This window comes from Lampetra fluviatilis, chromosome 4, assembly GCF_964198595.1.
Source record: "Lampetra fluviatilis chromosome 4, kcLamFluv1.1, whole genome shotgun sequence".
Classification (NCBI taxonomy): Eukaryota; Metazoa; Chordata; class Hyperoartia; order Petromyzontiformes; family Petromyzontidae; genus Lampetra; species Lampetra fluviatilis.
This window is the reverse complement of record NC_136278.1, coordinates 14,681,765-14,816,655: the sequence shown is the minus strand read 5'-3', so window position 1 is coordinate 14,816,655 and position 134,891 is coordinate 14,681,765. Positions and strand designations below refer to the sequence as shown.

General features: G+C 48.4%; 4 protein-coding genes across 9 annotated transcripts; all 4 read right to left on the bottom strand.

The window, feature by feature from the left end:
• Nucleotides 1–29,238: 29,238 nt before the first annotated feature.
• On the bottom strand, nt 29,239–91,093 carry TACC2 (transforming acidic coiled-coil containing protein 2). Of its 6 annotated transcripts, XM_078855645.1 has the most exons (22): nt 90,902–91,092; nt 87,767–87,935; nt 82,880–82,918; nt 78,859–79,073; nt 73,985–76,201; nt 71,610–71,717; nt 63,777–63,904; nt 60,153–61,641; nt 53,227–53,265; nt 50,606–50,660; nt 49,889–50,090; nt 48,902–48,957; nt 47,162–47,262; nt 46,468–46,594; nt 45,254–45,343; nt 38,423–38,572; nt 37,975–38,051; nt 37,102–37,145; nt 35,509–35,669; nt 34,124–34,230; nt 31,383–31,503; nt 29,239–30,120 (listed from the first exon to the last, which is right to left on the bottom strand). In XM_078855645.1, exons 2-22 carry the CDS (start codon nt 87,932–87,934, stop codon nt 30,055–30,057), a joined length of 5,760 nt encoding a protein of 1,919 aa, XP_078711771.1. In that variant the 5' UTR covers nt 87,935; nt 90,902–91,092; the 3' UTR covers nt 29,239–30,054. The 6 variants fall into 6 exon arrangements, with proteins under 6 accessions (XP_078711771.1, XP_078711775.1, XP_078711773.1 ...); XM_078855649.1 differs by lacking the exon at nt 73,985–76,201 and having other exon boundaries at nt 90,902–91,093; XM_078855647.1 differs by lacking the exon at nt 53,227–53,265.
• Nucleotides 91,094–110,422: 19,329 nt separating this feature from the next.
• LOC144931389 (lysophosphatidic acid receptor 6-like) lies at nt 110,423–111,385 on the bottom strand. Its single transcript, XM_078855195.1, has one exon. It carries the CDS (start codon nt 111,383–111,385, stop codon nt 110,423–110,425), a length of 963 nt encoding a protein of 320 aa, XP_078711321.1.
• Nucleotides 111,386–115,402: 4,017 nt separating this feature from the next.
• Nucleotides 115,403–116,338, bottom strand: LOC144931388 (proteinase-activated receptor 1-like). The gene has a single exon (XM_078855194.1). It carries the CDS (start codon nt 116,336–116,338, stop codon nt 115,403–115,405), a length of 936 nt encoding a protein of 311 aa, XP_078711320.1.
• Nucleotides 116,339–129,687: 13,349 nt separating this feature from the next.
• LOC144931299 (proteinase-activated receptor 1-like) lies at nt 129,688–130,635 on the bottom strand. The gene has a single exon (XM_078855105.1). The coding sequence runs from the start codon at nt 130,633–130,635 to the stop codon at nt 129,688–129,690; it is 948 nt and encodes a 315-aa protein (XP_078711231.1).
• Between the last annotated feature and the right edge of the window lie 4,256 nt (nt 130,636–134,891).

Below are 134,891 nucleotides of genomic sequence, written 5' to 3'. Positions count from 1 at the left end.
GGCATGTTTTTTGTCTGTGTGTGCCACTGCTGCTCGTTGTGTGCCAGGGAGCAGCATCGTTGTGTTTCACCAGCCGATTGTTCCCTACTCAGCACGGGCGGAACCAGTTGGGCTGGATTCACGTCAGCTGCTTCGTGTCCTTTGGAGATAATTATAGGTGCATGCTCATTTCATTCATGAAGACTTTTTCACATTACATTTAATCGGCATCTCCCCATACTATGAAAACAAACACATGCTGTAGAGAGCGTCGTGGGTGCTGTTTCAAACGCTGTTCCATCACAGCTGGACACAGGGATGCTGGGTACATTTTTACGACTGAAACATCAAAATACCCAACGTTTAAGAAACCCACATTTTTCTGATATCAGAAGAAGGCTGCCACTGGGGGCAAATGCGTTTTAGGGTCAAATTGCATTTGATAAGATGCATTAATGTACACAGTACATTTGAACAATAAGAATACTCTACTCTTTGGTTCTTTAGGTAAAGTCACGTAGGTATAAAATAAAATAAATCACGTTTCGGGCGCAACACAAGCGTCCGTCATCAGGTGGGAAAGTTTCAACGCTGTGGGCTCACGAAATAGATTTTTCCAAAACGGAGGTACTTTGCAAACCTACCGGCTACCTTCAGAGATTTGTTCATGACGAGTATGGATTCCTGTAGTCACGAAAGCTTCAAATCAATAAGAATACTACAGCATTTATATAAAAGGGAAATTTGTGAATGTGTGTGTGTCTGTTCGAAATGTTGAGCATACTTCCCGACATGCAACAAACTTGAAATTGGGCATGTGGGTAGCTTCCAGACTGTACACAATGCAAAAAGTATAAAAATCGACTTTTGTATTTTTTTGGGAGGGGGGGGGGGGGCGCAATAATGCATATATTTTGCACGTCACCCGCATGCGGTAGCGTCACGCAGTGTGCCTGCTGACGTCACGCATCCCCCACCCTCCGCGTAGGCCGTCTATTAATCTGTAGTGGTGGTATTGACGTGCGCCGACTGTGACAGTGATGGATCACGGGGCGGCGCGGGGTGCGGGGTTGGGCACGCGTTGTGGGCGTGGTGTGGACGCGCGCGCCGGGAGTGACAGATGACGGGGCGGCGCGGCGTGAGTGGTGAGGCACGATGAGATGTGGGAAAAGAGGATCGTAGCCAGCGCCCGGCGATTGGTCGAATAAGTGGGTGCTCGCAGCGACGTCCGCAGGTGGGGTATAAAGGGGGACGCGCGAGAGCACTCGGGGAGAGTTACCCAGTTGAAGACCCGAAGACGGAGCTGAAGACCTAGTGCCACGAGACCCCTAGTCCCGCCGTCCTTGTGGGGACCGGGGCCCTGTGTGGCTCGGAGGCGAGGCTGTGGGACCCGGGGTCCGACGCCCCCGTGGGTCGGGCTGGGGACCCACAGTCGAGACGGATACCCCGGGCAGGGAGTGTCCCGAGTAGCTCAGGGGCGTTAGTCGCCGAGTAGCTAAGTGGATGTTGGTCATCCGAGTAGCTCAGTGGCGTTAGTCGCCGAGTAGCTAAGTGGGTGTTTGTCACCCGAGATACTAAGTGGATGTTGGTCATCCGAGTAGCTCAGTGGGCGTTAGTCGCCAAGTAGCTAAGTGGGTGTTTGTCACCCGAGATACTAAGTGGGTGTTTGTCACCCGAGATACTAAGTGGGTGTTTGTCACCCGAGATACAAAGTAGGTGTTAGTCACCTGTGAACGAGTTTGATAAAATAAAGAGTGTGTTACCCGTGAAGTCGTCTCCCGCCGAGTTACTACATTACAACTGGCGTCAGAAGTAAACCTGTCTTCAAGAAGTATGGACACAAGGAAGACTACCCGTACCCACGAGCGAGGTCGGGATGACGACGGCGTACCGGGGACACCGACCTCGGGAGTAGAGGACGAGGAGTTGCCGCCGATGCAGCACTTCGCGGTGATGGCCGACGCTCCGCTTGCCTCCGACACCAGCCTCCAGGACGCGCACTCCCGGTAGGGCGGAGTTGCTACTCGCCGCCGCCGCTGTCTTGGCCGACATCTCCGTTCCGGCGAGCGGAAAAACGGCTGCGGGGGTCGTGGAGGAAGCGACGTCTGGAAGTTGCCGCCGTTTTTGGGGGGCCGCCACCGATTGGCGGGAAAGACGGACGCCACGTGGCCGGACACCTCCGCGCAGCGCAGCCCACGTCATCAGCGCGCGCCGGAGCCCTCCATTTTGCGCCTGACAACCGAGCCGACATTTTACACAACTCCAGCGGAGCGCGGGAAAATCTCTCCGACGTCGACGACGATCGGGTCCTCCAGCAAAGATTGCCCGCGCTGTCGGCGTTCAAGGCGGATGGGGGCGACTGGGGAGCCTTCCAACGAAGGTTCCTCGCTCATCAGGAGATGTCGGGGTGGTCCGACACCACTGCCCTGCGTGCGTTGCCAGCGATGCTTGACGACGACGCGCTTGCAGCCTTCACATCTGCTGCAAGGTCGTCCCGCTCTACGCTCCAGGCCGCACTACACCTGATGGCGAAGGTGTTCGGGCCGCCCTCCACGTGTCGCCACCAGTTCTACGATCGGCGGAAGGTGGCTGGGGAAACGACGCTAGCCTACCGCACGGCACTACTCGCCTTGGCGGACGCAGCTTTTCCCCGCATGGATAAAGAGGGGAAGGACGCCATGGTGACGGAGCAGCTGCTGGTGTTGGCCCACGAGTTGGGGGTCCCCATCAATGTGGCGGACGAGATGGATATCTGCTCCCTGGCGATCGCCACGAGCATTCACGCGTACGAGGTCCTCAAACGCAGGCCGGGGGTCGTCTGCAATTTGGCGGGGAACGCGGTACTGGCAGCCACGATCGCCGAACCTCAGCCAGCTGCGGTGCAGGTGCAGGCCTTCGCTGCATCGCGTCCGGGGGAGTGGAGAACGGGAGGTCGTTCGCCCACACGTTCGCCCCGCAAGCTGGAGCAACCGAAACCTACGACGTCCGTCGTCTGCTACAACTGCGGCCTTCGGGGTCACGTCGCAGCCGGGTGCCGGGCCCCGCGTCAGCGCGCCACAGGACCACGTCGGGACGACGACCAGGGCCACAAGTCATCCCAACAAAACCCGGCAAGTCGCGGCACCTCACACGTTCGGTCCACAAACACGGCACATTCGGGTCGCCGCTTGGCGGTGGGGGGTTCGCGGCTGGGTGCCGGGGGTTCATTTCGGCGAGGGGGGTCCGTACGCGGCCCGCAAGCAGTCGAGTGGTCCGAATTGGCCCACAGGATCGTGGTTGCGTCGGCTGGGTCGTCCGTGGTAACGGGCTTCATTGACGGGGTTGAGGTCCGGGTGCTTGTTGACACGGGTGCGTCGGCCACCATCATCTCGGACCTTATTTATAACATTCTTCCCGTCCAAAGTAGACCCCTTCTGCCAGTAGACGTGCCATTTAATGCGGCGAATGGGGGATCCCTGGGGATCATCGGCCAGATTCGGGCGACTATTTGCATTGGTGACATCAAATTGGCGGGCCCTATTTTTGTATCATCATCGCTGGCCGTTCCCTGTTTGCTAGGTACGGACTTTTTGTCCAAAATGCCCATCAAAATTCTCATAGATCAGGCCTGCATTGAGCTTCCGTCAGGTCGGCGGCTTGCGTTCTTGACGAGCCCTGCCAAAATACGCACGGTTTGTGCGACGGTGCAGGCGCTGGCAACTCAGACTGTAAGGGTGCCCCCGGGATCGAAAATGTTGGTACCCCGTCGGTTGAGGAAGCCACTCGAGGTGGGCGCGGTGGCACAGGGGGGGCCGTTGGGGCCGTCTAACAGGGCCAGAAGGGGCCTCGACTTAGCGGTTGCTCAAACCATGGTGAGAGGGGACAGTGAGCCGTTCGTAAGGGTCCTGAATACGGGGTCGCGGCCGGCCGAAATTGTGCAGGGAACGGTGCTGGCTCACGCCGCGCCGCTACCCGTTGAGGAACGGCTCGTGTCTCAAGCGGATTTCACTGTCGAGTCGCATCCTCCAAGTGATGAGGGGACAGAGTGGTTGGACTCGTTGTGTGCCGGTTCTGCTAACTTGTCCAAAGTGCAATTGGGAGTCGACGCTCCCACGGGGAGGGATTCGCTGTTGTCATTGCCCCTCATTGAGTGGGGCCGTCTCCAAATGTCCGACAGCTCCCTACTTACGCTACGTCGAAAAGTTGGCGCTCCCGAGGTAGGGGATGCGCGGGTCGGTTCCTGGGTGTGCAGACAGGGCCTTTTGATGAAGTGGGACAACATGTCCCGGGGTCTCGTGCTCGTTGTGCCTGTTGCTATGCGGGGTAAGGTCGTTCTGGCAGCTCATGAACGGCTCATGCATCTGGGTTTTCAAAAAACGCTCGCCCTAATCCAGCGAGACTATTATTGGCCGGGGATGGGTAACGACGTGGCGAACATTCTTAAGGGATGCGTAGGGTGCGCCGAAAGAAAACCGCCACCATTGGCAGCTAATCCACTGCTGCAATCCATTCAAGTTTCGCGCACAAACGAATTGGTTGCGTTGGACATCTTGGGGCCCTTTCCTGCTACACCGAGGGGAAATAGGTTCCTGCTGGTTGGCGTAGAATACTTCACCCGATGGCCCATGGCATGGCCACTCGCCAACCAGTCGGCTGCAGCGGTGGCGGACGCCTTCGTCCAGGGTTATGTTTTGGACAAGGGCGCCCCCGAACGCTTGCTGACGGATCAAGGGAAGAATTTTTCGAGCGTTTTGTTGCGCGAGGTGTGCGACCTGTTGGGTACAAAGAAAGTGCGTACTTCCCCCTACCACCCGCAGACTGACGGGATGGTTGAGCATCTGAACAGGACGATTACGTCTATGTTGTGCCAACAGGTCTGCGACGATCAGGTTGATTGGGACTTACAGGTGCCGGGGGTACTCGCGGCCTATCGAATGGCCCCTCATGCGGCGACGGGGTTTTCCCCATTTTTTCTTATGTATGGGCGGGAGGCCGATCCGGCCATGGACGTCCAACTGGGGATGTCCCAGCCACGTGCAAAATCTAAATTGGCAGACCACATCAAATTTAATATCGCCAAATTGACTGAAGCGCGGGAGGCGGCAAGGTTGAATTCGCGGTCGCGGCAAATTGCAAACGAGAAATTGCATGAGCGGAGGGTGCATACGCATGATTGGAAACCAGGCGATAAGGCCTGGCTGCATTGTCCACATGCACCGTTGGCTACGTCCCCCAAGTTGTTGAGACCTTGGAGGGGACCGGTGGAAATTGTGCGGGTTGCACGACCCCAGAGTATACAGATTAAATGGGGGAAACGCCGTTGGTACGTGCACCCCTCCCGACTGAAGCCCTATGCGGCACCGTGTGACCCCGTTCTGTGCCGTGACGACCGGGCGTGTGATGTGACCGTCGACTCGGGGAGGGAGGTGTCGCAGGCTGATCCTCACGTGTCTCCACCTGACCCACCCCCAGGTGCCTCGGGCTTGACGGCTGCTGACCGTCGAGAGCCTGAACCCCGGGGCACGCACGGGTCCTCGATGCCTGGCCGATGTCTTCCTGAACCGCCGGCACCACCGGACGTTCAACCGCGTCTGGTGCCGTACGACGGACCGGCAAGGCGGACTCGGGCTAGGTCTCAACAATTTTCATGAAGACGTTTTTTTTCTCTACACCGAGCTCGCCCGGTGTTCCCCTCTGCCGGGGTAATGTCCCGTTGTAGGGACGCTCGGAAGAAGAAGGGGACACTGCACGAGTCGAAAGAAAAAAAAAAAATTTCCATTTATTTTCCTTTTTGCATACACATTGCTATTGTCACTCGCCGGTTTGTATATATTGTTCTATTGTCGCGGTGGCATTGGTTGAGGGTTGCGGATGGTAGTGTTCGCGTCGTGTTGTGTTGTTAGGTTAGTTGTTGTTCTTGTTGTTGTGTTGTGTTACGGGGCACACAGGGGGGTTTGTATATTTTTATAGCAGCCGGGGCGGCTGCGAGCTATGTGGTAGGGGGTGATGTAGTGGTGGTATTGACGTGCGCCGACTGTGACAGTGATGGATCACGGGGCGGCGCGGGGTGCGGGGTTGGGCACGCGTTGTGGGCGTGGTGTGGACGCGCGCGCCGGGAGTGACAGATGACGGGGCGGCGCGGCGTGAGTGGTGAGGCACGATGAGATGTGGGAAAAGAGGATCGTAGCCAGCGCCCGGCGATTGGTCGAATAAGTGGGTGCTCGCAGCGACGTCCGCAGGTGGGGTATAAAGGGGGACGCGCGAGAGCACTCGGGGAGAGTTACCCAGTTGAAGACCCGAAGACGGAGCTGAAGACCTAGTGCCACGAGACCCCTAGTCCCGCCGTCCTTGTGGGGACCGGGGCCCTGTGTGGCTCGGAGGCGAGGCTGTGGGACCCGGGGTCCGACGCCCCCGTGGGTCGGGCTGGGGACCCACAGTCGAGACGGATACCCCGGGCAGGGAGTGTCCCGAGTAGCTCAGGGGCGTTAGTCGCCGAGTAGCTAAGTGGATGTTGGTCATCCGAGTAGCTCAGTGGCGTTAGTCGCCGAGTAGCTAAGTGGGTGTTTGTCACCCGAGATACTAAGTGGGTGTTTGTCACCCGAGATACTAAGTGGGTGTTTGTCACCCGAGATACAAAGTAGGTGTTAGTCACCTGTGAACGAGTTTGATAAAATAAAGAGTGTGTTACCCGTGAAGTCGTCTCCCGCCGAGTTACTACATTACAAATCCAAGACAAGAATCTAAGTCTCGGGCGAAGCCGGGTAGTAAAGCTAGTAACTTTATAGACCATTCACCGCAGGAACACAACACCAACCAGTGAGAACACCACGCCAACACAACACCAACCAGTGAGAACACAGGAACACAACACCAACCAGTTAGAACACCATGCCAACACAACACCAATCAGTGAGAACACCATGCCAACACAACACCAATCAGTGAGAACACCACGCCAACACAACACCAACCAGTGAGAACACCACGCCAACGCAACACCAACCAGTGAGAACACAGGAACACAACACCAACCAGTTAGAACACCATGCCAACACAACACCAATCAGTGAGAACACCACAGGAACACAACACCAATCAGTGAGAACACCACAGGAACACAACACCAACCAGTGAGAACACCACAGGAACACAACACCAATCAGTGAGAACACCATGCCAACACAACACCAATCAGTGAGAACACCACAGGAACACAACACCAATCAGTGAGAACACCACAGGAACACAACACCAACCAGTGAGAACACCACAGGAACACAACACCAATCAGTGAGAACACCATGCCAACACAACACCAATCAGTGAGAACACCACAGGAACACAACACCAATCAGTGAGAACACCACAGGAACACAACACCAATCAGTGAGAACACCATGCCAACACAACACCAATCAGTGAGAACACCACAGGAACACAACACCAATCAGTGAGAACACCATGCCAACACAACACCAATCAGTGAGAACACCACAGGAACACAACACCAACCATTGAGAACACCACAGGAACACAACACCAACCAGTTAGAACACCATGCCAACACAACACCAATCAGTGAGAACACCACAGGAACACAACACCAATCAGTGAGAACACCACAGGAACACAACACCAATCAGTGAGAACATCACAGGAACACAACACCAACCAGTGAGAACACAGGAACACAACACCAACCAGTGAGAACACCATGCCAACACAACACCAACCAGTGAGAACACCATGCCAACACAACACCAATCAGTGAGAACACCATGCCAACACAACACCAACCAGTGAGAACACCATGCCAACACAACACCAACCAGTGAGAACACCATGCCAACACAACACCAATCAGTGAGAACACCATGCCAACACAACACCAATCAGTGAGAACACCACAGGAACACAACACCAATCAGTGAGAACACCACAGGAACACAACACCAATCAGTGAGAACACCACAGGAACACAACACCAACCAGTGAGAACACAGGAACACAACACCAACCAGTTAGAACACCATGCCAACACAACACCAATCAGTGAGAACACAGGAACACAACACCAACCAGCGAGAACACCATGCCAACACAACACCAACCAGTGAGAACACCATGCCAACACAACACCAATCAGTGAGAACACCATGCCAACACAACACCAACCAGTGAGAACACCATGCCAACACAACACCAACCAGTGAGAACACCACAGGAACACAACACCAACCTCTTCTTGGGAGACAGCGTCTGAATGACGCTGTCTCCCCGACAGACCTGGTCTTTGTTGTATATGTTGGTTATCAAAATTTGTTATGTTGTATGCGTGCGTAGGTGAAATTATTATGTTGTATATGTGGGTTATGAATATTCAGTGAAAATAATAATAATCAAATGAAATTTGGCCAAATGTGTAATTATCCGGAAATATGTTAATTTATGTAATTATGCACATTTAATTATGCCAATTCGAGAGGTAATCGTAGTAATTATGCGGGTGGGTGTAATTATGATAATGCAAGTCGTTATGATAACCAGACCCCGCCTCGGTGACGAGGGTGGGTTATCGATCGGAATAAGGCAATTAATCGTATGCAGTTATGCAGGTGTGGTGTAAGTATGCAAGATTAACTTAGATTAACTCGGCATCGTTGTCTAGGTTCGTCTCATTCTCGCTTTAACATTCCCAGAGTGGGTATTCGTGGTTATATTTTAGGTCCCCGGTTCACCCCGTTATCGCTTTAACATTTACTGAGTATGTATTAGTGTGTTTATTAAGGTCACCAAGTTCAGATCTCAACGCAGAAGCAGATCTTATGCATAGATTTCAGGAAAGAATCACACAACCACTTCTGTATTAATCAATTTATTACTAATTCAACCTCAACTATGATATAGTATGCGAACTCTCAATCCCGGAACGTCAACACGGCATCAATACAGTATCATCAACGATTGTCTGATTTCACTTTGACAACGGCACATGGATCCCGCATAACGCGATGGTTGTTAGGGAGAGAGAGAGTCGTTAAAATATGCAAATACTATTCTAAGAAAAACCTTAACGTTAATGAATGATTATACTCAATATTGTTCACGCAGTACCGTACTCCTTATTGATCATACGCAACCCTTATCACGTTGTTAGCACCTTGGGTCACGGGACAGTTGAATATTCGGTAGAGGATGCGAGTACGTGCGGCGATTATGACTGAAAGATACTTGAAAGATTATACGGCGAAAAAAAACACAATCAAAAACAGTTATTATTCTTAAAGGCACCAATCTCAACAGATACATCGGCAGGTTATCTGACAACAGAATGGCTCGGAGTGAGGGCCTGCGACGGTGCTCCTTTTCCGAAGATCGTTATCTTATACCAAGTTTACTAATTGGGGACCAGATCACCTGATAAGGATCTGGTGGGCCACCTCTCCCCACGTGAGCGTGGCTCGGCGGAAGGAGGTGCCAAGAATCAATTCGTATTGATGGATCTGTTGGGAATTTATGCGATTAAGAGTACAGCCCACTAAATATTAAAGATAAAAATTACGAATACTCTTATAAACGACGGATGGCCATCACTCGGTCTCGTTGTGATGCCTTCACAGCCACGGATGGCTTATGGGTTCGAGTGTGTTTGAGTGGTAAGAGTTGTCTTAAATAGTCAGTGTTCGGAGTCGGTTCTTTATGTCAAACAGACGCCTGGTGGTCGTGTGGTGAGGGGGCGGTGCGCGTCATACGTATCAGTCGCTCCCCTGTCACCGTGGTGAACTGGTTCGGATGCTCGTTGATACGCTGTCGCAGTTCGGAACCCGGTCGGTAGGTGGCGCCCACAGCTCGCTCGCAGCGTGCAGTGTTGGGTCGTCGACCAGGGTGAGCACGGTGCCTCGTCGCCAAACCGCGACCGTCACCACTCCGGTGGCAGCAGAGACCTCCGACTCGGCAGAGGTTGACCCACGCAGGCCGAGTTGAGCTGTCAAGCGGGTCTTGCCCGCCTGCAGAGGAGATGGGGAGCCGCTTGAGTCGAGCCCCGAGAGCCGGCTCCGGTGAGCCGATCGAACTCGGCTGAGTCCCAGACGAGCTGAAGATGAGTCGAGCCGACCCGCTGGTCGCAGCTCGCTCCTGAGTCGACCCTCCCGGTCGAGCTAAAGATGAGTCGAGCCGACCCGCTGGTCGCAGCTCGCTCCTGAGTCGACCCTCCCGGTCAAGCTGAAGATGAGTCGAGCCGACCCGCTGGTCGCAGCTCGCTCCTGAGTCGACCCTCCCGGTCGAGCTGAAGATGAGTTGAGCCGACCCGCTGGTCGCAGCTCGCTCCTGAGTCGACCCTCCCGGTCGAGCTGGTTTCCAATGCTCAGGGTCCTTTCTTTTATGCCGAAAAATCCCTTTTGGATCCTGCCCACAAGGCGGGGTTTCTTTCGATTTTTGCTGTGTCAGGATCTGTCCGTAGGTAGGTGTGTCCATGTGTGTGTCCGTACGTCCGTATGTCCTTGTGTGCATCACCCACGGTATATTCCGTTGTCATACTCCCTCCATAAAATCCACGAGCAAACAATCAGATGTTACAAATTGCCTCGAAGTCGTCTCTCTGTCTGGGTGCGATATTATCTCTTGTCTGGCCTTCTTCATGAACCAAAACACAGACGTTACAAATCGTCTCATAGGCGTCTTTGTCCGTGTTGCACGACCTGGAGGGAGGGGCAACACTCCCTCCGACCCTCACCGACGCACAAAGAAATGGTTAAAAAGTTTTAACATTTGTCCCTTACCATTTCACAGTTATGATTCTGTATGTAACCTAAGGTCTGTCGTTTCCCATCGTGGTGCTTGACTCAAGTGGAGGTGTTTCCCCGAGCGTATACACACTCCTATCCCGCGCTGCGGGGATACAAAGACGGCCGGGATCTCCCTTTCTCTCCGACCCTGGGTTTAACATCGCTCTTTTATTATGTATTTTATATTCGACCTGGTGGTGATTCATCCCGTTATCCTGGCTTTTCCATAAGTTTTACTTTTGTCTTTTCATGCATATGCTTATTATTATTAATTTATTTCCGATATCTTAGGTTAAGGGGTAAGTTTCTTGATCCTAGGAATTCGTATTCCTTGGTGTCTGCATGGTTATATAAGCGGAATATAGTTTACGGTGAATAGCGTTAACATTGATGTTATGTACGATATTATGTATTGTGATGTCTTTAACTTAACTTGTTTGTCAGGGCTTTACTGACATGAAGTTGCATTTCATAGCCCCGCAGTCTTTGCCCCACCCTATCTCTGCTCGCCATTGTTGTTGCTGTCCAGCTGACGCCTTTAACTCAAGGCCTCATTAATTTCCGTCACTCCTTGTAGGTGAGGGCGGTTGAACCTTGGAGTCAGTTCTGGTTTTTGTCTGCCTGCTTCTTCTTGTGTCCCCTGACCCCGGGAGTTATTATTTCTACTTTTATGGCCTGTCGAAGCCCGACTCGCTGTGGCTGGGCTGGTGGGTCGCTGGGTTGGTGTCATTCCCGGCTTTTTGCTTACGTTTGCAGTTCGCCGTGCTCTTAATTTCCTTCCCTCTTCAACCTTATATCGACTATTCGCTCCTGTCTGGGTGCGATTCAATTTTGACTTAGGAAGGTTCTGATTGTCATATGCTTCGGGTCGAGTTGTATAAAAAATATTAAAGTATGGAAATAACATTTCATATTGACTTAATGATGGTGATGGTTCAGTAGGCGTAACTTGTGGCCTGGTTTAATTGGAGTGGGTGTGAATATCAATAACTTTAGCCTATCCTGTTGTTAAATTCCGACTTTAACGTTACTTTAATAGCAATACAGAATAATTGAGCTTTTTGTCTTAACTAGGCGAACGCGAACTTCTGGTGACCCCCGCAGCCTTGTTGTTCAGCTGAGTCTGCATCCTTGAGATATACAACACTCTTATTCGTCTCACTGTGGCCATCCAACCTTCTGCTCTGGGAGTGTTATTCTTAATTTCAGGTCAAAGGCCCCCTCACGTTCAGACGTGCAGGGTTGTTTAAATCAGCTCCCTCCCCTGTGCACACAGCCTTGAGCTGACCCACTTCGTTTGACCACTCACCCTGGATTTATCTTTGCTCCCTCAGCTGCAGGAGGACAAGGCGTATTTCTACCTCCTCCCTGTGTGCACGTGTTCCAACTAGCTCGGAATCCCTAAACACACAATCAGTGATGATTCCTGGCTTTCTGTGGTTGTGATTTAGACAAAGGCGCCTCTGTTCCCTTCCATTGCCTTTGAGTTGACACTGCCCTATTATTCGCCCATGTGCTGAGGTCATAGAATTTGTTTTGACTTCAGTAATATTAACATTCAGTATTGGATTAGCAAATGGGCAATGGTTCATTGATGTAGCTCGCAGCCTGGTCTCCAATTTGAGCGAGCGCGAGGATCGATAATTTAGCCTACTCTGTTGTTGAATTTCGAATTTTGACGTTACTTTAAAACCATGCAGGATGGTTGGGCTTTTTGCCTTAACTATGTCTGGCTGACTCTCCCACTGTCTCTGCCGCCTGCACGGGTGACATGTGCCCGTTCATCAGGCCTTATCTTTCCTTGAAGCAAGGTTGCAAATTCTGCCATCCTAGCCCTCCTCCAGTTCATTACTTAACAACACCTGGTGTTTTGCAGTTTGCTGCGCTTTGGTGTGTTTTCATTCATTAAAAAAACAAGTAAAAAGATAATATATAAAAATATCATCAAACATTATTAATATCAATGTTGGAAGAAGGGTTAGTATACAACATTCCGCCCTTTTAAAAATGACCAGTGGTCAAATGGCCACGGGTTATTTTTAAAAAAAATATGTATACCCTTCTTCCATCATGAACCATCGATTGTCCTCAAGTTTTGCTGCTATTTCCTTGAAAACATGTTACATATTATTGTAGTGTGATATGCCCATTAGTTTAGTTCCCCCCCCCTTTTTTCCACCTTTATTCCTCATCTTGCTCCACCAGCACAGGGTACGGTTTGATTTGGTTGATGTGCACCCACTTGTATTGCTGCTCTCTTCCTGTCTTTGTGATTTTTAGCTGATATACGACTGGGGACATTTTGTCAACAACCTCGTGTGGTCCTGTCCAGGAAGGCAGGAATTTCCTGCACTTCTGTTTCCTTTTCTCGTAATTGAGGTACCACACCTGGTCTCTTAGCTGGTATTCTGCGTGGCTGGCTTTTTGGTCATAGTATGCTTTGCTCCCCTGAGCCTCTACTTGCAACTGGTCCCTGACCATAGCGAATGTGCTCTGTAGGTGACTATTGAGTCCCGTCAGGTATTCAGTTGGCGTCATTGCCGTCGGGGTCTCGTCCTCCGCTGGGACATATAACAGGTGTACTGGGAGGGTCATTAGCCTCCCTGTCATGATCTCGAAGGGTGTCCTGCCTGTAGCTCGGTTGGGTGTGGCTCGCATGGCCATCAAGACTAGGGGTAGTTTCGTATCCCAGTCGCGGCCCGTGGTAGACACATATTTCTTTAGGAGGCTCACGATGGTCCTGTTGGCTCTTTCCACCTGTCCTGAGGATTGTGGATGGTATGCGACATGTAATTGTCTTTTTACTCCCAACATCTTCCACACTTCTGTGATGACCTCGGCTGTGAAGTGGCTTCCTTTGTCTGAATCGATCGTTGACGGTAGGCCCCATCTACTGAATATTTGGTTGATCAGTAGGATAGCGGTCGTTTCCGCGGTGTTGTTGGGTGCTGGTAAACACTCTGTCCATTTAGAGAATGCACAGGTCACAGTTAGCATGTACTTGTTCCCTTTGGTTGATCGGTTGACAGGTCCTATCCAGTCGATTTGTAGGTTGGACCAAGGATAATCTGTTCCCCTCCTCTGTAGGGGTGCCCTATGCTGTGAGGTCGTTGGCTGGTACTTACAACACACGAGACAGTTGGACACATGTTTGTGTATGTCTTCCCCCATTTTTGGCCAGTAGGCCACCTGTCGCAGCATCTGTCCCGTATTCACCTCGCATCGGTGGCCGCTGCACGGTTCATTGTGGGCGTGTTGTAACATTATTTCCCGATATTGAGAGGGGACTACCCATCTAGGTCGACCGTCTTTTTCGTTTGTGTATACCAGTAGCCCTTTCCGCATTGAGAACCTTTTGATTTGGCTATGCATGATCTCGAGCTCTTTGTTGTCATTCAAGTTGTCAGTAGTGATTGGTTTTCCTGCTGGATCTTGGATATGATCGGCGAGTGTCTTTAGTGTTTCGTCCTCTTGTTGCATTCTGATCAGGTCTTCGGAAGGCTGGGCACTGTTCAATTGGGCTCTGGTTCCAGCTTCTGCCGGGTTCTTCCCACTTCTTGTGACCAGTCTTATCACGGCGATGTCTTGGTTCGTCGACTCTTGTTGTCTGTCTCTGTCGGTTTGGTCTTCTAGCTTCCACGGGGTGCCTTCCAGGCTTCCCACTTTTGCTATGGCATCTGCTTGGTCGTTCCCAGTTTTCTCTTGACCAGGTATCTTGGAGTGCCCTTTGACTTTCTTCCAAAATATCTTCATATCCTTGTTCTGAACCATCTTATCTATGGCCTCGAATAGTTCTCGATGGTGAATTGGTTTATTCCTATGGTTCTTCATCTCGTTTTTTTTCCATATGGGTAGGTGGTGCAGGAAGCTGTGCTGTACGTAGTTGGAATCAGTGCACACCACCATGGTCCGTATTTGGTTATCGGATGCCATTTGGACAGCGATGTGTACCCCGACCAACTCTGCATACTGGTTTGACTTTGGTCCCAGCTGAAATCCCTCTTGAATCCCTGTGAGTGGGCCAGTTTCCCAAATGACTCCTGACCCAGCGTGAAGCTTGTTCTCCCTCATCTGGGAGCATCCATCGATGTATACCACTGGTAGGTCGGCACACGTCTCCTTCCTGAAGGGCAGGTACCTGTTGTCCTCCGGAGGTATCTTTTCGTCCTCTGCTTCTACGCTGTCAAAGGTACAATCATGTAAATCGGCAAGACCTTGGGCCATTGGACTTTTCTTGTTTTTTGCGTATTTCACTGTGATTGGTAGGCCTTGGAGTGTCAGTGCCCAGCTGGCTATTCGGCTGCTGGTTACGCGGCCCTCTCGAATCTTCTTACTGTTGAGGTATGCCAATGATTCATGATTCGTTTCCAGGATGATCTTCTCTCCGTTCAACAAGTTCCAAAAATGTTGTATGGCCCAGATGTTTCCAAATATCGCCTTCTCACACTCGGAGAACTTCATCTCCACTCCCCGGAGGGCTTTGCTGGCATAGGCAATAACTCGTTTCTCTGCTTCCTGTCTCTGGTACAGTACCGAGCTGATACTATGATCTGAGTATGCGGTCTCCAGGTAGTATTCTTTCCCTTTCTCTGGGTATGCTAGGCAGGATGCCTCTGTGATCTGTCGTTTTAATTCTTTTTCTGCGGCTTCCTGTTCCTGTCCCCACTCCCATGGTTCGTCTTTTTGCAGTAGTTTGACTAAGGGTCGAACGATTCCTGCGTAGTCGTCCACGAACTGTCGAAGGTAGTTGCAAATCCCTAAGAAGCTCCGAAGGGTCGTGACTGTGGTGGGCGATTTGAGTGCGAGGAGGGCTCCAAGTCTTTTGGTTTGGGGTAACATTCCCTCAGTGCCGACCTGGAGCCCGAGGTAGTCCACCCTTTTGCGTGCCCACTGTCCTTTTTGTATTGAAATCTTTGCGCCTGCTTCCTTTAACTGCTCGAGGGTATGCTGGAGGCTCTCGAGGTGTTCTTCCCATGAGGAGTCCTTGACCAGTATATCGTCGACATAGACGATGGTACCTCGCTCTTTTGCGTCGTCCATTGCCTTGTGTAGGAATATGTTAAAGTCCGCAGGTGAATTTGAGTATCCAAATGGACATCGGTTCCAAGTATACTGTATTCCATTGAATGTGAATGCCAACTTGTATTGATCCGCTTCTTTCACGGGCATGGTCCAGAAGCCATTTGATAGATCCATGGTGGTGAGAATTTTTGCGCCTTTTATTTGGTTGAGATTCTGGTCGATCTCTGCCATTGGCCATCGAGATAGGGGAACCGTTTTGTTGAGTTGCCTATAGTCGATGGTGAGTCGCCACTTGCCTGTGGGTTTCAATACAGGCCAAATCGGTGAGTTGTAGGTTGAGTTGCATTCTCGAATTATATTCTTCTTGAGTAGGTTCTCCAAGGTTTCTTGGATTGATTCGTAGGCAGCCAGTGGAATCTTGTATTGTTTCACATATACCGCTGGCGCTCCTTCCAGTGTGGGAATAGATACCACGTGTAGGTCGGTTTTGCCGCAATCATAGGGGTCTTCTGAGAACAGGAAGTGGTATTTGTGGAGCAGTTGACGAGGCTCATTTCGTTGAGTGTCGTTCTCGAGGGCGTCTGCTGCTTCAATTTGTTGTTCGATTTGTTCTTCTATTGTGGAGACTCCTTGTCCTGGGTCTGGGTCCAAGGCCTTCGTGGTTTCGGGCGGCTCGGTTGAAAGTTCCTTTTGCGTTACTATCGGTTGAGTTGCCTTGGCTTCATCCGAGGGTTATACGCTCTTGCCCTTGTGTTCTCCTTCATCGGTTTGCAGTTCGTCGGTTTGGCCTCCAGGGGGCGGTATATACTCCATGAGGGGACGGTCATTTGGTGATACTGACTCTAAGTCGGCTTCCTTTCGGTCTTCTCTCAGTCTGTTAGTCATTAGCTGAGTGATTCGAATTCCTGCTGGGAGCTCGTCTTCGTTCCTGATTGTCGTTGATAGGTCGTTGAGCTCTTGTGTTATCACTTGGATTCCCGTGGAGTCTCTCATAACGTCTTCATCTTCTGAGTCCCTTTGTTGCTCCGGCATTGACTGTGCCCAAATTTGTCGGGATTCAAGGTTCATAATGGGTTTCAGGCGATTCAGTAGCTCTATCCCAATGATCAGCTCTTTTCCGGGGTTCCGTACGACATATAGGGGATGGTTCATGTTGATTTTGTTGAACGTCAACTTCGTCATAACTTTGCCCAATGGTCGCATGTGGGTCCCTTCACATCCTGAGTAGGTAAGTTTACTTGGCATCATCTGTAGTGTTTCATTCTTCCTCTGGAGGGCAGTCTGGAGTTCGTCAAATAATTCTCTGGATATCATGGATATTTCTGCTCCAGTATCACAAAGGCCCTGGCTGGTCAGGGTGTCTTGCAGTATTACTTCCACGTGGACTCGTCCGACTGGTCCTACGGGAATCAATTCCCCCAGATGGTACCCTTTTCCCTCTGGTACCACTTCGGTGATTGCTTCGGGGCTTCTTGTCTTCCCTACGTTCACTTGGGCTACCTTTGCGCTGGGTGTGTACTCCTCCTGTGTGGGTATAGTTGGTATTCTTCCCTTCGCTATTTGCATGGGAGTCTTCATACTCCCTAGGAGCTCTTTTTCCATCCTAATGTGGTGAGCATATCGATTCCTGTTAGCTAACGGTGGTCTATGCTCTATTGCTAGTGGAGGCGGCAGTGGGGGACGATATGGTGACTGGTTTAGTGGGCGTCGGCCTCCGCGGGGTAGGTATGGCCCGTCACTCGCTTTTCTTCCTCCATAATTCCAGCCTCCGCCCTCTTCTGCATTCCATGGTGGTGGCGGCTGTGGGTGCCAGGTTCCTCTGGCCTCGTTCCTCCCCCCACGTGGAACGTTATTCAGCGTGTTGTGGACGGGTGTTGATTCTATTGGGTTAGGCGCCCTCTCCTGGGGGAATTCATGTCCACCCCGTGTGGCGCTAATATTATTCCTTGGAGATTCGCTTCCCTCCAGATCGAGGCATTCTTTATCTCTGGTGACGATGTGGGTTTTGGCTATGCTAGTGGTTTTCCGTCCGTTCACCCAGGCCGTGTGGGCCTTGCTTTCAATCTGGCGTAGGGAGGCAGTCTCGGGGTCCAACATCATTCCTACTATTCTCACTATTTCAGGTCTCAATGATTGGAAGAACATCACTTTTAAGACTGTCTTATCTCCCTGGGCATTGTCCACGTCCCCTGCGTAATATGCTTTCTTAAGGCGTAGGAGATAATCTCGTGGGTCTTCGTCTACACGCTGGGTCATCAACTTTGCCGCGTTCAATCCTTCGGATAGTGTGGAGTATTCCCCAAATCTCTTAACTACTGCTCGGCTCAATTGTTTAAAGTCACTCTTCACCCTATTTGGCAGGGAGGCTACCCATGGTCTGGCGGGTTCATGTAGGCTCCTTGATAATAAACATGCCTTTTCTGCTGATTTACCCAGACCCCGGATCTTAGCCTCCTGTTCTACTGTAGCTATGTGAGTGTGTATATCCCTGTTCTTGTTATGTGGATCGAAATAGGGAATTCTCACGAGTGCTTTGTCCATTAGTTTTAGTGTCTTACTGTTAAAAGTGTGTTGTTCGTCATCAGTGGTGTCGGTTCCTGAGGAGTGCTCACTTGAGCTACCCTTGTCTCCACTATCACTGTTGTCATGTTTACCGTGTCTGTGTCGTGATCTCCCTCTGTCCGAGGATTCGTATCTGTCCCGTTGCTTGTGTCTCTTGTTTTCCTTACGTGGGTCTTGTGATTCGTGCTTGTGGGTTGGTGTGCGTGATCTCCTTGAGCGGTGTCTATGTGGTGAGTGTTTTTGTCCTTGACCTTCATGCTGCCTACTACGTGTGTGGTGCCTGCTAGGTGAGGTGTTGTATTTATGTTTGTCTCGTGCTTCATGGTTATCGGGATTCCTGTCTCTGTCATCTGTGGTGCGGGTGGTTTTGCGTGGGTGATTTTTACGGGTCATGCGTCCCTCTGGTGAGCTCTCTCTGTTACCCATGTCGTGTTGATAATGTTTACGTGAGGTGCGTCTCTCTGGTGAGCTCTCTCTGTTACCCGTGTCGTGTTGATAATCGTCAGAGGAGTCAGTGTCAGATGAGCCGTCACCATCACGGTGGCTCTGCTTAACATAACTTTTGTAGTGCCTTTTGCACCTGTAACGTGGGTCAACTTGGCTCGGTGATTTCTGCTTATCCCATGGCTCATGCTTGTGTGATGTGCGTCTCTCTGGTGAGCTCCTGTTACCCGTGTCGTGTTGGTCGTGTTTGTGCGAGGTGCGTTTCTCTGGTGAGCTGTCTCTGTCATCTGCATCATGTCGGTCATACTTGCGTAGCATGCGTCTGCCTGGTGTGCTGTTTATGTCATGTTTCCCGTCTTGCACCAGCTCCGCCCTTTTCCGCCCTCTCATTACAGTGTATCCTGATGACTTAGGGTTAATTATTTGTCTCTCTCTAACGTTGGGGTGGTCGGCCTCATGTTTTCCCGTTTGTATTATTATTTCCTCTTCTCTCTCCTCGACTTGCGAGGGTGTTACTTTATCAAAATTGCTTTGCACAGTAGCCATACTCATTGTGGGATCTGGCCCTGGGCTACGTCCACGTGGCTCGGAGTGTGGTAAATTGTTACTCCCGTATGTGTTCTGTGTATCAACGTCTGGGTGTTTCACTGGTGCATTTAGTGCGGATTCATTCTCTCTCACGAGGGCGTGCAGACGCTCTACCTGCTCCATTAAGGACAGTTTCTCTTGTCTTTCCCTTTCAAATTTTTCCTCATTCCATAATCTTTCTCTGTCTGTCTGTGCGAGGAGATACGAGTCTACCCTCGCTATTTCTGCAATTTTTACGTCATGTTTGGCTTTGCCACATTTCATCACGTCCTTAAGTAGTTTCCTTCTATGGGCCTTAACATCTTCTGTATGGCTCCCCTCCCATATATCTCTCTGCTCCGTCTGCTGGCTAGCAGTCCGTCCAGTACGTTTTAACACAAATTCCCGATATTGTTTTTCCATAGATTCCATCTCCTCCTCAGAGGTCCACTCTGTATCAGTGTTATGCGTTGGTGTGTCAAACTCAGAATGTTGTGGATCCTGTGCCATCTCTATTACGTAGTGTGGTTAATAGACTTAAGAGTGTATCTTAATTCTAACATCTCATGTGCGGCGTAAGTTACTCTAGAATTCCCCTTCAGAGCACATATAAACAATTGTATCACAGGATGCGTCAGTTCAACTCGAGCAAATAATCTCAGCCCAGCTGTCTTTGTTATACTCTGCTACTCTGGTATTTCCCTTCAGAGCGCGTTTTGTTTGTATACCCCCGTTTACAATCACAAGGCAACGTTAGTTCACAACACTTTGATTAACACAACAGTGATTCGTTCCTGAATTCATGCATAAACTGTCTGCGAGAGATCCCGGGCGACGCCCCCATTATGTTGTATATGTTGGTTATCAAAATTTGTTATGTTGTATGCGTGCGTAGGTGAAATTATTATGTTGTATATGTGGGTTATGAATATTCAGTGAAAATAATAATAATCAAATGAAATTTGGCCAAATGTGTAATTATCCGGAAATATGTTAATTTATGTAATTATGCACATTTAATTATGCCAATTCGAGAGGTAATCGTAGTAATTATGCGGGTGGGTGTAATTATGATAATGCAAGTCGTTATGATAACCAGACCCCGCCTCGGTGACGAGGGTGGGTTATCGATCGGAATAAGGCAATTAATCGTATGCAGTTATGCAGGTGTGGTGTAAGTATGCAAGATTAACTTAGATTAACTCGGCATCGTTGTCTAGGTTCGTCTCATTCTCGCTTTAACATTCCCAGAGTGGGTATTCGTGGTTATATTTTAGGTCCCCGGTTCACCCCGTTATCGCTTTAACATTTACTGAGTATGTATTAGTGTGTTTATTAAGGTCACCAAGTTCAGATCTCAACGCAGAAGCAGATCTTATGCATAGATTTCAGGAAAGAATCACACAACCACTTCTGTATTAATCAATTTATTACTAATTCAACCTCAACTATGATATAGTATGCGAACTCTCAATCCCGGAACGTCAACACGGCATCAATACAGTATCATCAACGATTGTCTGATTTCACTTTGACAACGGCACATGGATCCCGCATAACGCGATGGTTGTTAGGGAGAGAGAGAGTCGTTAAAATATGCAAATACTATTCTAAGAAAAACCTTAACGTTAATGAATGATTATACTCAATATTGTTCACGCAGTACCGCACTCCTTATTGATCATACGCAACCCTTATCACGTTGTTAGCACCTTGGGTCACGGGACAGTTGAATATTCGGTAGAGGATGCGAGTACGTGCGGCGATTATGACTGAAAGATACTTGAAAGATTATACGGCGAAAAAAAACACAATCAAAAACAGTTATTATTCTTAAAGGCACCAATCTCAACAGATACATCGGCAGGTTATCTGACAACAGAATGGCTCGGAGTGAGGGCCTGCGACGGTGCTCCTTTTCCGAAGATCGTTATCTTATACCAAGTTTACTAATTGGGGACCAGATCACCTGATAAGGATCTGGTGGGCCACCACTCCCCACGTGAGCGTGGCTCGGCGGAAGGAGGTGCCAAGAATCAATTCGTATTGATGGATCTGTTGGGAATTTATGCGATTAAGAGTACAGCCCACTAAATATTAAAGATAAAAATTACGAATACTCTTATAAACGACGGATGGCCATCACTCGGTCTCGTTGTGATGCCTTCACAGCCACGGATGGCTTATGGGTTCGAGTGTGTTTGAGTGGTAAGAGTTGTCTTGAATAGTCAGTGTTCGGAGTCGGTTCTTTATGTCAAACAGACGCCTGGTGGTCGTGTGGTGAGGGGGCGGTGCGCGTCATACGTATCAGTCGCTCCCCTGTCACCGTGGTGAACTGGTTCGGATGCTCGTTGATACGCTGTCGCAGTTCGGAACCCGGTCGGTAGGTGGCGCCCACAGCTCGCTCGCAGCGTGCAGTGTTGGGTCGTCGACCAGGGTGAGCACGGAGCCTCGTCGCCAAACCGCGACCGTCACCACTCCGGCGGCAGCAGAGACCTCCGACTCGGCAGAGGTTGACCCACGCAGGCCGAGTTGAGCTGTCAAGCGGGTCTTGCCCGCCTGCAGAGGAGATGGGGAGCCGCTTGAGTCGAGCCCCGAGAGCCGGCTCCGGTGAGCCGATCGAACTCGGCTGAGTCCCAGACGAGCTGAAGATGAGTCGAGCCGACCCGCTGGTCGCAGCTCGCTCCTGAGTCGACCCTCCCGGTCGAGCTAAAGATGAGTCGAGCCGACCCGCTGGTCGCAGCTCGCTCCTGAGTCGACCCTCCCGGTCGAGCTGAAGATGAGTCGAGCCGACCCGCTGGTCGCAGCTCGCTCCTGAGTCGACCCTCCCGGTCGAGCTGAAGATGAGTCGAGCCGACCCGCTGGTCGCAGCTCGCTCCTGAGTCGACCCTCCCGGTCGAGCTGGTTTCCAATGCTCAGGGTCCTTTCTTTTATGCCGAAAAATCCCTTTTGGATCCTGCCCACAAGGCGGGGTTTCTTTCGATTTTTGCTGTGTCAGGATCTGTCCGTAGGTAGGTGTGTCCATGTGTGTGTCCGTATGTCCGTATGTCCCTGTGTGCATCACCCACGGTATATTCCGTTGTCATACTCCCTCCATAAAATCCACGAGCAAACAATCAGATGTTACAAATTGCCTCGAAGTCGTCTCTCTGTCTGGGTGCGATATTATCTCTTGTCTGGCCTTCTTCATGAACCAAAACACAGACGTTACAAATCGTCTCATAGGCGTCTTTGTCCGTGTTGCACGACCTGGAGGGAGGGGCAACACTCCCTCCGACCCTCACCGACGCACAAAGAAATGGTTAAAAAGTTTTAACATTTGTCCCTTACCATTTCACAGTTATGATTCTGTATGTAACCTAAGGTCTGTCGTTTCCCATCGTGGTGCTTGACTCAAGTGGAGGTGTTTCCCCGAGCGTATACACACTCCTATCCCGCGCTGCGGGGATACAAAGACGGCCGGGATCTCCCTTTCTCTCCGACCCTGGGTTTAACATCGCTCTTTTATTATGTATTTTATATTCGACCTGGTGGTGATTCATCCCGTTATCCTGGCTTTTCCATAAGTTTTACTTTTGTCTTTTCATGCATATGCTTATTATTATCAATTTATTTCCGATATCTTAGGTTAAGGGGTAAGTTTCTTGATCCTAGGAATTCGTATTCCTTGGTGTCTGCATGGTTATATAAGCGGAATATAGTTTACGGTGAATAGCGTTAACATTGATGTTATGTACGATATTATGTATTGTGATGTCTTTAACTTAACTTGTTTGTCAGGGCTTTACTGACATGAAGTTGCATTTCATAGCCCCGCAGTCTTTGCCCCACCCTATCTCTGCTCGCCGTTGTTGTTGCTGTCCAGCTGATGCCTTTAACTCAAGGCCTCATTAATTTCCGTCACTCCTTGTAGGTGAGGGCGGTTGAACCTTGGAGTCAGTTCTGGTTTTTGTCTGCCTGCTTCTTCTTGTGTCCCCTGACCCCGGGAGTTATTATTTCTACTTTTATGGCCTGACGAAGCCCGACTCGCTGTTGCTGGGCTGGTGGGTCGCTGGGTTGGTGTCATTCCCGGCTTTTTGCTTACGTTTGCAGTTCGCCGTGCTCTTAATTTCCTTCCCTCTTCAACCTTATATCGACTATTCGCTCCTGTCTGGGTGCGATTCAATTTTGACTTAGGAAGGTTCTGATTGTCATATGCTTCGGGTCGAGTTGTATAAAAAGTATTAAAGTATGGAAATAACATTTCATATTGACTTAATGATGGTGATGGTTCAGTAGGCGTAACTTGTGGCCTGGTTTAATTGGAGTGGGTGTGAATATCAATAACTTTAGCCTATCCTGTTGTTAAATTCCGACTTTAACGTTACTTTAATAGCAATACAGAATAATTTAGCTTTTTGTCTTAACTAGGCGAACGCGAACTTCTGGTGACCCACGCAGCCTTGTTGTTCAGCTGAGTCTGCATCCTTGAGATATACAACACTCTTATTCGTCTCACTGTGGCCATCCAACCTTCTGCTCTGGGAGTGTTATTCTTAATTTCAGGTCAAAGGCCCCCTCACGTTCAGACGTGCAGGGTTGTTTAAATCAGCTCCCTCCCCTGTGCACACAGCCTTGAGCTGACCCACTTCGTTTGACCACTCACCCTGGATTTATCTTTGCTCCCTCAGCTGCAGGAGGACAAGGCGTATTTCTACCTCCTCCCTGTGTGCACGTGTTCCAACTAGCTCGGAATCCCTAAACACACAATCAGTGATGATTCCTGGCTTTCTGTGGTTGTGATTTAGACAAAGGCGCCTCTGTTCCCTTCCATTGCCTTTGAGTTGACACTGCCCTATTATTCGCCCATGTGCTGAGGTCATAGAATTTGTTTTGACTTCAGTAATATTAACATTCAGTATTGGATTAGCAAATGGGCAATGGTTCATTGATGTAGCTCGCAGCCTGGTCTCCAATTTGAGCGAGCGCGAGGATCGATAATTTAGCCTACTCTGTTGTTGAATTTCGAATTTTGACGTTACTTTAAAACCATGCAGGATGGTTGGGCTTTTTGCCTTAACTATGTCTGGCTGACTCTCCCACTGTCTCTGCCGCCTGCACGGGTGACATGTGCCCGTTCATCAGGCCTTATCTTTCCTTGAAGCAAGGTTGCAAATTCTGCCATCCTAGCCCTCCTCCAGTTCATTACTTAACAACACCTGGTGTTTTGCAGTTTGCTGCGCTTTGGTGTGTTTTCATTCATTAAAAAAACAAGTAAAAAGATAATATATAAAAATATCATCAAACATTATTAATATCAATTTTGGAAGAAGGGTTAGTATACAACATCTTCACCTGAGGACGGCTGCTTGCGTTGTGGCCGAAACGTCGTGAGAATTATTTTATTATGTTTTATTTTTTATTATTTTATTACTTCCCTTCTACGTGACTTTACCGAAAGAACCAAGAAGATGAATCCCTGCAGTCACGAAAGCTTTAAATCGAAATACAACACCAACCGGTTAGAACACCACGCCAACACAACACCAACCGGTGAGAACACAGGAACACAACACCAACCAGTTAGAACACCACGCCAACACAACACCAACCAGTGAGAACACTACAGGAACACAACACCAACCAGTTAGAACACCACAGGAACATGACACCAACCAGTTAGAACACCAGACAGAAATGAACGTGTAGAAGACCTTCACAACCAATGATTCATAATGTTTTGGTCTGACTGATCGTGCAAGCTCTTCAATATGCACTGGATGTACCACAGAGGACACATCATTGTGACCTCTTCTTAAAATTCAATCTCACATCACCTGATGCGAGAAGAAATCGACATTGGACTCTGTTCATCCATAAAATCCTTTTTGGCAAATGTGCGCTATACTTAGCTAATTAATTTACTCCATTGTCAAACCCAGGAAAACCTAAGACGTCTAATTGCCTAACTATCCCTAGGATAAGAATTGGAAGAGGCGACAAAGCCCTTGCTGTTGCAGCACCAACGTTTTGGAACAACCTCGTTTCCTATTCTCTGGATCTTTCGGTGAAGTCACGTAGATAGGTTCAAAGAAAATAAATACGTTTCTATCGCAACACAAGCGGTCGTCATCAGGAAAAAAAAACGACCGCTTGTGTTGCGATCGAAACGTAGTTTTTTTGGTTATTTTCATTGAACCTATCTACATGAAGTCCTGCAGTCACGAAAGCTTTAAATCAAGATTTAACCTTGTTTCCTCACTTAACATCATAAATATTCCTTAAAATATCTTGAAGCAGAAGATTGGTGCTGGAAACAACCGCATTTGCCAATGTGATTTGTAACGTTGATCCTTACCTATGTATCGATAGGTAAGGATTTAATGTGCATTTAAATTGAGGGTGTGTTGTCTTGGTGTGCCTTGGGGCTGTTGTTTTACTGCCCTGCCCAAATTTGGATGTAGTGTTGAAACATCGTCAGGAATGTACAGAATGTACTTGTACAATATGTACAAATACAGTATCTAATAAAATATTTTACTTTTTCTTAGTGACCGGCTCGTCTTTTCTTTACTTTTCTTTATCACGTTTGTGTTTTGTGTTCTTTGTAGTAACTTGCTTACCTGCCCCTACTGGACATCTGTGAAAAAGAGCTTCATAGCTCATCGGATTCTGATTATGAAGTGAAATGTGTCGTACAGCCTCCTCCACCAGACACAGCCGGTGAAAAATGTCGTCGTGCGCAAATGTGCCAATGATTGACTGCCTCCGCAGCACCACAAGTAAAACTGGATATCTGTGAAAAAGTGGTAAGTAAGATTCCGACAGCTAATCGGATTCCTTCAGCTTAAACAAGATTCTGAATGTTGGAGCACAATCCACAATTATGGCAACTACCCGATTATGCTGGTTGTAACTACCAGCAAAATGCCCGTGCTCTTAATTATTCAGCGTTGTGTGGATCGCTCTCCAACAACCACGCCGGTGGTGCTGCTGCAGTAAGAAATTGGCACGTTTGTGTAAGCGAGAGTTCACCGACGATCGCCGATCAGTGGGATAGGCTCCGCCGCCTGGGCCATCAACCAATCAGAGGGATGAGCCAAAGTTCAAGGGCGGTGCTCAAAGGCCCTGGGGAGTAACCATCTAGAAGGGTCGGGAAGGGGCGTGGCTGTAGGCGGGGCTTCGTGACGTAGGTCAGGGGATATAAGGGGAAGCCGGAAGGGGCTCGGGGTCAGTATGCGGAGTCAGGGAGCGTGACCACGTCTCGCGCCTCCGGAATGCCAGCGGCCACGTGGCGGGCCGGAGGCTTCCTCCTTGTGAGCCGCCTGTCAGCGGCGCGCAGGAGCGGGTGTGAGAGAGCTGGCGCGAGCGACAACATCTAACCGCGCGGGAACGGGAGTGCAGCCGTGTCAGAGTGAAGAGCGCGGAGCTGTCCAGCTGTCAAGGAATGAAAAGTTACAGATCGTCGTCGCAGTGGTTTATTACATTTGTTCACGTGACTTTATTAACTGCCTGTACTGGTTTCGATTTAAAGCTTTCGTGACTGCAGGGATTCATCTTCTTGGTTCTTTCGGTAAAGTCACGTAGAAGGGAAGTAATAAAATAATAAAAATAAAACATAAAACAATTCTCACGACGTTTCGGCCACAACGCAAGCAGCCGTCCTCGCCTGAGGACGGCTGCTTGCGTTGTGGCCGAAACGTCGTGAGAATTGTTTTATTTTTATTATTTTATTACTTCCCTTCTACGTGACTTTACCGAAAGAACCAAGAAGATGCCTGTACTGGGTGGAGGGTTTACGCCAAACATTTTACTCACCAGAGCCAACTCAAATATCATTTTAGAACCTGAGACAGAATGAACTAGACCAAGGCTCCATACTCTTTGGTTCTTTCGGTAGTCACGTAGGTAGAAAAAAATAATAGATCACGACGTTTCGATCGCAACACAAGCAATCGTCTTCAGGTGAAAAAGAGGGGGAAATCTGCTGAGGCAGGCTGTTTATAAAGGTTTAGCGATGGGCGGGGCAGCTAATGTAAAATGTAAGCTCGGCGAGGGCCAGAGGTCAGCCGGGGCCCGGAAGTTTCCTTGTAAATGTAAGCTCGGCGAGGGCCTAGCTTGGCTAGGAAATTTGAGAGTCGGCTAATATTGGTAGGTAGGAAGGGAACATCAAAGCAGTTAAAACTTTACCTGGTTGATCACGTCTATCCGATGATTGTTTAATTTGTATTCATCTTCTCGGTTGAAGTTTGTGTTTATAAATCTGGATGGCTTTATGGACAAATCTTTGATGGCAGCCCGAAGGTTTGCAGAGTACCTTGGTCTCGGAAAATACTATCGTGTGAGCCCACCGCGTTTAAACAATGATCAGCCACGGCAGAGGTATTGGTTCTGCCGTGTTTCAAGTCTGCCTTGTGTTTGCGAAAAACGGTCCGAGACATGTCGCTTCGTTTCCCCAATGTAACTGCTACCGCAGACACAACTTAGTTTGTAGACACCAGGGTATTGCATGTCAGGAATCACATCTTTCACAGATGGGATAAAATCACGGATTTTGTGTACTGTGTTGAATCGAACCTGGATCTTGTGTTTGTTAAAAATTTTGGAAATATTTTTGGTAACCCCTGCTATGTATGGCAAGGTGATGGTTTTTATATGTTATATTTCGGCTTGGGTCTAATTGTCTACGCTCAACTGATGGCTGTCAATGACCACGGTCGCTTACGTTATGGCAAGCTTCGGGGCCACTTCTGGAGTCGTGGAGTTCTGCTATTATTAGTACATTTCATAAAAAGCGTGTTTAAAAAAAAAGTTTTTAAAAATATTACTTATTCACCTGAAGATGATTGCTTGTGTTGAGATCGAAACGTCGTGATCCATTATTTTTTCTACCTACGTGACTTTACCTAAAGAACCAAAGAGTATGGATTCCTGCAGTCACGAAAGCTTCAAATCAAGATTAGACCAAGGGTATCCGAGGAACACAGCACGAGCTAGTAAACACTCGAGCTCCCAAAGTCAGAAAAAAGTCCAGGGAACAAGCACACAGGTATCCACAACACGAACCCCTAGAGGATTCTTCAGCTGCGCCACGGTGGTGAGATGTGAACTACCTCGTCTGTGATACAGGTCATGGGTTTGATCCCAACCCTGACTATGCCTGCTGTATAGTTGGAGTTTGTGTATTTCTCTCCCTGTGGTCGGGTAGATTTTTATCCGGGTCTTTCGTTTTTCCCTCCACATTTAGAACCAACACACGTTAAGATTGTTTGGCTGCTATAAATTTCCACGTGACGATAAGCCACTTCGTTGAGCTATCATGTGGTCAGGTCGCTTCTGAAAAAGAGCTACATAGCTCAGTGGGGGCCTTGCCTGGTCAAATAAGAAGTTTCTTTTTTTAGTTTAACACAAACACCTCGAGTCCCAGAGGATCCCTGGAGCTGCTCGTACCAGTCCAGTCCCCTCCTAGGAGGCAGCAAACAACAATAAAGCATGGCTCCTACCACCAGCACCAGGCCTGCCAGCCTGGCACAGCAGGCAGATCAACCCAGCTGCTGCTGAGGAAAAAAAACGGGTTATTGTTGTGAGCATTCAATAAATTATAACAATTAAATTGTCGACTGTTGGAAGACGACAGGAAGGAGTTTGGCAAACGCTGCCATGGTTACCATGGGGAATGCCGTGTGATGCGGCCCAGTGGGAAACTTTGTGCAGACAATGGCATGGAAGCCCACTGACCCATACACACTTTCCAAGTATATAATATATTAACTACCACACACCCATGACAGTGATTTAATTCGATGTTTTATTATAATACCATATTTACACTTTTCCCAAAGACTGAGGAGAGGTGTTCAGAAATGCAATACCTTAAGGTCAAGACATTTAAACGAATGTAAAAAGCAACCTACAAATAAAAGAAGTTCAAAACACTTTTTATTATGATGCGAGATGCATGCATTAGTAATACAGAGTAAAACAATATGTCAAAGGTGGCACGCCCTACTTCACCAACACATCCACCCACAGGGCTCGCTGCCCGGCTTAAGGCAAAGATGCCAGTGGGGATTCACAAAAAGCTAAATATTACCGCAGACATTTTCCACAAAAAAAATAAACGCTAAACTAAATGAAATACCAACTAACATGTATTCATTCAATCTACGACCATTAATCTTGTATAAAAGCTAGTTACAAAACGTAAACGGCAACCAGCTATTGTTACTTTACCTTGGCTAGTGCATGTGCCATTTAAAACGGCACTGTTAACGTCTGTGTAGACATCTTCATGCGAATCAGTCTTATTAGATACGAATAAATCAAAAAAATTTGTACAAATATTCAAACCCATAACACGGAAAATCATTTGAAAGATTCAAAGATGTTTAAACCATGCAGTGCTTGGAGCGAGAAGTGAAAGTGTGGATGCTGCTGTGCTTCCCAGGGGACAACAAGAGAGAGCGGGAGGGGAGGCAACGTGGGCTGGGAGCGGCACAACAAGAATAACACGCACGAACCGGCACTACGGACGGAGTGAGGCATTCAAAAGCGTATCCTTCTGTTCTTGAGGTGTGACAAATTCTGTACGTGTTGAAACTGTACAAGTTGTTCTTTGCGCGATCATGAGGCATGACCATATTATGTTTGTCTTTGGACCTATCGAGTCAATGTCTACAATACAAATTATATTTCACGTGAAAAAAAGAAAACTCCCAATCTCAAATCAAACGGTAACTCAGCTTTTCCCCATCTTGGAGATGAGTTCATCACAGATCTTGGTCAATTCTTCAATCTCCTTGGTCTGCAAAAAACCCACAAGTTAGACAAAATTATACTTACTGTATTTTCCCGCATATAACCCACGGGGTAGACCACTTTTTACAAACAAAACTAGACCCTGCGGTGTATATGCAGGTGCGGGCTATTCCAAAAATATTTTACACGTGTGACGTCATAACTCGTTTAATTTTTCCATGGTAGGACTATCCACTATACACTTACCTTTGACTAAAGCACTGCTGAATAAACCACTCACACTAAAATTGCACATGTTATCACGTTTTCAAATATTCTAATTGTTTGTACAATGTTTACATTTGCCCATAAACTACGGTAATACTTTCAGTGGCTGTAGGGGGGTGCAAAAGTTTCAGCTGAGGCTATGGATTGCACAATGGGAAGGGCCTTAACAAGCGTCTACCAGACGCGGAATCATAATTGCTGAGCCCGTTAGGCCGCTGCCATTGGCTGAGCACTATACAGTCGCGACCATGAGCTGTGTTTCAAACTTCCAATGGCTTTGTTGCCAGGAGGCAATGGTGTTACCGTAGTGCTGCTATTGTCTGCGCAGTGCGCAATCTACCAGTGCTAAAACTGTACAGGGGTAACTACCGGTCCAGTAGCTGTAATAAGATGAGGTCGAATGCTGGTAAGCCTAACAGTACGCTTACTTATCTACCAGTTATGTGTTACTTATTTATTGGATATTTACTTTTGTTTCTTATTTACTGTTTTAAGTTCACTCATTTCCGGTTAGTTTGTTTTCTTTGTGCACATTATGATTTTAATGTTAACAATTGATAGTGGAATGTATTACAAATGTAAACTTCGTATTAATATGATGGAATTAAGCTGCGGTAACGACGTTAAAGATATGAATGCATGCGGGGTATATGGAGGTGCAGGCTATCTGAAATTTATTTTACACAAAACGCTATTTTTGCGGGGTATATGCATCTGCGGGCTATATGCGGGAAAATACGGTAATCACCTTCCTTTCAGATGCATAAACAAAAGCAAACATTTCATTGTCGAGGGAGGCACGCACATGTGCAGGGCAAGATCAGCAACATCACAATATGTTTAAATGAAAGAAAATGAAAAATGCAGATGTGAGAGAGAAACCAAAACAACGCAATTTAAACAGACAGCAGAAGCACGCAGACAAATGCACGCAAATAGAAAACAGAGGCATGGAGACTTGATAAGCACAGATATGAAGAGACGTAGGCAAATGGAAAGTGATACGGCGACGTATGGTATTTCCAACGGCTGGCTTGATACCTTCTGCTCCAGAGAGCGCTCCAAGGAGTCCACCTTCATCTGCTCCTTACGCAGAGAGGCCTGCAGCGCCGCGGTCTCCGCCTTGGCTTTGTTCCGCACCTGACTGATCTCCTCATTAGCCCTGTTACCAGCACACGCACAGTACAATGTCTCGCCCTACTGTCGACCAAGGGGGCATACATTCAACCCGTGCAATCTATTTAAAACTAAACTATGTTTTATTTTACCAACCAGTTAAGGGTCACAGAGCTGTATAGATCTTTTTCAGAAGCGACCTGGCCACAACAACGTCGTGGTTTATCACGTGGAAATGAATAGCAGACAAATCATCAAAACGCATGTTTCTAAAAACTGGCGGACCCGGAGAAAAATCCACGCCACCACAGGGAGAGAAACACGCAAACTCCGAATATAAAGCAGGCATCAGGGTTGGGGTAGAACCCAGAAATTCCTGAACACCAAAGGCGCACTTTTGGCGTCATCTGGTCCAACACCATGTGAGACTAGGCTCTAAGGAAAGCTGTCTCGGGTGTGGACCAATCAACTTCAAGGACAGTGCATACATTATCAGAGTTATGTTTTTTGTTTGCATTACGACTGCAGGTATTGTGGTCTATGCAAACATGACTCCTTGTAAAAAAGGTGTCAGTTTTGTTGCCAGATAGAAGGGTAAAAAACCAATTATCACCAGGTGAGGTAGTTAACATCTCGCAACCATCGTGAGATCTCTTTAAGCTGTGAATTTCCTTCAGCAAACTTGTATTTTTTTTTTGTTTATCAATCATTAGAGATGATGATGGTTATGTCTCCACAAGCAATGTCTAGATTTGGGTTATAAGCAAAGAATGATCCAGAGTGGTTAGCGTTAGAGTTCAGGTAACAAAGAATCACTGGATTTGCAATCATTTGACTAAAATATGGGGAACAAAATATATAAAAAGGGCATTGCATATTTTTTTAATAAACGTGAATGAGAATAAGGTGTATTGTGTAAGTGAAGTAATTGCTCCGATGTCAATTGTAAATGCGGCGATGAGAGGCATGAGAGAATGAGAATGGATCAATGTGGACCGCAGAAGTTACAGGAGGCAGCTTTGTTGACGGAAAACACCGCACTTAGACGATACGGCAAGGAACACGTTCAGTGATTTTCCTTTTTACAAAACATTCATTTTTGCTGACCAATTTGATCTGTACAATTGTCGTGAGCAGTTAGGTAAAAGGCACGAGTTTTGGTTGTGTGATCATCATTCTGCCTAGCTTGGAATGATGAGCACTTCTGATAAAAAGCATTGCAGCAACTCCGATGGAGGCATGTGGCCGAGCTAGGTGTGTCATCAAAACAAACTATCACACATTTCCGTACATACTGCACAGACACATTTACATACAGATACATGCACAAGCAACAACTGCCATTCGCCACCCAGTGGCGGTAATGTAACCACAACGCTTGTGCCAGGCTAGAAGTGCCACGCCCTGTTGTATACACACATATATACATACTAGCGGGAAGTACCTGGCATTGCCCGGGTGAAAAAGACACATACACACACACAAAGACATTGACCCACACACACATATGGGCTCAAACACACACATCGACTTACACACACACACATATCGACGTACACACACAGCGACTCACACACACACACAAACAAATTGACTTACACACTCACATGGACCCACGCACACACAGACCCACACATCGACTCTTACACACACATCGACGCACACATGGACTTTATTATAATTGTAATATTTAGTAACTACATTTTTTAATATTCGTTTTCTACACACACACACATTTTTATTTTAATATTTATTAACGTAATTTTTTAATATTAGTTTTCTATCTACGTGAGTTTAGCGAAAGAAGCAAGAAAATAGTACTTACTTAACAGTGCTGTGGTGAGGCCTAGTCCCGTGCAGAGCCCCTGGCCTCGTCTAGATTACCCAGCTGGCCGAGGTGATACCTTGGTAGGCTGGGCCGCCACCCCTCCCCAACCATCCCCCTGCCCGCTCTACAGTAACAGTACGTAAGCTCTATAATATTAGTATCTACCGACCCTATAATAGTAATTGCGTACATTGGGGTGGGGGGGAGAAGAGGACATCACACTTTGAAGAATGTACCTCAATTGTGTGTTTTTGTTGCATTTTAAACGCGAATGAGAATCCCCCCCATCACTCAACGCGTGTGCGTCGCTAGGGGCGCGCATGCGCAGACGCGTGCTTTGGCGCGCTGGGACGTACAAAGTAATAATTCACTAAGAAAAAAAAAGAGCACTAAATTGCTAATTAGGCACCACGTATAGTGTGCGGTGCGGGCTCCCGGTGAGGGAGCGAGAGAGAGTGTCACCCAGCCAGGGTTACGTTGGGGCATGATAGTAAGTTTTTTTTAAACGTGGACCCCACCGTTCGCGAGCCAAATCCTTCGCAAGTTTCGTCCACACACAGACAGACAAAAAATTACGTTTATAAAAAAGATAACATACACACATGTCCATATACCAACATACACGCATATATACCTGTATATTAAAACACGTAGTATATACCTAAAAAAACCCGTATCTACTATATAATACACACTATCACTCAAATGACGATCAATAAACATCCACGGTATTAATTTTTTCCTCGTCTCCATCGAACATCCATTGCTTCCCGGCCCACCGTCATCTGGTGAGGAAATGTAAATTTACGAGAGACACGTTGTGCGAGAAATCACCCACTTGTCCAGTTTCTCCTCTGCATGGGCTTTGAGGGCTTGGTAGCGCTGGTCTTCCTTTTTCACGCGCGTCAGGGCATCCTGCGCACACTTCTTCAGTACCTCCTCATTCTAGCAAACGACACCAGGCACACACAGACACCATATGGGAAGTCACGGTATAGCAATGAAACATTATACGGTAAGTCCTCGCTTAACGCTTTTTTGCAGCAAGGCGGTTCTTTTATTAGGGAACACTTTTCGCACAACGCCGAACAAGCATCGTTGTCATGCGGTTTCTGAGCGGTGGACGACATACTACTTTCTCGAGCTGCGCGGCTGAGCGGAATGATACAGCATGCGGAATGATACAATACACAGCGTCGTACCCTTATCTCAGTCCTGTCCCGCCATGAGATGACTGCGGGCTGATTTACAGTGCACATGCGATCGGTACAGTAATTCCTCGCTTAACGTGGCACTTTCAGGAACGCATCTACCGTGCTAAACGATGGATTCATGTACATGATCTACGAAACCAGGCACTATTCTATTCTTGCATACGGCAATATGTCCAGGAGCTCAATATGCCAATGTCGAGGTCTGATGCTGGCCATGACGAGAGGGCTTCAGTAGAGTTTTTGTCGTTTTGCTGTTCCACCTCTGTTGAAGGAGGGCAGGCGACAATCATTTACTGTATGTTCCATAGTTTGGGTTGAATGGTCACTATGGTGGCTCGTGTCTTTAATTATACATTTAAGAAGAGATGTGTGTTTGATGGATACGCCAGCAATGTAGATGAGGAATGTCAAAGCCAGGAGGAACTAGGCACTGCGGTGTACTTTGTGGTTTCAAAAACGGTCGCTTATTTTGTTTCAAACAAGCCGCTGTCCGTGTTTACCTTTGGTGCGGTGAGGACCGGGATCGCATTCGCGCCGCAACAGGTTACTCGCTAAACAATAGACTGAGTCACAAAAGTGTCCTACAAAATCTCCGACATGAAACGACACAACTAACGACAAGCTGTTCACTTGTGGACAGGCACCACAGTCCCTTGATGACACGATATATCCGCCATCTAGCGACAAGGCAGGAGCTTTTACAACATGAGTGATGTCTCCAGCCCCAATCCCTTACTGGAGGAGACTCCGCAAAAACGGGTCTAAAGATTCAGCGAAATGCTCCTGAATAACATGTAAATGATCACTAGCAAATGGGTAGACAAATGCTTAATTGCAGTTGTGGATTTGTTGCGTTTCTGCTGCAAAACACAACGCACGACCACGTGTGCAGCATCCGTGAGTGACACCCTGAGTAACGTGGACACGTGTTCCATGCGCGAGCCAAGGGCAGGAATAAACCACACATGTTTAGTTGAGCGTTTTAACACGCGGATTATAAAGCCTTTACCTTCTGATAACCCTCCAACACCTCCTTCATCTTCTCGTATCGGCGGAAGAGTTCTGAAAAGGACTTCTCCATGGAGCTGGAGTCGGCCAAATACTGTTCCTTCTCAGCCATCTCCTGCTGAATTTTCCTCTCCATCATGGCCTTTTCCATCTGGCTTTCCTCTACGCAGCAGCCACAAACGGATATGGGATTGCTTTGATAGTTTTAAAATAGTTATGACATTGATCAAACGTAATTAGTCGTATATTCAAGCTGCAGAACAGCTTGGTAACTTGGCTATTATCGTTACAAATTTTCCCCATCTCTGATGTCCAGTGACTTGGGGCATAGTGGACACATCAGTGCAGTAAGTAAATGTACTGCACTAATATACCCATCCTCCTCATTGGCTGCACATGAAGGGGAACACTGTGATAGTAACCCCATTGTAATCCACACACAGCCACCACTGTACATTGTCACACACAAACAAGTCCTACAACAGTAGTTTCAAGGGGAATTCCTTCTCATCACTATGGCTTGGAATTCACCGCCCTCCTTGCAATACTCCTAACAGTTGCAACCCCCTCTTGTGGGGCTACATAGACCATTTAGCAACAGATTAAAGACTGCATTGGTTCAGCTGCAGAAACCAAGTTGCAAGAGTGGGAAGGAACCCTAGTGAATGTGCACAGGAGACGGTGGGGCTGACTAACGAGGGCAACAACACTGGATTGCAGTGGGTGCTGTCTTCTCACAGAGCTCGTAAAGTGACAAGAAAGACGTGTCAACCACACACAGAGAGCAGTGGCCAGCACCACTTAAACCACTCTCTCTATTAAAAATAGTGGCCCAATAAAAGTAGTTTCATGATTATTAAAATAGTTTAATAATTATGAAACAATTTTTATTTTACGAGGTCAGCCCCACTTAGCTACATAACTCCTTTTCAGAAGCGACCTGGCCACAAATGAGAGCTCAACGAAGTGGCTTCACACGTGTACATTTATAGCAGCTAAATACTCCAAATGCATGTTTCTAAATGTGGAGGTAAAAACCAGTTGACCAGAGAAAAATCCACGTGACCATGGGGAGAGACATGCAAACGCCAAATATCAGGGTCAGGATCAAACCCACGACCTCCTGTGTACCAGGCGAGGTAGTTCACATCTCGTCACCGCGAGATGCGTGTCAGAAAATAACAAGTTAATTACTCAAACTTATTATTACGTCACCATTGCATCTACGACCCGTCTCCTAGCGATCGAGAGCTTAGTTTACGGGAGACGGCTGTCACATTGTGGGCGCGTCGCCCCGTCTCGATACGCAAACTCCTGCAATAAAATTGCGCACCTCACAGTTGAAGGTCATTGTTCCAAGCGGACTGCGACCCTCGTGATCCGTAGATCAAACATCTCTCGAGACACTGGTATGGCAGCTCAAGCAGTTTACGCGAACGCTGTCGCAGGAGGTCACACGGTTGGCACAACGGTCCTTCGCTGACTATGCACGATGCATGAAATTACCCAAAAGAACCTATAGGACTGGGCAGTTATGTTTGGGGTCTGTGACCAGGTTTAGGAGATCACTAGGTGAGGTGCAGAAATAGCTTACCAATCATTTGGGCAATGGTCTTCTCGTATTCTGCCACAATTTTCCTGCACAAAAAACAAGTTGATTACAAATAATAAAAGAACACGACGTTTCGGTCGCAACACAAGCGTCCGTCATCAGGTGAGAAAGAATGATCTGCCGTTGTGGCTTTATATAGGCACGGGAGGGGGGGGGGGAAGGGGGGGGTTTGTAGAGTCGTGGCTGCAGGAGTTCACGGGGGGGGGAGGGTTTGTGGCGTGCAGGGACGGGTGGTCGCCCTTGCAAAAGAGGCAGTGCCGTTATTTTCCGCTGCACACGCATATGTGGTGTCACGCGTTGAACCAATGTCACACCACCATCTCATCATTGTTCGTACAGCAGAAGCTCTGTTGTCCGGCATTCATGGGGAATGGAGGGTGCCGGTTAATCAAATATTTCCAGTTATCTGAGAGTTATACTTATAGTTCACCAAATTTTCCAAGTACATTCAACTTTTTGAGAAGGAAGATAAGCCTACATTTTAACTATGATATAAAAAAACTATATTTTATTTTACAGAGGTGCTCACCAGTCAGTTGTAGCGCATTCTACCTTGATTGCAGAGAAGCAGTGGGGCCGTTTAAGAGTACAGGAGACAACACTGTATGTACAGACTGTAGCTAGCGCCACCACTCGGCAGCGTTATGAGACTTCCGTAAACGATAGATCTATGAGAAGAGCACGGCAAGATGCCGGATGGCTTTCGGAATGTTTCCGGATATGTGAAGAAAGATTAGTATTGCCGTCTATGACAGATGCCGGTTAATAGAGCATTCTGGGTGGTAAAATACCGGATGGCAGAGCTTTTGCTGGACTATTACACGGGCTTTGCTGACACATTAATTTACACCCCACCTCATTTCTGTGACCTCCCGTTTGTCGTCATCGCACGTCCTCTTCCATTCTGCGATCTCACAGTTTTTCGTCAAAATCTGCATTGAGGAAAGTCCAGCTGTAAGTAAGTGTGCTCGAGATGTATACAGGGGAGATGGAGTGTTAAGAGCTGTAGTGGGAAGGAATCTTACGGGGAGTCTAGCCATGGCAAGGATGAAAACAAATTATCTTGTGGTCTTCCATGAGAAGTAATGGACTGTGACATTCCTTTAAAAAAAGTATTATAAGGGATGAACTGTGGTATGAGTTTAGTAGAAATATATTTCATGTAAAGTGCATAATCTAATGAACGATAATAAAACGTGACCGGATGACAACCAATGAACAGACAATGCGTGCACGATCAATAAAGGCAGGGTTCTGGTCTAGTGTGCACCGTGTCACCCAGCGGCGTCCTGAGGGTGCTCACCTCTTCGCGGGCCCGCTGCAAAGCGCCGTCCAGGTCCGTCTGCGTGTACCGCAGCAGGCTCACGATGGCATTCTGATCGAGCATGCCCACCGGTGGGGTGTACACCGGGCCCTTGTGGGCAGGGACTTCAGGGACTGGCGGAATGTCCACCTGCAACCAGAACGGGGGCAGCGTATGACCTCAAGTTTCGCGTCTACAAATACGACGAAAACGGCCGTGGCTGACGCCGAGTTTGATGCCCTTTGGAAGCAAGTGACAAACACGCAAGCGAAGACAACACGCAGGAAAACGTTTTGCAAACTCTCACAGAGCGACACTTGTACCACTCATCATACCAATAAGCACACAGAGTGTTAGTGTCAGTTCAGTTGCACGTGAATTTTCAAACAGCGAAAACCAGTGCTGCACTGCATGGAGGGCGGCCGCCACACAAATCGGGTAGCAAAAAGACATCTTCATCTTTCACATGCATTGTGCAGATATGTTAAAGTGTCAATAAAGTAACGTCTCAATCTCGACTGAATATCATGAAGTGCACACAAAAACGTAAATGTCCATTCCGGAAACATCATATTGCAGCAAGACATGCGTGTTCTTCTGTAAATGCGTTAATTAGCTGCTAGGCCAGCCTTTAAAAAGGAAGCCTACAATCATCACCCAACACTCCGAGGGACCCCCCCCCCAGTACAGCGACGCGTGGCCAGATACTTGTCTACCAGACTAAAACCCGACACCTGAAATTGTACGAAATTCGTCCCGTTCCAGACGAGCAGTGACCTTCAAACTTTACCAGGTAACAGCTGCCATTTGCACAAATTAACAGAGCCGAATGGAAGCCGCATTTAAAGGACACGTGGAATGTTGAGATGGGTCCAACAATTTTCACGTAATCTTTTGCAAATAAATTGTCTGTTTAGAGTTTTTTTTCAGGATGGCACATGATTCTTTAGAAGCTGTGGGCACTACCCGAGTCAATGACTCGTCAAAGCCAAGTAAACATGGAACATTAATGTTGCTATGTTACAATGAGACAAAGATCTGATAACATCATCTTTTATTCCTCCTTTAATCATCTTTTCCGAACACCGTGTTTTGAAAGTTATAGTCTCCAATAATGTGCAAGATTAACCTCATGAGAAGTAAATACAACATTCACATCAGTGCCAGTGCTGAGAGCATGAATAAAACGTGTTCTTTCACAAGGAAATCCTGTAATTATACTTATTGTTGCATGTAAAAAAGTGCCAATATCGTGTATACCACACATTCATTGTGATAATGCCATGCCCTCCTACAAATTCCTCCCAATCAACTCCACCTTTTCCTTAACTGCCTGGCAGCTGAATATATTGGAGTCAATTAATTGATCGACCTTTGCCCATCGCATATATACTGCCGCACATTTTCACCAGGAGATAACGGATCCTGCACGTGTCTTGTATAAAGTGAGCGAGTGAATTACGAGTGCCACTTACAATGCCATCGGAGTTATTTCAAATCAAGCAGGGATTCACGTCCGAGTTAAAACACTCGTTATTTCGACTATTAAAGTCAGACTGCCTGCAGGCACAATCTGCGGCTGGCAAACTGTACCTGCCACTCTAGGGGGATGTTTGGGGAGAGGGTCCGTTGATGGCTGTCTAAATGAAAGGCCTCCAGCTGCACCGCAGCCAGCTGTAACTTCTCCTGCACTCCCCAGTCCACCCAATCAATAGCAGCAGCGGAGCGGACCAAGCCATCGACAGAGTGGGATGGGGCACGAGAGCAGGGCAACAGAGTATAAGCCAAAAGCGCAGAACGGAAGAGCAAAGAGGCAGGAAGGGAGAAAGGATCATGGACTGAAAATCGGAATCAAGCATCAGGGCCCAAAAGCACACGAAGAGCGAACGTAATAGTTGGGCAAGTGAGCTACTCAGCATCTCTTTGCCGAGTAGCTCACTTTTTGCTTTGAGAAGAACATTTATCATGTGACAAATGCAAAACCGAACATAAAAAACAGAACAGTGACCTCTACCAATAAATAAGGTTCCAATGCTGTTGTACATTCACATGATGCAGAAGAGAAACACTTCAACCCCATCCCTGGATGTTAAAAAACACATTCAAGATAATTGGTGAAAGATGGAAACAATACAAAGTGCCATGTTAGGTCGTTGTGACTCAATGGGAGTCCTTAAAGACATTCACAAAGGCAAACATCACTGCTATTTGCAGTTGGGAGAAGTTGAAAAAAAATTAACACGAGTGACTCAATAACACATCTGCCAGTGGTGGGCTTTATAGACCACAACACGTTTCCCAGTCAAAGAACCCTCAAATGATCACCGCTGTTGTATACTAACCCCTTCTTCCAAAATTGATATTTTTATATATTATCTTTTTACTTGTTTTTATAATGAATGAAAACACACCAAAGCGCAGCAAACTGCAAAACACCAGGTGTTGTTAAGTAATGAACTGGAGGAGGGCTAGGATGGCAGAATTTGCAACCTTGCTTCAAGGAAAGATAAGGCCTGATGAACGGGCACATGTCACCCGTGCAGGCGGCAGAGACAGTGGGAGAATCAGCCAGACATAGTTAAGGCAAAAAGCCCAACCATCCTGCATGGTTTTAAAGTAACGTCAAAATTCGAAATTCAACAACAGAGTAGGCTAAATTATCGATCCTCGCGCTCGCTCAAATTGGAGACCAGGCTGCGAGCTACATCAATGAACCATTGCCCATTTGCTAATCCAATACTGAATGTTAATATTACTGAAGTCAAAACAAATTCTATGACCTCAGCACATGGGCGAATAATAGGGCAGTGTCAACTCAAAGGCAATGGAAGGGAACAGAGGCGCCTTTGTCTAAATCACAACCACAGAAAGCCAGGAATCATCACTGATTGTGTGTTTAGGGATTCCGAGCTAGTTGGAACACGTGCACACAGGGAGGAGGTAGAAATACGCCTTGTCCTCCTGCAGCTGAGGGAGCAAAGATAAACCCAAAAAGGCCAAGGAAGTGGGTCAGCTCAAGGCTGTGTGCACAGGGGAGGGAGCTGATTAAGAATAACACTCCCAGAGCAGAAGGTTGGATGGCCACAGTGAGCTCTCAAGGATGCAGACTCAGCTGAACAACAAGGCTGCGGGGGTCACCAGAAGTTCGCGTTCGCCTAGTTAAGACAAAAAGCTCAATTATTCTGTATTGCTATTAAAGTAACGTTAAAGTCGGAATTTAACAACAGGGTAGGCTACAACTCGACCCGAAGCATATGCGGGATGAATCACCACCAGGTCGAATATAAAATACATAATAAAAGAGCGATGTTAAACCCAGGGTCGGAGAGAAAGGGAGATCCCGGCCGTCTTTGTATCCCCGCAGCGCGGGATAGGAGTGTGTATACGCTCGGGGAAACACCTCCACTTGAGTCAAGCACCACGATGGGAAACGACAGACCTTAGGTTACATACCGAATCATAACTGTGAAATGGTAAGGGACAAATGTTAAAACTTTTTAACCATTTCTTTGTGCGTCGGTGAGGGTCGGAGGGAGTGTTGCCCCTCCCTCCAGGTCGTGCAACACGGCCAAAGACGCCTATGAGACGATTTGTAACGTCTGTGTTTTGGTTCATGAAGAAGGCCAGACAAGAGATAATATCGCACCCAGACAGAGAGACGACTTCGAGGCAATTTGTAACATCTGATTGTTTGCTCGTGGATTTTATGGAGGGAGTATGACAACGGAATATACCGTGGGTGATGCACACAAGGACATACGGACGTACGGACACACACATGGACACACCTACCTACGGACAGATCCTGACACAGCAAAAATCGAAAGAAACCCCGCCTTGTGGGCAGGATCCAAAAGGGATTTTTCGGCATAAAAGAAAGGACCCTGAGCATTGGAAACCAGCTCGACCGGGAGGGTCGACTCAGGAGCGAGCTGCGACCAGCGGGTCGGCTCGACTCTTCAGCTCGTCTGGGACTCAGCCGAGTTCGATCGGCTCACCGGAGCCGGCTCTCGGGGCTCGACTCAAGCGGCTCCCCATCTCCTCTGCAGGCGGGCAAGACCCGCTTGACAGCTCAACTCGGCCTGCGTGGGTCAACCTCTGCCGAGTCGGAGGTCTCTGCTGCCGCCGGAGTGGTGAGGGTCGCGGTTTGGCGACGAGGCTCCGTGCTCACCCTGGTCGACGACCCAACACTGCACGCTGCGAGCGAGCTGTGGGCGCCACCTACCGACCGGGTTCCGAACTGCGACAGCGTATCAACGGGCATCCGAACCAGTTCACCACGGTGACAGGGGAGCGACTGATACGTATGACGCGCACCGCCCCCTCACCACACGACCACCAGGCGTCTGTTTGACATAAAGAACCGACTCCGAACACTGACTATTCAAGACAACTCTTACCACTCAAACACACTCGAACCCATAAGCCATCCGTGGCTGTGAAGGCATCACGACGAGACCGAGTGATGGCCATCCGTCGTTTATAAGTGTATTCGTAATTTTTATCTTTAATATTTAGTGGGCTGTACTCTTAATCGCATAAATTCCCAACAGATCCATCAATACGAATTGATTCTTGGCACCTCCTTCCGCCGAGCCACGCTCACGTGGGGAGTGGTGGCCCACCAGATCCTTATCAGGTGATCTGGTCCCCAATTAGTAAACTTGGTATAAGATAACGATCTTCGGGAAAGGAGCACCGTCGCAGGCCCTTACTCCGAGCCATTCTGTTGTCAGATAACCTGCCGATGTATCTGTTGAGATTGGTGCCTTTAAGAATAATAACTGTTTTTGATTGTGTTTTTTTTTATCGCCGTATAATCTTTCAAGTATCTTTCAGTCATAATCGCCGCACGTACTCGCATCCTCTACAGAATATTCAACTGTCCCGTGACCCAAGGTGCTAACAACGTGATAAGGGTTGCGTATGATCAATAAGGAGTGCGGTACTGCGTGAACAATATTGAGTATAATCATTCATTAACGTTAAGGTTTTTCTTAGCATAGTATTTGCATATTTTAACGACTCTCTCTCTCACTAACAACCATCGCGTTATGCGGGATCCATGTGCCGTTGTCAAAGTGAAATCAGACAATCGTTGATGATACTGTATTGATGCCGTGTTGACGTTCCGGGATTGAGAGTTCGCATACTATATCATAGTTGAGGTTGAATTAGTAATAAATTGATTAATACAGAAGTGGTTGTGTGATTCTTTCCTAAAATCTATGCATAAGATCTGCTTCTGCGTTGAGATCTGAACTTGGTGACCTTAATAAACACACTAATACATACTCAGTAAATGTTAAAGCGATAACGGGGTGAACCGGGGACCTAAAATATAACCACGAATACCCACTCTGGGAATGTTAAAGCGAGAATGAGAGGAACCTAGACAACGATGCCGAGTAAATCTAAGTTAATCTTGCATACTTACACCACACCTGCATAACTGCATACGATTAATTGCCTTATTCCGATCGATAACCCACCCTCGTCACCGAGGCGGGGTCTGGTTATCATAATGACTTGCATTATCATAATTACACCCACTCGCATAATTACTACGATTACCTCTCGAATTGGCATAATTAAATGTGCATAATTACATAAATTAACATATTTCCGGATAATTACACATTTGACCAAATTTCATTTGATTATTATTATTTTCACTGAATATTCATAACCCACATATACAACATAATAATTTCACCCACGCACGCATACAACATAACAAATTTTGATAACCAACATATACAACACCGCCTTGCTTGCTGAAGAAATGTACAGCTGAGACACACGGGAGGCGATCCCTAAACAGAGGGCCGTCCCCATCAAGGCTGGCCCTCTAGTTCCAGGATTTATGGAAACCATGCTCCCCGGGGCACGGCGAGGCATGTAGTCCTATACAGAGCAGAACATCTCGCCACAGTTGCAACATGTTAACTACCTCGTTTGGTATGTAGGAGGTCGTGGCTATGATCCCAACCCTGATGCCTGTATGTTTGAAGTTTGCACGTCTCTCTCTCTTTTTTATCTGGGTCCTCCGGTTTTTCCCTCCAAATTTAAAAACATGCACTTGAGTATTTGGTTGCTATACATTTATATGTGATAAGCCACTTCGTTGAGCTATCATTTGTAGGCAGGTCGCTTCTGAAAAAGAGCTGCATAGCTCAGTGTGGGCCTTACCTGTTAAAATCAAAATATAGCTTAGTTTTAGATAACAGGAGTGAGAGGGTATCATACCTGTCAACCCATATGGTTTACTCGTATTCGTGTACAGGGAAATGGAGTTTTCAGGTCCATATTGCATACAGTCGTTTCAATACGGGCAACATTTGTTATCTATTTATTTGTGTTTCTCCCTTGTGATGGGACTTTATAGGATGAGTGTTGAGATTTATAAGGGCACGGGGTGACCAATAAGGTCTGAATCGGCATGTAATAAAGTAGGGACTAATAAGGGGTTGACAGGTTTTGGGTATGCAAAATCTCTCCATCGAGTCGAGAAGAAGAAAGAACCGACCGATTCAAGAGTTATGCCTCGCTGAGAAACTGACATCTCCAACGAAACACTTGAACAGTTTCATGCACAAGCATTGCTGGTTCTGATCCATCTGTTTTCAGCTGAACAGGATATGGTCTTTTTCAGCGCAAGTGTTGAGAATATCACTGATGTGTGTTTGCTATGACAGTCATTTGCTCTGGTGAACATTTTAATTAAAATGTCACATGCTAAATCAGAAGATATTATTTAGTTGGCAGGAGGCGGTGATGGTCCTGTGTGTGTCACCGTGGTTTCACCGTTTGCTTGTACAGGAATCATACCTGAAGCCTCAGTGCAAAGGCGGCTGGGTTTTTCTCTGCGATTTCTGGAAGCAACTCCTCCGTAGTTGCACTTTCCCAGGTAGATATGTTCTGCACGCACACGTACACAAAAAACATGATCACTTTTTTGATAGACATAAAAATAGACCATTGCGTTAAAAACGTTAAAGTATTCAGACCGATGTTGCGAGAGAAGCGAGCGTGCGAGGGAAGCGAGCGTGCGAGGGAAGCGAGCGTGCGAGGGAAGCGAGCGTGCGAGAGAAGCGAGCGTGCGAGCGTGCGAGGGAAGCGAGCGTGCGAGGGAAGCGAGCGTGCGAGGGAAGCGTGCGTGCGAGGGAAGCGAGCGTGCGAGGGAAGCGAGCGAGCGAGGGAAGCGAGCGAGCGAGGGAAGCGAGCGAGCGAGGGAAGCGAGCGTGCGAGGGAAGCGAGCGTGCGAGGGAAGCGTGCGTGCGAGGGAAGCGAGCGTGCGAGGGAAGCGAGCGAGCGAGGGAAGCGAGCGAGCGAGGGAAGCGAGCGTGCGAGGGAAGCGAGCGTGCGAGGGAAGCGAGCGAGCGAGGGAAGCGAGCGAGAGACGCGAGCGTGCGAGGGAAGCGAGCGAGCGAGGGAAGCGAGCGAGCGAGGGAAGCGAGCGAGAGACGCGAGCGTGCGAGGGAAGCGAGCGTGCGAGGGAAGCGAGCGTGCGAGGGAAGCGAGCGTGCGAGGGAAGCGAGCGTGCGAGGGAAGCGAGCGTGCGAGGGAAGCGAGCGTGCGAGGGAAGCGAGCGAGCGAGGGAAGCGAGCGTGCGAGGGAAGCGAGCGAGCGAGGGAAGCGAGCGAGCGAGGGAAGCGAGCGTGCGAGAGAAGCGAGCGTGCGAGAGAAGCGAGCGTGCGAGGGAAACGAGCGTGCGAGGGAAGCGAGCGTGCGAGGGAAACGAGCGTGCGAGAGAAGCAAGCAAGCGAGGGAAGCGAGCGTGCGAGGGAAGCGAGCGTGCGAGGGAAACGAGCGTGCGAGGGAAGCGAGCGTGCGAGGGAAGCGAGCGTGCGAGGGAAGCGAGCGTGCGAGGGAAGCGAGCGTGCGAGGGAAGCGAGCGTGCGAGGGAAGCGAGCGTGCGAGGGAAGCGAGCGTGCGAGGGAAGCGAGCGTGCGAGGGAAGCGAGCGTGCGAGGGAAGCGAGCGAGCGAGGGAAGCGAGCGTGCGAGGGAAGCGAGCGTGCGAGAGAAGCGAGCGTGGCCCCACCACCAGCGTGTCCGTCTTGAGCGGGGAGACGGCGAGGAGCTCCGCCACGCCCTTGCGCTTGGCCAGCTCGGCCTCCAGGGCGGCCGCCACCCCCCCCGCGTGCTGGGCCAGCGCCGCCGACGGTTCCCTGCGAACGCGGCCAACGGGAACCCCAACACGCCGGTGAGGAGCGGGCGGCGGGGGGAAGCCACCACGACCGCACTGCGAGCTCAGAAAGCAACGTGACGAGGACATTGTGTGGGATGGTGGGGAACGGGGAGAACGACGCCGGCGGGACCTCCTCCCTCCCGTGCGGAACGTTATTCTGGGTGCGAGAACCTGTGGCGCTCCATCACACGCGGGACTTCAGGCACCAGAGAACACACGCGGGGACTTCACAGCGCTAAAATAAAATCTCTCCGTGGTTTTGCTAGACGATGACATTTTTTAATTTGCTAATCTCATTATCATCATTTTCTTGGGGATCTGCATGTAACACGGAAAACAGTAGATCTTGTGGGCCTTACATTGTTGTAATTAGAAGATACCAGGACAAATAGGTGTTCCAATGTATATTGGGAAGATACATAGGAAAAACACACATGGTTATATGAATAGAAAAATATGTTCTTCAAACACAATTATTCAAACTGCAATCACGTGCACTTGGCTGCACGCACAGCACAACACCACAGCGCGTTTGACAAAGACTCACAAAGCTTCCGGTCGCTGGCAGATGCTCTTCACTGGGCTGTCTCGGAGCAAGGGATCGAACTTCAGGTAGAGAGATTGCTTCCTTAGAGCAGATTCCTGAAACTGAAACAATGTAAACAAAACACTGCTCAGTTATGCGTGCAGTGACATGTGAGAGCAATGTATCGATATTAATTGATGATTCAGCAAATTCTAAAATGGAGATAAACCAAGCATGGTAGAATTCAAAGGTATCAAAAAAAAGTTTCAGTGTGCTGTGAGGAGTGCACATACAAGATCAGCAGCAGTGACAAACACGAGATGCTTACGTAATGGCATATACAGGGTGTTTAAAAAAGATAGACCCGATTTGAAATCGCTGTATCTCTGTAACCACGAACCATTTATGAATGAAACTCTTACCACTTGAAAGGGCGGGGCACAGTTTCAAATGATGACCGCTAGATGCCTCTCCCAGCGCACAAACAGCCTCTAGCCTCAGTCATTCGCAAGACACGTGCCTCAACGTTGGATAGGTCACACGGGACCCCAAGACTTGGCGCTACACTCTTGGCCCCCAAGATCCCCAGACATCATTACACCCTGCGACTTTTTCTTGTGGGGATACGTCAAAGACCGTGTTTTTGTGCCACCATTAGCGACTGATCTGGATGACCTCAAAAACAGAATCACGGCAGCGGTGACTTCAGTGGAAGAAGACACTTTGAGAGGCGTTTGGGACGAATTAAACTATCGTCTCAATGTTGTCCGTACAGCAGGTGGAGGGCACATAGAGCATTTATAAAATGGTTATTAAAATTTGATAACTCATTAAACCGTTTGTAACTTTTTGTGTAATTGTAACATGTTGCCATCGTGAAATATACTGCTTTGAAATTGGGTCCATCTTTTTGAAACACCCTGCATACATGCAAAACAAAGGTCAATGAGAGTTCAATTTCCTGCTTAGCATCTGAGAACATGCACTCCTTGTTTAAATGTTTCCCTTTCAAGTAAGAGATGTGTTGTCTCGGTGGGCTCTCACTGAGCTTGAAGGAAATCCATTACATCCAATGAGCCACGGAGAGGAATATTATGAAAAATAACAATAGGTTTTACTCTGTCTGGCAATACCTTTTGCAAGGAATCAAGTCTGCATTGACCGCATGTAGTTGTGGGAAAACATGCAAAAAATATGCTCTAATAATAAAAACATTGTGTTTTAAATTGATTGGCCTACACCAGACAGCCTTCTTTATGGCCCTGTCTCACCAATGTCAGACCAGAGAATGCCAAACGGCAGACAGCACAAAGACAATCCAAGTATCAGCATTCATGAAGAGGTAAAACCATTCTTATTTCTTATACTTTGATACTGGCAAAACATGTCCCAGAGGAAACTGGCGCTATCATTGGCCACAAGGCTGCTCGCGGGGTGCGACCAACACGCCGCGAAGCAAGGCGGGCGGAACAACGGCCCTCCCAGAGGCCACGGCAAAGCCGAGGGCATCGCTGGCTCGGGGAACCAAGCGCCGCTCTGGCTGCCTCACGACGTTTCGACAGACACACAAATTGAGTGGCCAGCGCAGGGTATCTGAAGGCACCGGTGTAAACTAAAAACAACGGGCTGTGCTTTTATCATCACAAGAACTATACCATTCACCGCTAATGAATGCCAAGTGGATTAAGAAAATACAAATATATAAATCGCCAGCAAACATTTTACAGCTACAATGTAGTGGTCAGTGACTTTCAAACTTACAGATGATGTGGATCCAAAATTTTCAAGATAGTCTATAGGCTGGTCAAACCCTGGAACTGAAAAAACACATTTACATAAAAAAAATCAATCGAATGCATTTATACATATTGCAGAAAGATAAGGCAAGAAAGTCAATGTTAGGAGGGCACGAAAGAGCTCATTGGCACAATCATAGCAATCATAAATCAAAGACAAATGTTGGTTTATGAGATGAAGCTTGAAACTTGTGGACTTTAGAGAAAAATGCACAATGCTTAGACTTGTATTATGAATTCCATTTGATTTCTTAAGATCAAGTGTGAGAGTGCTGGCATTCATCCTTGTCGTTGAAGCATTGAAGCATGACAATAATACCATTACCGTGGGAATCTATTTCAGAAAGCACCGCTCGCATATTGAGCTTTTGACGTATGTGTGCATCGACAGATGGGTGTCTCAATCCAGCATACAGCTTTCTTGCTCCGACATAATACGAGCAAGTTAATATTCTACCCCAGGAGACGAGGGATAATGTTACTTACAGCATGTTAATATTACCATCCACGGTTAAGACAAATACGTTGCTTCTAACACAAATAATTGTATTGCTTTGATGAGCTTGTTGGGGGTGCGTTCTCATCCCATGCTAAAGTGAAACAGGGCTATACAACATAAAAAAACACTACCAGGTAAAGCCCACTGAGCTATGGAGCTCTTTTAAAGAAGCGACTTGGCTATCACAAATGATCACTCAACGAAGTGGCTTATCACGTGGAATTTTATGGCAGCCAAAGTCTAAACGCCCGTTTCTAAATGTGGAGGAAAAAACCGGAAGATACGGAGAAAAATCCACTCGACCACGAGGAGAGAGAGAGAGACATGCAAATTCAAAATATACAGCAGGCATTAGGGTTGGGGTCAAACCCAGGAGCTGCTGTATACCGGGTGAGGTAGTTAATACCTCACCACCGCGGCAACCATAAAGCTGTTCACGTCCGAGAGGCTCACCTTCTGCAGCCGACCGGAACTCGTCATCACCGATCAACGCCTCGAGGTCTGCGGCCTCGGAGAATGCCGGCTCCGGGAGAGGCTGCGAGCCCTGCGCCATCTTGTGACTGGCCGCAGCCGCCGAGGAGGCCAGCTTCTCCTCGTCGGTGGCACGGCCCGACGCGTGGATGTCCACCGGAACGTCGTCCAGGGGAAGGTCATCCTGTGGAAACATGGCACAGTTATACCCGTAAGGGTATCAATGAATGACCATGCAAGCGGCACGAAGCATCACGCACAATTATTATAGTTGATTATTATTATTGCCACGCTATTTCACCCAGGAAAGCCTTACCGAGTCTCAAGACTCGTTTTCAGGAGGGTCCTGCCAAGATTTCGGAGTAGGGGGGCGATGTTGCTGCTCTGTGTGATCCCAATGGAGTAATTTTTCAGCATTGGGATGTTTGGCCAATGCCAGTTACACTGTATGTTTTCTTTTTGCTATGGGAGGAAACCAGAGAACCCGGAGGAAACCCACGCAGAGCAGGGGGAGAGAGAACACAGAATCTGGAAAAAAGGTCCACGAGTCATGAATCGAACCCAGGGGCTGCTCTTGCTGCGAGGCACAAGCGTTACCACTGTGCCACCCTGCCGCCAAATTAACTGGAGCCGAGAAAAGATGACCCCAAGTACAACATGGCGCAGGCAGTGATGTAATATAAGGGGGGTAGTGCTTACTTGAGGAATTTCTTCAGGAGAGTTTTTTGGAGATTTCTTCACCTTAAAGGTACCCCTGAAAGTGTAATAATATTCAGAATTAATGACGAATTCAACGTAGTTTTCAATGCACGTCTTAAAATTGTCTACAACCCACGCAAATAATGTTCCAGCCTGAAGCATGGCGTTGACTGTGCAGCCCCACGTTAAACACAGACTAGGCCTGTACAGACTGCTGCGATAAAGTGCATCGTGAACTATTACGAACGAGCTGTGTGGCACACATGGTGCAGTCAGTTCACTCGTGAAAAGCACCATTCGCCGCTTATCCCATGATCTACAACATTACTCATCAAGAGAGCTTCCGACTATAACACGAAAACATCAGTATGTTGCCAGCGATCGACGGCAACTGGGTGGCTGCAATGCTGCTTTTCTCGTATCTCCTATTCCTAAGATTATTTTACATTAAAACGTCTCTTGGCTGTCCTTTTCAGCAAATGAAGCCCATTACTGCAGCAAATCGGACCAATGTAAACAAGCACTTGTATCTGTTAATGTAAACAAGTTACATAACTTACATCCCAGGTTTAAATCGGCCCAATTTGTCCTGTTCAGATGAAATAGAATGCTGCCTGTTCTCAGAGAGTGAGGTGGCAGCTGATACCATGAACGCGGATCATGTACAAACCCCTTTTAACATAGAGACGCCTGCAACGAGCGTCAAGAATTTCCCAGAAGAGTGATCAATGTTTGGGCAATTTTGGAAATGACGAAGTTTTGGCTGTAGGGCATCACTGAATAAGATAGAAAAATATGGGCATAATGCTCAGGAATATATGGACTGCCATTTCATGAGTATCAACGAGCCAAGACAGAAATACTGACCTCTGCACAATCCATCAACCCCACCTGAATAGTTAATTACAGAAATGAGCCACCGTGGCCACCTTTAAATAGAAAGGGCAGCAGCAGCAGCCAGTACTGCCGCTGCTTGAAAGCACCAATGAAGGTGGTTACGTGCTCTGTGCACGGTGCTGCTAAGCGAGGGTGCACCAACTCAGGTGATGTGGCTGACACAGTGTGACCGTGTGTCAATGACACACAGGGCTTATAAACACAACACATATCGGAAGGGGGGAAATTATAATCCTCTTCCTACAGTTAAGTAAAAAAATCTGAATTCATCCCGATTGTGTTGTCGATATTATCTCATGAGGCATTATCGATTCGGGTCTCTTGCAGAGCAGTGCAACCCTTGATGTAAGCGACAGGCCCATGGAAGAAGATATCACAGAGCTACCTATTAGAGCCCTTCAAGTGACCTCCGGTCTACACGGTAGGAAGCAGCATCTTCCCAACCGCCATGTAATAAGAGGGTTAATGTTTGTTTTATGACAGTCTAACATGTTATTATTAATTCTTAAGAGCTCAAATTTGCCCGCAATGAAGTGCACAATGACATGTTTTTTTGGTGCAGCACCGATGACCAGGCTGAGGCAACCAACCGACGACACACTGAGATTCAAGGCACCCAGCCACCTCCCTCGTTACATTTAACCATAAGAAGGAAATGAAGAAATAACAGTAAAAAATATCAGATGTGTGTTTTGTAACGTATGAGTAAGCTACACAATGACTTTGGGATAGTCAGGTCAAAGTTTGCATCAGATTACACAGCACCAGGAAGATCAAGCCCAATGTAACCATCTGGGTATATTTGAGCCCACATTAGAATGACATTGGACTGTGGGTGGAGGGTTAGGGTAGGGAAGCAGCACCCACGTCCATCTAGAGCTGGGAACCCCGTGGGAGTATCGGCTTCATTTGGGAGGAGACGTGGTCACAGACCACGCACACCGCCACTGTCCCCACCACGTACGAGGGTCGCTCACAAAGTAATGCCCAATGAAAATGTGTTATCTCAGCCAAAATGTAGAGGCAAAGTGAAACTTATCCACACAATTGGCGATGGTATTGGCTACATGCGCATTACTTTTCCATATAATCCCCTTCCACCGTCAATGGCTTTACGCCATCGAGAAAAGGCGGCGTGTATTAATTGCCAGCGAAAGTCCTGTCCCGCCTCTCAAAGCCACTTCATCACCTCACTAACAACCTCGTCGTCTGTAAATGTGTACTCGTTTTACCCAGCAGCGCCCCAGTGCTTCTTGTTGTGAACGTTGCCCCACTGACTCGTTCTCTGCAGTCTAAAACTCAATTCCAGCCCTTTGTTTGCGATGCACATCGCTGCTCGATGGAATTTTGACGACTAATTGGCGAGGGGCTATTGGTAGGGACATTTTGAAACTGTGAAAAGTGTGAAAGTTAAATCTTACAGCTCACTGAAAGTTTGATCATTTTCCAGTGGGAATATATTTTTTATGTGTGGCATTACTTTCTGGGCGATCCTCATATTAACGTCAGCTCAATTTTTATTATTTTAAAAAGACAGCATGGCCATGAGCAGGGTGGGCTAGGAAGCACTGATTTATGGTGGCAAAACAATTGTAGCATCATGGATGTTACCAAATGCACGAATATATTTGATAGCGACACTTATGCAGCTTCACCAGAGAGAAAACCCACGTGTGCGAGGGGGCAACGAAGCGCACGTGTAGCGAAACAAACACAGTACTTACAACATAGAACACAAATACTTCAAGCCCTCTAATGTGCCGCTGCATTAATACAAAAAAGAAAGACAAGAGTTTAGACAAGACAGAGGACATTAAGTCAATCACAGGAATTGGAATGTCGAGGTTTGAACTTTCAGAGCAAATCACACAGGTGCATGCTATACTTTAACTTAATCAAAATGTAAGGTAGCATTCACTAATTTATCACTTATTTGCCGTACGTTTAAGAACAAGCAGGCATTGGAACCCTCGGTGCATTGCGTACCTGAGGCTGTTACGAGCACTAAATCGCGTGTTTTTGTATCACGTGCAGTCACAGCTGGTGCATCTGCCAGTCATCTCAGTCAACTCATGGCACCTGAGTCTGCCCCGTGACCTCCGGTCAGCGAGTTCAACACTTCACGTGGCCTCTAAGTGCACCTGGCCTGGCACAGGCGCCGTGGTGACATCACTGCCACTTAGTGGCGAATGGCGGCTGCAGTTGTTGTTGTTGTTGCAGTCAATGCCCACGAGCCAAGTGCGGTCCCTAACGCAAGAGGAAGCGCCACAGCGGCGATGACCTCAGTAGAGTGGGGTGGTGGCGGCTTTCTCCACGGAGCACGTCAACGTGCGCACATGCGCGCTTAACACGTGAACAACAACGTGGAGCGAGCACCCTCTGCAGCTTTCACCTTCTTACTAAAAACGACCACAATGAGTTACTGGGGCTGAGTTTCAGGTTTCGCGATGTTGATCGGGTTAAGGTTAATAAGGGCGCCATAGTGGCGAGATGTTAATGACCTCACCTGGTATACAGGAGATTGTGGGTTCGAGCCTAACCCTGACGCCTGCTGTATTTGAAGTTTGCATGTTCTCCCTGTGGTCGCGTGGATTATTATCCGGGTCCTCCGGGTTTTCCCTCCATATTTAGAATCAACGTGCTTTTAGAGTATCTGGCTGCTATAAATTTCCACGTGATAAGCCACTTTCCTGAGTTGTCATTTGTGGCCAGGTCATTTCTGAAAAAAAGCTAAAGAGCTCATTGGGCCTTACCGGGTAAATAAAAGTAATTAATAGTTTTTTTAAAGTAAAAAAAGTCGTATATTGCTATCCTCTTACTTTTTTTTCAAAAAGAGCTCTTTTCATAAAGGTTGCACAGCTCTCCGTTGATGGCCACAGGACAGGAGAGGGAAATTATACAGGGAAACACATTCCTGCTGAAAGGCGTTGTGATTGTGGGATGTCATGGTGAAGAGACATTTGTTTTTGCACTTTGGACGCATTGGCTGAGGCAATAATTTAGTAAACCGGTATTGTAGTCAATGACATCGGTCTATGAAAGTTTGATCTTGTGAGTCAATTCCAATGTACATCCGCAAAAGGATCAATATCGGTTGACCACAAATGAAAAAAAAAAACGTCAACGCATAACACACATTTACTAAATACAGCCTTCTACGACCTCAAAATAAACAAAATTCCTAACACTGTGATGATACGAATGACTGCACGTCATCGCATACTGCCAAGATAATCAAGTCCAAAATAATGTATTCTTAATAAACGCTCACAATACATGCACGTAGGGATGGAGAAAAAATAGATATAATTATTTAGTTTTTTGGAACCCTCCCCTCAAAATCCCTCACATTCCCCATCTCAGTACCAAACTTCCCAAATCTGCAATGCCCTAGCTGAGGTCTTCACGGTCAACAACCATCAACCGAACACACAAACCTCCCTCTGAGTGCAAGCGATCCATTGTAACTCCTGCATGTACATTTCTTTTTTTTTATTTTACCAGCTAAGGTACCACTGAGCTATCAGCTTTTTCAGAAGCGACCTGGCCACAAATTATAGCTCAAGGAAGTGGCTTATCGCGTGGAATTTGGTTGCACCCAATTACTATAAACGCATGTTTCTAAATATGGCGGGAAAAACTGGAGATCCCAGAGAAAAATCCACGTGACCAAATTTCAAATATACAGCAGGCGTCAGGGTCAGGATCAAACCCACTACCTCCTGCATACCAGGCGAAGTAGTTAACATCTCCTAGTCACCGTGGCACCCTGTTCTGCTGCCCCTCCCACATCTCCTGTTCCAGTGAATGGACTCCAACAACGTGGATGGCATTGAACAAAGAGGGGAACCAAAATGACAACTCTGCCCAAACAACGGTGCCTCTCCTAACCACACACAAGCTTGGGTTGCACCATAAAAGTTGAAAACTCCTTTGACACCGCACTAATGATATCACTGGAGGGGGGGGGACCAAAGTGAGATTGAGGCAGGGTGTGCAGTGTGGCAAGTTTATGCAATGGCCCACCTGGTAATCAGTTTGTAAAGCTGAAATGTAACTGTCTTATTTTACTCCCAGTTCATGGACGTTCCTGATTTATTGGTGTGTTTACATTTTTTGCCAGATTAGTGATTTAAGAATTGTTACAGTGTGACATAATTCCTATTCATATTCTTTGGGTCTTTCGGTAAAGTCATGTAGATAGGTTCAAAGAAAATAACAAAACAAATTTAAACTACGACATAATTCCTGTGTATGATGTAGTGAGAATAATTCCCAGAAAAAAACATGTCTTGAAATCATCTAGTCCACGAGTTCTTAAATTGTTTGGCCTATGAGCAACTTAAGAGCCACATCAAAATCTCAATAGCAGTAACATTCCAGTGATTAATCATTGACTGGAAAACATAATTGTGGGCAAGACATTGGACAGCCCGACACTCGGCAGGGGGATGTGGTATTTAAATTGCACCACAAGCAGCACTGGGGAACAGATAGAGTCCCTCAACAACCCCCAAGCTCCCCCCTCTCCCTCCCTCTGCATCCCCCCCCCCTCAGCTACCCCCTCCCTCTGCACCCCCCCACCCCAGCTACCCTCTCCCTCTTCCCCTAGCCAATCCACTTACCTGAACATTGTACATGTTTCACTATTAGTACTATTGTAATATATATTTAAATAGGAACATATGTCTTGACTTGTCATTCTGATATTTAAGTAGTATTAAACATTTAATTACACATCATTTGTAGCCAGATCGCTTCTGACAAGAGCTATATAGCTCAGTGGGCCTTCCCTGGTGAAATAAAAAGTTTGGTTTTAGTTTAAAAGATTTACATTATTTTATATTGATAATTGTACTGTTATATAACGTGGCATGCTTGGTGCTAGCTTTCGACAATATAAATCATCAGATAGAAAATGCATTCGCTTTTGAAAAAACCGTACCCATTACAGACATGTAGATTAAGGGATTGAATTAAAAATAACAAATGATATATAAGTGAGATCTCAAATTCCATTTCAGGCATGGTTAACGTAGCCTGGCCACCTGTGCAAGGTCAGTAACGCAAAGCCCCCTGGGGGAAGCTGTACCACTGGGGCAGGCTGCACTACTGGGAGGGCTGCACCACTGAGTGAGTGAAGTTGCACCACTGGGTGTGACTGCACCACTGAGTGAGGCTGTACCACTGAGTGAGTGAGGCTGCACGACTGGGTGAGGCTGCACCACTGAGTGAGTGAAGCTGCACCACTGAGCGAAGTTGCACCACTGGGTGAGGCTGCACCACTGGGTGAGTGAGGCTGCACCACTGGGTGAGGCTGCACCACTGAGTGAGTGAAGCTGCACCACTGAGCGAAGTTGCACCACTGGGTGAGGCTGCACCACTGAGTGAAGCTGCACCACTGAGTGAGGCTGCACCACTGAGTGAGTGAGGCTGCACCACTGGGCGAGTGAAGCTGCACCACTGAGTGAAGCTGCACCACTGGGTGAGGCTGCACCACTGGGGGAGCTGCACAACTGAGTGAGTGAAGGTGCACCACTGAGTGAGTGAAGCTGCACCACTGGGGAGGCTGCACCACTGGGGGAGCTGCACCACTGAGTGAAGCTGCACCACTGAGTGAAGCTGCACCACTGGGTGAAGCTGCACCACTGGGTGAAGCTGCACCACTGAGTGAGTGAGGCTGCACCACTGAGTGAAGCTGCACCACTGGGTGAGGCTGCACCACTGAGTGCGGCTGCACCACTGGGTGAGTGAGGCTGCACCACTCAGTGAGTGAGGCTGCACCACTGGGTGAGGCTGCACTACTGAGTGAGGCTGCACCACTGAGTGAGTGACGCTGCACCACTGAGTGAGCAAAGCTGCACCACTGGGTGAGGCTGCACCACTGAGTGAGTGAAGCTGCACCACTGAGTGAGCGAAGCTGCACCACTGAGTGAGCAAAGCTGCACCACTGAGTGAGCAAAGCTGCACCACTGAGTGAGTGAAGCTGCACCACTGAGTGAGCAAAGCTGCACCACTGAGTGAGCAAAGCTGCACCACTGGGTGAGGCTGCACTACTGAGTGAGTGAAGCTGCACCACTGAGTGAGCAAAGCTGCACCACTGGGTGAGGCTGCACCACTGAGTGAGTGAAGCTGCACCACTGAGTGAGTGAAGCTGCACCACTGAGTGAGTGAAGCTGCACCAGAGTGAGCGAAGCTGCACCAGAGTGAGCAAAGCTGCACCACTGAGTGAGCAAAGCTGCACAACTGAGTGAGCAAAGCTGCACCACTGAGTGAGTGAAGCTGCACCACTGAGTGAGCAAAGCTGCACCAATGGGTGAGGCTGCACTACTGAGTGAGGCTGCACCACTGAGTGAGTGAAGCTGCACCACTGAGTGAGCGAAGCTGCACCACTGAGTGAGCAAAGCTGCACCACTGAGTGAGCAAAGCTGCACCACTGGGTGAGGCTGCACCACTGAGTGAGTGAAGCTGCACCACTGAGTGAGTGAAGCTGCACCACTGAGTGAGCAAAGCTGCACCACTGGGTGAGGCTGCACTACCGAGTGAGGCTGCACCACAGAGTGAGTGAGGCTGCACAACTGAGTGAGTGAGGCTGCACCACTGAGTGAGCAAAGCTGCACCACTGAGTGAGCAAAGCTGCACCACTGGGTGAGGCTGCACCACTGAGTGAGGCTGCACCACTGAGTGAGGCTGCACAACTGAGTGAATGAGGCTGCACCACTGAGTGAGCGAAGCTGCACCACTGGGTGAGGCTGCACCACTGAGTGAATGAGGCTGCACCACTGAGTGAGTGAAGCTGCACCACCGAGTGAGCAAAGCTGCACCACTGGGCGAGGCTGCACCACTGAGTGAGTGAGGCTGCACCACTGAGTGAGCGAAGCTGCACCACTGGGTGAGGCTGCACCACTGAGTGAGTGAAGCTGCACCACTGAGTGAGTGAAGCTGCACCACTGAGTGAGTGAAGCTGCACCACTGGGTGAAGCTGCACCACTGGGGAGGCTGCACGACTGGGGCAGGCTGCACCATTCCAGTGAGATGTCAACACAGAGGTTGTTGTCCTCTATGTGGCTGATGATCCCTGCTGTAGGAATGTGAAATTTCCCACCACCGACTGCGGACAATCAACAGGGATGAGCACTGCCAAATGTTCATTTGAACATGGGGGACACTGACCTAACACATTAGGCACAAAGATAAGCACACGAGTCACGACTGTCCTGCCTGGTACACGGAGAAAAGCACATCTTTGGAGGTACAAGAGGAATTAATTAATGGTTGCAAAAATGGACAAAAATGAATGGAATTATTTCTTTCAATAGCTCTGTGAAACACTATAAACTGTAGGCAGACGTCGTCCCTGAGCCTAGACCAGATATCTCAATCTTAATTTTAGAACTTTATTAAGATTGAACCACTTCTACGGGGAAGTTTTAAGCTCATCTTTTTTCTCTCTCTCTGGCGACTTGTTTTCTCTGCCTGTGTCCTCTCTTTAGATTGTTCACACTTAAATTCTAACTTAGCAATCTTTGAAATACGTAATCAACCAGGCTATGCGTTAATTGTGTGTTGACCGACCCTCTGTGTTGTATTACATTACATTTCGATATTTTACTAGGTTATTTAATTTTAGTGTGTCCTCCTGATTTTCAGGCTTGCTTGCCGTGCCATCGCATTCGCAGCACCACTTCTGTTGACCACTCATTGATATGCAAATTTTTTCTCTAACCCTCCTCCCTCTCTGCCTCCGCCCCCCCCCTCTGTCTATTTAAGGCCACCACACAGAGACGATCACCCCTCTCTGTTACCTGTGTTGCTCTCGCTATGTATCTTGGTGATATCTGTCTGCTAATATGTCTGTCTATAGTTTTCTGGTTAGATTTTATGTCGCTATTTCATTATACCTGATGATGATTGCTTGTGTTGCAATCGAAACGTCGTATTCTATTATTTAATTTAATTTATTATTTTATCTTTAGACGTGACTTAACCGAAAGAAACAAATAATAACCAGATATCTCATTTATCAGTCAAATGTGATGTGGCATAACTTCAATGGTTACAATTGCTTGATGTGGCCATCAACATTGAATAACGTGATTACGTGGGTACTCACAATAATCAGCCACATAACTACATGGGTACTACTAAAGACGTGCCACTTCAGGTGGTGCCAAATTCTGCTCTGCAATGGCGTACAGCAACGATTATCTATGACGAGCAGTGGGATGGATGTGTTCATGGTTCTATGATCAAGACTATGGCATGTGTCTGCACTCCTTCTGCTGTACCACACTCCTATTATCACATCCAGCTTCATCCAACCCTTCCCTTGGCCTTCAAATGCAAAATCTGATTGGTTTATAATAATTTTCAATTGTCAAAATTGCTTGTATGCAATTAGCCGAGTCCTCTACAATTAGCGCACATCCAGTCGACTGCAATTACATTTATAGATGCTCATAATTCAAGATTTAAGAATGCATTACAATTACAGTCTTCGCATATTCATATATCCCTTTTCACATTTTCGCATTTCAGTCCAACATTTGTGAATGCACGATGTAAGCAAACTGCTACATCCCTTTGTTTCTGCCCAAGGTGTTTGTGTAACGTAAGACGATGCTGCACGACAACAGTTCTCTATACGTACGTTTTTACTGGCTGTTTCTTCTTTTTCAGCGGAGACTTCCCAGGTGCAACAGGCGCGGTGGAGTCTTCGGCTTCCACAGAGGTCCCCATATCAGGTGGGATCTCAATGCCAGCGGGTTTAGGTGGGGAACAACACATCTTCATGGAGGATTTGAACGGGTTCACACTTTCAATGTTGTCCGCATCGAAAGTATAGGATGTACGAGGCAGCTTGGGCGAATTCTGCATCTTTGGCCCTCCACCAAATGGATTAAAGTTGGGGTCATCGAGTTTGGAGAAGTCCAATTCGTAGGAACTTTTAGGCAATAGAATTCCCTCAGCATCTGCAGCTACTGCAGCCTCGGCAACAGGTGGAACATCGTGCACCACTGCTGGTTTCTTGAGCGTGGCCTTCTTCTTAGGCAACCCCTTTGCTCCTGGTTTTCTACCCAACCGTTTAGGTGGCGTGTGCTTCTTTTCAGGGTCATTTGCATTCTCTTTGTTGTCCGAGAAGTCAAACTCAAGCTTAACAGCCCCTTTCTCTGGCTGAGAGGTAACTACCTGTGCTTCTGGTTCAGCAAAGGCTGCAGCGGAAGCTTGCTTGCGGTCAAAAGGAGGAGAATTCTGTAATTTGGATCCTCCAATTTGAAATGGGTTGACAGAATCATCGTAGCTGTAGGGATCGAATGTGTAAGAAGCTTGTGGAAGCTGTGGAGACTGCGGTAGGTTGGTTTCTGCAGGGACAGCACCAACGATGTCTGCATCAAAATGTTGTCCTCCAGCACTTGAAGGACTATCAATGTTAACTGTGGCTGGCTGATGCGGTAAGTGGTCCAAGACAAACGCGGTGCTCTTTTCCTCCAAGGGAATTGCAGGAATAGTTACCTCTGATGTCATCATGTTGTTCTCATGTACAGAACCAACATATTCTGCACTAGAGGAACTACACAAAGGATTTGCAACTGAAGAATTTTCCACATTTGGGAAATTGCCATTCAATGACAACTTCCCTGGTTCATTTTCAGCAGTGTCTGTACGAGTTTCCAGTGCAACCTCCTGTTTTGCAGAAGCATCAATGATGGCTGTTTTATCAGCTTGCGTTTTTGTCTTCTTTGTCCGAGGACTTGCCTTCAGTACCAGTGCATGAGGTTGTTGCACAAAAGTATCAACATCTGGGGCGGGGTTTTTCTCTCCGGTCAAAGAAGTCTCCAGCAGGCGGTTCAGTGCCTGGCCACACTCCCTTTCCACCTGGGATACCCCCTCAAGAAGGACATTGCTGCAAAGGTTTTCGAAGTCAAGGGCGTAGGCTCCTTTACTGGCGATGGGCTCGTTCTCGTCAAAGAGTTTCGGGCTGGTGGGAGCTGCCAGGGGGTCTTCAAGGGGAATGGCAACGTCTGCTTCGACAGGCGCTCCGCTCGGGGTGTCCACATCAGTCTCCTGTGGAGCCTCCTGGGGGAGCTGCGCACTCGCAGATGCTTCTAACGAGGTCGCAAAACACTCGGGAAACAAATCTGCAAAAAGGGAATAAAGTTTATAATGAATGAACACCTTTTGTAAACGTTTTAAAGACAACAATTGATGTAAAGCTCATTTTGGACATTCATTAAATAAATCAGATTAGTGCATTCGTTCAAACAATCAACTTTGTGCAACAAAATGTTTGTTTATTAAAAAACAACTGCACTGAAATATATCACATTGGCATTCTATTAAACGAAGGTATACAAAAAGACAGCCATTTAAAAAGAGGCTTAAGCAGTGCCAAGGTTCACGAAGGCAGCCAGATCTTTGACGGACGCAGCTACCAACAATAAGATGCAATATGCTATACATAGAAATTACATTAATATTTAGGATAAATGACACTAAATTATGCGTCACATCAAAATTGTCGCACGATTCATGGCTGGTCATGATGATGAATTAGCGGGTGAGTGGCGGCCTGCGAGTGAAGACAATGTTAATGTCTCCTGCTCTGCCCACCAGCAAGACACCTTGCTCGCTCATCAATATTAATGATCCCACAGGCAAAGTTGACAAGACAAAGATTCCCCTTTTCGCCTTGACAGAATTTTGGGGAAAGTGCTTTTAGCGAAGGTGGCACACGAGAGAGGGTGGGTTGCGAGCACCATGCTTAGCTGCATTTGTCTCCGAGGCGACGAAGTTTACACACCGCACAAAGTACTCATTTGAGGGCGAGTCGACCTAGGGGAGTCCTGAACTGGTTCAGACAATCCTTACTGGTGTTGACCTTGAGCAGGAATCGAACTCGGGTTGCCGGGTTCGCAGTGGCGCTAACCGTTGCGCACCCAGTCCCCACGTTTCTCTACCCGGGGCTTGCCTCGATTCACAAACTCGAGTGAGCTCTGAGTGCCGGACTCGGGAGGTAGTTCTTGTTGTTAGCAACATGTCGATGATTGCCGAAGGTAAACAATGGGAAGGTAACCAGATGCCTAGATGTGTTTTAATCCTGTAAAGCCAGTATGGGCCAATCTAATCTCAAACGGGATTGGTCCGTACAGATCATCACCACTATTAAATGAGTAATATAAACGGGCGGTAATCGGATACTTCTGCTCTATTCAGCCAAAACTCACACTGTACCTGCACTTAAAATGTCACATTCAATGATGTCAGAGTATGCATCTTCATCCATTTTAGAGCCACCATACCATGGAAGCATAATGATGATTGTTGTCCAATATGCCAAGTGTGTGTGTATATTAAATGCAGTCAGACAGCATACGAAGTGAAACGCAGCAAGGACCAATGAAGTGAGTTTCATCAAAAGCTCCACTCCACTACGCTGTAGAGAAGCTGACGGGTGCCACGGTCGTCGTGCCCGCTCCGTGGCTGAAGTTCGTATCAACAGCCACCCAACACGACCCCCCCACTGCCAGTGACCCCCCCCCCCCTGCTCCGCACACACCACCTCTGCTTCAACAGCCTCCAGCACGGCTTCTCTCATCCCCTGCTGTGTACCTCGCTCTCTTTTTACTTTCTCTATGGTGTCAGAAATATTTTGTCTTATTTGTATCGTGTGTATCACTTCATGTGTAGGGCCTGCCTCATGCATACCGTCTGGTTTGTATTGGCTGTTATTTTCACTGTCCATTTGTGCCGTCTTTCTCATTTGTGTCATCCCTATTACAGTGTCTTGTTTGCTGCCATATTTTGACATATTTCTGTCGTTTATATTGTACCTAAATCTCGGATACATGGCCTGCTCATGGAATGCTTAAACAAGCTGGGGGTCGAGCTTGTATCTGAACTCATGGCATAGTGGTTGGTTTATGGTGAAACATGGGCCAGTCGATAACCCTCTCCCAATCTTTGTGCTGCCATTCGCTTATTGCAGGCTCCAAAACAAATCAGCCAATACCTCCATCGTTGGCCTACTGGAGGCTCAACTGCTTTTGGGAGTTGTATTACAAAAGGGGTCTGGACTCACCCTTGATAAGTCACCACTTTCAAATTATATTCCACCTACCCATAATGCTGCCACAAAGAATGTAGCATTGCAGAGGCACAAATGATCAAACCAACCTCATGCCACCAAGCTAACCTAAACTACTTAATTGGCTGATGGCCAAGCAAATATCCCCCATTTCTCAATCTCGCACTCCTTAGAGAGTTGTGATCTTACCAGTGGGGTTTCCCAAGTTGAGTTGTGCAGACTCTGCCTCAACGTCGAGTGCGTCCTGCTGAAAATGTGCGGCGTGGACTGGTGTTGTTTGTTCTGGGGTTTCAAATGCGCCTTCCGAATCGGAGCTCCTGCAAAGAACGTAAGAGATCAACAGCCTTCTTTAATACAGGAATGTAGCCCAGCCTGTAGCAAAATGTTTAGGGTAAGCTGGCACTTGTAAGGACATGATATAAAAGCAACCAAAAGCAAGGACTATATAATATTTAAAAAGGTCCTTCAGTAGCAAACCAAACTATTGAAGACTGAAACAATAAAATACATCAAACAGGTCTTTAGCAAAGAGGGAAAGAATATTGAATTTGCTTGCCATTTTAACTTGTCTCTTACTCTTTGGTTCTTTCAGTAAAGTCACGTAGATAGAAAAATACCAATAGATCACGACGTTTCGATAGCAACACAAGCCATCGTCTTCAGGTGAAACAATACAGCAGGCGGACTGCTGAGGCAGGAGGAAATGTAGCGAGAGAGCTGCTGCAACCAGAGGTTATAGACGTTTGTGGTGGGTACAACCCACGGGTAAATGTAAGGCTAGCAAACGTAAAGCTAGTAAACGTCGGCTAGTGAAATTTACAGAGGGAACAAGGTGATAGAGAGAAAAAAAATAAGAAAGATACCCACCACAAACGTCTATAACCTCTGGTTGCAGTAGCTCTCTCGCTACATTTCCTCTCAAATGTGGCATTCGTGCTAATAAAACAAAAGTTAAACGGTACCATGTTGTGTTGGAGTACACAACATGCAACTTTGCTCAAAACAGTCTTGGCAAAGTGTTTTGCGCCACAAGCAACACACACTGATTGGACAGTTGGGGCCATGATGTTAGCATCGAGACCAGATCTAACATCGCTGAACATTTTGATGTGTATATTAGCTGTCCGTCACGGTAATAAACACATGAGCCTATTCTGTTTTCTCATTTTTCCATTATTTACTTCTCTACACGTCCTCGTTATTGATTCCTAGGCAGAGAAAGCACATATCCTCCACTTTATTATACATAGATGTGGGCCATAATTAAGTTTATGGGCTTAGTATTATGAGTATTGCCAACTGTAGTGGCTCTGTAGTAAGGATGACCAGAAGATTGAATACGAAATGTGAGAGCACGTGGGCAGGTCACGCCGCTGGAAGGGATGATATATCCAGTGGACGAGACTTCATGATAGACTGCTGGCAGCCGAGGAAGACGTCTGGGAGAATGTTGATCACAGTTTTACCGAAATCTTCCAGAAACTCAAGGAGGGGGGGGGGGGGGTGTTGGTGGCACAGGGGCCAGTGGACTTAGACTGGGAGGTCTCAATACCAGAGGGTTTAAAACCAGTGCTAAACAACGCCTTCATAGCAGGGTCAACTTTCTGCAAATGAACAGCAAGTATTACGAATGAGATATTCCTTGAATAACAAACAAATAAAGATCCCTTAGTCCACAAAACAGTTTAGCGTCATATAATGATTATCAAGACTAGATGTTCGTACCCTATTGATTATTCTATTAGATGTACAGCCATGCATATGCATTATTTATGTGATATACTATATGGTAACAGGGCATTGCTCAACATTTACTGGACATTGTCTACAACCTCATCAGTTCCCCTAGGTTAGGAAACACAATCTTATAGTGCAGTATCAATGACAATTTGTGCACATTTATATTGTTGCTTATCACGTATTTATTTCAGTTTGTTATGGTAAATCCAAGCAAGGTTTTAGAGTCAAAACATCGACCAACAGAGGACATTTTCTGAAAATATCCCTCCTGGGAAAATCAGAAATACCAAAAAACGAATAAAATCACACAAACTATGCTGGCATCAAATGTAATTACTCTTTTGGTATTACCCAAGGCAACCTGCCAAATTGGAAGCGACAACTTCTCCAACAAGCGGCAAATGCACCATACCGCTGGGGCCATGCCGTGTAACGTCCGCACATCCAAACGTCAAGGGCAGACTTCGCGACATCACACGGCAACCCGATCCACTGCTGGACGAGTCCTCCCCAAGTCATCGTCATCCCTCACGGCAACACGATGCAACAATTCGCCCAGCTCCTGCGTGGGAACTTATCTCACCGCTCCATCTCCTTCACGGACACTCTCTTAAGCATCTCGTCCTCTTGGCTTCCACTCTTTAATCAGTGTCGAGACCAACAGCCACGATCCCTTTCCAACAACAGCAAGTCCTGCCCAAACCCACGTCACTACTGGCGTTTGTTCTCCGAACCGCGTGTCCCTCTTTCTCTCTCCGTGCAATGCCAATCCTGCACCTCTCCACGATTCTTTGAGCACTCTTCAGTTTTGATTTGAAGCTTTCGTGACTGTAGAAATCCATACTCACGTAGGTAGAAAATACAATAAAATAATGTTATTTTATACCTACGTGACTTTACCGAAAGAACCAAAGAGTATATATACACTCTTCAGTTATTGTTCAAATTTGCTTCGTCAGCATCTACATTTCAGATCCATCCTGTACATGTGACCACTGATTGGTATCTATCGTCGACAGCTCTCTCATCTCTAGCCATTGTTTATCGCTCTTTCATCTCACTAATCTGCATCTCTTTACGTCCCAGCGGGCCACTCCAAGAGGCTCCGTGGTCAGCCTCTGGGCTGTGTGCCACCAGTTGAAGAACCCAGCTGTACTGTATGCAGTGGTTGGCTGTTCGTAGCCAGACACACGGAGATACAGCAAGAAAACAAAGCAGATCTAATCTATAAAACAAGCTCTTGGCTTAGACGTGATAAGTACTAGAATGTGGCTTTTATTATAGTAACTGGAAATATTTCAGTCAGTCAAGCGATCATTCAAATTATAACCAAATAAAAAAAAGCACAAACACTGCTTTCATTGCAGAAAATGTTACATTTGAATCTTTTTTTGTCACTGTTCCAACTAAAAACATTAAAATCGAATGTATACTTACACTCACTCATCAAATTAAAATCAAGACGGTTTGCTCTTTCAATTTGAACGGTAAAAGCCTTCCCATAAAACATTGAGACGCTATTCCACCTGAACACAATGTAAGCACACAGAGACGGAGGCGACACAAATTAAGGCAACAATCCATCTCGACAGCAGCTCCGGGCAGCATGCGCTACCTGTGAGCCCCACAACATTCGCCGAGTCACACACGCAAAACACTGCACAATTTTTTTTGGTAAATAGTCTGTCAGCACAACAGCACAAAATCTACACTTCTGGCAAAACGTCTTCTTGGCTTTACAGGGCCCACATACAATCGGGGCAGCATGTGCATCTGCAGACAAGCGGGCCTACGCACACGATGCACGCAGCACTTACAGTGGCTCGGCCGTCTCCTGCACGCCTACCCCGGGGGGCTGCTGCGACTGCACGCTGCCCATCGCTGCCGCTCCGGCAGCGGGGGGCAGCGTGCGCACGGCGGCACGACGCCCGGCCCCGCCGAGCAACGGGCCCAGCACGTGCGGTTTGTGTCGTCAACGCTGCCACAGCAGCCTTGCTTCGGAGTGCTTCTTCATTGACATGCAGATGTAAACAAGTCGCCTTTTGCTTGCAACAAAAACCTCCAGGCCATCAATTATACCCACAACTGACTGGGAGGACACGCCTTTTAAAACGAAGCAGCCCAGAAAACCAAGAATCGGTATTTTTTCCCCGCAGCTACATTGTAAACGCTACGGCGGCGCTGCTCGCATGTGAGCAGTCCCTCCCCGCTGGCAGGCGATCAGCAAGGGCTCGTTGCAGTGTCTGCGCAGTTCCATTACATCATTCTCCCTTCAAGGGTGGAGCCCAGTTTTTGCCTCTGCAAATAACAGCAGCTCACTACATCTCTTTATTCCAGAAAAGCAACCGCATTACGCTTACATGGCAGAATACGGGAGGATTCATAAAAACATCATAGAAAACCAAATCACAATAAAGCAGTTAAAAGCTAACACGTGAATGAGGAAGAATCCTTAATTAATTCTCCTTCCCTGCCATCTCACTGAGCTGGTACATTCCTTTCATTCCATTGGCTTCTCCCTGCTGCTTGTGGAATGAGCCTGACAGAGGACAGCATTGGGGTTGCCATGGAATTTCATTGCCCTGCTGAGCTAAACCAAGCACGTGGGTAAAAAGCCTTAACAAAGCTTTAAAATATACCACAAATCTACCCTGCTCACTTCTCGTACATTTAATGTATACAGCTAGTTCGAGCTGCGTATGCAACATGTACCTTCGTGAGCAGAATATTAACATTTTTGAAGACCAAAAATAATATGCAAAATGAATCAACAAAAAACGAATCAGACGTAGTTGAGCTTCCCATTATAGACGGAGGACACTGATTGCAAATCCTGACGCTGACCGACACAACAGGGCCCATCAGAGCCCTTCACAGATCACATCCGGTATGCGTATTTTCAGGCAGGACAGCCCTCGCCAAATTTTCGACGCAATTATGTATTATATGAATAATACACGGCTCTCTGTGGCCCGACCAAAACACAGGCCTGGCTGATATTTAATGAAAATTTGAATATTTTATGTGGAAGACGTTTTAAAACTGCTTTGTTCAGCATTCTTCATGATATCCGCAGGAAAGATGATTGGATCCTACCCAGCCCTAAAAATGTAGTCATTCACACAGCTGTAATGCAATAATGTTACCACTCACCATTTCTGATAAACACTTAACATCGTCTCATAAATTTAAAGATAATAACGCTAAAATTCGTTTCCACGTCCCTCTCTGCCTTGTGCCAATACGCTCAAGTCGTGGCCACATCTCTCTGGCACCAATCTCTTGTCGTCATCAAAACATTCGCTGTTAGGTCATCCCCTGAACAACACTTTTATTAATTTTCCTGTTGTTGTCCATCCTACATGTGTCCAAATAGTGCCACTGCCTGCATCATCAGGTTGTCTTCTTCGATGTGCAACCTTTTTTTTACTTCTATGTTGGCCCCTCGTTGGGTCCAACTTAGATGGAGTATCCTTCTGTAGCAATACATTTCGAGTGCCAATATCTCATCTTTATCAGTCTTTTTCAATGTACAAGTCTCAGGAGGCATTCAAAGCTGATACAATTACCTTCAATATATCCAAAATTAGTATATTTTAACTGTAGCTATCAATCATGCAGTTATGATGCCCCAGTCTCAGAAAACGAAATGAAAACTAAATGTGTGACACCAAAAGTCGATAATGCTGGAAAACACCACATGTGCCCCGAGTCCCTGGGCTGGATTGTGAGAATCCCCGCGTTGGGCACGCAGAGGCAGCAGTCTTCAACAAGACAGCAAGAGTGGACTTGGGCGGTTGTTTTCTACGCGTACGTTTGTCAGGATAATTGACTTTGATGAACATTTTAGATACCTCCCAAGTAACAATTATAAATAACCTACTGTTTAAATGCCACATCATATTTCCACTCACCGATTGTCAGATGCAAGTGTTGTGGAAATTAGATCACGAAAACAGCTTGGGGGGAGACACATCATCGACTTAATTTGAAGTTGTACGCTTGCAGAATGAAGACATTGACCGCTCCCAGAAACGCAAGGAATCACTGTACGAAAAATAGGAATAGGTTTTACCCTTTCTGGCAATAAAACAGGTGTTAAGATGTTTAAACAGCAAATGGATACCTTTTGCAAAAAATACTGTCAAAAAAGGTTCCATAGATACAAGGGATCACTGTGGGGATCCAGAAGAAAGCAGGACAGCTGTGGGAACAACCAAGCAGCCCCATCTATGAGTGAGTTACGCAAAAATTAAACACCTCCATTGTATAATGATGCCTCTTTCATTATTACATTGAGACAAGGCGACATAGGCGATGTGAATGTACACTAAACCAATAATACCCTCTTGTAGACCATTCACGAAGAGCATAGGGACCAAAATAATGAAACATGTAGAGGTCAACCAATGACATCAGCAAGTAGATATGGAAAATGTTTTAGTCCTATCTTTGACTACCCATATATGATCTACCATATCCTATAACAGACAATACAATACCAATTCCCAAAGCAGACCAGGCTTTATAATTGGTGGTAAATGATGCAGTCATCCAAGTTCTTACAATCCAAGGCCCTTCATAAAAATATTAGATATAAAATAAAATGTTCAGCATTGTTCAGCATTTTTCATAACCCTACCCAGCCCTAAAATGTAGCCATTTCACCTACATATGAATGTAAACCGACAGTCATGACATGAAACTAATATACTAATTGGTTATTTCGGTAGTCACGTATGAAGAAATAAATAAAAATAAATCACGACGTTTCGAACTCAACACAAGCGCTCGTCCTCAGGTGAAAATGGCGTAAACCACACAGCGGGGGAACAAACAGAGGGACATCACACACAGAGTACACAGAGGACGGCAAACTGCACGGAGGCAAATACAGCAAGCAGATGGGAGACGCGAACTCAGCAAACCTTAGAAACATAATGCGATGCAACCCAGTCGGCCAACAACACAGTTAGACACTGAACCTGATTGACCACGTATTTCAAAAGGTTGAAAACACCAACATAAACAGGGGATAAGGACTCGTGAACAGACACGAGGTACAAGATAGCAGAGATACATACACCGAGAAGACACACAGGGAAAGGTGTTATGGGCAGTACAGAGGGACACAACGAGCAACACCACACCAAGAGGCACACACACATGGAGAGGCACACACATGGACTTATATAGGCTGTAGAGGTGGGGGAAGGGAAGGGTAACCGTGCATGTACATGCAAATACCAATGCAGGCAACAAATCGGAGGAAGCACATGGGAAACAAAAGACAACGGGGACACCAACCACGGTAGACGAAAACGAAGCAAAATAACAACAAGTAGAGATACATACTGTATGCAATTAATGTTAACTGAAATAAATTACGTAAGAACTCAATCATGAAGGTTGCAATAGAGCGCTCAAGATAAACATGGGTCACACACATCATGAGCTGTTCGCTAAATAAAATCGCCGAGTGGCTACGCAGCGGCACTCAGACTGCGTGTGTGCATGACGCACAAACCGGTTCCCCTTACAGCGAACAGAGCGAGTAGGACGGGGGGGGGCAGGAGATTAAGACAGTGGAAGGGACTGGTGTGGATCAATGCATGTCGACTCACTTCAAACGTAGGGCAGGGCCACATGTACTAGGAGGATGTGTATGTACATGTAGAACTTCTCTCGCACCGTACGTAGCCAACCGTGCAATCGGATGTGTGGTAAAGTGGCGAGTGCTCATGTGAGCAGCGTGTGTGAATGGTGAGTGCATTAGTAAGTGGTGAGCGTGAGTGGCATTAACAAAAGCGCCCGTGTATGTCATGTTTAGCGATTAATAATGTCAGTGACGAGTTACAGCGTGAGTGAAAAGTGTCAACGGTGCGTGTTGGTGCAATTGGTGAGTATTAGGTGCGAGTTAAGAAATACAAACATAACGCGACAAAATGTTCTTGGCACCCGTTACACTTAATAATGGATACATATGTAGAGTAAACTCTATTTGAAACCACTCAGATAACCCGGAATTCAGGGTAAGTTGGAAGAGCTACAGCACACGGAGCGCAGTGCAAGCATTGCACTCGGCCACTTCCACGAGACTGGAACCTCAGGAATGGTACACAGAGTGCGCTGTGCCAAATTGGGCTGTCCGTGGTACCAAGCTGGAATGGATCAAGCGAACTTCGCAAACGTTCAAGACTTGTGAAGACAACCCAGAAGTTAACAACAACACATTGCAGGAGTTCATTATTAATTGCTGTAGAAATAAGATACTGAAAATACCTGTCAAATGAAGAGAGATGTTGTGAGGGATTGTCCAGGCCGGTCTGCAGCTGCTCCGGAGCCTCATCACCCGCCATACCGGTGGTGGTGCACGGCTCACTCTCCAGGCTGAGCCACCCACACACAGACACACACACATATGGTGTAACACACACACAGTGTAACACTGTGTTGCACACAGTGTAACACTGTGTTGCACACACATATGGTGTAACAGTGTAACACACACATATGGTGTAACACAGTGTAACACACACATGGTGACACGGTGTAACACGAAGAAAACACGACATCTCTAAGCAACACGAAGTAACCTTAGTCATGAAAATGTTTCAATGCTGTGTGCAGGCCAGCTAGAAAATGCAGCTCTGTACTACATCTAGATGCCCGGTTCATCAAGTCCTCTGGCTTGGTGTTAAACTACTTAATGAATGCCTCATTACTCCGCTGGCTAGAAACTCCACTATTCTGCCAGCCCAGGACTGGTCAGGTCCTGCTGCAGCTCTTGGCTCAGAATCGCCAGCAATGCCCGGGCTATAGCCCCTCCCTCATGCCCCAGGAGCCCCGGGGACCCAAGAGTCAACTCTTGAACCTATCCCCACCAACTCTCCACGTCCCGGGGCTGGGAGTGAGAATATTTTTTTTATCTATAAAGTTAACTTTTTCACAGAGTTTTGACATGGAAAATGAATTGAAAATAGTTTAAATCGGAACCAGACGTCTTGCAATGACAAACACGTCTGGAAAGGCGAAGGAAGCGAGCGGTGGCACGCAGCACAAGTCTTGCTTCTACTCCACACGGGCGTCTCATTTGGTGCCGAAGCATCAATCTCTTTACTCTACAGCCAACCTATGCCACTCCGAAAGCCAATTGGGCGAAAGTTGTGCCACTGGGATTTAACTGTTGACAAATGCACCGGCTGATGTTTGCCAAAAAATTTCAGTATCAAGCACTGAGCTTGCAGCAGCTTTTGCATGTGCCTACGGGGGCTGAAGAGGTTCTACAATTGCTTTTAACGTGAGAAGACCTCAACGGAGATCACAAGTCATTCGGTGAAACAGAGGCGCCGAGTTATCGTGTGCCACTTAAAGACCATCGCCAGCCGCGAGCGGCGCACCACAGCATACAGCACGCACATGAAGCGGTCGCTCGCACTCTGCACTCACAATTCACGTTAACGGGAGGACAATCATAAGTTAGATTACACCTCGGAAGTACAAAACAGTCCGTTGTGCTCCAGCTGTATTCGGACCAGACGTAGTGGCACATTGCCTGTAATCCAGCAACTATGGAAGCAGTATGGGTGGATCAAGAATAGACGTAGACTGAATGGGACAAGCCAATGAGATGGTTGCAGTGGAAGCACAGCAAGCAGGTTTACAACATATGCGTGGAATTTTAGTGGATTGTTACAAGCCCTGGAGGTTTGTTTGTCTTGTCAGTCTACTTCTAAAGGCCCTCGGATAGAGGATAGGACTCACTGGTAGGTTACAAGCCCCGAGAGCAGGGGTGGGGAACCTTTTTTCTGGCAAGGGCCATTTGGATATTTATAACATCATTCGCGGGCCATACAAAATTATCAGCTTAAAAATGAGCCTGTTATATTTGGTCAAACATTTAACTAACTCACCCCTAATGTGATGGCTGAAACTGCGTCTCTTTGGCGAGGCGTGTGACGTTAGCTGGTATTGATGATGTTGCTACTCGCAACTGCTTTTCCAGGTTTGCTCCTAGATTTATTGAATTTCGAGTCCCGCCTGCGGTTGCCTTGGCAGGGCCAGATTAAATGAATTTGCGGGCCTTATACGGTCTGCGGGCCGGACGTTCCCCACCCCTGCCCTAGAGGGAAAATCGGTTGTATATTGGGGCAGTGACATGGCTGAGCGGTAACGCCATTGTAATTTGTTGTAGATATTCATGGTTCAAACCCTAATGCCACCCTGGTTAATACTGTGGGTGTATTTACCATAAATACGGGCCGTCTGCTTCACACTGAGCACCACAGATCCCGTGATGTTATGTAAACAAGAATAGGCAATGTAAGCCGACACAACGCTCTAAATTTGGAAAAATCACCCTAAAATTACTAAATTTGGAGAATACACAGCAACATAGCCCCAAATAAATGCTTGACTTACATTTCTTTTATTTAGCAATGATTGCAAATTATGTTTTTTAAAGACATTTTTAACCAGTATACTTTGTACAGCATGTTTGTGTTTTTTCCCTCCCTTAATTTGAAAATTAAAAAGATAATTTGGACAGCATGGCCACCAGCATGGCAAGGAAGGCTTGCGCTGGGTGCACTGTGATGTTGCTGGCACAACTCAAGCTCACACTGTTAGTGTGAAGGAACCTTTATTATTATTATTACCTCAGAGGGACCACCACACTGTGGATGCTGGAAATGGTTAAGGAAGACATCGGACTTTGGTCTTCTGGGGCTCTGTCAGAGCACGATGGCATTTCTTCACTGACATCTGCAATCCGATGTTGTGGATCAGCGAGCGAGTCGCTGCTCTCAGGGTGCAGCAGCAGCACGCTCTCTTCACTCGCGCTGCTCTCAGAGTGCAGCAGCAGCACGTTGTCTTCACTGGCGCTGCCCTCAGGGTGCAGCAGCAGCACGCTCTCTTCACTCGCGCTGCCCTCAGGGTGCAGCAGCAGCACGCTCTCTTCACTCGCTCTGCTCTCAGGGTGCAGCAGCAGCACGCTCTCTTCAATCGCGCTGCCCTCAGGGTGCAGCAGCAGCACGCTCTCTTCACTCCCTCTGCTCTCAGGGTGCAGCAGCAGCACGCTCTCTTCACTCGCGCTGCCCTCAGGGTGCAGCAGCAGCACGCTCTCTTCATTCGCGCTGCTCTCAGGGTGCAGCAGCAGCACGCTCTCTTCACTCGCGCTGCCCTCAGGGTGCAGCAGCAGCACGCTCTCTTCACTCGCGCTGCTCTCAGGGTGCAGCAGCAGCACGCTCTCTTCACTCGCTCTACTCTCAGGGTGCAGCAGCAGCACGCTCTCTTCACTCGCTCTACTCTCCAGGTGCAGCAGCAGCAGCACGCTCTCTTCACTCGCGCTGCTCTCAGGGTGCAGCAGCAGCACGCTCTCTTCACTCGCTCTGCCCTCAGGGTGCAGCAGCAGCAAGCTCTCTTCACTCGCGCTGCTCTCAGGGTGCAGCGGCAGCACGCTCTCTTCACTCGCTCTGCCCTCAGGGTGCAGCAGCAGCACACTCTCTTCACTCACGCTGCTCGAGGTTTCAATTCGCTCTTCTTGCTGCTGTGTTTCAATCGTGCCATTCTCATTTGCCTTGTAAATCTCCTTTCCATTTGCTGTTTCCTCAATCAAGTAATCGACGTCATGAAGCAAATGATTTGCATCACCATGGGGACCGGTTTCAACCAAAGAATTAACATCATCTTGAAAAAGGGTGCAGGCTGTTCCAATAGCAACCACATCTCCGTGAGATGCAGGTTCGTCCTGAAGGGCATCAGAGAGCCAGACTTCTTCATTTATGATGGGGGCTCCATGACGAAGTTCACTCGAGTCTCCTGTTTCCAAATGCGGGGTAATGCACTCTTTCCCATGGTCGTTCAAATTCGATGACAGAGGGATACTCGTTGTTTGCCAGGACAAGTCAGAGTTGAACTTTAATTCAGCTTGTAGTACGTCAAGTTGGTTACCCGAATCCTTCACTTCCGTTATAACTTTATTTGTTTCAGGATGACGAGCTGCATCTCTGCCCAACTCTCCAGGCAGTTCAATTTCTGCATTATCTTCAACTTCACTATCAATGCCACTTTGAGGTTGACCGACAAAATCATTAATACGGCAGTTTCCTTCAAGCGGAGCGTCGTCTATGTTTTCGGCACACGTGTCGGAACGATCTGCATGGACAATACTGAGACGCTCAATGTCCTCTTGAGGGTCACGAGTAACGTCATTCTCAAGGCTACATTCTTCTTCAATTGTGTTGTAAGCCGACTTGTCAGAAAGATCTGAATGTGCGGCATTGTAACTCTCATTTGTGTCCTCAATTTCACCCGAATCATTTTCATCATGTGCATCGGTCGCAAATGTACAAAACAACTCGGTGTCAGAATCCTCATCAAGTGATAATTTACTGGTGTTCTCTTGGCAGTCGCCCGAGCCAGGATTGAAAATAAATTCAGCACAGGTGGCAGATCCCACATCATGGCTCTCTTGGTCATCGGCACCTACTGTTGTAAGCGTATCGTCTGCACAACTTGTACATGGAGTATTAAGCTGTTCTACAGTCACCGATTCTGATGTACTGTTTTCAATACGTTGTTCATGTGATGTGGTAATAGCTAGTGAATACGTTTCATTTCCTTGCACATCATTTGGTTCCAAAGTATCACTCCCATCTCCAAAGCAGAGATTTTCAACTATTTCTCCTTTGTTAGGAGGAAAATTACTAGTTTGTATTTTCAAGTGACAATCGGAAGCCAATACTTCTTGAGATTCGAGCTCAGAAACGCCTATGTTATGAGAGGTTATGCACTCCATATTGAGAGGTTCTTTTAGTGCAGTGGAAATGTGAAGAAGTGGATCGCTGCTAATGGTGTCACCATCAGCAACGACACTGTAGAGATAAAGACACAAGTTTTAGTGGATGCAAAGGTATGAGGACACATTTCAAGACATATAGAAGAAAGCAATGTTAACAAACAGAAAGACAAGCAATCTATAGCAAGAACATAACAATCAACACAAGAAGCTTCTCTCCATACAGGATTCCTACAGCAGTGGTTCCCAACCTTTTTCAATTATGTACTTTCTGAAGTCCCCATTGGAATCTTAGTCTCCACTGCAGTGACGGCTGTTGTATCCCTGTAAACAGCACTCCAGATAAGCTGCACGACAGGGATTTTATGCATTCAAATATTACATTTGATGCACAGTAAAACACATAGCAGATTTGCTGTAGAGCTTGAGTTGACAAGAGAAAATCGTGGATGCCTGTACTTTAATAGTACAATCCTGTACACATCATATTCAGTTATGAATCCCCTTAAGTCTAATGGGAGAATCTGTTGACCCAAGGTTGGGAAGAACTTTTCTTACAAGGCAAGCAGTCGAGATAGAAATTACATTGGAAAACTTGGGTTATGTGAAAGTTGTTACATGAACAGAAGACAATCAATAAAGGAAAAAACATAAATGTCGTATTGCAGTACAAAATCTATTTTAGGTCTAACATATGAAACAGTTTTTTCCAAATTTATCTGCCATTCCTGGAACAACTAAGTCATTTACCTAAATTCTATAACAGTACTGCACAGAAATTGAAAACCTCCACTCCAAAATAATGTTTACAGAAATACTCGGTAATTTCTATAAACACTGTCCATTGCAACACACACCACCTCCACTGTTTAATCACACTTATAAATAGCCACGGTTAGTGAATGGTCTCATCTGAGTCACCATCACCGTGAAGGGGAGACGGTGTTTTTGGTGTCCTTTCGGCAGGGCCATGCCCCGCCACAGAAAGCCACTTGCTAGCGCTTGACAAGGCCCTACACTTATTTAAGGGCCAGTTAACGGCCATACACTTTGCTCGACAAAAGGCGTTTTGTCAGGATGGTGTGCGAGGCCAAGAATAGCTGGACATTCTCAGACAATTGCAAGCAGACTTTGTAGATTCAACAGGTAACATAGGCTCAGGATGAAACTCAGCTTTTTTCTGAGACCCACTGCATAACTTGAATGTTAAATGTTGTCCACTGAAGAATGGCACTTTGTCACAATGCTGTTAAAACTGATTACAGCTATTCGTTTATAATTTATTCACCTAACAAGTTCCAATGCATTTTCCTTATGAAAGGTCATAACAACAGAAATTGGGCTTAAAATACAAATCGATTATGAAGAATAACATTGCCTGTGAATTCCTACACGTTAAATAATCTTCATTGTAAGGGAATGGTGCCGACGACAAGACTTGTGATGCATTGTCAATGTGTGAGCTCAGACGGGGCAGATCAAGTTATTTGGAATAGTTTCAAGGTTCAAGGGAATATTTCATGGGTGATTTCAAATTAATTTACATATATAAACAAAAACATTCCCATATAACGAAGTGTATGAGATGGGGTTTCCTACCTCCTTGCGAGAGCAATGAAGATGCCAGATAGGGGTGATTGTTTGAGCATTACAAAAGCATGGTAAAGGTATCGACGGTGACGCTGTAATGGACACAGCTGGCTGCACAGGTGACACCCTCTGCTGCTCCTCGCTAGGCGGGGGGGTGGAGAATGCTCAGCGATCAGCCAGCACGCTTCTTGTGATTGTACTTAAGTATTTCTGGGACTGTGGGTAATTATATAGTTCATATTCTTGGTTCTTTCGGTAGTCACATAGATAGAATATAAAATGAAATAAAAAACACAAATAAATAATATTGTTCTGATTAAAAGTATATAGTTCTTACAGGAGTGGCAGCGACAGCAGGGAAAGAATTATCTGCAGTCCAATTCAATTAATTTTTTAAAATGTAATTGTGCACTAAACCACAATTTCAACATCGTGTAACTATATTTGGTTAATAAAACCTGTATATCGAGGATGTGTTTTCTTTTATTACCACACTTGCTTACCCAGGAAAGCCTCGCAACTGTTTTTTCAGGAGGGCCTTAGCCAAGAGTTTGCAGTCGAAGGGATGATTGCTATGCATAATCCAAATTGAGAAACTTGCTGGTAATTTTTCAAATGTGAACCATGACGCCAGCACAAAATGGCCTATTCTTGTGAATTACATCATGGGATATTTAATGTCAACTGTGAAGCAGGCGGCACGTATTTTGGCGGTTATAACAGCCTTAGTATTAACTAGGGCAGCTGGTCGATTTGAACTGTGAACCTAAATTAAAACATTATTTTTTATACCAGGTAAGGCCCACTCAACTGTATAGCTCTATTTCAGAAGCGGCCTGGGCACAAATGAAAGTTCAACGAAGTGGCTAATGTGGACATTTATAGCAGCCAAATACTCTAAAAGCATGTTTCTGAATGGGAGGGGAAAACCGGAGGACCCAGAGAAAAATCCATGCAAGTGGGAAGAGAGAGACATGCAAACTCCAAATACACAGCAGGTATCACAGCGTCGGGACCGAACACACGACCTCCTGCTACCAAACGAGGTTGTTAACATCTCGCTACCTCCACGACAAGCGGCAAACGTGCTACCGCCGAGGCAACGTCATCGCCCCACGAGCATCACCGAGAGAGAGATCTTACCCGGCTCCTGTGCTTTGCACTGCAGCAAGGTCTCCCCCTGCCCCCAGCAGCAGCAGCGGCGGCGGCAGCGCAGGGCTGGACTCTACGAGCTGTAGTGGGGACGAAGAGGTCTCCTCCTCGCGCGGGGCAACGGGAAGGCCTCCTCCCCACACGCCTTCCGCTGGAGACAGCGGCTTCTTGGTGACAGGGTCGCGTCGAGGTGTCTGAAACGTGACCTGCGTTGGGATAAACGCGCACTCAGTGCAGCCGCCCCCACGTGTGCACAATTTCATTTAGGTGTATCGTGTGCACATGTTGTAAAATGTAAACATTGTTATAACCACGTCAACCATGTACACCCGAGAAACCATTCAATAAAGTAACTCAAATTTCTTTAAACTTGTGTCACGAGGAAAGCCTAGATCACCCGCTATGTAGCAACAATTACTATTTTATAGTTTTGGTAAACTTATCGGGTACATTTAACACGTTTTTTGATATTCTTTTAAATGCCAAACAATTAAATTAGGTATCCAGCCAGACATTATATCAAACCCAAAGAGTAGTATTAAGAGATGTAGACAATGTTAGAGAAGTGGTGAGACATATATTGACTATAAGAAATACAGTAAAACTTTGACAGCCAGACTCAGTAAGGAAAGAATGTTTCCATTTAAAGGGGACATCCAGCATACCACAATTAATAATTATACACGTTACATTTCATTTATAAGTAATACACACCTCACACATTTCACTGACATGTGATTAGTTAATAAATAAATACCACATTTTTTTTACTATTTTATGTTTTACTGTTTAATAACCCCTCTAAAATGACGTGCTCCGTACAGTTTAAGAGTCTGAGAGTCGTGTACGAGTGCAATGTTCACCTAACGCCATACAACGGATATCAGGGGAGCAATCGTGGAGCACTTTACAACTGATAGTACACTTGCGCGCCAATCGAATATGCTGTATTAAATGGTCACGGATGGCAATTGCCTGCACAAGATGAACATCGCGCTTTTCCACGGTGCTCTACAGCCTGTATACCGCGCAAATAGTGCTGTGATCAGAGGGTTTTTGAGGGGGTTCACATTTTTATTTGCTTTTCAGTAGCCTTCCCGGCGTACCCCAAATCCCAGTTAATCCGAATAGGACCCCGAGAGGTTTTACTGGATAAACTAAAGAAACTCATGAAGTGAGATGAGAGCTATTGACAAAGTACAGATGTAGTGAGATGGGAGTAGGTGTAGACAAGATAGATGCAGAAGTGAGATGTGAAAAATAAACTAATAAACTATTTTTATTTTACCAGGTAAGACCCACTCAGCAGCTATACAGATATTTTTCAGAAGCGACCTGGCCACAAATGATAGCTCAACGAAGTGGCTTAGCATGTGGAAATTTATAGCAGCCAAATACTCTAAACGCATGTTTATAAAAGTGGAGGGAAAAACTGGAGGATCCGGAGAAGAATCCACGCGACTACGGGGAGAACATATAAACTCCAAATATACAGCAGGCGTCAGGGTTGGGATCGAATCCACGATCTCCTGTATACCAGGCGAGGTAGTTCATCTCGCCACCGTGGCGAGATGAGACAGTAGTACTGAGATAAGAGAACATGTTAATGTGAGATAGATAGACAGACAGACGTGTAATTAGATGACAGAAGATAGATGTAGACGTGACAGTGATGAGATGTAGACTTAGGGCAAATGTAGTCAAGTAACAACTTGGACCAGACAGATGCAGTAAGATGAGAGGAAAGAGATACATGACAGGTATGTGGAGATGAAAAGTACAAGAGAGAGAGAGATATAGTGGCTGGAGCAGAGGCAATAGCGGTGGTGGGAAAAGAGGCGTAGACAAGTGACAGATGCAGAGATATTCTTGGTTCTTTCGGTAAAGTCACGTAGAATGGAAATAATAAAATAATAAAAATAAAACAATAAAATAAAATTATCACGACGTTTCGCAGCCGGCTGCTTGCGTTGTGGCCGAAACGTCGTGATAATTTTATTTTATTATGTTTTATGATTATTATTTTATTATTTCCCTTCTACGTGACTTTACCGAAAGCACCAAGAATATGAATCCCTGCAGTCACGAAAGCTTTAAATCGAAAAAGATGCAGAGATGTAAAAGACACGCTTGGATAGAAGACAGCGAGAAAGGGTGAATATGTATTCAGGATTGATCAAAGATAGGAAGCATTTCAAACAATCTATGAGATGATCGACAATCCATTGAGATATGAGAAAACAGAAGTGGCAATCAGATGAGCTAGAAGAGACATGTGAGAGGTACTGTTTGACATTGCTGAGCACGGGTCCAAAGGGCTACGATACAAAGTGTCCAGCGACGGAAGACACGAAGGAAAATAAAGCAGATTTGAATAAACTCTGTCGTTGAATTCAGCAAGTTTATTTGGGACTTGCGCGGTGCAACGAGTTACAGCGTTGCGCAGTTCGTCAAGCCCTGTAATGATGCATGTGAGCACAGTGCGGATGAGGAAACCGTCTAAATTGTCAGAATGAGTTGACTGATTAACACGTAGGCTTTCGCGACCAATATCATACAAAATAGTTTTTTTTGGGTTAGATCGCATAAATATGAATGTGGTGTTAAACCCGCCACCACCCGCCACAGCCAATTAGGAAGGTTTGTCACGTAAACAGAACATGCCAATTCGTTACGAGAACAGCACACTGGTGTGTTGGAGAGCAAATACACAATAATTACAATCCGAGTATGACGTTTCACCAATAATTACAACTACCATCATCAGGCAGACAGTCAAATATGGCTAACCCCCCCAAAAAAACCTGTATTATGGATGAGTTGACTGACATTTTCAGAGGTATCAAAATACGAAGTTCAAAAGGAACAAACGCCGTGCTAGTAAGTGGTAAAACAAGAGTGATAAGGAAGCGACAGGCATAGAATGCAGCCATTCAAGAATTACCTGTGAAGATTAAAGTGTGTTCACACTTTAACTGTGCAACCGATTTTTTGTGTTTAGTTTGTTGTCCTTCCCCTGGACCTCCGATTAGCACAGTTGGCTATGTAAGGTGCCAAAGAAGTTCAACATACAACCGTGCAACTCGGCAAATATATACTAGGGTTGCCGTGATATAGCAATACATCTACGGGCCAATGTTTTGCCGGTATCATAAAATACAGTCCTAGGTTATATTGTACGATAAAATGCGCACAATAATCGTATTGTCCATTTTGCTAAATATCGCAATTTCATAAAAATTTGAGAAAAATGTGATTAAAAGAATACTTAACATTAAAGTTACGAAAAATTATATTACTCATTAAATTACCTTATTATAACACAATTGACAGAATGTCGATTGTATAATATTATTCCTGACAGCACGTGTTTTGTAAGCATCAAAGATTGCAGTTACCATCATGATTAGAATACTTATGGCAGGCTTCAATTAAGTGAACTGCCAGGGAATGACGATTTGGCAATTTTTCATATTTTTTATCAAGTAGAACAAAGCACAAAAACAAGATAAAGACATAAAATACAAATGACAAAGTCAAGGTAAACTTAGATCGTGAATCATCACACATTGCGAAATTTAAAATCGTATAACCTGATATTGCGGCAACCCTAAAATAAGCACACTGACAAGAAGCGAATAAGAAAGTGTTACAAATAAGTAAATGATAGGGGTTACAAAATGTATTTCTGCTTCCAAAGTGGCCACCTCGATCAAGCACCGACATGTCAATTCTCCAGTGGCGCAACCACACAAGCAAGTGTTGGTAACCAACATTATTCAGCCAAGTAACCTGCAGAAACGCTATCGAATTGTATGCATCGGCAACTTTTTAGATGATATTAAGAAAATGTGGAATAGGATTTCAAGCATTAATGTGCAATGTAAGACTAAGCTGGCGTGCAGGCATTAGGAAACCTCAACAACAGCAGCAGCGCACAACCGCTGACAATCTCGCTTGTTAAGAACACCGCCACGCAGCAGCAGCCGTGAGCAGGGTGCTCTCGTCCTACCTCACTTTGCGGACTACTTTCTTCATTGCCCATTTTTTTCTTTGTGAGAAAACGTTTTGGGTGGGGAAAAAAATAGAACACAGTTTATAATTTAACAAAAGCAAAACTTTCATTTGGTGTCTGTACTAATTTAAGATCTATCAGTGACAGGCAAATTATAAAACCATTGATGTGTTTCATACGGAATATGTTCTTACAGGAAAGGAACTGAGAAGGTGCAATTATTAATCAATTAACAAACTCTTTGATCACGCAAAAGTATATTTTTTATAATTCATTTATTTTAATGTATCGATTCATTCTAAAACAAGGCAGCCATCCCGACTGGATCAGGATACTTCTCCACCAAATTTCACCTTTGACTTGGTAAGTATTAGATACTTCCAATGACACTAAAGACACAACAGGGTGACGTCATTAACGATATCATACAAGATGCCATGTGTACACAAGACATCACAAATGCTGTCACACCACCACACCCCTCTGATCGTAAACTCATGGAAGTAACTGACACGCGTGTGACTGTGGAAGTAACTGACACGCGTGTGACTGTGGAAGTAACCGACACGCGTGTGACTGTGGGAGTAACTGACACGTGTGTGACTGTGGAAGTAACCGACACGCGTGTGACTGTGGGAGTAACTGACACGTGTGTGAGTAACTGACACGCGTGTGACTGTGGAAGTAACTGACACACGTGTGACTGTGGAAGTAACTGACACGTGTGACTGTGGAAGTAACCGACACGTGTGTGACTGTGGGAGTAACCGACACGCGTGTGACTGTGGAAGTAACCGACACGCGTGTGACTGTGGAAGTAACCGACACGCGTGTGACTGTGGAAGTAACCGACACGCGTGTGACTGTGGGAGTAACTGACACGTGTGTGACTGTGGAAGTAACCGACACGCGTGTGACTGTGGGAGTAACTGACACGTGTGTGAGTAACTGACACGCGTGTGACTGTGGAAGTAACTGACACACGTGTGACTGTGGAAGTAACTGACACGCGTGTGACTGTGGGAGTAACCGACACGTGTGTGAGTAACTGACACGCGTGTGACTGTGGAAGTAACTGACACATGTGTGACTGTGGAAGTAACTGACACGCGTGTGACTGTGGGAGTAACCGACACGTGTGTGACTGTGGGAGTAACTGACACACGTGTGACTGTGGAAGTAACTGACACGCGTGTGACTGTGGAAGTAACCGACACGCGTGTGACTGTGGAAGTAACCGACACGCGTGTGACTGTGGAAGTAACCGACACGCGTGTGACTGTGGAAGTAACTGACACACGTGTCACTGTGGGAGTAACTGACACGTGTGTGACTGTGGAAGTAACCGTCACGCGTGTGACTGTGGGAGTAACTGACACGCATGTGATGTGGAGTAACTGACACGCGTGTGACTGTGGAAGTAACCGGACACGCAGTCGTGTATGTGGGAGTAACTGACACGCGTGTCGACTGTGGGAGTAACCGACACGCGTGTGACTGTGGGAGTAACTGACACGTGTGTGACTGTGGGAGTAACTGACACGCGTGTGACTGTGGGAGTAACTGACACGCGTGTGACTGTGGGAGTAACTGACACGCGTGTGACTGTGGAGTAACTGACACGTGTGTGACTGTGGGAGTAACGACACGCGTGTGACTGTGGGAGTAACTGACACGCGTGTGACTGTGGGAGTAACTGACACGCGTGTGACTGTGGGAGTAACTGACACGCGTGTGACTGTGGGAGTAACTGACACGCGTGTGACTGTGGGAGTAACTGACACGCGTGTGACTGTGGAGTAACCTGACACGCGTGTGACTGTGGGAGTAACTGACACGCGTGTGACTGTGGGAGTAACTGACACGCGTGTGACTGTGGGAGTAACTGACACGCGTGTGACTGTGGGAGTAACTGACACGCGTGTGACTGTGGAAGTAACTGACACGCGTGTGACTGTGGAAGTAACTGACACGCGTGTGACTGTGGAAGTAACTGACACGCGTGTGACTGTGGAAGTAACTGACACACGTGTCACTGTGGGAGTAACTGACACGTGTGTGACTGTGGAAGTAACCGTCACGCGTGTGACTGTGGGAGTAACTGACACGCATGTGACTGTGGGAGTAACCGACACGCGTGTGACTGTGGGAGTAACTGACATGCGTGTGACTGTGGAAGTAACCGACACGCGTGTGACTGTGGGAGTAACTGACACGCGTGTGACTGTGGGAGTAACCGACACGCGTGTGACTGTGGGAGTAACTGACACGTGTGTGACTGTGGAAGTAACTGACACGCGTGTGACTGTGGAAGTAACTGACACGCGTGTGACTGTGGAAGTAACCGACACGCGTGTGACTGTGGAAGTAACCGACACGCGTGTGACTGTGGAAGTAACTGACACACGTGTCACTGTGGGAGTAACTGACACGTGTGTGACTGTGGAAGTAACCGTCACGCGTGTGACTGTGGGAGTAACTGACACGCATGTGACTGTGGGAGTAACCGACACGCGTGTGACTGTGGGAGTAACTGACACGCGTGTGACTGTGGAAGTAACCGACACGCGTGTGACTGTGGGAGTAACTGACACGCGTGTGACTGTGGGAGTAACCGACACGCGTGTGACTGTGGGAGTAACTGACACGTGTGTGACTGTGGGAGTAACTGACACGCGTGTGACTGTGGGAGTAACTGACACGCGTGTGACTGTGGGAGTAACTGACACGTGTGTGACTGTGGAAGTAACGGACACGCGTGTGACTGTGGGAGTAACTGACACGCGTGTGACTGTGGGAGTAACTGACACGCGTGTGACTGTGGGAGTAACTGACACGCGTGTGACTGTGGGAGTAACTGACACGCGTGTGACTGTGGAAGTAACTGACACGCGTGTGACTGTGGAAGTAACCGACACGCGTGTGACTGTGGGAGTAACTGACACGTGTGTGACTGTGGGAGTAACTGACACGCGTGTGACTGTGGGAGTAACTGACACGCGTGTGACTGTGGAAGTAACTGACACGCGTGTGACTGTGGAAGTAACTGACACGCGTGTGACTGTGGAAGTAACTGACACGCGTGTGACTGTGGAAGTAACTGACACACGTGTCACTGTGGGAGTAACTGACACGTGTGTGACTGTGGAAGTAACCGTCACGCGTGTGACTGTGGGAGTAACTGACACGCATGTGACTGTGGGAGTAACCGACACGCGTGTGACTGTGGGAGTAACTGACATGCGTGTGACTGTGGAAGTAACCGACACGCGTGTGACTGTGGGAGTAACTGACACGCGTGTGACTGTGGGAGTAACCGACACGCGTGTGACTGTGGGAGTAACTGACACGCGTGTGACTGTGGAAGTAACCGACACGCGTGTGACTGTGGGAGTAACTGACACGTGTGTGACTGTGGAAGTAACGGACACGCGTGTGACTGTGGGAGTAACTGACACGCGTGTGACTGTGGAAGTAACCAACACGCGTGTGACTGTGGGAGTAACTGACACGCGTGTGACTGTGGGAGTAACTGACACGTGTGTGACTGTGGGAGTAACTGACACACGTGTCACTGTGGAAGTAACTGACACGTGTGTGACTGTGGAAGTAACTGACATGCGTGTGACTGTGGGAGTAACTGACATGCGTGTGACTGTGGGAGTAACTGACACGCGTGTGACTGTGGAAGTAACCGACACGTGTGTGACTGTGGAAGTAACTGACACGTGTGTGACTGTGGGAGTAACTGACACGCGTGTGACTGTGGGAGTAACCGACACGCGTGTGACTGTGGGAGTAACTGACACGCGTGTGACGTGGAAGTAACTGACACGCGTGTGACCCTTCATCTAATTGCACGTTATGAAGACCGTCCTTTCTGAGGCCTCGGAACATCAACAGGAACAAACAATCCACTACCGCGACAAGATTTCGCATTATTCTAACCTTTGGCAGGACAATACTAACTATTTCAACAAAAATCAACTCGAATGATCTAATACGCATGTAAAAAAATTTGTTGGTATCACCTCCAATAATATTCCAAAACGGCAATCTGCACTTCTGCGTATAATCGTTGACAGCCTAATTAGCTACCCTACAAAACTGGAAGTATCAAGAAACTGCTGTACTGTAAATTTTGACCAGAATATTAGAGCACCTCAGCTACTCCATGTGAAACAAAATTGAAACATACTTTGGCACCCGAGCACCCTTTGCAATATCATCTCTAAAGAGCCGGGACTGGCCCAACTTTGAATGGATACCATCACGAAGTGTGTGGCAATACCTAACAACACACGTACAACAGAAACCATCCTTTGGAAACGTAAAAACAATATTTTAAATCTATTACTGCAAATCTGGCGAACTCTTAACCTCGATCGTAAATAGAAAACTTTACATCGTTTTAGTTGAGCTTAAAAGTTAAAGAATTACAATTTTAAAAATACTTCATAGGATTGTTGCGCGTACATCACTGCTAGACTGGGGTGGCAGCGTGGTGCAGTGGCATCATGTATAGCTGGAGAACTCCTTCCAGACCGATTCTGACATTTCAATGAGGTGACAAGTGAAAGCGTATATCCCAGTTATGTGAATTCAGTTGAAATTGTCAATAAATTGGACGTTTGACCCAATAATTTGGCCAATTTGGCTTACAAACCCGAGTGTTATTTATCTACTCTACCATTTACAATAACGTGGCTCGTGATGCAAACACATTTAAAAATTATATAACAGGTAGGTTTGTGCTGCTTGGGAGGGGTACACACACAGGGGTAGTGTGGGGGTGATGAGATACCCACCTGGACCAAGTAATTTATTACGGTCAATTATCAATGGGTCCCTGACCTTGCGTGATAAAAAGGAAAAAAGTATCACCTTATTGGGTTTGGACGGAAATAAATTGTCCTTTTGAGATGCCTTCAGAATGGACGGTTTTAAAAAACAAGCTCCAGCAACAGTCTTCTCCAAAGTGGCAGATGAAGTTGTTTTGATTTCATCCAAATCTCCCCAATCAATGAGGTTTTCCACGAATGAAGAGCTCATCCTGGAAAAAAATAACGATACACACATTTACAAAAACCATTAAATGACAAATAATCAACACGCATCCCTTTCCCAAGCATCACCACCACCACCCCTCGCCAACTCAACATCAGAACTCTTATCCAGTGGCGCTGCTAGCCAGGTCTCAAACACGCCGGTCCCTGCAGACAGTGAAGCATTAGTCAGAGCTACTAACCTTTAACGATCCTGACCAGTGCGAGTGCACTGCGTGTATGAGGCCACTTAAGGTAAACAAAGATTTATATTATTGCACACGCTAGTTCTGTACTCACCACCAATGCAATGCAGCTGTGTTGATCCCTTTGGCAAGACCACAGGGGTGTCATTGTATAACACTTAAGCTTTTGAGAAAACGAAACTCATGATACAGTTTAGCAAACTTAACATTAACACTCACTGTACATCACAACACCTCACAGCACACTTTGGTCGTCACACTCATGACGTTGGCTGCGCGCTGTGGGTGCGCGCCAGAGGAGTGCCGGCCTGGTGGCTGTTTGGAATTGTCTAAATGTGGGCTGGATTTTTGGCTCATTGAATGTTTTTTATTTTTCCAGACACGGTCTGGCTCAGTCAAAAAATTCCAGATACTTGAATTCCAGATAGCTGGAAGTTTACTGTATGTAGCAGAGTGCAACCAAATTTATACCTACATTTGAAGGTAAGAAAAAACACTTACAATACTTAACATTTTTACGGTTCGAATGTTAAAGATGAAGATTCAAAGGCTTTACATAGAATTTACATTATCTTTTAGAGGTCTGGCATGAAAGGGCAAAGTTTACTTTAAAGATCACCTTTTTTATTGCATAGGCGGCCCTCAAAATTGTTTAAATCTCAGGGTGGACCGGTGGCTCGAGGGTTCGAGTACTGAACCTGGCACTGCTGAGGTCCTGGGTTTGATTCAGGGCCAAGGTCCGTGGTGAAACCGCGGTGTTCTCAGGTGAACAGTTGACATTTTGGCATTGTCACCAATGGCTGCACAAACTTTGACACCACATTAAATGTAGTCTTACACATTTCAGTTTGATTGACATGACGACCGTTGTGCAAAGCAGAGCAAAGTGGTCCCCTAAAGAGGATCAAGGGTTCCATGGAAGCGACTTCAGCAGTAGTTTTGCGATAGCATCTTTCAGTCTCTGACACAAGGTGGTTGTGTTACCAGCTACCCGTATGTTGTCCTTCCCATGCACCTCTGATTAGCACGGTTGGCTGCGTATGGTGCAAAAGTAGTTCTAGATATTTCACTCGACGGTCAATGGTATAGTGTATAGCAGATTGTATAATAATTAATGGTATAAAATTGTAATTTTTAATACAGTGTATAAGGCAATATATAGTATCGTAATTGTATAGTGAATATACAGCAGTGTGATATACAGTAGGGTGGATATAATAATACATAGTGTAATATTACACTATGTATTATTCTAAGGTATAGGGTGGCATATAGTAATACAGTATATAATTTAATGTTGGGTTTGTCTATGGCAGCATATAGTACGGGGTAGACCCGTGTGATGTAAGGGAAAAAAGTTTAGCTGGAAGCATATTATATGTTTTGCGACATAGAATTGTAATGTATTACTTATTGTTAGTAGCTCAGCTTATTGGAGAGTATATTTAGTATACTGATGATACTATGTAGTTTATACTTTAGTTTTTTACGTGTTTGTTTAGTTACTGCAGCTACATACTATTAACATTCCTTCCCTTTATTAATACTACCCCTATCCCCTCCCTTTGATGCTGCTAATCCAGCATAATGCACGGGCATATGACTTTGAAACCCCCCGCCCACCTCCTACGCATTTCACAAGTAGTACTAATCATATACCTGCATTTCCCATAAATATGCTAAATTCCTCTTTATATGCAAATTATTTTGTCAAGGCGCCCTTCCCCCCTTCCAACCCAGCTTAAATATACACTCCAAGCGTGGTGGTGTTTCATTCAGACGCTGTCTCCCCGACAGACCTGGTCTTCACCTGAGGACGGCTGCTTGCGTTGTGGCCGAAACGTCGTGAGAATTATTTTATTGGTTTATTTTTATTATTTTATTATTTCCCTTCTACGTGACTTTACCGAAAGAACCAAGAATATAGTTCTAGATACATATAAACATACATGGAAATGTCTGTGTCAAGTGAAATGATACAAAACCACAACCGGAATGTAATTTTAATTAAAGAGAAAACAAAGTTGTTAAAACTGATAGAATCATAAGGAGAAAGTAGCCAAAATACAGACAAAACATATCCCATGCATGACACCACATTACAAAACAAACTACAACGGCGAGGCTCCACAAGACTATCACTTTGCATCGTGCAAAAATATTATTTACATTAATCAGTATGACTGATCTAGTAACTTTACAATGTTCTGCTTTTCCTTCTTCGGTGGATGCTCACAGCTGTCCACACTGCACGGCAAGAGATTGCTGCTATTCTCTCTCAAGCCAAAACCCTCGAGGTCAGGTTCACCTCGTGGAGGCGGATAACTTCTGGCGCACACTTCCCCTGCATTCGCATATCGTCACCCACAGTTCTACTCGCACACCACAGGGCTTCGGGTTAACACTCCCTCCACAAACGATACCATTTAAACATTCAAACGTTTTCAACACTTACATATTACCAAAGCTCTGTATTAAAGGCCAAACAAGTTGTGTCATCTAAAGATCATTACAATAGCATCAATTATATTACCTATATTACCTACTTTAAGAAAATAAACAATTCGCAAATCAAATATTAAACTTTACATGGTTTAAACTTCTTCACATTGCGAAAGTTCACGTCACACCTCTCAAAGATTACATTGTGTATGAAAAGTAGCGGTTGAATGTCACACCTTATTATACTATGAATTGTAACAGATGGCACAAAGTACGTTTTTAATACGGAAACTGACATTTCCACAAACTCGGTTTAAAGCACCTACCACGATGAGCGACGTTCAAGCCACTGTGGTAACCGCAAAGAGGCCAGACCCACTTGACGAGGCGTATACGATGTGGTAGAAGTCGCTAGAGGTACTGCAGCAGTGAGTAAGTCGTGGCTGGTGCCGCGCTAAGTCATCCAAGAGGCACGGAGGCACTCACGGGAGCTGCGGAGACCACGCGGGCGCACGACGCAGTGGGTCCCGCGCCTGCAACACGCCCTGCCACCTCACCCCCCGAGCAGCCCCCCCCCCTCTCTGTTTACTCCTCCCACCACGCGGGCGGCGGGGGGGACGAGCTCCCAAACTCGACACCCTCAGAAGACGCACACACACTCACTCACACTCCGTCTCTTGCCAAACCCGAAGTCACGTGGAACTACCTCACTCCTCTGGGCATCCAGGAGGGACTGAGTCACGAGGTGCCCGGCAGCATGGAAATTTAAAGGGCGTTTGTTTATTTATTTTCTGTCACTGCCGGTGACTCAGGTTTAAAAGTACCTTTTATGGTCAATCATGTAGGAGGGAATGTAGTGCAAGCCCAGGAGGGGCATTAACTCCCTCAGGAATCCTCGTCCCATTGTCTGCCCCCGACGAGAGTAGAAACACGTAAGGTAGCACGTTGGCCATTCCAGACAGAATTATTTGGCCACTCCCTAAAATTAGACCACTTCCTCCAGCTGCCACCCCCTCCCCCACCACCACCACGCATTATCGTCCACAAGACTGCCACTCAAATTGGCCGAGAGGTTACAATGTGTCCGTATCGTTTTCGAGAATCCCAAGGCTGGATATAATACAATTCATAACGTTAATAACAGGTTTATCTGGTCATTCATGAGAACAAAGTGTCTACACCATAGATATCACGGACGACCAAATTGCCAGTATTATAAAATAGCTCCTTTAGAAGGCATAAATTCGTATCGCAATTGCAATGTTATTTGTGAATATATCCATATATTTGCACCAGATGTTATCGACTTATTTGTGAGTAGATAACCATCCATTATATACACAGATCACCGAGAACGATACAAACAGATAAAACCCCATTTAAAGAAGTCATCACTTAGGCAATTTTGGGGATAGAACGAATTATTTAAAACACTGGAAAGAGTGAGTAAAGATCACGATACAGATTGTTTATCCCAGCACACAGCACTGTATGTTGCACATAACGTGCTGTTCAGCTCTAAATTGAGCATCAGGGATACACTTACTGTAGTGGATGCCAGTGAAATATTTATAGAAGTGGGGAGCAGGTCAGTAAAACCAGATACGTTACGGCACTTTAAACTCTCCCCTATTCTGTATTCATGCATGACGACACTAATTAATATTTTGGTGTAAATTGTCAACCAAAGTTAACAGTACACCAGCGTATCTGCCAATAAAACCCCTTAACAGCCACACAGTGAGGAGTTGTACCAGCATCAACATTCTTGGAGCTGGTTGGAAAACACCTCCAAACTACCAACTAACTAGCCGATTGTGATTTTTGTATTAATTAAAGGTATAATTTAATGAAAATGGTTAACTTATCAGCATCCTTCTTGGCATATCTTTCACCATATTGCAGTGCTGTCATTTCATAGTCTTATGCATATGGGTATCTCTGTGGAATCCAGAACACTTAACAGGTGGGCAAACAAGAGTTCAATCAGTCAAGACAGAAGCATGGGCACTGCTGTGTCCAGCTCCAGAAAATGATACTACAGTGGCATGCAAAATGATCTCAGTGTTAAAAAAAACAAAACCAGGTGACATTATTAATCCAGTCAGGGATGTCGTGGCTGACTAGCGTTTCGCCGTAGCTGCACCAGCACCCATCTGGAACTCTATGCCACTGCACATTCCCAGGGCCAAAACACCATCCACCTTCAAGTGACATCTCAAGGCTATCCCCTGTTGAGACTCGCATGTTCTACCACCTCAACCTCTTTCCTCCTTCCAGGATTTGAAACCTACTACTATAGGAGCCCAATTTGTACTTCCATAAACTTTGTATTCGCAAAGCTTGCACCATAACATCCCAGTGTTCTGGCCCCTATGTCCAAGACCTCAAACAGCTGCACGGCTCCTGACTGACCAAGAAACCGCATCGTCTGCACACGCCAAGTGCCACACATTCATATCAGCTGCATTGATTCCTGGGTTTTTTACGTTGCTAAACCCATTCATGATATTTGTGAATACACGGTCAAGGCCTACGTACAAAATATTAATGAACATTTATTTTATAAAAGATGGAAAAGATACAATCCCATTGCACGATGCAACAAACAACACACGGGAAGACCGGAATACACCTTCTATGAAGCTATTCAGTGACATTTGCACGTTTTCCGAAAATTGGAGAAAATATTAACAATCTCATATTTTGCTAAATGTTATATCTCATATTATACAACCAATGGCAGGAAATGACAGAAAATTATCATTAAGGAGATTGCAGAGCTGGAAATAGATGTTTATAGTTAAACTAGCGGGAAGTACCTGGCGTTGCCCGGGGGGAAATGTATTTTAAAACTTATTTTAAAAACATAACAGAAACATACACAAATACTAAGCTATTGTGAAAGCGTGCCGTTTGCCCATTTGTCCATCAACAAAATTATAAGAGGCTTGCAGAAGTCCAAAAAATATATAGAAAGAGTTTCCGAAAATTGTCGACCCCAACCCCCCCTCGAAAAATATTTTTACCCTCGTGTAGGCATATACACCTACACACCCTACATACTATCAAGCAAGTAGTATCTAGTGACTCTATCGTAGTATTTGACTCTACAGTAGTATCTGGCTCTACAGTCGTATCTACTGACTATAGTAGTATCTACTGACCCTACAGTAGTATCTGCTGACTATATAGTAGTAATTACTAACTCAATAGTCGTTACTACTGACTCTGCAGCAATATATACTGACTGTAGTGGAATCTACTGACTGTAGTATTATCGATTGACTATAGTAGTATCTACCGATTCTATAATAGTATCTATTGACTCAATAGGAGTATCTACTGACTATAGTAGTAACGACTAACTCCATAGTTGTATCTGCTGACTCTATAGTAGTATCTACCGACTCTATTGTAGTAACTACTGACCCTACAGTAGCATCTACTGAATCTATAGTAGTATCTATTTACTCTTTAGTAGTATCTACCGATTATAGTCGTAACTACTAACGTTATATTAGTATCTGCTGACTATCGCAGTATCTGCTTAATCTATAGCAGTATCTGCTTAAATCTTGACTTAAATCTTTCGTGACTGCACCGATCTTACATTTTACATTGACATGTTAATCTCTCATAATACAAGGGCCACCTCCACAGCTGCATCTTCATCGTGGAGGTACATCACCGATCTTACATTTACATGCAAATTCCACCTCTAGCCCCGCCCACTTACCCTTAAATTTATGGTGCTATGAAAAAAGCGCCGAGATTTATTAAATTTCGAGTCGTGCGGTTGCCTTGGCAAGGCCAGACCAAATTATTTCGCGGGCCTTATACATTCCCCACCCCTGCCTAAACGCATGTTTCTAAATGTGAAGGGGAAAACCGGAGGACCCGGACAAAAATCCACGCGACCATGGGGAGAACATGCAAACTCCAAATATACAGCAGGCGTCAGGGTCGAACCCACGACCTCCTGTATACTACGCGCAGTAGTTAACATTTCGCTACCGCAGCACCCCAAGATGATCATATGGCAAGGGTAATCGTTGAAGGCCGACCAGCGTCTAAATGGTGGCATAAACAGGAGGACGACAGCAGGTTGGAGTGCTTTTGTAAAACTAAACTTGGCCACGAAAAGCAACGTACATATGTGACGAAATTATTATTTTAACAAGTGTCTTTTTAAAATAGTGATTTGTTTACTTTTCCTAAACTTTGCACTCCTGTCGTGTTTTGTATATTTTCTTGTCATAACGTTCTGACTCGCCTCTACTGGACATCTGTGAAAAAGAGCTTAATATCTCATCGGATTCCTCCAGTATAAATAAATAAAATAATAAAAATAAAACATAATAAAATGAAATAATTCTCACGACGTTTCGGCTACAACGCAAGCAGCCGTCTTCAGGTGAAGAATGAGACACTACCAAGCTAGGAGCTTATATATAAACTGGGTTGGAGGTGGAAGAGCGCCTTAACAAAAAGAATGTGCATATGAAGAGGAATTTAGCATATTCATGGAAAATGCGTAGGAGGTGGGCAAGGGGGGGGGGTTTCAAAGTCATATTATGCCCATGCATTATGCAGGATCAGCAGCACCAAGGGGGGGTGCAGGGAGTAGCATTAACAAAGGAAAGGAATGTTATTGATATGTAGCTGCAGTTACTAAACAACCACGTAGAAAACTAAAGTATAAACTACATAAAAAACTAAAGTATAAACTGCATAGCACCATCAGTATACTTACTATACTCTACAATAAGCTGAGTTACTAACAGCAAGTAAAACATTACAATTCTACGTCGTAAAAATTATATAATATGCTTGCATCTAAACTTTATTCTCTTACATCACACGAGCATATACCGTACTATATACTGCCATAGATAAACCCAACATTAAATTATATACTGATTTACTATAAACCACCCTATACCTTATACATTTCAACATAACACTATGTATTATTCTACCCACCCTAATGTGTATCGAAATGGTTTATTACGTCCTTCCAATGATTGCTAAGCCAGAATCCATCCTCTCGGTTAAAATTGTCTCTGTGTTTGTATATGTGGATCGCCTCATGAACGAATCTCTCATGATAGCCAGATGACCTGCAGAGAACCTCTGTCTTGGAGAAGTCAATGTCATGTGAGCCCACTGAGTTGTAACAGTGATCTGCCACGGCTGAGGTGTTTGTCCTACCGTGTTTCAGGTCAGCTTTATGTTCACGGATGCGGTCCGAGACATGTCGTTTGGTTTCCCCAATGTAACTGCTACCACAGAGGCAACTTAGTTTGTAGACACCAGGGTACTGTATGTCTGGAACCACATCTTTTACAGACGGTACCAGATCACGGATTTTATGTACTGTGTTGAATCGGACCTGGATCTTGTGTTTAATCAGGATTTTGGAGATCTTTTTTGTGACCCCAGCAATGTAGGGTAAGGTGATGGTCTTGAAAGGCTCCTCAACAGAATCCTTCTTGATGGTTGGAGTGATGGCTTTGCGGATTGTGTAGTCGGAGTAATGTGTTCATGGTCGGAGATGCATTGGGCTCTATGATATAGAGTCTTGATGAGAGAATTCTTCTGGGATGGATGGTGGTGGGAATCCGGTTTTAGATAAGCATCCGTATGGGTGGCTTTCCTGTAGACAGAGTGGCTCATTGAACCATCAGGTCTCCTTTTGATTAGGACATCCAAAAAGGGTAGCTTGCCATCATTTTCGACTTCCATGGTGAATCTGATGGCTGGGTGTATGGAATTGATGTGGTCGAGAAATTGGTCTAGAGCAGGCCGGCCATGTGGCCAGATGACAAAAGTGTCGTCTACGTACCTCTTCCATAAGGTACGGTATATGCTCGTGTGATGTAAGAGAATAAAGTTTAGATGCAAGCATATTATATAATTTTTACGACGTACAATTGTAATGTTTTACTTGCTGTTAGTAACTCAGCTTATTGTAGAGTATAGTAAGTATACTGATGGTGCTATGCAGTTTATACTTTAGTTTTTTATGTAGTTTATACTTTAGTTTTCTACGTGGTTGTTTAGTAACTGCAGCTACATATCAATAACATTCCTTTCCTTTGTTAATGCTACTCCCTGCACCCCCCCTTGGTGCTGCTGATCCTGCATAATGCATGGGCATAATATGACTTTGAACCCCCCCCCGCCCACCTCCTACGCATTTTCCATGAATATGCTAAATTCCTCTTCATATGCACATTCTTTTTGTTAAGGCGCTCTTCCACCTCCAACCCAGTTTATATATAAGCTCCTAGCTTGGTAGTGTCTCATTCTTCACCTGAAGACGGCTGCTTGCGTTGTAGCCGAAACGTCGTGAGAATTATTTCATTTTATTATGTTTTATTTTTATTATTTTATTACTTCCCTTCTACGTGACTTTACCGAAAGAACCAAGATGAATCCCTGCAGTCACGAAAGCTTTAAATCGAAATATAAATAAATATTCTGAAATGTTAACTGTCATTGCGCATGAATACGAAACATGGGCATTGGAAAATAAATTGGAGGACAGATATATGAGTTCACGGTCAAATAACACACACACACGTTAGAGAGAGACTGTTAAGACAGTGGCTTTACAGGTGGCCGAGGTCAAGCCATTGAACTGCACCGTGGAGATCCTGGGTTAGAATCGAGGCAGCCGCCTGTGATAACACCGCGTTCTCAAGTGGAGTGACAGCTGGTGGTATCAACACGGTCGTCGCCAATAGACGCACAGACTTAGTTGTGGTTTTGCACTTACTTTGGCTAAATTCCAGTGGGGAAATGCTGCCGCCTACTGTAGGATGATGGCTAATGCTCAACAGTAACGGTGCCACAGAAGCCAAAGGAGCAGGCACAAAGGACGTAAAGCTGGGAGATGGAGCGATGACATAGGCTCGCATGTCGTCGTTGTTTAATGGATTGTCACATCGCGAGACACCGTGTGGGAGATGGCTACGGGTTGGGAAAGCATTCAAACAGCAGTGGATTGATTATGGCTGAGTATCTCAAAAATGCGACGTCCACGTTTGGCTCCTTCACGTTACGATGGACTAACACCGACAGTAAAATATGTACCACTTTGTTGGTAAATACTACCTACTGTATTCTACCAGGTATAGCCCACTGAGCTGTATAGCTCGTGTTCAGAAGCGACTGCCTATCACAGACGACAGCTCAAAGAAGTGGCTTAACATGTGGAGGACCTGGAGAAAAATACACGCGACCTCGGAAGAGAGACACGCAAACTCCAAATATACAGTAGGCATCGAACCCATGGCCTCCTGCACAACAGGCGATGTGATTAACATCTCGCCACCGCGGCGCCCCAACACTGGTAATGCAATTGAAGTACTTGCCCCCGTCACAGGAATGTGGAGTTTACACCACTGTCTAAGAGGGCACTGGAAACAAATCAGCAACGCCGCGATGACCATTTGAACAACAAAAAGTGAGTGTAGTGGTGAGTGAGTGTAGTGGTGAGTGAGTGTTGAGTGTAGTGGTGAGTGTAGTGGTGAGTGAGTGTGGTGGTGAGTGTGGAGGTGAGTGTAGTGGTGAGTAGTGGTGGTGAGTGTAGTGGTGAGTGTAATGGTGAGTGAGTGTAGTGGTGAGTAGTAGTGAGTGTAGTGGTGAGTGAGTGTAGTGGTGAGTGTGGTGGTGAGTGTGGTGGTGAGTGAGTGAGCATAGTGGTGAGTGTAGTGGAGAGTGAGTGTAGTGGTGAGTGTGGTGGTAAGTGTCGTGGTGAGTGAGTGTAGTGGTGAGTGTGGTGGTGAGTGTCGTGGTGAGTGAGTGTAGTGGTGAGTGAGTGTGGTGGTGAGTGTGGTGGTGAGTGTGGTGGTGAGTGTGGTGGTGAGTGTGGTGGTGAGTGTGGTGGTGAGTGTGGTGGTGAGTGTGGTGGTGAGTGTGGTGGTGAGTGTGGTGGTGAGTGTAGTGGTGAGTGTAGTGGTGAGTGTAGTGGTGAGTAGTGGTGAGTGTGGCGGTGAGTGTGGCGGTGAGTGTGGCGGTGAGTGTGGCGGCGAGTGGTGGCGATTAGTGGTGAGTGTGGTGGTGAGTGTGGTGGTGAGTGTGGTGGTGAGTGTGGTGGTGAGTGTGGTGGTGAGTGTGGTGGTGAGTGTGGTGGTGAGTGTGGTGGTGAGTGTGGTGGTGAGTGTGGTGGTGAGTGAGGAGTGCGCGGCAGTCGTCACCTCGCTGTCGGTGTCGCCTCGCGGTTTCAAACACCAACGGCTCCGCTTTCAAAAGCGCGCGCCCACCCTCTGCGCATGCGCGAACTCGCGCGCGAGATGACGTCGCGCGCATCGGTTAAAGGAGATGACGTCATAGCGCGGGTATCGCGATGACGTCATAGCGCGGGTGACACGAAACTATTTTGAAAGTTTCATTTGAATGAGGCCTCATCTTGTGGTGTAAAGTGCAGCCGCGAACTATTATTGCCCCGGTCTTTGTATGCCACGAAGAAAGGCCATTGCCTGAAACATCGCCTATGACCATTAGCTGTCAACCCCTTTTATATCAGTGCCGAGCTTATGACGATGTTGCTTGAGCCCCACTGTGTGACACATGCGCTGTGTTTGTGTGGCGTGCACCTAGCCTGGCACAAGCGCCGTGGTGACGCCGCTGAGTGGCGAATGGCGGCTGTTGTGATTTGTGTGTGCAGCGCGCATCGCAACTGGCGGCCACTCCACATTGCTGTGCCGGGGCCACTCCACCCTTAGTGATACCACACAAAGCGGTACGAGCTTTATCGACCGCAGGCACGATGAGCAGCTGAGTTCAAGCTCGCATCCAGCTGCCAACCCAGTTGTGAATGAGCCTCCTTGCTGCACTGTCACCCAGCAAGCCGGCAGATGGCGACCTCTGCACACAGCGCCGTGGGGGGTGGGGGGGGGTCACACGAGGTGGTCCACCAACCCTCGTGGCCTCCGCAGTGCTGGGTGCGCGTACAGGAGCTGATAGTAAAAGCAGGTCACATTCTTTGTCCACTCGGCTACTAAATGTTGGTGTGGAAGCAGAATGCACAAATGGAGATTTACAAATTCGGAAACTGCGGTCACCACGCAGAACAGACTCACGGATCATGCAACGTCACAACAGCGATGATTCACCACTCCGCTACCCCTGCTGCAACTATCTGAATAACCACCTCAATATAGAACGAGAGCCACACATCTTATAGATTCAAGACAGCCAATCAAGGAACCCCGTAAATATATAAATATATACATAAAAAACTAAAATATGACATGTGCAAGGTACTGGTGTGTTGAGGTTTGTTGCTCAAATTTGTTCGGTCAAATGCTTAGACAAAGACCACAACCCTTTTAAACGATCGTGCCGTTGCAGTGCTCCGATGCGTGATGCGACACGAAGCCAGCAGTCCCGGCCGTGGCCGGGCAGCTCGTGGCGTTAGAGGCACTGGTGGTGACCTTTACGCACGGAGGTCACGGTGTCACTGACGTGGCGGTGTGTCGCGTGGATGGCACAGCGCTGCTGGTGAGCTGCGTCGCAGCCACTGCACGCGTTGGTAGGGAGTGGGAAGTCTGCGACACAAACATCAGGTCGGCTATGGGAGCCTCCAACGTGGCCACCCACCGGGTCGGGGGGACATCTCAAGTGAGGGTCGTCACTCGTGCGATGATTGGGGCACTTTGGTGGCGAGAGGTTAACTACCTCCCCTGGTATGCAGGAGGCCGTGGGTTCGATTCCGACCCTGATGCCTGCTGTTAATTTGGAATTTGCATGTCTCTCTCTCTCTCCCCGTTGTCACGTGAATTTTTCTCCGGGTCCTACGGCTTTTCCCTCTACATTTCTAACACTGTGTAACAAAAAAAAAATTCCTGGGTAGTGAGTGTTATTTCCTAATTGCTTAGGCCTCAAAAGTACAGAAAATGCCGATTATTTCCCACAAACTTTGCTTTTGTGATCAGGACAGTGATATTTAGAAATGTACCTATTTTCAATGAGAAAAGTGTGCATTTGTGTCATTCCTTCACATAAAGCCCTGGTCACAAAAGCAAAGTTTGTGGGGAATAATAGCCATTTTCTATACTTTTTAGGCATAGGCACTTAGTACCCAGGAACAAAAATTGTGTTACATAGTTTAATCAATGTGTTTTCGAAGTATTTTTCTATACATTTCCACATGATAAGCCACTTCCTTGTGGCCAGGTCGCTTCTGGAAAAGATCTATATAGCCCAGTGAGCCTTACCTGGTAAAATAAAAAATAGTTTAGTTTTAGTCTGTCCCCCTCCCTCCCCCCTCCCTGCCCCAGTGCTGACAGGGCAGGTTTACCGTGGACATCAGCTTCATTCACAGTGTCAATGCAAACACGAGACGAGACATCCAGGACCAACTCCCCTAAAGTGTATGGAGAAGATCTCACATCGCGTTGTAAACCATGAGACGTGGTGTACATACGAGTTGAGGATTATAGGTGCAGTACAGCAGGGGAAAAAACAACATTTAAGAGTACGCAATTATTGACGTAATATTACATGTTAAGTCATTAACACCTAACAAAAGGAAGCGACATGTGGTACGTTAATAACGGATAGCAAAGCTTTGCATCATCCTCCAGTGCCATGTAGTGTACGAACTGGCAACGTTTTCTTCCAATTGCAATGGCACGCCGCAGGACACGGGGACCGGGACAGAGGCTGTGAGGGCCCCGCTGTTGGCCTGGGAGGCCCTCTCCACTTCGAGGCGTTATAAAAGTCGCGGCTGCAATCTTGTGGTGTACAGCTGAGATGTGTAGAGAAACATCTTCCAGATTAAACGTGTCGGCATTGTTCCGAGTTGGCACGTTGCGCTGGGACGGCCTTGTGTATTTGTGTAGTGTGTGTGCTGTGCACCGGCTCGCTCGGAATGAACGCCCCCGTCGGTCTCGCCGGGCACTGGTGGCTCTACACGTGGTAGCCTGTAAGCTCGCGCTGTGGAGGAGGCGAGGGTTAGCGGAACACCTCATTGATGTGATGAAACTCTCTTCCCGTGGGCGTCGATGAGGTGCCATACTCTGGCTATCCAGAAGACGGCAGTACAGCAAGTGGACTAATGGCCATCTGTTTCCATCTGTACGGGGATAGAGTGTTGCCCCATCACGCGTGTTTGCTCCCCCTTCCTCCCAATTGGATAAGTAACTCATTAATTGGCTAAAAACGTCTCGAAATGAAACCTCAATATAGCAGGACCATCCTACGACTCAATGTACAGTGAGGGAAAAAAGTATTTGATCCCCTGCTGATTTTGTACGTTTGCCCACTGACAAAGAATGATCAGTCTATAATTTTAATGGTAGGTTTATTTGAACAGTGAGAGACAGAATAACAACAACAAAAATCCAGAAAAACGCATGTCAAAAATGTTATAAATTGATTTGCATTTTAATGAGGGAAATAAGTATTTGACCCCTCTGCAAAACATGACTTAGTACTTGGTGGCAAAACCCTTGTTGGCAATCACAGAGGTCAGACGTTTCTTGTAGTTGGCCACCAGGTTTGCACACATCTCAGGAGGGATTTTGTCCCACTCCTCTTTGCAGATCTTCTCCAAATCATTAAGGTTTCGAGGCTGACGTTTGTCAACTCAAACCTTCAGCTCCCTCCACAGATTTTCTATGGGATTAAGGTCTGGAGACTGGCTAGGCCACTCCAGGACCTTAATGTGCTTCTTCTTGAGCCACTCCTTTGTTGCCTTGGCCGTGTGTTTTGGGTCATTGTCGTGCTGGAATACCCATCCACGACCCATTTTCAATGCCCTGGCAGAGGGAAGGAGGTTCTCACCCAAGATTTGACGGTACATGGCCCCGTCCATTGTCCCTTTGATGCTGTGAAGTTGTCCTGTCCCCTTAGCAGAAAAACACCCCCAAAGCATAATGTTTCCACCTCCATGTTTGACGGTGGGGGTGGTATTCTTGGGGTCATAGGCAGCATTCCTCCTCCTCCAAACACGGCGAGTTGAGTTGATGCCAAAGAGCTCCATTTTTGTCTCATCTGACCACAACACTTTCACCCAGTTGTCCTCTGAATCATTCAGATGTTCATTGGCAAACTTCAGACGGGCATGTATATGTGCTTTCCTGAGCAGGGGGACCTTGTGGGCGCTGCAGGATTTCAGTCCTTCACGGCGTAGTGTGTTACCAACTGTTTTCTTGGTGACTATGGTCCCAGCTGCCTTGAGATCATTGACAAGATCCTCCCGTGTAGTTCTGGGCTGATTCCTCACCGTTCTCATGATCATTGCAACTCCACGAGGTGAGATCTTGCATGGAGCCCCAGGCCGAGGGAGATTGACAGTTCTTTTGTGTTTCTTCCATTTGCGAATAATCGCACCAACTGTTGTCACCTTATCGCCAAGCTGCTTGGCGATGGTCTTGTAGCCCATTCCAGCCTTGTGTAGGTCTACAATCTTGTCTCTGACATCCTTGGATAGCTCTTTGGTCTTGGCCATGGTGGAGAGTTTGGAATCTGATTGATTGATTGCTTCTTTGAACAGGTGTCTTTTATACAGGTAACAAGCTGAGATTAGGAACACTCCCTTTAAGACTAATCTCAGCTCGTTACCTGTGTAATAAACGACTGGACCACGATGTCTGGCTCAGTGTCCTTTATTCGGTTCGTACTGTATTCCCACACGGCTGTCTCTACTCTGTAGCTTCTCCTCGGTGCTGACTCCGATGTCGGCCCGATCCACAACAGCAGCCCCGCTGCTGTTACTCTCACACAGCCCCCCTTGGCTGTACTCGCTGCAACTCCTCTCTCCTTCGTCCTCTCTGCAGCTCTGACAGCCTCGTGCTGTCTCTCCCTCTTCTCTCCCGCCACACCTGGCAGCCACACCGCTGCCTCTAACACGCAGCCCTTCTGGCTGTCTTCTCCGCAGCTGCACACCACTCCGTAGCTTCCTCCTGTCTTCGGGGTTGGCTCCCGATGGCCGTCGGTGCCCCCCCTCTTCTCACTCGCCCGCGTGGCCTCACTCTTTTCCGCTCACACCCCGACTGACTTCCCCTTCCGGTTTACCCGCTTAAGGACCCGAACCTTCCACCCACGTCACATGGCTCCACCCCCCGTGACGTCACATCCGGAAGGTCGCTTTCGCCCGCATTACACCACCCTCCCCCGTAGAAAAATCCCAGCCGACCTCGGCTGACCAATAGCAATCGTAATGCGGCGAATCGACCTACCCCCCTAAAGGACACTAAGCATACAATGTAACAGCAAGAACAACAACAACAACAACGCAATTAACATCAACGAACGTACAAAAAGCATGCAATAAATACAACTGTAAGAAAAAGATAAAAACACAGCAACAATCAACGAAACGTAAGCGATTTGGAACGTGTGCGGGTCGCCGGCCCGTCCCGGACGGTCGGCGGCCCACTCGCAGAACGGGAACGCGATGAAAGTCGAGGAATGACAGGGGGTAATCCCCCTGCCGCAGCTGGAAGTCCACCAACGTCCCGTGTCCCTAAAGAATTAGTCTTGGGCTTGTCCCGTGACCGTGCCCGCAGCTGGGTCGGAAGGGCTGCAGGGCTCGAAGGTCCCGCAGACCTGGCAGGCGTCCTCCGAGCAGGGCCCCTCGTCCCCCGCAATGTCACGGCCGGCCTGTCTGGAACAGGTACGACAGGCACTCTAGCAAGATCAATGGACGCAGGCAGGGGAGAGTCAGCAGCAACAGACCCCGGCAAGGCAACATTGGGGGATGACGCATCATGTAAGGGAGCAACATATGGTTTCAAGCGCGACGTATGCACAACCCAGCGACGAGACCCAATTTGGACGCGTGCTGACTGTGGGTTGGGAACCGCAATGAGACGTACGGGACCATGCCAGGGTTTGTGCAATTTCGGAGAGGTTCCCGGACGTACCTGTGGACAATGAAGCCAGGCTAGGTCCCCAACCTTCCAGGGGCACTCCCCCTCGGACCGTCGCGCATATCGCTCGTTCCGGGCCTGGGCTTTGGCCGTCGCCACGCGGGCATTCTCCCGCGCCTCCGTGACTCGGCGAACCGTGTCCTGAATGTATTCAGGAAGTGGTTTACGAGGTCCCTTCACCCCAGTTCCCAATTGCACATCCACCGGCGGCACGTTTTCCCGACCATACATAAGGTAAAACGGCGAATACCCTGTAGCCGCATGAGGCGTCATCCTGTACGCCGAAAGCACTCCGGGGATGTGCAGATCCCAATCTGATTGTTGTTCGCTCACGGTATGGCAAAGCATGGCAGACAATGTCCTGTTCAGCCGTTCAACCATACCATCCGTCTGCGGATGGTATGGGGATGTCCGTACTTTCTTAGTCCCAAGGCCCGCGCACACTTCCGCCAATAATTTAGAAGAGAAATTCCTGCCCTGGTCCGTGAGGAGTCTCTCAGGCGCCCCCTTGTCCATAATATACCCAAACAAAAAGGCGTCGGTAATGGCCGCGGCCGACTGATCGGGCAACGGCCAGGCCATCGGCCAACGGGAGAGGTACTCAACCCCTACCAGCAAATATTTATTTCCCCTCGCCGATGGTGGAAAAGGTCCCAATATGTCCAGTGCCACCAATTCATTGACTCGAGACACCTGAATCGACTGGAGAGGCGGCACGTAAGGATGTTTCGGCGGCTTACGTCGTGCACACGCAAGGCACGCGCGCACGTGCCCTACGACATCTGTCGCCATGCCGTGCCAAAAATAATGACGTTGCAACGTCAACAAGGTCTTCTGCACCCCTAAATGTAAGAGAGTGTCACAATGGAGGGTTCTAATCAACTCGAATCGCAAGGACGTTGGTACCACCAGGCGCCAACGTTCCTGGAACCCCTCCCGCCACATAAGCAGACCATCTCGGAGAGCGGTTTGCGGCCCCACAGCCGTACTCGGACTCCCATTGTCCCTAGCAGACCGCTTCCGCAAGGACACCAAGGACTCATCCATCATCTGTTCCCGGATCCAGACAGACCGTGGCAGATTCAAAACCCCGTCAGCCGGTCCCGGTTCCATCGGAGTGTCCGACTTCTCGACGGCCAACGTAAGCGGCTGAGGGGGGTTTGGAATCGGCGAACACCTATGCGTCCCCGACTCACATTTACAAGGGGCGCGCCGCGGTAATCTGGAAAGTGCGTCAGCGTTCGCATGGCGCACTCCCTTCCGATGTTGAATTTGGAAGGAAAATTCCTGTAGCGTGTCCAACCAACGTGCCAACTGTCCGGATGGCTGGTCAATCTTAAGGGCATATTGCAAGGCCGCATGATCCGTACGCACAATAAAAGAACGACCGTAGAGGTATGGTCGAAATTGCCGTAGGAAAAAAACAACCGCCAATAGTTCTCTGCGAGTGACACAGTATCGGGTTTCCGCAGGAGACAAGACTCGGCTACCATACGCCACGACACGCTCTACACCCCCTTTAGACTGTGATAATACCGCCCCAATACCCGTGTCACTCGCGTCCGTATCAAGAATGAATGGGTGATCGAAATCGGGATAATCCAATGTTGGGGCCGTGGCCAATAGATCACGCAGACTCCGAAAGGCCGCCTCCTCCGGCTGTCCCCAACCAAACTTCCGTCCTTTACCCATAAGGAGATGCAAGGGCCTCGCAATCGTCGCAAAACCCGGCACAAATCTTTGGTAATACGAGGCAAATCCCAAAAACCGCCGAACATCCCCCACGGTGGCCGGAGTCGGCCAATCCCGGACGCACGCCGTCTTTTCCGGATCCGTGGACACCCCCTCAGCACTCACAATGTGCCCCAAATAGCGGACGGACCGTTGCAGTAGGTGACATTTCTTTGGTTTGAATTTCAATTTGGCAGAACGCATCCTCGTGAACACTGTCTCCAGCCGCGTCAAATGTTCATCAAATGTGCGGCTGAAGACAATAATATCATCCAAATATATAAGACACGTCTCCCACTGCAACCCCGACAAAACGAGCTCCATCAATCTTTGAAATGTAGCAGGGGCCGCATTCAATCCCATCGGGAGACAGTTGAATTGAAATAACCCCTGCGGCGTACGGAATGCGGTTTTCTCCCGTGAGGACTCGTCAAGGGGAAGCTGCCAAAATCCCGAAGAGAGGTCCAGTGTAGAAAAGAACTTAGCCCCCGACAATGCGTCGAGGGAGTCATCCATACGCGGCAGGGGGTACGCATCTGCCACCGATATTTTATTCAATTTCCGGAAATCAACACAAAATCGCAATTTGCCATCCTTTTTCTTAACCAAGACGACCGGAGCGCCCTATGGGCTGTTAGATGGCGATATAATGTCCGCAGCCAACATGTCTTCCACTGCCCCCCGCACGTGTTCTCGCTCCGCAGGACTCATCCGATGCGAATTTAATCGAATAGGGGCAGCATCGCCCGTCTCAATGTGATGGTAAAGCAACGATGTGCGGCCCAAATCCAAATCATCGGAGCTGAACACATCGGAATATGTCAACAACAATTTACGCAGCGCACCACGTTGCTCCATGGACAGGGAAGAATTTCCGTCACATAAGTCAGCAACCCAACGATTATCCGAACCCCTTGGCTCGGAAACCCCAGCAACCACTCCCTGGCTATGCGGACAATCATGCGTCGCAAACGCCGTAGTGGCATGTGCCACAACCGTACCGGCCGGAACACGGACGTTTTCCCCCCCCGCATTAAGCACCTGTAAAAACGGTAATTGATCCGGCCGGACGATGGTCTGTGCCCCCACTAACGCCAACCCGGTTGTTATCGTGGCGGACGGTGACAACAAGACCCCTACTGCTCCTAGCCGATCAGGCAGGGGCTTCCGATACCGCAAGGGTATAAGCATCTGTGTACCAGGTGGGATGTCCACAGATGCGACGGACAGCGCCTGCACTTGTACGGCCGAAGCAGGTCGCCCCCAGGGCGACGGCAGAAACGAGATTTGACGGCCCCCCGGCAGTTCAATACAATTCTCATTGATTTTGATCAAAATGGGCATCTTAGCCAAAAAATCGGTGCCTAACAAACAAGGAACCGCCAAAGATCTCGATATTAACACAACGCCCGAGGCCGACACATCCCCAATAGATATCTTAGCATCCACCTGGCCCACGATACCCATGCTACCCCCGTTCGCAGCGACGCACGACCCATAAACCGGACGCACAGCCCCCGGCGGGATGCCCAACAGATGGAAAATGACATCCGAAATAATAGTCGCAGACGCGCCGGAGTCGACCAAAATGCGTACGTCCACCCCTTGTATAGACCCCGGTACAGTGGACGAACCCGTAGCGGCCGCGACGACTCTCCGTGCCAACTTGCGCCACTGCGTGACCGAGCGACAAGGCCCCGTCGAAGGGCTTTCTTTAACAACAACATTAGGATCGCGCAACGAAGGCGATGGGTGAGGTGTAAAGCCTTGCCGGGTGTCTGGTGCGTGCCGACATGCCTGTTTCGGAGGATCTTTAGTCGACTTGTCCGGTACCGAGGCCTCCTGCTGCGGCGGAGCCGGGAAGCGGGCCCAGCAGTCTCTGGCGTAGTGGCCCCTACGCCCGCAGCGGAAACATTCGGCATCGTTGCGCCGAAGCGCAGGCCTTGCCTCCTGACGGCCCCGTTCCGGTAGCGCCGCGCGCGGCCTCGGCCCGCCGCGTCCCGTCCATGGAGCGGAGGCGGCCGTCAGCTGTTGAGGGCCCCGGTCATCCGGAACGTAGACAGCCTGCGCAGGGTTCCACCCCAGCGCATCCCCTTCTTTGACGGGCCCCCCCGTCCACGCCGTCACTTGTTTCCAGCGACGGAGATTGAATTGCGCATCGAGACACTTAGCAGCCGTCCGGGAAGTTAGCTTCTCATGCCCACACACAGGCATGGGGATCCCTAGATCCCGAGACAGCTCCAACATTTTCCCTAATATGAGAGGCTCGAGCAGGTCCTGTGGCGTCTCAGGATAAGCTGCCATGGCCAGCTCCAGCACCGCACCCCTGAACGCCACGGGCGACTCCTCTGGTGCTCGTTGTCGTTGAGCGAATCGCCGATGCGCATCATCTGGTGGCTCGTAAGCGTCGGCCATTTCTTGAAAAACACCACGTAAAGTTGCCTTCTTATCGGTCGTTATGGAACGGAAAAATCGGACAGATTCGTCGTCCAGGAGAGTCGGCAACACCTCCAAAGCCTCCGCATCGGTCCATCTTGCTGTGCGTTCCGCCGCCAAGAAGCCGCAGGCGAACGCGCTCCAGTCCCCACCGACGGAAAATTCTTTAACTGTAGTAAGGTGGCGACTCCGACTCCTCTTCCCGCCGTCTTCCAATGGTGGTGGTTGTGGTGGCAAATTCAAAATGGCGTCGGCCCGCGGCGTGGCCAAGATGGCGGTTTGGCGCCGCGGAGCGCGCAAGATGGCGGCTTCTTGCCGCGTGGCCAATGGCGGCGGCAGGACAGGCAACGTGGCGGCCCGCGGAGCACCAACTGCGTCCTCCATCGTCCCTGGCGCGATGAGATGGCATAAATGCGTCAGGACGTCCTTAAGTGCCTCCAGTTGTACCGCCATCTCTTGCCATCGTTGATCAGCGTCTGATGATGTCGACGGACCCGCCACCGCGCCGACATCCTCCACTCCCGTCCCCGTGCTCGCCTCTGCAGGGCTCTCCTCCACCACCCCAGCAGAATGCGTGGTTGGAGGGAGTTCGTCGTCGTCGGACGAAGAAGCCGATGCAGGCGCCGGATTAAATTTCTTCCTCACTTGTTTCGACATGCCGTTGCACTTCTGACACCAGTGTAATAAACGACTGGACCACGATGTCTGGCTCAGTGTCCTTTATTCGGTTCGTACTGTATTCCCACACGGCTGTCTCTACTCTGTAGCTTCTCCTCGGTGCTGACTCCGATGTCGGCCCGATCCACAACAGCAGCCCCGCTGCTGTTACTCTCACACAGCCCCCCTTGGCTGTACTCGCTGCAACTCCTCTCTCCTTCGTCCTTTCTGCAGCTCTGACAGCCTCGTGCTGTCTCTCCCTCTTTTCTCCCGCCACACCTGGCAGCCACACCGCTGCCTCTAACACGCAGCCCTTCTGGCTGTCTTCTCCGCAGCTGCACACCACTCCGTAGCTTCCTCCTGTCTTCGGGGTTGGCTCCCGATGGCCGTCGGTGCCCCCCCTCTTCTCACTCGCCCGCGTGGCCTCACTCTTTTCCGCTCACACCCCGACTGACTTCCCCTTCCGGTTTACCCGCTTAAGGACCCGAACCTTCCACCCACGTCACATGGCTCCACCCCCCGTGACGTCACATCCGGAAGGTCGCTTTCGCCCGCATTACACCACCCTCCCCCGTAGAAAAATCCCAGCCGACCTCGGCTGACCAATAGCAATCGTAATGCGGCGAATCGACCTACCCCCCTAAAGGACACTAAGCATACAATGTAACAGCAAGAACAACAACAACAACGCAATTAACATCAACGAACGTACAAAAAGCATGCAATAAATACAACTGTAAGAAAAAGATAAAAACACAGCAACAATCAACGAAACGTAAGCGATTTGGAACGTGTGCGGGTCGCCGGCCCGTCCCGGACGGTCGGCGGCCCACTCGCAGAACGGGAACGCGATGAAAGTCGAGGAATGACTGTTCAAATAAATATACCATTAAAATTATAGACTGATAATTTCTTTGTCAGTGGGCAAACGTACAAAATCAGCAGGGGATCAAATACTTTTTTCCCTCACTGTAGCTTTCCTGGGTATTTAAATAATTAACTAATTGCTATAAATGTTCACGCGTGGCCGTCATCACATCTGCATCAATGGACTGACCAGCGCCCAAGAGCATTCGGAGATGCCGTCTGCCCGGGCAATAATCTCGCGCTACGCTGAGCCTCGAAGCGCTGTGGCTAAATATGAATGGGAGACACTTGATTGGCATTGCCTGTGTATTTTAGAATCCCTTGGAGAGATTTACGAAACGAAGACGACCCGGTATATACCAGCAGCGGCTCAAAGATGCTGTTCAGCACACTGAGGCACAGGGTGATGTCTCTCAGGAGGGCGATACTGTTGAGAGAGAAGGCGTTCGTCTTGCTCTCAATGAAGCCGATGACGTGCGTGCAGTTGTACGGCGTGAGACAGACGATGTAAATGATTAAGCTGACGACGGTCATCTTGGCAGCTCGGATTTTTTTGTTTCGACTCGTCGTGAGTTGCCGATGTCCGTTGAGAATGAGAATTTTTAGAACATTTCCGTACGAAAACAACGTTATAACCAGCGAGGTGTAATATAGTGAAAAAAACACGTAGAGTCTGTACGGGATCAGGAACTCCACATCCTTCTCCGTGAATTGTTCGTAGCATCTGATGGACGGAGCGCTGCCACTGCTGCTGTTGTTGCTGCTGGTGGTGACGTTGGCATAGCTGAGCACGGTGACGGTGCTGACGGGGATTATGCTGGAAATGCTGATGAGCCAGATGAGGAGGCACAGAAGCCACGCTGCTCTGGGCTCGCGCCACTGGGAGGCCACGAGAGGATGCACGATGGCCATGTACCGGTCCAGGCTGATGGCAGCCAAGAACATTGGCGTCGTATAGGCGTTTGTGAAGAAGACGACGATGTACATGCGGCACAGGAGGTCCTGCAGGGTCCAGTTGTTCATGCGGAAATGATAAACGATTTTCATTGGCAAACAGAGCAGAAAGGAGACGTCCGCGGCAGCGAGGTTGAGCATGTAGACAGACATGGAGTTCTTCTTACTCGTGCAAAGCACCCATATGGCGAGCGCGTTCAGCGGGAGGGCTATGATCACCACGATGGTGTAAATGATCGGGATAACGAGGAATTGAATCGTCTCACTGCCGCCCATTTTCCTGATATATCAGCAACAACAACAACAATCTCTGCTGGAACAACGACACGGTCCGGGCGCGGTGGCGCGAGTGCGCCGCACCCCAAGGAGCCGCTCGCGCTCACGCGGGGCTCGCGGTCACTCCGCCTCGCTCAGCCGCAGGAGCCCCGTGCCGGGGACGCGGTCCCATCCCCCGCGTGGAGCGACCAACGCGTGAGATGATGGCGCTGTCAGCATGGAGACACCTGGGGTCACACGCGCAAGGGGATGATCGCGCGGTGCAGGCATGAAGAGGAACATTCTGGAGTCTACACCTCGGCTTGCCCGACCAATATTCACGATTCCATTATTCATTTCTTATGGCTGTCATCTAAATATGTATGTTGGACTTCTTTCGCACCGTACACAACCAACTGTTCTAATCGTCAAATCAAGTCATCAATTTGGATATTTGCCCACGTGGAAACTCAGACTTAGCCGAGTGGAGGCCCAGGCGAGTGGGCCTATTGCCACTGCCATCGAGGTTGCCCAAATACCACTGCACACGCTCCGATTGCTCATTTGGCTTTGCAAAGCAAATATTTTACCGGCTCCTGCAAACGAGTTTTGGAAACTCATAATACGTCTCCACTAGATGACTTTAACCGAAGTGATTTCCCTACTCATTTTCAGATCTAGTCTCGGCATAAAGGCAAACCCGACTGTGTTTGTATTCAGCAAACCAGCGCACTCACCGTCACAAGTCGCCCGCTCTCTCCCACGTTGTCCTCCCACCTGGTTGGAGAATATTTTGCTGTCTGGCTCGTGTCCACTATTTATATACGAATTCGGCGTAAGACCAACACGCATTGTTTTGTGATATTATATTTCCTGTTGTGGTATTATATTTCATTACTCTAAATAGGTAGAGAAGAGGCACCTGCTCGCAATGGGGCGAAGCGATTGTTGTGGCCGTGACTGGTTCCACGGCACGTTCAGACCGGCTGTGGTGTTTTGCCCCCAGCGCACTGCGCAACCGTCGGGGTCACACGCGGCGGCGGCGGCGCAGCCCGAGAGCGCATTCACTTACTTGCCGAAAGCTGAACTGGACTCGTTTGTTGCTGGCAACATGAAGTGTGACTGGCCCAAAGGAGTTTAACAAAGCAAATTATCGTCGAGGGAAGAACCAGAGGACCCAGACATACATTCACACGACCACGGGGAGAAGATGCAAACTTCAAATACTATAGAGCAGGCGTCAGGGTCGCGATCAAACCCACGACGCCATCTATACCACGCGGAGTAGTTAACATGGGGGGGGGGGGGGGGGGCTACGTGAGGGATTGGGGGGGGGCTACGTGAGGGATTGGGGGGGGCTACGTGAGGGATTGGGGGGGGCTACGTGAGGGATGGGGGGGGGGCTACGTGAGGGATTGGGGGGGGGCTACGTGAGGGATTGGGGGGGGGCTACGTGAGGGATTGGGGGGGGGCTACGTGAGGGATTGGGGGGGGGGGGCTACGTGAGGGATTGGGGGGGGGCTACGTGAGGGATGGGGGGGGCTACGTGAGGGATTGGGGGGGGGGCTACGTGAGGGATTGGGGGGGGGCTACGTGAGGGATTGGGGGGGGGCTACGTGAGGGATTGGGGGGGGGCTACGTGAGGGATTGGGGGGGGGGCTACGTGAGGGATTGGGGGGGGCTACGTGAGGGATTGGGGGGGCTACGTGAGGGATTGGGGGGGGGGCTACGTGAGGGATTGGGGGGGGGCTACGTGAGGGATTGGGGGGGGGCTACGTGAGGGATTGGGGGGGGCTACGTGAGGGATTGGGGGGGGCTACGTGAGGGATTGGGGGGGGCTACGTGAGGGATTGGGGGGGGCTACGTGAGGGATGGGGGGGGCTACGTGAGTGATTGGGGGGGGCTACGTGAGGGATTGGGGGGGGGGCTACGTGAGGGATGGGGGGGGCTACGTGAGGGATTCGGGGGGGGGGGGCTACGTGAGGGATTGGGGGGGGCTACGTGAGGGATTGGGGGGGGGCTACGTGAGGGATTGGGGGGGTCTACGTGAGGGATTGGGATGGCTACGTGAGGGATTGGGGGGGGGGCTACGTGAGGGATTGGGGGGGGGCTACGTGAGGGATTGGGGGGGGGGCTACGTGAGGGATTGGGGGGAGGGGGGCTACGTGAGGGATTTGAGGGAGGGGGGCTACGTGAGGGATTGGGGGGGGCTACGTGAGGGATTGGGGGGGGCTACGTGAGGGATTGGGGGGGGGCTACGTGAGGGATGGGGGGGGCTACGTGAGGGATTCGGGGGGGGGGCTACGTGAGGGATTGGGGGGGGCTACGTGAGGGATTGGGGGGGGGCTACGTGAGGGATTGGGGGGGTCTACGTGAGGGATTGGGATGGCTACGTGAGGGATTGGGGGGGGGCTACGTGAGGGATTGGGGGGGGGCTACGTGAGGGATTGGGGGGGGGCTACGTGAGGGATTGGGGGGAGGGGGGCTACGTGAGGGATTTGAGGGAGGGGGGCTACGTGAGGGATTGGGGGGGGCTACGTGAGGGATTGGGGGGGGCTACGTGAGGGATTGGGGGGAGGGGGGCTACGTGAGGGATTGGGGGGAGGGGGGCTACGTGAGGGATTGGGGGGGGTGGGTCGCTGCCCCACGTCGCTGTGCGCTGCGCTGTCTCTCTGTGGTCTCGGGCAAGTTGGATCCCAGCACCCGGTTCTCTTCACAGCATGCCACACGCTCCCCCGCTGTCGGCAATCATCCAGCCCCCGCTGTGCTTCAACCCGGCGTCCCCACGTGCCCTCAACATTGCCGCACTCTGCTGCTGCTGATGCTGCGGCGGCGTCGTGGCCATGCACCTGGGCGCGCTCACCCGATCTGCCCCCTGCATGTGTGTGTGTGTGTTAGTGTGTCTGTGTGTGTTAGTGTGTCTGTGTGTCTCTGTGTGTGTTAGTGTGTCTGTGTGTGTTAGTGTGTGTGTACGTGTGTCTGTGTGTCTGTGTGTGTGTTAGTGTGTCTGTGTGTGTGTTAGTGTGTCTGTGTGTGTGTTAGTGTGTGTGTGTTAGTGTGTGTGTGTGTCTGTGTGTCCGTGTTAGTGTGTCTGTGTGTGTGTTAGTGTGTCCGTGTGTGTCTGTGTGTTTGTCTGTGTGTCCGTGTTAGTGTGTCTGTGTGTGTGTTAGTGTGTGCCCCCGTGTATGTGTGTCTGTGTGTGTGTCAGTGTGTCTGTGTGTGTGTACGTGTGTACGTGTGTACGTGTGTCTGTGTGTTAGTGTGTCTGTGTGTGTGTTAGTGTGTGTCTGTGTGTGTGTCTGTGTGTGTGTTAGTGTGGGGAGCGGTAGTGTAGCGGTTAGCGCACTGCGCTACGAACCATGGGACCCGAGTTCCATTTCCGCTCACGACCAACACCAGTGACGATTATCTGAATCGGTCCTGAGCCTCCCCTACGTCGACTCAGCCTCAAATGAGTAGCCGGTGCATTGTGTAAACATCGCCACTAGGGAGATAAAGGCGGTTGAGCGTGGCGCTGGCCACCCACCCCCTCATGTGCCGTGCCGACCTTCATATGTGCCACTCAATAACAGCACTTGCCCCAACAATCTGTGCAGGCGATACGGGGGACCTTTGTCTTTGTTGTTATTCCGCTGGCCCACTCGGCAGCCGAGCCGCGTGCGCCCGGGGAATGCCCCACGTCGCAGTCCGCATCCACAGGCAGCAGCCTCAGGCCACCGGGGCACGAGCCGTCTGAGTTAGAACCTCACTTGACAACACGATTGCTGTTGTTATGATTACGTTTTTTTGTTTGTAGATCTGTAATTGTGGAATGCTTTGACGTTGTCTGCCGGCCGAGTCGCCCCCTCGAGAAACACGCTCCTGACTCTGAAGGATTATTCACACCACGCTTTTACTCCAGAAGATTCCACATCGTCATTTAAATTGCGTTATAATTATAATAGACACACACACATAGACACATATAGACGTGTTGTATTGATCGTTCGCTTGAGTCCGCTAGCTGTCGCTGGAGTGGCCGTCTGGACAACGGCGCGTTCAGACGCTCGAGGAGGACACCTGGTTGGCAGCCAACCGGCAGCTGAATATGTTCTTGACGGACGAGCGGAATGCGGACGACGCGATGTAAATGATGAGCGGGTCGAAGAGGCTGTTGAGCGAGCAGAGGCAGAGCGTGATGTCTCTGAGAATGGAGATGGCGTGATAGGAGAAGTTGCTCATTTTGCTCGAGGCGAACGCGGCGAGGTGCGTGGCGTTGTACGGCGAGAAGCAGAACACGTAGATGAGGATGCTCACGACCGTGATCTTCGTGGCGCGAGACTTCTTCTCCTGGTTCGACTGCTGACTCGTGACTAGAACCCGAATGATATTCCCGTAGGAGAAGAGCGTCACCACCAGCGAGGTGAAGTAGAGAGTGACGAAGAGGAAGAGCCTGAACGGAACGAGGAAGTCGAGATCCGCCTTGGTGAACGCTTCGTAACATAAAATTCTCGGTGGGTCGCTGCTGTTATTGGTGGCATTCACGACACTTAATATGGTGACGAAATTCGATGGAACAGAGTGGCTCACTGCCAAACTCCAGATCACCACGCTCACGATCCACGCCGTCCGGGTCTTGCGCCAGCCGGTGACCCAGAGCGGGTGCACGATGGCCAAGTAGCGATCCATGCTGATGGCGGCCACCAGCATGGTGGCGGTGTAGAGGGTGGAGAAGAACGTCATGGTGTAGACGCGGCAAAAGAACCCCGGCAGAGCCCAATGGTTTCCCTTCAAGTGGTAGACGATCTTCATCGGCAGCACCAGTAAGAAGCTCGTGTCTGCTGCGGCGAGGTTGAGCATGTAGACGGACATGGAGTCTTTCTTTTTCGAGACGAGAATGCAGACAGCCAGCAGGTTGAGAGGCAGCCCCAGGATGACCGAGACGCTGTAGAACGTTGGGATGATGACCGAGGGCAGTAACTGGGAGAGATCCATTCTTGAGCAGCAACTGGATCTGCACGCGACAGCCGGGTAACAAACTTGATTTGGAGCTTTCGTGACGGCAGGAATTACTCTTTGGTTCTTTCGGTAAAGTCACGTAGAAAAAAAAATAGCATATGACGTTTCGATTGCAACACAAGCAATCGTCATCAGGTACAAATGAAAGAGAAAACAAACCTAGTAAACTTAGAAATATGATGCAAATATAATGCAACCAAGTAGGGTGTTGACTGCTATGTTAGCCGATTCTCCGTGTTGTATTGCATTGTATTTCTAAGTTTACTAGGTTTACTAGGTTTGTTTGTTTTCTCTTTCATTTGTGCCTGATGATGATTGCTTGTGTTGCAATCAAAACGTCGAATGCTATTATGTAATTATTTTCTTTCTTTCTAAGTGACTTTACCGAAAGAACCAAAGAGCCGGGTAACAAGCTTGTGCGCGCGTGGATCAAACAGTTGGGATGTGTGTTGCATTACACATTGCTGTGAATTGTCACTATGTTGTCTTGAATAAGACGCGTATTGTACCTACCCCTAGAGCGTGCGGTAACTTAAACTCGGGAATGGTTACAATAATATCTCGTATTGGTAACTGGGGAGGGGGGGGGGCACATCGATACAGAGGTCCTCAACACAGAGCCGAGCAGCAGCAGCAGCGGCCCTGCCCCCGCTGAGCCTGCGAGGGACGCTCACCCGCTCAGCTCATGCGAGAGTCGCTCCACCGTCACGCGACGTCACAAAGACGCACGTCATGTGACTTCCTGCTCAATCGAGCACGCGGCCCGGTTCGAAGCTAAACATGCATGACACGCGGCACGCGTGTTCAATAAGGGAAGGGGGGGGAATGTTTGCGAATGACCGCGTGGCTCTGCGGCCATGAGCACGCTCCGTGATCGCACGCGGTGCGGGAGTAACTTGGTGGTGGTGGTGGCAGGCGTCTGCTACTGCAGCCCCATCTCCACGGAAGTTCAACTCCGCACAGAGAGCCGCCCTGTGACGCTCGCAACCCACCGGGAGGAATCAGCCGCGTGGGCCGACAGAGGGGCGCGCGAGCGGCGCCTGGCGAGGGTGGCGCGCGGAAGGAGAGACCGCGACTCCGGGGGGGGCGAGGCGCGCCGAGGCGACTGGAGCCGTCACGGTCTCTGCACTCTCGGATCTGCAGCTCCACCGCGCGTTGGCTCCACGCAGCCGCCATCACGAGCGCATGGCGGCCCCACAGAGCGGCGTCTGCACAGAGCGGCAGACTGTGACGCCCTCACTCCTCGTTCCTGTGACGCGCACACCGCAGACGGAGCGATGGAGCGAGACACGCGCCGCCACGCGCGTGGCTCGCGGATCGAGGTGCCAAGAGGCATTCGTTGCATGCATTTATGCTGAACTTATTTCGCACCGTACGTAGCCAACAGTGCTCGTCGGAGGTCGTTGAGACGATCGAAGGACGCTGGGCGCGTTTTCTGCAATGTCGATGTTGATGTCTTTGTTTTGTTGCCGCTTCAGCTGAGCTCACGCACCACGGGTCTCACGTGGGAAGTAGCCCGGCTATGGGCTAAGTGGGAACATCCGTGTACCAAATCAACTTTAACTCACGAAAAATAGCTGTGTGTGATGAGGGCTACACAATGCTAGCTGTGTGTGATGAGGGCTACACAATGCTAGCTGTGTGTGATGAGGGCTACACAATGCTAGCTGTGTGTGATGAGGGCTACACAATGCTAGCTGTGTGTGATGAGGGCTACACAATGCTAGCTGTGTGTGATGAGGGTTACACAATGCTAGCTGTGTGTGATGAGGGCTACACAATGCTAGCTGTGTGTGATGAGGGTTACACAATGCTAGCTGTGTGTGATGAGGGCTACACAATGCTAGCTGTGTGTGATGAGGGCTACACAATGCTAGCTGTGTGTGATGAGGGTTACACAATGCTAGCTGTGTGTGATGAGGGTTACACAATGCTAGCTGTGTGTGATGGGGGCTACACAATGCTAGCTGTGTGTGATGAGGGCTACACAATGCTAGCTGTGTGTGATGAGGGCTACACAATGCTAGCTGTGTGTGATGAGGGTTACACAATGCTAGCTGTGTGTGATGAGGGCTACACAATGCTAGCTGTGTGTGATGAGGGCTACACAATTCTAGCTGTGTGTGATGAGGGTTACACAATGCTAGCTGTGTGTGATGAGGGCTACACAATGCTAGCTGTGTGTGATGAGGGCTACACAATGCTAGCTGTGTGTGATGAGGGTTACACAATGCTAGCTGTGTGTGATGAGGGCTACACAATGCTAGCTGTGTGTGATGAGGGCTACACAATGCTAGCTGTGTGTGATGAGGGCTACACAATGCTAGCTGTGTGTGATGAGGGTTACACAATGCTAGCTGTGTGTGATGAGGGCTACACAATGCTAGCTGTGTGTGATGAGGGCTACACAATGCTAGCTGTGTGTGATGAGGGTTACACAATGCTAGCTGTGTGTGATGAGGGTTACACAATGCTAGCTGTGTGTGATGAGGGTTACACAATGCTAGCTGTGTGTGATGGGGGCTACACAATGCTAGCTGTATGTGATGAGGGCTACACAATGCTAGCTGTGTGTGATGAGGGCTACACAATGCTAGCTGTGTGTGATGAGGGTTACACAATGCTTGCTGTGTGTGATGAGGGCTACACAATGCTAGCTGTGTGTGATGAGGGCTACACAATTCTAGCTGTGTGTGATGAGGGTTACACAATGCTAGCTGTGTGTGATGAGGGTTACACAATGCTAGCTGTGTGATGAGGGCTACACAATGCTAGCTGTGTGTGATGAGGGTTACACAATGCTAGCTGTGTGTGATGAGGGTTACACAATGCTAGCTGTGTGTGATGAGGGCTACACAATGCTAGCTGTGTGTGATGAGGGCTACACAATGCTAGCTGTGTGTGATGAGGGTTACACAATGCTAGCTGTGTGTGATGAGGGCTACACAATGCTAGCTGTGTGTGATGAGGGCTACACAATGCTAGCTGTGTGTGATGAGGGCTACACAATGCTAGCTGTGTGTGATGAGGGCTACACAATGCTAGCTGTGTGTGATGAGGGCTACACAATGCTAGCTGTGTGTGATGAGGGTTACACAATGCTAGCTGTGTGTGATGAGGGCTACACAATGCTAGCTGTGTGTGATGAGGGCTACACAATGCTAGCTGTGTGTGATGAGGGTTACACAATGCTAGCTGTGTGTGATGAGGGCTACACAATGCTAGCTGTGTGTGATGAGGGCTACACAATGCTAGCTGTGTGTGATGAGGGCTACACAATGCTAGCTGTGTGTGATGAGGGTTACACAATGCTAGCTGTGTGTGATGAGGGCTACACAATGCTAGATGTGTGTGATGAGGGCTACACAATGCTAGCTGTGTGTGATGAGGGTTACACAATGCTAGCTGTGTGTGATGAGGGTTACACAATGCTAGCTGTGTGTGATGAGGGTTACACAATGCTAGCTGTGTGTGATGGGGGCTACACAATGCTAGCTGTGTGTGATGAGGGCTACACAATGCTAGCTGTGTGTGATGAGGGCTACACAATGCTAGCTGTGTGTGATGAGGGTTACACAATGCTAGCTGTGTGTGATGAGGGCTACACAATGTTAGCTGTGTGTGATGAGGGCTACACAATTCTAGCTGTGGGTGATGAGGGTTACACAATGCTAGCTGTGTGTGATGAGGGCTACACAATGCTAGCTGTGTGTGATGAGGGCTACACAATGCTAGCTGTGTGTGATGAGGGCTACACAATGCTAGCTGTGTGTGATGAGGGTTACACAATGCTAGCTGTGTGTGATGAGGGCTACACAATGCTAGCTGTGTGTGATGAGGGCTACACAATGCTAGCTGTGTGTGATGAGGGTTACACAATGCTAGCTGTGTGTGATGAGGGTTACACAATGCTAGCTGTGTGTGATGAGGGTTACACAATGCTAGCTGTGTGTGATGGGGGCTACACAATGCTAGCTGTGTGTGATGAGGGCTACACAATGCTAGCTGTGTGTGATGAGGGCTACACAATGCTAGCTGTGTGTGATGAGGGTTACACAATGCTAGCTGTGTGTGATGAGGGCTACACAATGCTAGCTGTGTGTGATGAGGGCTACACAATTCTAGCTGTGTGTGATGAGGGCTACACAATGCTAGCTGTGTGTGATGAGGGTTACACAATGCTAGCTGTGTGTGATGAGGGCTACACAATGCTAGCTGTGTGTGATGAGGGCTACACAATGCTAGCTGTGTGTGATGAGGGCTACACAATGCTAGCTGTGTGTGATGAGGGTTACACAATGCTAGCTGTGTGTGATGAGGGCTACACAATGCTAGCTGTGTGTGATGAGGGCTACACAATGCTAGCTGTGTGTGATGAGGGTTACACAATGCTAGCTGTGTGTGATGAGGGCTACACAATGCTAGCTGTGTGTGATGAGGGCTACACAATGCTAGCTGTGTGTGATGAGGGCTACACAATGCTAGCTGTGTGTGATGAGGGCTACACAATGCTAGCTGTGTGTAATGAGGGCTACACAATGCTAGCTGTGTGTGATGAGGGTTACACAATGCTAGCTGTGTGTGATGAGGGCTACACAATGCTAGCTGTGTGTGATGAGGGCTACACAATGCTAGCTGTGTGTGATGAGGGTTACACAATGCTAGCTGTGTGTGATGAGGGCTACACAATGCTAGCTGTGTGTGATGAGGGCTACACAATGCTAGCTGTGTGTGATGAGGGCTACACAATGCTAGCTGTGTGTGATGAGGGCTACACAATGCTAGCTGTGTGTGATGAGGGTTACACAATGCTAGCTGTGTGTGATGAGGGTTACAGGCTGATAATTTGTGTCATTGCTCTTAGGCAATGTATATTCTCTTCTCATGAAGGAACGCAAATCATCTCTGCATTTTCATGACGTCAAAGTCTGATCCGCCTCCCTCCACCACCGCCCTGGTCTGAGACGCGCGATCCGCAGCGAGGCGATGAGCGACGCAGCATCGCTCATCGCCAGCCCCGACCCGGGGTCGTCTCGGAGCCGCCTCGCACCGGAACCTGGGGATGTCGAATAACGCGACGGGAACACTGACTCCGACACCAATCCCCTGGCTCCCGTGTGCTGGCGAACATTCTGCCACCAAATATGCACAGAGACGTCGCGCGAGCTGCAAGGGGGTCGACGAAACGTTTTCTTGCCAACGACAAGCACCTGCCTACCCTTCAGCCGATACCTCAACCCTGCCCCTCGCCGCCGACTCGAGCCCCGATCTCCCTTCTGGGATGGCGCTGCTGCTGTCATCATCCTAGAACCTGACCCAGATGCAGACGAATGTTGGTGAGTGGAAGAACACGGACGTTCATAATAAACTCCTCGTTCTAGACCCAAACATCGCACCTCCTGGCGTTTACTTTCTTGTTCTAGAAAACACTGGCGATGTAACCATCAACTCACTCACTCAGCTACTCACTCAGTCAGCTACTCACTCACTCAGCTACTCACTCAGCTACTCACTCACTCAGCTACTCACCCACTCAGCTACTCACTCACTCACTCAGCTACTCACTCACTCAGCTACTCACTCACTCAGCTGCTCACTCACTCAGCTACTCACTCACTCACTCAGCTACTCACCCACCCGCTCACCACTGGTGGAAAACCATCAACCGCATCAGAACATCAACAGGCCGATGTGCACATCTTCATGAATGGAAAATTAAAGACACAAGCCACAATCCAAACTATGGACCACATAATAAGCGTAATCATAATCTCATACAGATAGACATAGACTCAAAGAGATACATAGAGACACATAGATTAATTTAAAGACAAACCTCAGTCGTGCTGTGGTTGAACTGTCGCACCGTACAACCAAAACTCTGGACCAGATCGTCAACCACTGTCGCCTGCGCTCCTCCAACGGAGGAGGAACAGCAAAACGACACAAACTCACTCCAGAAGCCCTCTCGTCGTGGCCAGCAGCAGCAGCTCCTGAACATATTGCTTCTGCCTCATGGGCAAGGATAGCCTAGCCAGGGATAACGCGATAGACCAACTGTGCAATACAAATGATCTTGCTCATCTCGTCATGGAGCATGAGCCATCACGCAAACTCCGGTCATCCTCGCCGCGGCTTCTGGCTAACCATCGAACAAAGACGGTCGCTGCATCGCGTGGCGCTTTCAGATGCGCTTCTGCGGCCGTCTGGAACGTTCTTCCGAAATTAGGAAGCCACGAGTTTAATCATCTAGTTTGAAAATTCATTTTTTTAGAACTGCTTTTTGTGTTTAGTGTGCTGTCCTTCCCCCGCACATCCGATTAGCACGGTTGGCTACGTACGGTGCGAAAGAAGTTCAAACATACATCTGTAATTGTCCATGAGCCTAGACCAGACATCTCACTTGTGGGTACCACCTCAGCTGGCATAGCTTTAGCCAACACCAGTGGATCGCGTGATAACCGTTGTAAATGAGCGGTTTGATCAAGTAATTAACTCGTTTTAGCCGTCTTCTTAATTCGTTACGACGAGCGTCGCGATACCTGAGCTGGTACCGATGTCAGCTGTGGCTCGTGGGCTCTCATTGGGCTTCTCCCGCTGCTGTGTCACCCCCTCCCCTGGGAGCCAAAGGCGCGCTCTGCTCCGAGGGGCTCCCACGCGTCCCAACGTCTCGCACCGTCGCTGCTGGGACTCACCGCGAAACCGCGCGATCGAGGATTCGCCTCTTCGGATGCCGTCTGCTCACGACTCGCACGCCCACGCGCGCACTTGTGACTCTCTGTCTACGGCTCCCACGTCGCTTATATCCCAAATTAGAAGTCAGCAGCCTTGCGTGTGTGTGCTTAACCGTTGTTTCAACGCCAAGTGCCGGAGCGCTCGGCTAAGCAAATATTGACACTCGTGGGAGAATCACGGCAGTTGCTCAGAACTTGAGGCCGAAGGGAAATTTCCCGTGGTATCTGCAGCGATCAGCAGTTGCGCCACGAGGCGTTGACAACTCGAGTGCCATCTACGGGACGCGTTCTTCAGTGGCGAAAGCAGCTTTCATCGCAATGCAGCTTATTGTCGAGTCCCGTGCGAGTAATGAGCTATTGTCCCGCGAGTGTCCATTTAATTAACATGTCAGAGCGCCAGAGTGCTACGGAAGAGGCCATTGTCTAGCACGGCTTATTGGGTCCTGCGTGCCGCGTCAGGGCCGGCTGTTGTTTTTTCTGAACCCAGATGTGGATGGCTCCTTTGTGTGGAGGGAGCGTTCGGACAGCTGCAGAGGTTTCTAATTTATTGTCGATTCATACAATTTGGTTCTTTCGGTAAAGTCACGTAGGTAGAAAAAATAATACATCACGACGTTTCGATCGCAACAACAAGCGACCGTTTGCAGGTGTCCTGAAGTTGTTGTTGCGATCGAAACGTCGTGATCTATTATTTTTGTATACCTACGTGACTTTACCGAAAGAACCAAAGAGTGTGGATTCCTGCAGTCACGAAAGCTTCCAATCAAGATGTTGTCGATTCCTCTGCAAATGAACACGCACTGGAGCCCTTTGCTGCGACCCAGGCGAATGTTGTGTGACCCCTGCGTGGTCGCACGTCGAGACGTCCACCCAACGTAGCTAATGTTGCCTCGATGCGAATGGTGAAACGGGAGCTGCCTGCAGGTGGCCCACGGTGGGGGGGGGATTTTGTTTCCGCAACCTCACTGAGTCTCAGTGCGCGTTTTAAGGAGGCTCCTGCCAAGGCTACCCCCTCCGTGAGCCGGCACGCGGAGATGCTGGGTCCACGCCATCATCGTTAACCGTGATCACTCCACTGTTCGATGAATGCCTCCGCTTTTCCAGCTGATCGCACGGCTCCATTCGTGGTCTCAGGCGGGATGTTTCCTTTGGTTGCCATTCCATGGCCAGTCTCGACGATTGTCCATCACCCGCGCTCTCGTGATGTCCCCAACCCCACGTGCTTCCCTTCACAGTCGAGACGATGATGACGATGGCTCCACGTTTGCTCCCAGATCCGCGTATCCCTCTCTCTCTCTCTCAAGTTGGGTGTCATTCCAGGAGCCTCTCTTTTCGTGCTCCTCATTGTCCGTCCCTCTGATTGGTTGTTTCGCTCTGAATTCCCATTGCCATGCTTCCTCGTGCAACTTTCAGCCTTTGCTCCATTTAGTTTGCTATTGTCCGTGGTTCGTATCCTTGGGCCCATGTTGGGGAATGTGCACTGATTGTAAACGTTCTTCTTCAGGCACGTTCGTTGTGTTGCTTCTTTATTATCTAATTTAGTTTCCCAAAGCCACTGCCCCACGCTCTCATTAAACGTGTGTTAAAGAGGAGCGAGAGGTCAGAGTGAGGATTGCATCTGAAAGGTGACCGATAGCCCCTCGTGTCCCGACCGCTTCATTGTCCCGCGTGTCTGCGCCCATGCCCGTTGATGACGAGGCTCTGTGCAGTCGAAGCTGCTGCCACTCAAATACTCTCAAAGTCGACTGAGAAAGACGAATCTTCGAGGGACCATGGGCCAATGGTATCATGATCCATTTACTCTCTCTGAAACGAAGTCAGCCTTTGGTGTAAACACGCCTTATACTTCTCAAAGCGCACAGGCAGAGCGCACGCATTGCACACACACGCGACAAGAGTCTTTATGATTACACGAACACCACCCCGCGGTGATCAGAACAAACAGTAACGCGGGCTTGCTAATGACACACGGGGCGAATGAACCTTTAGACCGTCACTCTAAATGTAATGCACTCCCCGGATCGTTTAACCTGAGTCACCACATAGCGGCGTAGCTCAGTGCTGAATTGCCCGGTGCTACTTTCTGCCTTGCTCCTACAATAAGCATGCAAAGTATGAACTCTGATCTCACGATTCACGCGTTCACGATGAGTGTTTGCGTGCGCATTTCGAATGCACTCACACTGCACCTGTAGCACTGCACGTAAACTCCCGCGTGGTCCGTGTGGTTTCACGTGGCCCAATGTGGCATGTGTGGTCTCACGTGGCCCCGTGTGTCCCCATATGGGCCGTGTTGTCCCGTGTGGTTCTTGTGGGCTGTGTGGCCCCGTGTGGTCCGTGTCGCCCCGTGTGATCTCGTGTAGTCTCGTGTGGTCTCGAGTGGCTCGTGTGGTCCATGTGACCCGTGACGCCTGTGTAGCCCAGTGTGGTCCATGTGGTCCCGTGCACGGTAACAACATTATCCAGCGTGGGACACAGACCCTGATGTTCACAAAATGTAACGCAGGGTGGCGCAGTGGCAACACTGGCCCCTCACGGCAAGAAGCGTATCTGTTGCATTCTTGATTCGGGAGGTCGCGTTCTCTCCACCTGTTCTGCGTGGGTTCCTCCGGGGTCTCCGGTTTCTCGTCCCATAGCGAAACACAACCACACAGTGTCACTGGTGTTGGCCAAAACATCCCAATTTGTTGTAAAATAACCTGCAAATCACTCAGCAACAGCAACATCGCCTGCTACTGCGAAACACTTGGCAGCATCCTCCTCAAAGAGGGCCTTGAGACTTGGGCAGTCCCTGGTCACCAGCTGGTGTCTCATTCTGCTCAGTTGGTGTCTCGTTCTGCTCTGCTTTGTCGGCTTCGGGCTTAGAATTCCACTCCGTCGAGCAGTGGTTCTTAACACGAGGTGCACACTGCACCCCCCTGGGGTGCGAGATGCTCTTTCTGGGGGTGCAAGACGTGGCCAGGTTTTTTTAGAAGGTAAATCATCGAAACGCAAATTAAGCACGGGCACGTAAAGTACAACTACTTAGTTTCATCAAACATATGGTTTTATTAACATTACACATGTTTTGCCGATTGAGAACGGGGTACAAGGCTGCAGTACAAGAACCGCTGCCGTCGAGTGACCGTGAATGACGTATGCCCTCTCACGTCGAGCGCGTCACATTTCACGTGAACAGAGGCTCTGAGCAGGAGGGGAACTTAATTCTAGATTTGAAGCTTTCGTGACTGCAAGGAATCATCTTTTTAGGTTTTTTCGGTAAAGTCACGTAGAAAGTAAAATAAAATAAAAACAAAAATCACGACGTTTCGGAGGCAACACAAGTCTCCGTCATCAGGTGGGACCGTCACAGCCAGATTAGCTGTATCAAGTGAGGCAATGATTCAAGATGTAATCCCTTAAAAGCGAGTTGAGGGGGGAGGGAGAAGGAGGGGGGAGCTCATCAGACTATGGTAGCCAATGAAAGGAACGTATCGGGAACGTATCGGGAGGGAGGGGGGGCTTACATCTTGAATCATTGCCTCACTTGATACAGCTAATCTGGCTGTGACGGTCCCACCTGATGACGGAGACTTGTGTTGCCTCCGAAACGTCGTGATTTTTGTTTTTATTTTATTTTACTTTCTACGTGACTTTACCGAAAAAACCTAAGAAGAGGAGGGGAACTTCTCAAATGTATTTAGCGTATGTTGAACTGATTTCGCACCGTACGTGGCCAACCGTGCTAATCTGAGGTGCGGGGGAAGGGACATAAAGCGGAGGAAATGCATCGCTCTGTAGGCATTGTGGGGCCATGGGACTTGGCGTGCGGGAGAAGAGCACTCCCCACGTCACACACGCCGACAGACTCTGCTCTTCTTTATCGTGCTCGCCCTCCCTTTCTCAGCATTCTCACAGAAGTGGTGTCGGGGCTCCAGCCAGTGGTGTGCAGCTCGGGTTCTGGACCCCGCCTGCACACTGACCCGAGCGTGACGCAGCGCGGCCCTCGCAAGGACCTTCAATTCATCGAGTCGGTGTCCACGCGCACAGCAGTCACAGACTCATCGGAGCACACGAAGCCCGATTTGAACTCGAGGGTGGTGGTGGTGCTGCTGTGATCGTAATTGTCTATGTGTGTGGATACCCACTCACGGGCAACACCGGTGACGAATATCCTAACCGGTCCTGTGACTCCCCTAGGTCGACTCAGCCTTATGGCTCACGCACAGATCATGTATTATACTGCATGCATAGGCAGTACAACAAGTAGGTCACGGCAGTATTCTGAGTGCGCCTTCCACAGCGCGTTATTTTCCACCCACATAACCGTTGGATAAACATCCCACATTCAGGGAAAAAAGTATTTATAACGACTTGTATTGTTGTTAGTTAAATGTTGATGCTGTTTTTCTCAATGTTGTTGTGGCAGCTGATATTCTAAGAGATATCTGTTATTGCTTTTGGTTACAGTACGTTGTACAATATTAATGGCAATATTCGGAATATTGGTACCAGTAATGTTACTCATAGCAACGTTATCAATAAACCAGGATTTTATTTCAGCCAGGTCTGTCCCTGTTGGCAACCCGGAAAACTCTTCCACACCCGGCATACCACATCCACCAGGCCTCTCGCTCTGCTGTGGCTTGATAGCCACGTGCCACCTTCTGGAATATTGCCACGTGGGCAAGTATTAAATAAGAAATGAATGCCCGTAAAATGGGACCTTTTTGCTATCAAATTATGAAAAAATAAGAATGGGGTTTACCCTTTAAGGCAATAAAACAGGTGTTAAGATGTTCAAACACCAAATATAACCCTTTTGCAAGGAATAGTGGCATAAATACTGGCATATACAAGTCGGTATAAATACAGTTGCACGACGATTGCTGGGCATGAAACTAGGGGGCCTGTGTGGGCGATCACCTCTCCATCCATTATTAATCCTGGGGAAATATGCAACAAAACAAACGCCAAAAAATCCATGACAGCTGGTCACGTGGTCGCTCTGGGCTGCCCGGGGCAATCGTTGGAGGCGTGCAGGTGGTGCCAGGCGCCGCGGGCAGCAGCAGCCTCAGGCCGTGAGCGCCTTCTATACCGCGTGGCTGCCGCTGTTTGCGCAGCAGCTGCGACCTCGTTGATGGGGCTTGATGAGCCGCAAGGCTGCGTCGCGAGTGGCGGGGAGTGGTGCTTCTATGGCTGGGCGACCGAGCTTCAGCCAGGGACTTTTATTTACAGCGAGCGACTCGTGATGAATTGATCAAAATATAGAAATAAACAAAATATACAGGAGTAATTAACGAAAAAGTGATAAATTCACCGCACGTCGGACATGAAATCAGTGCCGTACATCAGACCTCAACACAATGTAAAGGGCACCCCAGTGGCAGCTGTCCCTGTGGGCTCAAGGTTACGGAGTAAAGGGGCATTCGTCTGCTGGTAGGGGGAGGTTAATGGCGCTGGATGTAAAATCCTAAATGCAACAAAATGGCCTACCCTTGTGAATGGCATCACTGGATCTTTAACCACCAAAGTGACCTTTGGTCGTGAATGGGTCCGCCCCGGTGCCACGTGGTTTCTGCACCACAGTGCACAGCGATGCACCTCCCATGCAGGTCTCTTTCGTAAATTTGACTGTTCCTGGCCTCTTTGAGTTCTCTCGCCTGGTTGAACAAAATCACCTCGAATCGGCTCCCATTCTGACAACGGCGCACAGGCTCCATGCAATTCTAACCGCCATTGAGCATTTCCCAGCGTTGTGCCGTGGGCATGTTCCCTGCACCGCTATACTCACTCTCCTTCACCATCACCGCTAGAATCACCATCGTCACTGCACGCATCCACACGCACAACAGTACACCTCCAGCCCGTCCCTGCTCACTCGTGAGCCGTGGGGGCAGAGCCAGCAGCGCAGGGCGCGGGGGCTGCCCGCACGGGGCAGGGGGCAGCGCAGGGCGCGGGGGGAAGCCAAATGACAGCCCGCGGGCCACAGCTGAAATCGGTACCCGCTCAGGTATCGCAACTCTCGTCATATCGATTTATTTAGACACCTAATACGAGTTGATTACTTGATGACACCGCTCATGTCCTACGGTGATCACGCGATCCACTGCTGTTGGCCACATGGAGGGGCTGGAACTGCTAAAGCTATGCCAGCTCAGGCGGTACCCACAAGCGAGACGTCCGGTCTGGGCTCATGGACTAGTACGAACGTGGTCAACCGTGCTAGGTTAAGACAACAAACTAAACAAAAAAAGCAGTTCTAAAGGAATTCGTTTTCAATTGATATTTAAAAGTGCATAGCTCCAGTGGCTTCCTAATATCGGAAGGAAGAGCGTTCCAGACGGCTGCAGAATCGCATCCGGAAGCGCGAGGTGCAGTGCCCGTGTTTGTTCGATGGTTAGCCAAAAGCCGCTGCTGTGAGAATGAGTTCGAGTGATGGTGTATGCTCCTTGACGAGATCAGCAAGGCATCGTGGTCCATTTGTGGCAAGCACTTTGTGTGTGTAATGAGTGCGACTTCGTAACGTATTCGTTCGGCAAGTGGAAGCCAACGCAGCTCAGCGAGCACTGCGCGGGCACGTTGGGATGTCGCAGCGAGAGTGTTCGCGAGTTAAACCACTGCGGCTGCTACGCGATTGTTGCTCCGGCCGCACTTCCAAATGTTCTTGAAGGATTCTCGAAACGTGGTGGATGCGATGTAAGCGATGAGCGGGTCGAAGAGGCCGTTGACCACGATGAGGCAGAGCACGACGTCTCGGAGCAAAGCCAGGCTCCTCCACGAGAGTGTGCTGGACTTGCTCTGGACGAAGCCGATGACGTGGGACACGTTGTACGGAGTGAAGCAGACCAAGAAGACGACCAGCACCAGGACGGTGAGCTTGACGGCGCGTTTCTTCTTGTCCCGGCTGATGGTTTCCGTCCGATTCCTCACTTCGATCAGAGCCTTGATGACGTTGATGTAGGAGAAGAGCATGACGGCAAGGGACGTGACGAAGAGGGAGAAGAACAGGAACATCCGGTACCTGATGAGGTAGTCGGTCTCCGCCTGCGTGAACGTCTCGTAGCACTTGGTCAACGGCTGCGAGCTGCTGCCGTTGGTGGCGTTGATCTGCGTGGTGAACGCGACGGTGTTGATGGGCGCGATCTCGGCGATGGTGATGACCCAGATGACGGCGCACACGATCCACGCCGTCCTGGGCTCCCGCCAGCGCGACATCTCCAGCGGGTGCACCACGGCCTTGTAGCGGTCGACGCTGATCGCCGCCAGGATCATGATGCTGGCGTAGATGTTGGTGAAGAATATGAGGGTTGTCACGCGGCAGAGGAACGAAGGGAATATCCAGTTACCGCCGTTGCCGATGTACACGATTTTCATCGGCAGGACCATCAAGTAGAATAGATCAGCAATGGCGAGGTTCACCACGTAAATGGACATGGAGTTCTTCTTTGTAGGGCCTAGCACCCAACACACCACCATATTCAGTGGTAAGCCGATAGCTACCGTTGAAACGTAAATCGGTAGAATCACAAAATCTGAGAGAAAATTCATAGATTCCATTCTCTAAAACCAACAGCAGATAATCCCCCATTCACACAAAACAATCTTAACTTTAAAATAAAACACCCCAGGGTAATACCCCTACGTGGCCGTGGGGCATCTGCCAGCAGGCGCGTCCTGTGGTGGCCGCGCGTGTCTCTTGGCAGGTTGCTGCTGCCGCGTGCACGAGGAGCCACAGCGGAGCTGCTGCTGGAGAAGCCGCCTGAGCTCGAGTGCAAGAACGAGAAGCACGGGGGGGGGGGGGGGCCTCTCGCCACCACGTGGCGTGACGGTGTGGGGCTCGGCCCGCAGGCCACCGCTGCTCCCCGGGGGGGGGGGCTCCCGGCAGGCTGCGCTCTGCCCCAGGGCGTCCTCTGCGCGGGCGGCAACTCGTGCAGGGGGACGAGCGTCTCTTTGTCACGCCAGCGTGTGAGATCGGTGATGTGGGAGCGAGTCTGTGGGACAAGCTGGACTCTCTAGTATATATATACACGAGGGCACCAGGGGGAGGAGGGCCCAGCCGGGCGCGCGAGTTGAGTGATGATTCTGCCCGCAGCAGCTGCTGCTGCTGCTGCTTTGAATGGGAACAACTCAACAAATGAGGCATCATCACCACCACACAGAGGAGGGCAAATGCACAACTTACAACAACAGCGAATGTGATGGCGGTCACCCAGCATCACTGCGCAGTGTCACGCTGCACTCTGGATACAGCGCGGGTGCGCCACGGTGACTAGGAGATGTTAACGACCTCGCCTGGTATACAGGAGGTCGTGGGTTCGATCCCGACCCTGACGATGCTGCTCTATATTTGGAGTTTGTGTGTCTCTCTCCCCGTGGTCGTGTGGAGTTTTCTCCGGGTCCTCCGGTTTTTTTCCCTCCACAATTTGGCTGCTACAACTTTCCACGCGATAAGCCACTTCATTGAGCTATCATTTGTGGTCAGGTGGCTTCTGAAAAAGAGCGAAATGGCTCAGTGGGCCTTACCTGGTAAAGTAATAAAAAAGTTAATAGTCTTATAGTTTATTGCTTTCAATGGCCAGTGTCGCGGCCGTGGTGGCGCCAAACTGACACGAAGCGGACCGAGTGGAGCAGACAACGTGAATGAAATAATTATTCAAGTGGCGAGTCAAGCCCCAGTGTGTCGGCACGCGCGCACTCTGCCCGGATAGTATGGACTGTATGTTGAACGTATTTCGCATCGTACGTAGCAAACCATACTAATTGGAGGTGCGGGGAAAGAACAACAAACTAAGCACAAGAAGCAGTTTTAAAGAAACGAGTTGCTAATCAAGATGTAAAGGTGCGTAGCTGCAGTGGCTTCATGATATTGGGAATTCCAGACGACGGCGAAGCGCTTCTGAAAGCGCGCGATGCAGTGCATTGACATTCACTCTTTTTTTCACCAATTCTCATCGCATTGGCCTGAAGGGGTGCACACAAAGTATTCAAGAAGTTGGGAAAAACTGTAAAATCAGTTCAGGCGAGCTCATGAAACAAAGACACGGACACTTGAATCACCACAACCGGGCAACATCACACAATTCTGAGCTAGCGGCCATCGTGAACACGGCTGGCTCACTTGGGACGTCCCAAGGTGGCTTCGCCTTTTATCTCACTACTAATGCCCCCCCCCCCCCCATGTGTGCAGATAGTACTATAGACTCTATTGCATGTAGAGTGTATCGGCATATATAGTAAGTAGATAGTAGATACTACTGACTGTTGTATGTAGGATGTGTAGGCATATATATAGTGAGTAGATAGTAGATACTACTGACTGGTGTATGTAGGGTGCGTAGGCATATTGATCAACAAAATACTTTTATTTTTGGGGGGGGGGGGTCAAAATTATTTTTTGGTTGGCCGCGACATTTGTGAACCTGTTGGATCAACGTTTCACCCCCACATCTTGGGGGGTCCACTTTCTATAACCTTTTCATTCAGGCCTTCTGAAAGACCCTGGTCATTCAGTTGATGGACAAACGGAACGCCGGGCATTCATAATAATCAGACAGATGAGAAGGAGCCATCGCTGTGAACATCTCTCGCAGGCTTCCCTGCTTCTATCGCTCGCAGTCGAGCGATTCGTGTGCAGCTGAAGTTCGTGTGTCTGCCACACGCTGCTGCTGCAGCTGTTGCTGTGTGACGCTCCCTCGCTCCTCGGCCTCTGAGTCCGCAGGGGGCCCGTGGCGGTCTCGTCGCCGCTGTGTTGTGGCTGAGCTTCAAGCGACGCCGGCCTCGGGGTCGATCATTCAGCGGCCGTGGCGGTGCGAGCCTCTGCGCCAAGTGCGTCGTGGTCGCCGTGCCCGAGGTCGTGACGGTGACAGCGATGCAACGGAGATGGGGCCAATGACGGTTTCGTCATTGTTTGTTGTGATCAGAATCAGGATGTGTATTTAAACTGGAGGAATCCGATGAGCTATAAAGCTCTTTTTTCACAGATGTCCACTGGGGGCCGGTCAGAACGTTACGACAACAAACAGTACAAAGACACGATCAGAGTGCAAAGTATAGGCAAGGTAAACAAAAAGCTTAAAATATACAAATAAAACTGCGCGATGTTGTTGTATCTTACCAGGCATCGCCCACGCGCACGGCGTCGTCACCAATCGCATGAGCAGCCGGGCGAGGAGCTGCCCAGCCGCGTGACTTCGAGGCGGGCAGGGCTCGCGTGGAGAGGATCGCGATTGGCAGCTCCGCGTGTGACCCCCCTAGGAGCCGGGGTCTGGCAGCCAGAGGGGCCACTGCGTCAGGCGGGAGAGGGGCCTGGCGCGCCGTGCAAGTGACCAGGAGATGTTGACTCCCTCGCCTGGTACACAGGAGGGCGTGGGTTCGATCCCGACCCTGGCGATGCCTGCTGCTGTATATTTGGAGTCGGTGTCTCTCTCATAATCATCACGGTGGCCAGGAGACGTTAACTACCTCGCCTGGTACACAGGAGGGCGTGGGGTTCGATCCCGACCCTGGCGATGCCTGCTGCTGCTGTCTATTTGGAGTTTGCGGTGTCTCTCTCTCCTCTAGAATAAATTATGACGCGTGCAAAGTGTTTGGCTGCTGCTTTACATGTCCACGTGATAAGCCACCACCTCGTTGAGCTATCGTCTGCGACAGCCAGGTCGCTTCTGAAAAAGAGCTGTACAGCTCAGTGGGCCTCATCTGGTCGAATAAAACAAGTAGTTTAAAACCACAGGTATTGTGGTTAATGCAAACATGATCTCTTGTAAAAAGGTGTCAGTATTGTGTCAGATAAAAGGGTAAAATACCTATTATTATGCTTCAAATCGCTTTAAACTATTGTCATTGTAGTGCGCATTTAATATGGCGCTGCACTTTGATGTTGTAGGAGAAAACTTTTATTAAATAGTCTATTTAATTAAGTAGAACGTGTTGTCTATATTTATTTAAAGTTGCGCATTTTGATGTGACGTCACATTTCTCACCCCCCCCCCCCCCCCCATCGTCACACATCGTCACAAATGTCTGACCCCCCCCCACCCCTAGGTGCGTGACGTCATTTATGGACGGCCCCTAACCAGCGAGCGCGACCAAATTGCGTCATGCAAACAGAGCGTTAAAAATGTTTGATTCGCTTGCAAGTTACTCGCTAATTAGGATACCTCACAAAATGGACAATATGTTAAGATAATATAATTATAATTCAAATGTGTAATGTGCATTCCATCGTAGGATCCCAATGCGCAATGCATGGAAAGCAGGAAACAAAAACAAACTAAAAAGGGAACGCCACTTTAAATCGACGCGTTTTCAAAGCAGACTTCAATATATTAAAATATTAATGGTCATTTTTCATACATTTATTTCTCAGAGTCATGTTGGGTCAGGACAATGGGGGTAGCTCGGTTGAATATAAAATGCAGAAGCCAAAGCAAACGTTGGGGACCAACTTGCCCCGATCGCCGTCTGGAGACATCGCGGGCGGCCCGTGGAGACCAAACACGCGCGTGGCGTCTCTCTCGGCACGCGCACCGACAGAGTATCAACAGCGGGGTTCCCTTCCCACCCATTGTCCCTGTGCGCGCGGTGTTTGTGTTGAGCTACGAGGACGCCGCGTGCGTTTGACTCGCGGTGACCTGCGATGAGCGGTGGCGCAGTGGTGAGCGCACCGCGCTACGAACCTGGCGACCCGAGTTTGATCCTCGCTCACGGCTACCAGCACCAGTCATAGCGATTATCTGAACTAGTCCTGGGCCTCCCCTTGGTCAAATCAGCCTCACAGGAGTACAATGTGTGTGGTACAGTATGTAAAAAAACAA

Excerpts from the sequence above, each read along its gene's own strand:
- TACC2 (XM_078855645.1), bottom strand. The coding sequence starts at position 87,934 with ATGAGCTCTTCATTCGTGGAAAACCTCATTGATTGGGGAGATTTGGAT. Across the intron at positions 48,958-49,888 it reads GTTCCGGTCGGCTGCAGAAG|TTCCAGGGTTTGACCAGCCT; the intron begins GTGAGCCTCTCG and ends GTGTTTTTTCAG. Across the intron at positions 34,231-35,508 it reads TGTTGGAGGGTTATCAGAAG|AATGAGGAGGTACTGAAGAA; the intron begins GTAAAGGCTTTA and ends GTCGTTTGCTAG.
- LOC144931388 (XM_078855194.1), bottom strand. The coding sequence starts at position 116,338 with ATGGATCTCTCCCAGTTACTGCCCTCGGTCATCATCCCAACGTTCTAC.
- LOC144931299 (XM_078855105.1), bottom strand. The coding sequence starts at position 130,635 with ATGGAATCTATGAATTTTCTCTCAGATTTTGTGATTCTACCGATTTAC.
- LOC144931389 (XM_078855195.1), bottom strand. The coding sequence starts at position 111,385 with ATGGGCGGCAGTGAGACGATTCAATTCCTCGTTATCCCGATCATTTAC.